We start from the raw sequence: 144179 nt of genomic DNA on the forward strand, positions 1-144179 counted from the left end.
TGACGAATCGTGGGTTTATGGTTATGACGTGGAAACCAAAGCTCAATAATCTCAATGGAAGCAACCGCACGAACCAAGACCTTTTTCGGCGCGCAAAGTTCGCTCGAATGTAAAAGTTTTGCTTACCCTTTTCTTCGACTGCAGGGGCGTTTTGCATCATGAGTTCTTGCCACAGGGTAAAACGGTCAATAAGGAATATTACATGCAAGTTATGCGCAATTTGTGCGAAGCAATCCGCCAGAAACGCCGCTGCTCACGCATCGTGGCTTGTGCACGACCGTATTCCCAAGATCTGACCTCCTGTGACTTTTTCTAGTTCCCGAAACTGAAGGGGTCCCTGAAAGGACGACACTACGCTACGATTGACAAGATAAAGACGGCATCGAAGGAGGAGCTGAACAAGATAAAAGAAATGATTTTTTGAAGTGCTTCGAAGATTGGAGAAAGCATTGGCACAAGTGCATAGTATCTCATGGGGATCACTTTGAAGGGGACAAAATAGATATAAATGAATAAATAAAAAGTTTTTGAAAAAACACAAAATTCGCAATACTTTTTGAACACACCTCGTATGCACCTTACAAATTCCTCGCCGCCATGTTTGAATAGCTCAGCCAGCAGTCCATCGGCTCCTGCGACTTTGTTGTTATTTAGCCGCGTTATCCCTATTCTCACTTCGTCATGATCGTGTAGCGGAACGCCGTGGTCTTAAAACCTTCTGTAAGCCGCCCAACTTTCTGGTAGAAATTTCGGACGTTGCTCCTGTTGGCCAGCATCTCCAGCTGGTTTTTTCTGATAATACGTTTCTCTTCCTTTTTCAACTCCGATTGTCTTTGTGCGGCAGCATCATATTCCTCGTCGTACCAACTGTTTTTTCGGGCTCGCCTAAGACCAATGTCATTATATTTAAAAGAAAAAAATATAATTCATGGGGTAAATTTATAATTTCGAGCTTAGTAATTTATGTTGGATCCTCCTTTGGTCATAATTTGTTGAAGTCGTTGAGGCATCGATTTGATTACATTTTTTATAAAATGTTGGTAAATTTTTTACCATTCGACTTTAATCGCAATTCTAAGGCTTTTAGCGCTATCATAATGTCTTTTATTTTCGAAACCTGATTGAGAAAGTATTGCCCATATATTTTCGATAGGGTTAAGGTCAAAGCTACAGGCAGGACCTTCTAAAATTGGTATTTTCTTCGATGCCAAAAACCCTTTCCTTGCTTTGGAAACATGAACAGCTGCGTTGTCATCCTTTCATCATCATCATTATCATCAAGGAAGGTATTAAATATTTCGTCTAGAAGTTCTATATATTTGACACTACTCATTTTTGTTGATATGAAATATAAAGGCGTTTTGTCTTTGACACCAATGGCTGCCTAAACTATGGCAGAACCCCTTCCGAAATTATGAGACGTTCTCTCCTCCTTTTTCTTTCATTTATCGTGCCAATAGATTTGGAAACCATCTATTCCATTCATCTTCCCAAAATTGATACTGTTCTGCAAATGTCAATCTGGCTTGTTTGTGTTGTGTGGTTAACTTAGGTTTGGGCACTCGTGTTTTAATATTCTAGATTAGAATCCGCTTGCAAAATTTGTTGCACACGACGGGTAGTAACTTCCAAATAGTGTGTTTAGTTTCAGCAGGGCTTTTTGATTTATTTATAGCTAGCGCTAAGTTTTTGTTTTCTAATACTTCTCTTGGTGCATCCGTACTTTTCTTTCAAATGAAAATAATGCAAAAAAAAGTTTAATTTTGAAGCACTATCTCCCATTGTAAAGCCTCACACTCTCCATGCCGAAATGTGTCACTGCTCAAATTCAGACAAAGCTTTTGCACGCTACATTATTTTTTCTTATTTCTTCAAGGGCGTTTGAGATCATTCTGAGAGTTTTTGACTGGAATCTTTGAAGTACAGCGCGCGCTCGATGACGTGAACGCTCTAAAGCGTGAACACCTCAAAACGTGAACAGACATTTTTGTGCATTGACTAGTCTACAACGTGAACAAACCCAAGAACAAGAACAATAAACGTTAAAATTATTCAAATGTAGTTTACATTGATCTCAAGTAATTCTGATATTGGGGAATCCCCTAATTATAATATAAAATTGGCATTTTATTCGTAATTGCATGTAAGGAGTGTTGCAAAGAGTGTTTCGTCTTATGTTTTCTGATGAGAATGAGTTCTAAAAAACCAGTGTGCTTGTCATTAAAACAAAGGCTAAAATTCTCGGCTTTTTAGAAAAGATGTGACGATTTTAGCAAAGAAATATAATGTTGCTGAATCAACAATTTGTAACATTAAAGCGAAAAAGCAAGTGATTTTATGGAAATAGAAAAACACTGCGTTCTTCAGGGTTGCCCAAAATGGAGAGAGCTCTTTATCGTTGGTTTATCCGAATGCGAGATAAAAACTGGTCAGTAAGTGCTCTAATGTTGAAAGGAAAGGCAAAAACACTGCATGTAAAATTTAAAGAAAATAAAGCAAACTTCTTCGCTAGTGATGGATGGCTCCAAGGATGGCTCCGTACCTCTTGGTTTTCGTCTTCTTAAAATATCAGGCGAAAAACTGCCTTCGCAACCTCAGCTAGTGGATCCGTTTAAAGAAAAACTTAAAGCTAAAATGGCCGAATTGGAGTTGTGCAATGATCAGTTATATAATGCTGATGAGTCGAAGTTATTCTGGAGACTTTTGCCAGAGAAAACGTACGCGTCAAGTTTGGAGAGGAGAGCCCCAGGGGTAAAGTCCGAGAAGCAGCGAATCACGTTTCTATGCTGTTCAAACGCCACTGGATCCCACAAGCTTAAGCTTTTGGTAATTGGAAAGGTGAAGAATCCACGCTGCTTTAAAAACTTTCAGTGTCCCACCGACTATAAGAGTTCGAAATCCGTCTGGATGACGTCGGCTATTTTCAAGCAATGGTTTTATAAGTCGTTTGTTCCACACGCGAATATTCCTTTTAAGTTTAGTCCGATTTTTAAGGTTAACTGGTTGTTTTTTAAGGTTACATCATTTTTAAAAGAGAAAGCCTTGCCAATTAATGCTCTCCTCCTAATCGACAACGCTCGTTCTCACCCAAATGAAGCTGAACTGACAACGGACGGAGAATGGGCAAATTTCGGCAATGTTTATGCCGCCAAACGTTACTCCCCTCATTCAACCGATGGATCGGAATGCAATACAAATCACTAAGTTGCATTACAGAAACATCCTTCTAGCTGCAATTGCGGCGACAAAGTCTGATTTGCTCGAGTCGTTGAAAAAAATTAACTTAAAAACAGCTATAAATCTTTTGGATGCGGCTTGGTTACGTGTTGGTGAAGCAACATTAGCTAAGTGCTGGAAGAGTATTTTAAATTTTGGGGTAAACAATGATGATCCCGAAGATAATGTTCTGTTGGCGGTTTTAAATGAAAAATAGGAAGCTGAACTTCGCACCTTGATGAGCAACTCTGTCGATCTCCTTAACCCTAGAACACACACCCGGGTACAAATGTATCCACTTCAACTTTGAAGTGTTGTAACTTTTGAACCGCTATACCTCTATACCGCTAACTTCGGATCTAGGAAGATTATTTAGTTTTGAGTTCAAATTCAAAATTTGAACCAGATCGGACCATTGGTTCAGGAGCTACAGCCTTCCAAACACATTATATACGTAAACACACACACGGGATACGTTTGTACCCCAATAGTAAAAATCCTCATAATAATCAAAAAAAAACATTTTTTATATTATTTTTTTATTTGAAAAATTAAAAATATTCATTTCACACATTATATTATTGACTTTTATTATAAAAATTATAAAAATGCATCTTATATCTAAGGAAAATCATGGCAAATAGAGCAATTTGTTGATGTGACCGAATGTTCAAGACACATTGGCTTCTTACATTTGGCGCACAGCTTTTTGGTTTTTCTACGGCGTTTTTCCTCTTGTGCGTAACATAAATAGCAAGATCCGGACACAAGTTTTGGCGTGCGCGCTGCGGCAGATGTTGATGCTGCTGTTGACACCATTGATTCCAGCGGTCGGTTGAAATATGCTTCAATAGCAACTTTAGTCGAAAAATTTCGCATCACTTGACGATTTATGGCTCTGGCTTCAATAATGGGCATACACAATGCTTCAGCCAAGCTGCGCAGGATCTGCTTACGCTTGTTGTTTGTTCTCCAAGGCAACATAGGGTTATTCAAATCGTAGACAATGTAGGCTGTAAGAGCTGTAATGTCCAACATGTTGAAGAACATCGCTAGTGGCCATCGTTTTGTTTGTCTTTGTGTTGGATATTCCGCAAACATTTGGTCCATTCGATCAACACCACCTTTGGTACGATTATAATATTCAATTATTTCAGGTTTCCCACTGTCAGCTATTTCAGCATCATTATGCATGGTCGAAAGCAAAATTACTGCTTTATTTTTTTTGGGAACATAAGAGCACATTGTCACATTATTTTTGAAGCCAAATGTCGTTGAACCAATTGTCCTGTTTTTGTTCTGCTTCATTTCTTGAGGAATATATGATTTGTTTTTGCGCAAAGTTCCAACGATCGTGAGTTTCCAGGTGAGAAGCAGTTCTGCAACTGGCAAGGTCGTAAAAAAATTGTCCATTGTAATGTTTCGGCCACTTCCTTGGTATTTGGCAGACAAATCCTTCACCACTCGTTCGCCTTGGTTCGTTTCCCTACCAGTTTCTGCTTGGCCAGTATATATTTGTCCATGCAGTGGATATGCATTTGAGGCATCGCAAATCCACCAAACCTTGACACCATATTTAGCAGGTTTTGACGGTATGTACTGCGTAAACCGTGTGCGTCCACGGTAAGGAAATAACACTAGTATACAAGGAAAAGTATCCGGAATAATTTAAACTAATATCTGCTTCTCTGTCCATGCAAAATTCGGATTGATAACTCAAATTAATTTATTAGTTTGAGTTTTCGAGATATCCTAACCTGAAAGTGCAAAAAACCCCATTTTTGCCCATATTTGAGGTTATGTAGCCTTGCAGATGTTTTCTTTCACCAAAATTAAAGGATGGCATCTTTAAATACAATCCTTCTTTTTTCAAATGGCGTTTTGTTTGCTCAAATATCATTTTTTTTCGCAGAGATATCGCATTTTGAAATTTTCATGTTTCGAAATTTTCCTACACCTGAAAATCGATTAAGATAACATAGACATGATATATTCGATTACTAATTTTCTTGAATTGAGTCTTATTTTTCTTAAAATTTTGTCTCACACCATAAGTGTGCTGACTCACCACATCCCTACACTATCTAACCTTTGGGTACCGAGTCACACACAGCCCTAACCCCTAGAAACCACCCCTATCATACCGCGAGCAGGCTAACCCACATAACCGCAAGCAGGCTTTCCCACAAACTCCAAATTTACATACTATTAATCCATATATTTCAGGCCCTCAAACCCAAGAAAATTAGTAAGCGACTATATCATGTCTATGTTATCTTAATCGATTTTCAGGTGTAGGAAAATTTTGAAACATGAAAATTTCAAAATGCGATATCTCTGCGAAAAAAAATGATATTTGAGCAAACAAAACGCCATTTGAAAAAAGAAGGATTGTATTTAAAGATGCCATCCTTTAATTTTGGTGAAAGAAAACATCTGCAAGGCTACATAACCTCAAATATGGGCAAAAATGGGGTTTTTTGCACTTTTAGGTTAGGATATCTCGAAAACTCAAACTAATAGAGCAATTCTGAGGCCAGATTTGGATTCAGCGCATCATAAACCTTCGGAAATATATAGTCTGGTTTCTGGGTCTGAATGTTGGTTAAATTTTGTCGGCCTGTGTAATTGTTCATCAATCGTCAAGCATGAGCTGGGCTTGTAATGTGCAGCAAGATTATTGTTCATCATCGTCCACAACTCACTGATCGGTGCTGCTTTATCAGTTAGTAAGCGTGTTGCACGAGTGTTTTTATCGTCAAATCTTAGGAACCGCAATATCGAACAGAAACGGTTGACTCCTATTGTGGCGCGATATAAAGGATAGTCTTTGACGCTCCATAAATCTCGAACATGTTCTCCATTGTTATGGTTCGCACCAGTCATAATAAGTATGCCAAAAAATGCACACAGCTCTGTTATTGACACAAGCGTCCATGACTTAGGAGTTGTGTTTGGATGCGCATTGTTGTAAGCATTATAAGTTTCTTTTGCTAACTTATTTGTGTGGCGCATAATTATATCAGCCATTTCAACGTTCATGAAACATTTGAATGTTTGCTCTATTGACAACATTTCAGTGCATCTAGCTGGTCCAGAACGTTCTCTTATAATATTTTGTCTGAGTACCTGACGACTTACATTTGGTTCTTTCATCCACTCAGTACCATCACGTGCAACAAATTTTTCGCCACTAGCAGGTAATTCATTATTTTCTTCTACTTCTTCTTCTTCATCGTCTTCTTCATCATCCTCATAGTCCGCATAATCAGGTAATACTTCTGCGGCACTTTGCGAAACTTCAGCATCGTCATCAGCAATTTCAATGTCATTGAATTGAATTTCTTCTTCATCTTCTGAGTCAAAGTCATAGGGAGCGTCATCGTCACAAATTTCATCAAATAAAGATTGTATATATGATTCTCGCTGTTCCTCAGTTAGCCTGCATAATAAAAAAAATAGTATATGTTTACATTGTTGCTTATATTACATTTTTTACCTTCTATATGCTGCACTTGATAAATATTCGTTTCTTCTTGAAGTCATTTCGTATCCAGTTATTTATAGTTTCAGTTATATTTATTTTCACTTCTTACACTTTTGAGCACCAAAACAATAATGAAAATATCAACAGGCAGCATTTATAACAACACCTCGTGTGAAAACAACCCTTGCAGCTGCATATAAAATACAAAAACCAGTTATACCAGTGTATTTGCTACCTACGTACCCATACCTTGCGCGACTTTTTTGCACATATTTTTTGAACCAGGTAGAATATTTCAATGAAATAAAAACCAAAATGTGTATTCGTTGTTACTCTACAATATATTATTATAAATTATATTATTTTGTTTTGCATTTATCAGGACAACAACAAAAACAAAAATCCACTGTTGCATGTCCTGACTTTATTTGCCCATACCGCTGGAACCAGTAGGAATATTCGAATGAAACAGAAGACCAAATACTTGTTATATATTAAAATATACATTTCAAAAAAAAAATCATAGAAATCGGTTGAATAAGTATTAAAAAAGCCGTAAAATAAGGTCCCGGGTACAAACGTATCCCGGGTGTGTGTTTACGTGGTATTTTCTGGGTGTGTGTTCTAGGGTTAATAGTTTAAATCCTGAGGGCCGTTCGTGTTCGCAGATATGCTCAAAGATATGTATGTGGGTTGGTTGGTTAGAGTGGTGATTCATCCAGAATCCAACTAACGCTTCCACACCATTTTGTTGCCACATCCTCGTTACCAAATTGTTTAACAGTTATTTACAGCAGGACTATATCCAGTCTGGGCGGTTTAGCAACCTTATTAGGTTGTTGACGTCTAAGCCAGACAGTTGCTCGAGACTCTCGAACAGCGGTTTGCTAAGGGTTAACATTCTGTCCTTCCATAGGGCAGGGCATTCACAGAGGAAATGGAAGATTGTTTCTTTTTTCTCCGGTTGTTTACAACTCTGACAGTATGTGTTGTGAGGGATGCCCATTTTGGCGGCTTGTTCTCCGATAGACCAGAAGCCAGTTATGACTGCCGTGAGTCTACAGGCGACCCGTTGTTTCATGTTTATCAATGTCGACGATTGCTTGAGGTTGTAGGTGAGCCATAACGTTCTGCTGATTTTGCATTTCGTCTGGTCTCTCCATCTACAATCTGCATGTATGTGGGTTATTGAAAAAACTTTTTTTCATTAAAAATTTCAGATTGAATTCACGTTACTAACCATTCATGAATGGAACGAAGATATCGAGGAGGGCAATGCAGATGACGATCATCAACAAGAGGACGAATCCGATGATGACAGCGTATCAGAGCAACTGGAGAAAATTAAGCCGACTGAAGCAGTTGAAATTTTCAACAAGGCGCTATATGGGCTGGTCATGAAGACGTCGATCAAAATGATATGAGTGTGCTAAGACGGTTAAGGGAGAAATCTGTGCTTCAAGTTTTAGAAAAACAGAAGATACAAAATAAGATGACTGATTTTTTTAAATAAACCATGGTATGACTTAATTTTCAATTAATATGTAACGAAAACAAGAATAAATTGTGAATTTAAATGTGTGTGACTTTTTGAGCATTCCAAAATGTGAACACTTTTGTTAACGTGAACTGCCTTGGTTTGAATTAGTTCACGTTATCGAGCGTGCGATATATTTCGATATTGTAGTTAGCTGCAGTGCCCCAAAATGAAAGTTTACTGTCGAGAGAAACATGAGAATTTCGATTTAGTAACCAATATAAGCTCGTGAAAATATGAGTTTTCCATGTAAGTTTACTATCAAGATGCATGCTGAGTTATTTTGTGGGATAATTGTATTATTGAGCTTAACGGGTGGGCAAGTATTTCGATTTAGTGTAAAAGTAACTTGAGAAAATTTTGTCTGGTTTGGCTTAATGCGCCACTCTTTTAACCAGTGAGTTATTTTATCAAGTCATTTCTGTAGTTTTTGGGAGGCCACATGGGGGTTGGAGTCAGTTGTGAGTACGGCAGTGTCATCCGTAAACGTTCCGACTATTGTTTCTTTAGAAGCTGGTAGATGGTATGTGTATAGCAAGTATAGGATGGGGCCCATAACACTGCCTTGGGGTACACCACCTGAACTTTCACATAGTTCAGACTGTTCCTCGCCTTGTTTGACAAAGAAATATCGATTTTCGATTAATAAATATGTATGATGATAATTTATTGGAGGAGTGTATTTTATTTTAGAGTAAGCCATCATGCCAAACGCGGTCAAAGGCTTGAATATATCGGAAAAATATGCTGGGTAATAGGGAATAGGATGATGGGCCGATATAATTCGACTTGTTCAGAGCTTCTTCCTGGTTTGAGGATCATTTTTAATTGAGGTACTTTGCATTGTGGGGGAACTAAACCGGATAATGTAATAGAATTATATATGTACGTTAGGAAAGTGAGTCTTTCTCCTGGGAATTGCTTCAGTACTTCTCCTGTTATGAGGTCATATCCAGGGGCCTTATTTTTTTAAGTTTCTTTATCACTTTTTTAACTTAATTTTTCGAGACTTTTTATGTGTCGAATTGTTGCTTGGTGGGTTCTTGCTGGTTGAAGGTTGAGTGGAGAAGTCCTGTTTTTTATAGAGCAGTTCCAGTTGTTGCTGTATCTGCTGAACCTGCTCCTGTATGCTTGGGTTTGTATTATTTTGAGCTGTTTAAGGCTTTGGCTGCTCCATGTGTTTGGGAGAGGTATTGGACTCACTTTTTGTTGCTTCTGTTCTGAAATTTGTTGTTGTTGTGCTGTTTGCTGTAGTATTTGTTTTAAATTGTGTAACATTCTTTCGCAAATGAGTGTCTTTTGTGGTGTTTGCTGTTTTTGTTGAAATCGTTGTTTTTTTTTAACCGCCCCCATTACGGGGGAGTGGCCAATTCCGGGTTTTTTAGTTTAAGTAAATTTTTTTGCTTTTTTTAAGCTGTAAAGTATCCTTTGGCAACCCTAACCAAATAATTTTGAGCATAAAGGTATGCAATATTTTTTTTAAATTTCTATACGTTCACCTATGAGTCCTCTTTTTATTTTAGTTTTTTTTGCTGCTTTATATGCAGCCAAGAGAAAGGTTAAAGCTTTTATTCACACTTTTTTGTTTATTTTTCCACACTATTTTAATGATAATTCGCGAAAACTTTAAGAATAGGATTTTCGTTGTGTTCACTTCACTAGAGTTGCCAAAAAGAATGGAGAATATGGATGAAGTAATAATTTCATGCTGCTGCATGGACTTACCTTGGATTTGGGAAAAAGTGTTCTTTCGTGGCAAAATATGGATAAACCTCTGAGCACCGGGTATGAGCCAAGTGTGCAGTCCAGAATGGTAACCCTAATGCTGCGAACACTCACCGACGTAGACGCACTCCCCTGTCAGCTGTTACGATCAAACTAATAAGAGCCCCATGTAAATGAAAAATTACTTCCCTTCCGTATCGAAGTATCGGAGATTTTATCGGAAGATTTTTGAAAATTCTAGTAGAACCGTGTCAGCTGATTGCTCTCTCAACACACAGTGTTGCCAAACAGTACATAATTATAGATAAATGAACTATTTGCATTTGGTGCTTTTTGGCTTTGGCTTATTATACAATGAAAAATTTTAACTGATAACGTAGATGTGTGTAAAAGTATGTAAGCAAAACTATCAATGGCAACAACGAAACACAAACACACACAAACCGATGTATTGTGTAAATATGTAACGAACGCAGTTGTTATCTACGAGATGAGTTTTGTTCAATTTTGTGCTCTCTATGGGCTGCGGTAAGGAAATACGATACGTCGGTCAGTGTACGCGCACGTAGTCCCCATTAACGGTCTTCTTAAAGTTATGAACCAGTCATATGGGCTAATGTGGAAGAAGGTTGTGGGACAGTCGAAGTGGGGGTCAACGAAGCTGCTGAAGAAACGGCGAACAGAAGAAGAAGAACACTAGTGAATGCAGGAAAAGACGCGAGGGTTCCGAAGAGTTCCAGGAAGCGGGAAGAAAAACCCCCTACTTTAAGGACATGTTTGCATGAAGTTAAAGGGCTTTAGAGGATGAAAGCTAAGAAACTGCTGAAAAAATACGTCTACATGTTCAATGGGGGTAGTGGAAAGTCTGGAAGAACTGCCATCATGAAACATCGAATAGATACAGTTTATGCAAAGCCAATCCGTCAAGTTCCACGTTGAGTTCTATTAGCAAAGCGCGAAAAAGCAAGCCAAATAAACCAAGACATGCAGGAAGGTGGAACAATTGAGCTATTCATAAGGCCGTGGAGCTCACTGGTTGTGCTGGTATAAAATAAAATCGGAAGCACCCGGTTTTGTGCTGATTATAGAAAGCTGAATGAACTCACGGATAAGGAGAGGTACCCTATACCGCCGATGGATGACACTCCGGACACTTTGTCCGGTGCGAAATTGTTTCCCTTACTCGATTTAAAAAGTGGTTACTGGCAGTTGTAAATTAAGGATCGAACGGGAGAAGACAGCCTTCACCATAGGAGATGGGTAAGGGAAGTTTTCTGTGATACCTTTCGGATTATGCAACTCGCCAGCAGCCTATAAGCGCCTGAAAGAGCATGTGTTGAGGGGAGTCCACTGAAAACCGTGTTTGGTCTATCTGGTTGCTCTGGTGTTTGGTCTATGGTTAAAAACTTGAGCATCCATCTGAAAAACTTAGAAGAAGTCCTTAAGCGCATTGTCTCCGCGGGACTATCATTAGATTCGAGGAAATGCGCCATGTTTAAAACAGAATTCACGTATCTTGAACGTACGATGGCAACCGGGGGCGTCGAGACAGACGAAGATAAAAAGAAGCCAGTAAAGGTGGCCGCCGTAGCCGAATGGGTTGTTGCGTGACTGTGATTCGAAATGCGTAGGCGTACGATTCCGTGAAGCATTAGGTTAGGTTAGTATGGTTGCCCAGGGAGTGAGCACACTTGGACGAAGAAGGATTCGCCCTTTGTGATACCATTGTCAAGGAAGTGAGGAGAGGGGAAGGACCGATGAGGTGCAGGGAGAGGGCGGGGAGAGGTGGTGATGGAAAGGTTAGGAGCGTGTGGATTATGAACGATGACTATGTTTGCGTCAACCGCTTTGTGCTGCTGATGAAACTCATCAGGTTTTTAATGTCAGCGCCAGCTATATCAGCAGACGTGGCAAAGAAGTAAGAGCCAAGATGCCTGAATCTTAGTCCCGCCAGAGCAGGGCAGCTAAGGAGAAGGTGCTGAGATGATTCCATCACATCCTCCATACACCCAGCACAAAAAGGACTCGAGGGGATTCCAAGTCTCCCAGCATGCATTCCTCGCGCATTGTGTCCTGTGAGAGAACCCACGTGTTTGGAGAGCTGATATTTTGTCAAATCCTTCTGGCCTTCGGTCCACACGTGGCCAGAAGGATTTCGCGACTTTGCACGTTTGTGTATTTGCCCAGCGCTCGCTGAGTTCCCTTGACGGGATGTGAGGGGAGAATGTTCCGGTTGGACTAAACGGGGGTCTGTTGACAGAGGGATGAACTCAAAGTTTCTAAGGATGCTTGAGTGCTCATAAGGGAGGTTGAGCTTATAGCTCCAGCCCCTCAGTCTGATTGCGGTACGTGTAGCGGCAATTCTGCCTGCGATATCTACGGGTACCACATTTAACATTGCGTTGAGCGCCAGAGTAGGAGTCGTTCGAAGCGCCCCACTGATTCTAATGAGTGCCGACCTTAGAACACTTTCCAGCTTCTTCACCAACTCGTCTTCTCTAGTGAGTTCCACCAGACTATGACTCCATATAACAAGATAGGCTTTACAATAGTATTATACAGCCAGAAAACAACTCGAGGCGAGAGGCCCCATCTTTTGCCAATTGCGCCCTTGCACCCATACAAGGCGATTGTTGCCTTCCTCACCCTTTCCTCAACATTGGGCTTCCATGTAAGCTTGCTGTCAAGGATAATACCTAGGTACTTCACCTTGTCAGAAAGCATCAGAGGAGCGCCCCCTAGTGAGGGAAGTTGAGCTCTGGGTATTTTATATTTCCTCGTAAATAGGACGAGCTCCGTCTTAAGAGGATTCACAGACAGGCCACAATCCGTTGCCCATCTAACAACTGCATTCAGATATCCCTGCATCAAGTTGTACAGAGTTTCCAAAAATTCCTCTAACAATTAGTGCCACGTCATCCGCGTAGGCAATTACCCTGCAGCCCCCCTTCACCAGCTCCTCCAACAGATCATTTAGAACAACAACCCAGAGGAATGGTGAGAGAACCCCACCTTGCGGAGTGCCTCTACTCACCTGCCGGTGGATGGAGATACCGACCCACTCTGCCGTGATAGTTCTGTCGCTAAGCATTATGTGGATAAATCTTATAAGGTCAGTTCCGACCCCTAGTTTACCTAGAGACCTGGTAATTGCCTCCGGGAGGACGTTGTTAAAAGCCCCCTCAATGTCGAGGAAGGCGCCTACCGCAAACTCCTTCTGAAGAAGAGACTCTTCTATTTCTTCCACGATTGTATGTAGGGCAGATTTCACCGATCTACCCTTGCAATAAGCATGTTGAGTATGCGACAGCCGACCCCGAGGAATTTCGCTTCTTATGTGCAGGTCAATCAGTCTCTCAAGGGTTTTCAGTAAGAAAGATGAGAAACTAATTGGTCAGAAGTCCTTAGGGGAGACGTGCGAGCTCTTGCCTGCCTTGGGTATAAAGACAACCCTCACGGCCCTCCATGATCTTGGTATATAGCCCCTGGCTACGCAGCTCGCATAGATGGGGCTCAACCAACGGCACGATACCTCCACAGATTTCAGCAGTTGGGAGTGCATGCCGTCAGGACCAGGAGACTTGAAGGGCCTAAAGGAGTCAATGGCCCAAGCCAGGCGACGCTTATCCAGCAACCAGCCTCGGTCCGGAATGCAAGTGGAAATGCTATCCAGGCCGGTGCTGCTAGGTGCTGGGCTCATCGGAAAATGGGCGTCGAGAAGTAACTTCAGTGACTCCTCGCCGCTCATCGCCCAACGCTCCGATTCGTCTCTTAGGTACCCCAAGAGAGCGGAACTCTTCGTGAGTACTCGTCTAAGCCTGGAGGACTCATGGCAGCCCTCTACGCTTTCGCAGAAGCTTCTCCAAGAGTCCTTCTTAGCCCTTCTAATTTCGGACTTGTATATTACTAGCCCTGCTTTATACAGTTCCCATCCCGAGGGAGACCTAATTCTTTTAGCCCTGTTCAAAAGGCGTCTGCATTGGCCCCTTAGCTCAGATAGCTCCGTTGTCCACCAGGGCGGTTTTTCCTTCCTGGGAAAAGCTGTTATTGGACAAGAGGTTTCCAAGGCCTTGTTGCAAGCTGAGGTGAAAGTTTCCACCAGTTCGTCGATCGCTTCTTCCGATAGATCTAGGTTTCCTCCCGGTGCTTTGGGGAGTAAGCTCAGCAAATTTCTATAATATGCACCCCAGTCCGTCCTCCTCAGGTTCCTGTAGGGGGATCTTATTGGACGAGTTTGAGTGAGAGAGAACGGAATATACCTATGGTCCGAGAAGGAATGAGTGTTTAGCACCCTCCAATCGGAGATTCAGTTTATCAGTGAGGAAGAAGCCAGAGTAAGGTCAAGCACCTCTTCTTTGGCTGCGGTAATAAAAGTGGAGTCCTTACCCCTGTTACATATAAACAAGTCCTCGTTTAAAATATAATCAAAAAGTGACTCACCTCGTGCATTGATGTTAGAACTTCCCCAGCAGGTGTGATGGGAGTTCGCGTCAGTGCCTATGATAACGCCGATTTTCCTGCGTTTTGCTTCAGCCAGGGTTTCCCTTAGCAGCGCCGGAGGTGGTTCCACCTCGTCATCATGTGCCATATGTACGGACATCAGCCATAGCTTTCCAGCCGGGCCCTCCAGGCTCACCGTCACAATGTCTTCATTGCTGAAATTAGGCAAAATAAATGCGTTAAGTTCCCTCTTGATAAGTATACAAGATCTTGGTTTACCTGTCCTGCTATACGCCACCAGTTTGTAGCTTTTCGTCCTGAGCCCAGAAATGCCGTTGCTGCTCAGCCACGGCTCCTGGATCAGGACTATATCATCTCCACCTTGCTCAAGGTGGATAAGTAAGTTGGCGGACGCCGCCTTAGAGTGCTGAAGATTTATCTGAAGAATATTCATCCTCCAGGATCCTCTCCATCACCTCAAGGACGGCGTCCTTGCTCTCCGAGGCCAGAAGCCTCTCCTCCTCCGCCCTGTCGAAGAACGACCCGATGCTTATGACGGACCCCGGTAAAGAGCTTGCGTCATCAGCATTGTCACCCTCCGACGTGACGGATTCTACTTCCATGTCCACAGGAGCTTCCTCTACTGTGGGCCTTGCTTCTCCCAGCACTTCCGGATGTGCGGGGGCATCTCCTCTGGCATCGGTTTGGTAGCCCTTAAGGACTACCTTCTCGAAGCCATAGTTTATGACCCCCTTTGCTTCAGCGAGAGGACTGAGAGACTCTGCATTCAGCAGAATCAGCGCTTGCCGGTAGGATCCCTCAGTCTTCTCCACCTTAACCACCCTCCAGTTGTGCGTGGGAAGTTTGGGGTTACAGTAGCGGAGGATTTCCTCCATCTCCTTCGAAGCAGAGGGTTCGGAGGGGACCCAGACACGTGCTCGCGGACGCACAGGTAGATCCCTTCTGTCCACTACCTTCAGCTTGGCTCCCTCCCATACCTCTCCCACCAAGGCTATTGCCGCCCTATACATAGAGGCTGACCGTTCGTCAGCGCAGACGATTCTCTTGTAGGAACCGTAGTGCCATCCGGCACTTTCACAGCTTGGAGGTGGTCCAGGGTTTTCCCTCACTACCTTCGTGAATACGGCAGAGATGGCGGACGCTACCCTCTTTCACACCTCCCTAGAGATAGCGCCGTCTTCTCTACCGCTGTCCATCATCCCGAGAATGATGGAGCCCGCATGCTTAGCGACTTCGCTAAACGATTTTGGTGGGCCACCACCAATCTTGGGTCTCTTCTCTTAGGAGACATCCTCCTCCTGGGAGCGTTGCCTTTTTACTCCCGAGCCCAGGGGTAGCGCACTCGCTTCCACTCCCTTTCCGCTGCCCTCCTCTGCTCCTCTGATCATCTTCCTGGCCCACTCGAGCGTCTGAGAATGCTTCTCAGGTAACTGAGGGTCATTCTGGCCACCGTAACGCTCCAGGATCCTGGTAGCCATACGAAGGTCAGAGAAGGACCGCTTACTCTGGCCTGGCTGCCGTTTAGGCTTAACGGAGGGTCCTCGAGGAGATACCCCCGAAGTCCCCGGAAAGCTAGGGGAAAGTCCTTTGCTGCTCTAGGAGTCGCAGACGGTTCCGTCTGTGATCCGCTACCTATCAAAGGTGGGTTCCTACCTTTAACCCCCGGATTTGTGGAGAAAGTCGGTTCCGACTTTCCCCCGGTGTCCCCTTTGGTCACTGCCCTACACGTCGATTCCGACGCCTTACCCCCACTAGAGACTACCCCCAGGGGCGTAGGTTTATTGGGAGATGAATTCACTCCTCCAGTCCTGAGAGAGGTGGTTTTGGGGTTCGGTTCCGAACTCAATATCGGATAATATCGTAAAAATTATGTCAAAGTTGAAAAAATAGAGAAAAAATAAAAAAAAATCCAAATACTTCCGCCTACAGTCTCGTCAGTTGTCATTTCAGAAAAATTGTCAACACACTGTCAAAAAGGTTTGTTTTTGTTCTTTCGAACTAAAAAAACAAATTCGAAATCGGATGGAAATTGGCGAAGTTAGGAGTGATTCTTCACATCAACCTACTGAAAAACGGTTTGGGGGTGTATTGGAAATGTCTCCTATATCTACCATTTTGCTTAGTTTTACTATACCTACAAGTTGCACTAGGTCTCCATAAAGGTATAAAATCACTGTCGCACAGTGTTATCTATATATTATACATATATAATGTATATAAAAGATTGGCCACAACCAAGAAATGTGCACGAATTGCGAAATGTCACAGAATTGTGTACGTATTACCATCGTTTTGTTTCAGGATTCGCAAATATTTCCGCAAATCGCACGATGGATCGAAATGTGCAAAATTATGACTTCGAGATAGCGCATCGAAAAGGGGAGGCACATGGAATTGCTGATGCATTATATCGGCAACCGTGTGCTGTGGAGTGTAGGTATTGTTCCAAAGGCGAGAGATCTGAAGGGATAGATGATATCAGATTAATGCAGTTGCAACCCGATGAAGAGTGGGAACTATGTGCGATAAGAAGTCAGTTGAATGAAGCTGACCTGAAAAAAATCATGGAAGCAAAGAAGCTGGAGTGAGACCATCCAAAACTGAAATGGTGAAGGAAAGCATATTAGGTACACTGGAATAATCTAAGAATAATTGATGGAGTTCTGCATCGCGTATGGGAAAGTGAAGATGGAAATCATCCCCGTAATCTGATTAAAGTTTCTAAATCTAGAACTGCATCCGTTTGAAAGGAGTTGCACAATGGGCCAAGTGGAGGTCATCTGGGTATAGCTAAAACGCTGGAGAAGATTAATCAGTAGTTTAAGTGGGCAAATTGAAGAGAACTGGTTGCCGTATGAATTCGAAATTGCGCGAAATGTAAGACAACGAAAGGCCCAAAAGAGAAAAGTCTGCAATGAACTCCCGCTCCTGCGATGAACAAAGGTAGTCACATGTATATAAGCAGAGGTACACCCGCAATAGGTATTCAGTCTTAAATTAAGTGCGTGGGTGCGTAAACGAATAGTAAAGCAATAAAGTGATTTACTAAGGCAAGCAAGATATTTTGCCATTAATTAGTGGCTTTTATTTACCAATCTAGGTATCAAACTCAGAGGAATTATTGTGAGACATTTTATTTTTAACGCCGACCATGGCAGTCCCCTCTCCCATGGTAAGGTCATTCTACCTCCTGAGGTGACCCAACATCAGGAGGGCACCGTTAGAATACAGCCGGATACCCCTGGCTGCAAACCGTCCATTGAACACGGTGACGCGTAACCCCTGGATTAGGTGGGGAAAAGGAAGGAAATGATAGGATACCAGGCTAAGGAGTAACAGTGGGATCGTCGGTACGGTAATCTCCGCATGGTGATTGAAGGGCCACCGCCACCGTTTAGCGGATGGGTGGCTAGCCAATACCCATAGGGAGCTTCCCTCTTAGTTCGTGGTGGGTTAACCTCCATGATATGGAAGTGAAACCAACACTTAAGCCTCATCCCCGCGGAAAGGAGACCAACATGATGAGGATATTGCAGTAGACCTCATACAATTTATGGTTGTGAAAAATTTCGTGATTTAGATGTTTCCGGAAAATCGTAAGTTTCAACTCTTTAAGTTCAGCTCACTATAGAGATCAATGCAATACAGCTTCCTCTTGAGCCTGCCGCGAGCGCCATACGAAGTATACATCACTAAAATTAGGTCAGCGCAAGGAGGACGAGCTACAGACGAGGTATCACTTTCCATTTCTTCTTTCTCTACAGATCAAGGCTTCACTATCACAGAACATAACGGACGGTTCGTTGTCGAGTTACTGCTGCAGCCTGATGTACGAGTACTTCTGGGAGAGTCACGAAACTTTGCCATCCAGACTTTGTTACGTCTTAAAGAAGATTCGTTGTTGACGGCGATCTACGCTTCATCGACATGATGCCATGTCAGAGACTATGAATCAATCATATGATATGCCTCATCATCCCATTTCACAGAAGAGTAGTATCACGACCAAATAGAGGGTTGTATTCAACTAATCCGCAATTTAGGCTTCCGGGAATTCGCTGAAACATTCATTGAAATTTCATCATGGAAAGACTTACGCCTCAACAACGTTTACAAATGGTACAATTGTAATACGAACATCGACGCTCTGTGAAAAGTTTTCATTGCGCGCTCAGGCCAACTTATGGTGTACAACGATCAGGCCCATTTTTGGCTAAATGGATACGTCAATAAGTGAAAATTGCCGTATTTGGCATGAAGAATAGCCATTACATTCATTGAAAACAACCGTTTGGTGGGCCTATGGGTTAGAGGAATCATCGGCCCATAGTTCTTCAAAGACGAAGCTGGCGCTAATGTAACAGTGAAGGGCGAACGCCATCGCTTCCTGATAAGCGAGTCTTTGGTGCTGAAAATTGAAGCCCGTGATCTAAACAACATTTGGTTCCAACAAGACAGCGCTACTTGCCATACAGCCTGTGAAACAATGAATTTACTGCGGCGTCGTTTCGGCGAGCAATTTGTCTCTCGTCTCGGACCAGTGAATTAGCTACCAAGATTGCGTGATTTCATAACTTTGGAATTTTATTAGTGAAAGTATGTAAAGTCTAAATGCTTTGTCGCTAAACAAGCTTCGATTAAGGCATTGGAAGCCAATATTACTAAAGTTATTTACGAGATACTGACCAAAGTCCTACAGCGAGTCACTCAAAACCGGTGTTCACGGATGGTAGGTAGTAGTAAGGTAGTCCCTGTTTAAAAAATAAATGTCATGAATGGTTCTACACAAAAATAGTAAGAATTGCCCTTTCAATTTGAATTTTTGTTGTTTTATTTCAATTTAAAATCCGATACCTCCAAATTGATCACCCTTTACTAACGTATCGTCGAAGGTAAGGTTGTTCACGCTTTAGGTCTTATCTGGAACACTGATGGAGCCGCCTCTTAATTTGATCAAGCGCATATTCCATTTGGACGTAAGTACGCTCTTCGGTAGTCTGCGGCTACTTACACCCGCAACCATGAACTCAAAGATGTGGTTTCATACGATGCACTAAGATAGCTTGGGATGGCATAATCACTGAGTTCATCGCCACGAACTGGTTGGAGCAACGCATCGAATCGCAGCATCTCATTTACAAACCTACACATGTTCACTGACGTGTCCGAGCTCCTTTTTGCCGCCATTCTGTACGCGCGTACAACACAAAACGACAGGAACATTACTGTGTCGCTAATGTCCTCGAAGGCCAAGGTGGCGCCGCTTAAGCCAATAATGTAGCCACGCCTTGAAATATGCACCGTATATCCTGCTGCTAAACTGGGGCGGAGCGTTCTACACTTCTTGCCTGATCTTTGCTACCCGCTTTTCGCTTGGACTGACTCTACGATAACATTGTCACGGTTTCAAGCTCACCTCAGCAGATGGATGACGTTTATTGCCAACGGCGTTGCTGACATTGAAAAAGTCCAGCCTTCTGAGTCTTGGAACCACGTCCGCTCTGAACAAAATCCTGCAGATTGCTCTTCAAGAGGTATAACCCCCTCCGAATTATTACGTCATAAACTGTGGTGGGCTGGTCCTATTTCCCTGAGGAGAGCTGAATAACTGTGAAGCAAAAGTCATTAAAAGAGCACACGACAGAGCTGGGCATTCGAAGTAGCATTCGTGCCCATGTGATCACTGGTCGGTGATGACGAAATTGTATTCCAAACTACACCGAGTCATCTCCTACGTTCTACGCTTATTGTCAAATGTTCGAGCTAACATGCGACTCAATGTTACAAAGCGTTTTGGCACTACGAGTTGCCACGAGTTATCTGAAGCTGAACTTCGCTTAATCAGGTATACGCAACGATTTTATTCTTCTAATGAAATTTCTCTTTGCAGTGCTAAAAGACTAATCGCAGTAGTCTTTTGCGTTTGCAGTCGTTTCTGGATGAGACCTGTGTTTAACGTGTTTGAGGAAGATTAAAAACGCTGAAGTCGCGTCTGATGTTAAACATCCTATTATTTTACCTAAGAGTCGTCCACTTGCAAAGCTAATAGTCGGTGAAATACACAAAATCGCCTAGCACGCTGGGCCCCACATTATTCAAACTCTCTTGTAACGTCGTTATTGGGTTGTCGGCGTCCGTACCTTGATTCCCGAAGTTTACCACAAGTGCGTGAAATGTACGTGTTTCAATCGCAAGTTTGCAATGCAATCGATGGGTGACCTTCCCGCGTCCCGAACAGCATACGTTCTCTGCTTTACACGAACTGCCGTCGACTTCGCTGGCCCGTACATGTATAAGTTCACGCATAGAAGGGGAGCGAAATCTATCTATATGCGAGTTCATTTATACATACAGTGTGCCACTTAAGCCACCGTACTCTTGTTATATTAGCACAAATAACACTGCAGCTAGGCCAAATTTTTGGTAAATGTAAAAATCTTTGATGTGAGCTAATGAAACAATATATTTTCTTGAAAGCTTTAAAAGAAAAACCATTAATTTTAATTTTAGTCTTATATTATTGCAACGAATGTAAACATACTCAAATATTTGCGTCAATAAAATCTACGTACTCTTAATTTCTTGCGCTGTCTGGCACCAGCGTTCTTCTTAGAAACAACGGGGATTTTTGAAAAATGTGTGCAGTAATGAGTAAATTCATTTCATAGTGGGCGTGTTTTGGTTGAGCTGGACAAAAGGGACGATTTTTATAGACAAAATGCCTCGAAAAGAGTTATCACTGGATGATCGTGGAAAGAACCTGCATCTCCACACAAAGGAGCAAAAATCTTATGCAAGATTATGAGGAGAAGCAAATCCACAATTCAGACTGTCGTTGGACGATTCAAATACGAAGGGCGCATTAAAAATAACAAAAGATTCGGCCGGCAACCCGCACTTTCCGATCGTGACAGGCGCACAATAAAGCATCTGGTGGGCAAGGATTCGTTTTGTAGCGCACTGCAGATTACGTCAGAGCTAGGACGCAACATTGGCAAGGAGGTGCACCCGGAAACAGTCCGTAGAGCGATAAAAACATATAACGTTAGGTCTGAAACTAGTAGCAAGAAGCCGCACGTAAATTTAATTAATAGGAGGAAGTGATTAGAGTTTGCAAAAGCGTATGTGGACAAACCAATTGACTTCTGGGGGAAGGTCATCTTCTCTGATGAGTCGAAGTACAATATTTTTGGCTCAGACGGGCGCCTCCGCGTATGGAGGAGACCAGGAGAAGTCCTAAATCCAAAAAAATACCATAAAAACTGTAAACCACGACGGCGGAGGTATTATGGTTTGGGCCTGCATGGCTGCAGTAGGAGTAAAATTTGGAATTTATCGACGGAGTGATATGATTGATATTTTGACAATAAAAATATGAAGAGCAGAGCCGAGAAATTGGGAATAGGTTCCGGTTTCTATTTTCAACAAGATAACGACCCTTAACACATAGCAATGAACACCGGGATATACCTCGCATGCAAGAGAACCCACCACAGAGCCCGGATATCAATCCGATTGAACACGTGCGAGAGGCATAGTACCAAGAGTGGTGCGCAATGGATCCCAATTACATTGAAAAACTGGCGATGTCAATGCCAAATCGCTTCAGAGAGATGATTAAGATGAAGTTAGGTACTAAGTTAAAAGTTGTAATGAAAATAATGTTCTTTATAGTTAATAAGTTTATATTAGTTTGTAAGAGTACGTAGACTTTTGTTGACGCAGATGTTGGAGTTCCTTTTGTTTTTAATTAATAATATTACATTAAGTTTGAAATCTTACTACATTTATTTCATTAATTAAAAGAAAATATATTGTTTTGTTAGCCTGCATCAAAGTTTTTTAAATTTAGCAAAAATTTGGCCAAGTTACGGGGTGATTTGTGCAAATATAACAAGAGTACGGTGACTTATATTAAGTGACACACTGGATGTGTACTAGAACTCGGTTTTCTGAATGCATTCAAAAGATTCATCAATAGTAGGGGCTATTGCAAGGTAAAGTTTTCGGATAATAGTACCAATTTTGTCGGTGCGAAGAAGCTTCGCAATAAATACGAACAGTGAATGTAAAATTGCAATTTTAATTTTTTGCTGATTCCGACATTGAGTGGCGTTTCAATCTGCCAGCCGCGCCTCACATGGGAGACTATTGGGAGACTGGTATCAAAAGTATAAAATACGACCTCAGACGAGTTATTGACGACAACATGCTGTCTCATGAAGAGTTCAGCACACTGTTACCTAAAGTAGAGACCTGCATAAATTCTCGTCCGTTATGTAATAACTCTGGCTATGCTTGTGATTTAGAGGACTTTACTCCTGGGCATTTTATTGTGGGCGAGCCTCTAAAGTCGCTCCCAGAGCCTCAAGGTCAAGGGTTCTGTGGTAGCTTGCATCAATGGTAGCAGCTAATTTCAGCAATAAGACAACACGTTTATCGCCGAGAAGAGTCTCTCGTCAGCTTGCAACGGCGTAGTAAATGGTTTCGAATCTCACGCAACTTCGAAGCTATTTTAAACGAGCCTACTCCACCGACAAATGCCACTCCGAAGCTGATGGTTTCTTTCGAGTGGTAGCATTAATAACATCTAATACAGACTTTTTGCGGCCAATAGCCAAGTTCTTTATTCTGCCTACTAAAGGAAATTTATTTTCGAAAGAAAGAAAAGTTAAAATAGTTTAAGATATCGATTCTTTGAAAAAGTATAATTAATTAATTTTCATTTCATTTCCAATGTTGCAAACTTTGTCTGAACATATCAAGATAGATCAAGGGCGCGTTCATTTAAGTATTCGATTAGAATGTGTGAAACTTACCTCTTATTAAAAATTGTTTTATATATAACCACTTGAAGATTTATCTACTCTTGTTATTTATAATAGTTTTCTGTAGTTTCTGTCGGTTTGAGGTGCTGTGGTTTCAGCTCCATATTGAGCTTCCGCCAAACCATGACTTTCCTGTTGCTACCGAATAAGTTGTTGCTCTCATCCAGGAAAATTACATCATTCCACCAGTTTTGTTATGTTTTATGTGTTCCTTAGCAAAATTCAAACACAGCTTTTTAGAGCGTTCGTTTATTGGTATATACTTGGTTTTTTCTAGCTACCCGAACATTTCTCGCAGTTAGTTTTAAGCTAATATTGCAAATTTAATCTTAAGATCATTGTTGAATTAAGCACAAGTTTCAAGCGCTGTCCTGTCATAAATGTCATGAATTGTTCTACACAAAAATAGTAAAGATTGTCCAATCAATTTGAAATTTCGTTGTTGTATTTCAATTTAAAACCTGATACTTCTAAATTCATCATCCTTTACAACCTAGCGGTTCTGCCAATTTTAACGCATTTAACGTTTTAATGTATGTATTGACATCACCAGAGCAAGCAAATGAAATTGCTTATGAGCTTGTGAACAAGAGGACTGAATTGGTCTCCCCTGACCGTTGTTAAAGAGGCACACACACACGGAAAAACTAGGCTTACAATTTAACGACCATTGCAGAACTTGCGGACCTTTCAGAGAAGAAGACTGTTAGGCATTTTTTCTGTAAATGTCCTTGGCAGCTAGACGATTAAGGTCACTGGGTGCTAATTTCTTCGACAGCCTCGGGCAGTGCGCCAGCCTATATCGCATCAATCTTCTCAATTACAGCTCTGGCTGGCTGTAGATGTTTTCGCGCACCATGTGATTTGCATCGGAGTAGCCGCAACGTTTTACTGACTTGCACATATCAAAATAGTTGAAATCAAACGCCTCACCTTCCAATCGTTTGCGCGAATTAAATTTAAATACCTCATATACCTCGTTTTCCTTGGGAGAGCAGTACTCACAAATCGCTTTCACAATTGTTTTACATTCTGTCAAAAAAATATCGGGAATTGTTCATTTAAAAAATGCACGTTACACATACATAGGTATGTCTAATTTTTTTCACTGGAATGTTGGTACAAATGTCCTCCATAGTGTCGCAGAGTTTGAGGGTGATCTGTCAATTAGGTTGTTTTTGGCATTACATTATACCATAAGTCAACCGCAAGTGTACTCTGCTTATGTGACTATGGATAAAAATATCGAACAAAGAAATTCTCTTAAATTTCGGGTTTAGATAATACTAAGAATTTAGTTCAACAATAGTACCATTTAGTACCATTTTGAAGTGGTTCGTTGTGGAAGAAAAATCCAGGCCAGTATGATTTGAAAACGAATAAAATTCCCCCAGAATTCTAGAAATTCCTAACCAGAAAAAGTCATGATTCCGTAAACTTCGCTGAGGAATATTGAAATTGATTTTCTCGAGTAGCAATAGGGAGTCAATGACCAGATTTATCAAATCGAAAAGGAAAAAATTAAAGGGAATAGTCCTTCTAATATCTAGTGATTTTAGATTGATGAGCAAGCACCGACTTTTATAGAGTGGAATTAGATCAGTGAAATTTAAAGAACACTAAGCATAACGCGCAAAAGCTTTCTGGACACGTTCAGGCCTACTAATATGACAAGCAAATAATAGTCTCCAAATAGAGACGTCGTATTCCATCGCATCTGCCTGAAGTAAACCAACAGGTGAAAGAACTCTTGACATTCCGCACACTGCAATTTCGGTTGAGGATGATCAACTTTTTGCCCACATACACACGTACATATATATCTTGTTTTTTATTTACAGTATTTGGAATTTACAATAGTTCAGACTATAACAAGTATAGCTTAAGGCCGGCGGGCCAATTAGATGTTCTAAATTCAGTAGTTTTCGCGAAGCGTTGTAGGATGAGAAAAAAAAACAATTAGCCAAATGAAGTTTTGGGGATAGTTTAATATATATTTGAACTAAAAAAAAAAAATTTGTACAATCTCCAACAATATATTGTAAGCCGAGTTATCAATAGATTCCCAGAGCGCCTGTATCCAACTTCTGTACAAGATACAACTTGCAATTTTCATCTGAAAACAAAAAAAAAAAAGATTATTAATTTTGATGTAATTGATCTTAAAAAAAACATCCAAAAACTTTTTTTAAGCGACTTTTTTACCCAGTTGAAGAGTTTTTTTTTTCCTTGAAAAACCACTTTTTTTTTCTACCTTCCCCAAAAATTCGAATTTTACGTGTTTCTCCCAATTTTCTTAGTTCACATCGAAGATAATTACATCAAAATTAATAATCTTTTTTTTTTTTTGTTTTCAGATGAAAATTGTAAGTTGTATCTTGTACAGAAGTTGGATACAGGCGCTCTGGGAATCTATTGATAACTCGGCTTACAATATATTGTTGGAGATTGTACAAATTTTTTTTTTTAGTTCAAATTTATATTAAACTATCCCCAAAACTTCATTTGGCTAATTGTTTTTTTTCTTATCCTACAACGCTTCGCGAAAACTACTGAATTTAGGACATCTAATTGGCTCGCCGGCCTTAAAGTCACTGTCTTATAATTTTTGATATTAACACTAGAATGTCATTTCATATAATATCAAAATAACTTGTGTATAGCAAAAATGTAGAGCGTAGCAAAACACGTCCCCTATGTATCTCAATAAAAACAAAAGAAAAATGAAAAATCGTCTGAAGAACCGTTGAAAATGTTTTAGAAAGCCTATGGCGAGTGTGCTTTCTCAAAAACACGGATTTACGAGTGATATAAGACTTTTGCAGAGCGCCGAGAAGTTTTGCCCCGATTTGGTCTATGGCAAAGTCAAGAAAATGGTGCTGGAAAACCATCATTTAAGTTTGAGGGAGGCAGCTCGTGACCTTAGCGTGTCTCACGAATCAATTCGCAACATTTTACACCATCAATTGGGAATGAGACGCGTGGCTGCTCGACTTGTTCCAAGAGAGTTGAATTTCTTTTTAGAAATTAATAGAAGGAAGGTGGCTGAAGACATGCTTGAGCAAGTGAATTCGGTCCAACGTTTACCCAGCGAATCATAAAAAATTATGAGACATGGATATATGAGTTCGACATGCTGAGAGGTTTGCAGGCGGCTGAATGATACAATTTTTGATAGAATTAATTATGAAATATTGATTAAAATGAATTTTAGAAAACTCTTCAGATGAAATAAAAAACGCAGCTGAAAAAAATTAAAATTTTTTATTCATTTTGTGAGCCTTACAAATATTTGAAAATGACTGCCACGATGCTTTGAATTTTGCTTTTCTTGCTTTAGCGGCAAAAGCTCTTATAATATCATCGATGTCGAGTTTCCTTGCTAACTCAGATTCCAAATACAAAGTTGCCAATCCTGTTACTCGACTCTGAGTTGAACAAAAACGATGGTGGATGGTGGAATCTAATAATCACTATAATTATTAATTTATATATGTATATAAAAATTCAGCCGTTTTTCGCGTTGTGATGAACTTTACGGAGAATGGCTCAACCGATTTTAACCAAACTTTGCCAAATTGAAGAGACACATGTGGAGAAGGTTTGTGTTTTAAAATTTTAAAAATCGGATACCAGGGTCTCGAGAAAAAGGGCCAAAACGTGGACCCGGGTAACCCTAGGATGACTTTGTACAATATGGGTAGCAAATGGAAGCTGTTGATGATTTCTATAGTATAGAGTATTTGTCATACCGTTCCGTGACTAGGGTCTCGAGATATAGGCCAAAACGTGGACCCGGGTAACCCTAGGATGTGTTTGTACAATATGGGTAGCAAATGGAAGCTGTTGATGATTTCTATAGTATAGAGTATTTTTCATACCGTTCCGTGGCTAGGGTCTCGAGATATATGCCAAAACGTGGACCCGGGTAACCCTAGGATGTGTTTGTACAATATGGATATCAAATGGAAGCTGTTGGTGAATGCTTTAGTACAGAGTATTTTTCATGCCGCTCCGTGACTGGGGTCTCGAGATATAGGTCAAAACGTAGACCCGGGTAACCTTTGGTTGTGCTTGTACAATATGGTTATCAAATGAAAGCTGTTGATAAGTGCTTTAATACGGGGTAATTTTCATACCTATTGATGACTAGGGTCTCGAAATATATGCCAAAACGTGGACCCGCCGTGTCTTTGCACCGAATTAAACCAAACTTACACACATTGTTAAGTAAGTATTGAAAATGGGTTTCGTAAAGTTTGGTTGTAATTCGGAACACCGGCAACGCGTACAGCGTTCTTTTGAACCAGCCATAATGTCGTTTACTTTTTTAACGCTTGGGGCGGAACTGAACTGTCAAATTGACAGTGTGAGTTACAATGTGTCAATATTTCTTTCTGATTTGGACGCCATAAGGAAAAGACGTAAGTGCAAAGTGTAAACATTTTTTGTGAATTTTTTTGGAGTGGATTTTGGAACAGTGAATAATTTTTTACGAAATTTGAGAATTTAATGTGAAATCCGAATGTTCAAATGAAATTATGTTTTGTGGATTTATTTTTTCGGTTCATATGCCATAAGCTACGATACACCATGAGTGAAAAAAATGGTAAAAAATAATGAAAAAACAAAAGAAATTGTTAAAGGATGCAAAAGAAGAGCACGAAAAATGCGTAACTTTGATGAAAAAATTAATAGTCTTATCATGCAAATTGTCAACAATTTTCAGAAGAAAAGAGATGATTTAAGAAAATCACAACAAAATAAAATAATCCTGACCATGTGGACTTGGGCTTTTAAACACATATGCATCGAAAATATAATCCACAAAATTGATAAAAAAACATGTTTTAAAATCTCAGAATACCATAATTACAATCATGTTTATTACAGTACAAATGCCAAGAGAATCACGTAATCATATTGGTCGTTCGACAAATAATAATAGGCGCATTAGAAATGCCCGGAATAACGCGACATCAGAAAAACGTCAAGAACAAAATGAAGTAGTCAAACGATTGATGAATAATGCTATCCAAGCAACTATTTTAATTGGCAAATTCAAGAATGAAGACGTTCTAATACCAAGAATTCCAATGATTCCACCTGAATTGCCATTTGAATTCAAGCGTTTCCAACTGCCCATTCGTTTAGCATTTGCAATAACTATCAATAAATCACAAGGGCAAACTTTAGAAATATGCGGGATGAATTTAGAAAAACCAGTATTCACCCATGGTCAACTATACGTTGGCTGTTCACGTGTTGGGAAGCCAACAACATTATATATTTACTCAAAAACAAATAGAAAAACAAAAAATATTGTTTATGCCAAAGCGCTTGAATAAAGAATAAAGAAATAAATAATATGAAAACCATATATTTTCTGTTCTAAACCATATCTATTCTATTGTAGTGTGCCCAGCGAAGCGGGCCGGGTTTGCTAGTTACCTTATAAATCAGTAGCATAAAATTATCCATTTTAATAAGAGCCCAATAATATACACTTTTGTATCACCATATTATATTTATTCTTCGTAATCGTGATCATAACATTCGATATGGTGACACCAAAAAAAGTCTGTGACGGAACTCTGCTAGAAGTATTATTTACTATATTTTTTCAAGCAGGAAATTTCTTGGAATTACCCTCGAGTCCGAGCCCCTCTGAACACTCCGGGCCCACTTTGTAATATTGCTGACCTCGTTTTTACATTTGTTTAATATTGCAGTCTGCGCCATGTATTATGTTGCCGTATCAGCTTTCAGTTTGAAATTGTTCTTTATTCCAGTTATTCTTAGATAGACAGGCGAGGTGCTATATTACTCAGATTGTTTGACTACTTAGTGATTTTGCGCACGGGTCGTATCGTCAGCAGCACTACATAATTTTTTAATGCAGCTACAATGACAATACGCTTGCTTGTCCGCACACGACGCAATTAGCTATCGTCAAAGTACGAGTTGTTAATATGTTTAGCGATGAAGAGGAATTTATGTTATTAACGACTTGTTGCGTAAACCACAAAATTAATCTACCTGTTCACATATGCATGGCAGATTACCTGCAAAATTAACAATCAGCTGTCAATATTGCTTTGAAAGGTTTGCTCCATGGAAATTTCTTTGGTGGAATATTTTGGAGCTTTTGGCTTGTTTTATTATTATTAACGATATGAAAAAAGGCAAGGAGAAGCAATAGCTAATTTAATTTCGCAAATGGCTACTAGTAATAAACAGTTGGAGGAAATCCGTAAACGACGTTTACTGAGGTTTCAAAAAATTATTTCAGCAATACGCGTTCGAAATTCGTAATTACACTTTATGATAAGTAATAATAGGCTAATGCGTTTATGTACACACGCTTTTTTCTGTAATATGAATAATAAAGTACGTTCACATACTTATGTATTAATTACCAATAAATCCACAAAATGTATCTAGCCGTTCACATATGGTAGATTACCTGCAAAATAGGCAATCAGCTTTCAATACTGTTGTGAAAGGTTTTTCTTCATAGAAATTTGTTTTTGGTTTATTTAATTATTACTAACGATATGAAGAAAACACAAGGAGAAGAAATAGCTAAGTTGGGGAACTCCGTAAACAACGTTTACTGAGGTTTTAAAATATTATGACAGCAATATGCATGCGAAATTCGATATTACATTTTATAATAAGTAATAAGAGGACACTTTTATGGGCACACGCTTTTTTCTGTTAATATATATGAATGCATAGTTAATAAAACCTAACATACATTTTATAAATAAAACTTTTTCTTCGCCTTAATTGGCACGGTAACCACCAACGCGATTTTGGTCAATGGTTCCATTTGTAGAAGTCCACGCAAGTGGGGAAAGTCACTGATCGCTATTCACTTGGGAGTGTCCAGGACGATCCTTCTACATATGGTCCAAGCAGCACACAATTTCCGGGATTAGCCCATGTATCCTCGCCATGTTATGCTATTAATCAGACCAACGTTAGCACTTGTTAGGTAAAGCGAGCTACTGCAGTTACCCACTATCATGATGGGTGGGACATTACCGCTTACCGGGATGAATGTCGAGCCGTCTATCTTTTCCGCTACAAGTTTGGTAGGCTTGAATGCCAAAGCTCACCAAGTACTTATTGTTTTCACCTTTGATTAGCACACAGATATAAGGATGATATCTTGCCGGGCAGCATATTTCAACCTCGACATTGCCTGACCGGACAGCTTATATACATACATATGATTCGACATTCTAATATGTCGTCACTAAGGTCGAAGTCTTTATCGATAAGACGATATTGCACGATATTATGAACTAATAACGCTGAAATTTCTGAGGGTTAGTTTAGCAAGAATATAAAACTTCCTGCAATTTTGATGAACTTTGATGAACAAATGGTAACTTTGTTTGTTCTTACACAAGCCCTCCTCGCTTCGGATTGGACATGAACGTGAAGAGGGCCTTGTCGTCAGTTTGTTCTATTAAGCGGCTAGTTAATCTCGCATCTACGTTATGATTGTGGCATATTACTAAATGTCGATGCTCTGAATGAATTTGAATAACCCCCCAATAATCGAACCGTTCCCATTTGGATCACTGGAATGACAGCCTTTTAGTGAAATATATGAAGACCGCTGATGGCTATACCAGTCTGCGAATGCAAAATGTTGTATCTAATTCTGCTACTTTCACTGAATAAATAATTTTTTATTCGTATTTTTTGTCTTTTCCTATACACGAGATATTAATTCCTCTTCTTCTTCTTCTTAATTGACTGAGTTTAACAAAGTGCACAATTCGTTTCTTTCTCGTTCGAACCGGTGCCAGTTTGACACACCAAGTGAAGCCAAATCCTTCTCCACCTGATCTTACGAACGCAGAGGAGGTACCGAACGGGTGTTCGGAAGCTACCCAGAGGATACTTGGACTAATCCCGGAAGATATGAGCTACTCGAACCATATATAGAAGAATCGTGCTGGCTACTCCCAAGTGAATGGCGATCAATAACTTTCCTTACTTGCGTGGACTTCTACTTATTTAACCATCCTCCACTAGCGCTTACATCTCACATTTTTTAAAAGTTTACATATGTACATATGTACAGGGTGAACGATATGAAGTGTTACCAACTTCACACTGCTTGCATCTGTAAAAATGATCATGACATCAACGTCAAAATTTTTCGAATGACAGTTCAATAAATATATTGTTTATAAGCCATCAACAGCATTTGCGTCTCAGTTTTGCTGATTTTTTTTTCTGTGGGGGAATTCAAACGTAATAGTGTGATTGCGTTATATTTGGCTGGAAAATCACAACCAGCCATTGTTCGTGAGCTCTGTCACCTCAAAGTGAATAAAATGTTTGTGTATCGCACTATAAAACATTACAATGATACTGGTGGCATGGCAAACCGCTATGGAGGTGGACCAAAAAAAACCACAACAACGCCAGAAATGGGTCGGAAAGTGAAGGCTCGACTTGAATGAAATCCACGTCGAAGTGAAAGAAAAATGGCCAAAGAACTGAAAATATCGCAAGACAGCATTCGACGCATATTGAAAAATGAGCTCAAAGTCCAGGCTTACAAGTGCCAAAAAGCACACCATCTTTCACCTCAGCAAAAAAAGTTCGGTGCGAAAGAACAAAGGAGTTGTTGCGCTTGCACGAACGTGGCGAATTTCCTAACATTGTGTTTTCTGATGAAAAAAATTTCCCAATTGACCAGTCCATAAACACTCAAAACGATCGTGTTTACTTGACCGAACGCTCATTCGAGAATTTGAGCCTACGTATGGCCACTCGAAGCAATTTCCCATCGCAAGTAATGGTTTGGGCCGCAGTGACCGCTGATGGATTCTCTCCAATCGTTTTTATCGAGCCTGGGAAAATGATTTAGAAGCTGCTTTAGAGCCGTGGACACGCAAACATTTCGGTCGTAGACCATGGACGTTCCAACAGGACTCGCCACCGTCTCATAAAGTCGTGTGAACCAAGAATGGTTAAAAAATCATGTTCCACACTTCATTTCGTCCACGCAATGGCTTTCGAATTCCCCAGACGCAAATCCGATGGACTATTCCATCTGCTCCATTTTGGAGAGCAAGGTGAGGACTAAAAAATATGCTAGTATGGATGCGCTGAAAAAAGCGATTATACGAGAACGGGCCGAAATACCTCAAGATCACATTCGTGCAGCATGCAACTTAGTTTTTGACCGTTTGAAGGCTATAGTCAAGGCAAAAGGTGGTCATATCGAGCTAAAGTGAATATATGTTAAAATCGTAATCTTTTTGAACAATTTTGTCTTTGAAATCAATAAAAACTAATTTCACCCAAAAAAAGTTAAGGTGTTTTGAATAGGTAACACTTCATATCACCCTTTATAGATAGCTCATGCATGTGTGAAGCTTGTCTATCCGACCACCTACACATAAAATTTACCTGGACTTAGGGAAAGAAGTTTTCAATCCGAAAAGGACAAATTGGAAACTATATAAAGAAATACTTATAGCTAGAACGAATTCGTTATGTTATAATTTATTAGTTCTGTAAGCGAACTTGAAAAGGCAGCGTTCCAACTTAATAATATATTTATTTCTGTATACCATGAAAGCAACGTGGTCAAAATACATTTGTCAACCGTAAGGTTCCATGTTGAAATAAGAAGCTGGCTAGTATATGTAAGAAATTAAATTCATTATTCAATTGTTGCAAGCACATACAGGTGTGAGAAGACTTTTACCAATTACAATAAAAAATTAGAAAATCCAAGCATTAATCTTGAAGGAAACATTGCGAAAGAGTTGTCGAAGTACCGGAGGGTGCTAGACTTCACAAAGTCGTGTGCAAGGAACACACAAGTGCTGTTACTACTTTAAGAAAACCAGACGGTTCATACACAAAAAGCCGAAAAAGTACTCTAGAGTACTTGCTTCAGGTACTCTTTCCGGGTTCATTAGAAGAATGCATTCCATTAGTATGGCGTAAAGTCAACGCGGTATTTATTTCAAAAATGGGCAAAAGGTACAAGGAACTTCCCAAATCGTACAGACCAACTAGCCTAACATCCTTTCTCCGGAAAACTATGGAAAGATTAATGGAAATGGGTCTTCATATTAGGGAGAAGTTGGGAACAACAAGACCACTGCGTCAATCTCAGTTTGCTTATAATAGAGGAAAATCTACGAAAGGAGCACTTCACTATGTTGTAACAACGGTAGTACAAGTTTTATACTCTAGGAAAATTGCTTTATATGCTTTCTTAGATATTTAAGGCGCCTTTCATAACACAGATTATCGTTATACAGGAAGAGTCCTTCTTAATAAGAAAATCGATACACCGACTACAGTCAAAGAAGATGTTTTATCACCACATCTATGGAGCTTAGTCATTGATGATCTCCTAATAAAACTACAGGATATAGGCTTTGACACCATTGGATATGCTATCTTACGGCCATTGTGTCAGTCAAATTTGGAAGTACAATTTCCACCATCATGAACCAAGACTTATCAGACTAGTGCCGTGCTGAAGGATTATCAATTAATCTTATCATCACAATCATTGTTTCTTTAACAAACAAATTGAAGTTGGATATTGGTACAATAATTCTAAAAGGAGCTACTATTCCAACGAAGTAAAATATCTAAATATTATCTTAGATAAACGTCTAAATTGGAACTCTCACCTCGGGGCGGTGATATAAAAAGCAACTAAAGCCATGTAAGCCTGTCGAAGTCGTTATGACAGAACATGGGGTCTATATTCTAAAACGATTCACTGGATGTATACTATGATGATTAGTCCTATCATCACCTGGTGGTGGCCGAAAGCCACTAAAAAACTACTAGGTAATTTCGAAAGGTAAGCCTCTTTGAAAATTACTTGTGCCATGAACAGCTGTCCCACGGTTTCTGTAGAGGCAATAGTAGGACGATTCCTATTGCATATTTTATTTAAAAAAGAATGCAAATCATAATTGGAAATTCACAACAGAAGATACCGCACCAGCATATAATCTGTCCATTACCGTAGGTTTGAAATCATAAGCTCAGAAGCTGATGTAATACAATTAAGTTCTATTACCTGTCAATAGAACTAGTATTATCTACTTCTAAAACATGGACACCAAAGACCTTTTGGGTCGAAATGTTGGCCACTCTACATGTACAAAAATATTATTATTATTATGACTAAAAGTTTGCCAAATTTCACTGTTGGTATAAAAATAAATAAATAATTGGCGCGTACACTTCTGTTAGGTGTTTGGCCGAGCCCCTCCTCCTATTTGTGTTGTGCGTCTTGATGTTGTTCCACAAATGGAGGGACCTACAGTTTCAAGCCGACTCCGAACGGCAGATATTTTTATGAGGAGCATTTTCATGGCAGAAATACAATCGGAGGTTTGCCATTGCCTGCCGAGGGGCGACCGCTATTAGAAAAATGTTTTTATTAATTTTGCTTTCACCGAGATTCGAACCAACGGCTACGGCGGCCGATATAATGTTCTGAATTTAGAGTACATTTAATTTCTGCCTCCATATCCTCTGTTGTGTTACTCGTTGTAATACAGTATGATTTCAGTCTCATCACAGAATATAACATCATCCCACTAGCTATCTGGTTGATCTAAATACTTACTAGCAAAAGTTAACCGCTTTTCATTATGCAGCGCAGATAGAAACGGCTTCTTACGAGCATCTCGTAAAACATAAATGTGCTTTATACTTCGACCCCGTAATCATCTCTAAACTCACTAGCTAGATTTCTTATCGAAATCGGTGGGTTTGAGGCTACTTTTCTATTAAAATACGTTCGGTGTGGTCAGATATTTTCCTTAGTTTTCCACTTGTAGATTTTGGGTCCATGCACATGCTGATTTGAGGGCATGCACCTGGAATGTCCGGTCCCTTAATGGGGAGGGTGCCTCTGCCCGGCTGGTTGATGTCCTCGTGAGAGTAAAGGCTGACATCACTGCCATCCAAGAGATGCGATGGACGGGGCAAGGAAAGAAAACCATAGGACCTTGCGACGTCTACTACAGCTGCCATGTAAAGGAGCGCAAATTCGGTGTCGGATTTGTTGTGGGAGAGAGACTTCGTCGCCAAGTACTGTCGTTCACTCCGGTGGACGAGCGTCTCGCAACAATCCGCATCAAAGCCCGTTTTTTTAACATATCGCTAATTTGTGCCCACGCCCCGACGGAAGAGAAGGACGATGCGACCAAAGATTCTTTCTATGAGCGCCTGGAACGTTCCTATGAGCGCTGCCCCCACCACGACATAAAAATCGTGCTTGGCGACTTCAACGCCAGGGTGGGCAAGGAGGGAATTTTTGGTCCCACAGTCGGAAAATTCAGCCTACACAACGAAACATCCGGTAACGGACAGAGGCTGATCGACTTCGCCGGGGCCCGAAACATGGCAGTCTGCAGCACCAGATTCCAGCATAAAAAGATACACCAAGCTACCTGGCTGTCCCCTGATCGAAAAACGCGAAACCAGATCGATCATGTTGTGATAGATGGAAGACACGCTTCTAGTGTATTAGATGTACGTACGATCCGAGGACCCAACATTGACTCGGATCACTACCTTGTTGCAGCCAAACTGCGCACGCGCCTCTGTGCAGCAAAAAACGTGCATCTACCTACGCAAAGAATGTTCGACCTCGAAAAGCTGCAATCACAACAGACAGCCAGAAGATTCGCCACTCGACTCTCACTCCTGCTCTCAGAGAGTACTGCCCAACAAACCGGCATCCACGAACAATGGAGCAACATTTCTCGTTCTCTACGTACCGCCGCCGAAGAAGAAATCGGATTCCGGCGAGCCCGAAAAAACAATTGGTACGACGAGGAATGTCATGCTGCCGCAGAAAGAAAGGATGCCGCCTATAGAGCCACGCTGCGATCGGGCGCAACGCGAGCCATGTGGGATCGCTACAGAGAGCTGAAAAAGGAAGAGAGACGTATTATCCGAAAGAAGAAACGAGAGGCCGAAATACGTGAGTGCGAAGAGCTTGAGATGCTGGCCAACAGGAACAACGCCCGAAAATTCTACCAGAAAGTTCGGCGGCTTACAGAAGGTTTTAAGACCGGGGCGTTTTCCTGTAAGAACAAAGACGGCGAACTGGTGACCGACGTACAGAGCAATCTTAAATTATGGAGGGAACACTTCTCGAACCTATTAAACAGTGACAGCTGCGCATGTCACCGAGAAAGTGAAGATCCCGATACCCCAATCGTTGACGACGGAATTGTCGTTCCGCTACCCGATCATGACGAGGTGAGAATAGCGATAACGCGGCTGAAGAACAACAAAGCCGGGGGCGCCGACGGACTGCCGGCTGAGCTATTCAAACATGGCGGCGAGGAGCTGGTAAGGTGCATGCATCAGCTCCTATGCAAAATATGGTCGGATGAAAGCATGCCTGCCGATTGGAATTTAAGTGTGCTCTGCCCAATCCATAAGAAGGGCGATCCTGCAATTTGTGCCAATTACCGCGGGATTAGTCTTCTAAATATCGCCTATAAGGTTCTAGCGAGCGTATTGTGTGAAAGGCTGAAGCCCACCGTCAACCAACTGATTGGACCTTATCAGTGTGGCTTCAGACCTGGAAAGTCTACCATCGACCAAATATTCTCAATACGCCAAATCTTGGAAAAGACCCATGAAAGGAGAATCGACACACACCATCTTTTCGTCGACTTCAAAGCTGCATTCGACAGTACGGAAAAGAGTTACCTGTATGCCGCGATGTCTGAATTTGGTATCCCCGCAAAACTAATACGGCTATGTAAGATGACGTTGCTCAACACCAACAGCGCCGTCAGAATTGGAAAGGACCTCTCCGAGCCGTTTGATACCAAACGAGGTTTCAGACAGGGTGACTCCCTGTCGTGTGACTTCTTTAACCTGATGTTGGAGAGCATCGTGCGAGCCGCAGAACTTAATCGCTCAGGCACAATTTTTTATAAGAGCGTACAATTGCTGGCGTATGCCGATGATATTGACATCATTGGCCTTAACAACCGCGCTGTTAGTTCTGCCTTCTCCAAACTGGATAAAGAGGCAAAGCGAATGGGTCTGGTGGTGAACGAGGACAAAACGAAGTACCTCCTGTCTTCAAACAAACAGTCGGCGCACTCGCGTATCGGCACCCACGTCACTGTTGACAGTTATAATTTTGAGGTTGTAAAAGACTTCGTCTATTTAGGAACCAGCATTAACACCGATAACAATGTCAGCCTTGAAATCCAACGTAGAATCTCTCTTGCCAACAAGTGCTACTTTGGACTAAGTAGGCAATTGAGTAGTAAAGTCCTCTCTCGACGAACAAAACTAACACTCTACAAGACTCTCATCATGCCCGTCCTAACGTATGGCGCAGAAGCTTGGACGATGACAACATCCGATGAAGCGACGCTTGGAGTGTTCGAGAGAAAGATTCTGCGTAAGATTTTTGGACCTTTGCACGTTGGCAACAGCGAATATCGCAGACGATGGAACGATGAGCTGTATGAGCTTTACGACGACATAGACATAGCGCAGCGAATAAAGATCCAGCGGCTACGTTGGCTGGGTCATGTCGTCCGAATGGATACAAACGCTCCGGCTTTGAAAGTATTCGATGCGGTACCAGCTGGTGGTAGCAGAGGAAGAGGGCGGCCTCCTCTGCGTTGGAAAGATCAGGTGGAGAAGGACTTGGCTTCACTTGGTGTGTCCAACTGGCGCCGGTTAGCACGAGAAAGAAACGACTGGCGCGCTTTGTTAAACTCGGCCAAAATCGCGTAAGCGGTTATAGCGCCAATTAAGAAGAAGAAGAAGAAGATTTTGGGTCCAGCCTATTTTCATCTTTTTCACTATGTATTTATTTATAATGTTATAAATAGTTTTTTGGGTTAAGTAAAACATTTCTGACAACTGTTACACACTTTTTTCTATTGTAGAATTATAATAGACCAACTTAACTTTTTAAGGCATTTTTCGTTCTTTTTATTTCTTGACAGCTGAGAGAAACATTTGTTTCGTTTTTGCTTATTTTGGTGTATTCAAAAACTCATCATTACGAAATACTGGTAACTATGTCAGTTAATAAAATAATATTGAATGGTTCTCCTAATTCAAAAAGAAGCAATGGTTTTGGTTAAAGAAATGCGAATAAGTGGAATATTTTATTATCGATAAACATATAATGGAATCTATCTAATTACTTTACCCTTCATCTAGCTTCTCTATGATGGTGTATTGTAAAGCTGGATTCCTAACGATTCCCACAAATTTTGTATTATTTTTCTAAGCATCCCAATAGTGAAATAGTGCAGAAGTTATATAGCGCCAAAGGTGACTTGTGGACAAATTTAGATCTCTTTCACATGACCGTGAAGATACGGGTGTCGCTTGCAGTTCTGACGTCTTGTGCCCATCATATTTACTAGGCTGGCATGTTTCAAACTCCAAGACCTATTTGCTAATTGAAGCTACCGGATTTATGTAATATGTAATCCAAATAAACCTTCGATTCACATTAAAATTGTTCATCACAAATTGTTGTTTTGTTTTTGTTTGCGTGATAATTTACTTGATCATTTCTTGCTTAAATGCCCATTTCTTTGCATTGAAATAATTTTTTAAAAACGTTTAAAACCATTGATTTCTACACTACAATTAAAAAAAAAAACTTAAATAAATTTTATTTCCTTTGATTGCATTGATTTATTTCAATTAATTTTCAACATTCGCCAACGTCGAGTTCAAACGACTTCGCGTTGTGCGTTAATAGATTTCGACTAATGGGCTAATCGTATGATATTGCAAGGCTTCTGAACTGTCTCTAGTCTCTACGCATTGTAAACATGCATAACAAATTGTTAACTGTTGAGAAACTGCATTCATCTCCGTTAAAGACTTTTTTAGGCAGCATAAGCTTTTTAGATTTAATATTTTTTTGTTTTGTATCTGCTGCTCTTATGACTTTCTACATTTTTTTACACTATATTAAATCTCATGCAGTAATCAACTCCTTTGCAAGTCTTGTGCAAAGCATCATCATATCAATTGTATTATACAAAAACCAAAGAAAATTCTTCGAAAAAAAACTTTAGTGAATTTATGTATTTTTAAGAAATGAAAAGCAAACTGACCAGAAGTTGGTTCAAAAACTTCGCACTTATTTTATGAGAATAGCTATACAAATGTTGGGTGTCATTCGTTTTTATTGGGTACACACATTTTATACCACTTAACATATGCATGTTCATTTATTCTTAGACAATTCTTAAAATGTAGTGGGGGAATTCTGAATCATATGGTGTCCATTTAGTTTGTTTCATTAAGTATTCTAGTAGAGCTTCCACTGCATAACATATATATTTATTTATTTACTTATTCATCTAAGATATGTAAGACTTTTAGTCCCTTATAATACATATGCCGAATGAAAGTTACACAAATTTAAAAACTTGTATTTATTTATATATTTCTTCAGTATATGAAAAAAATTTCTTACCGAACAATTAACAAAGGGAAAACTTAAATTACGTAATTAATATAAGTAAAGGTTAAAAATAAGTGAGTTAATAAGAGGATAAGAATTCGGCACTAAATTAAACTTACTTAAAGCACAAGCAATAAGAGCATTTCGTACATAATCAGTCTTACAAATTCCCATAAAGAATGGGGAAAATAAACGTAGATTTGTTTGCGGGGTATATAAAATTAATTAATTAATTTTTCTTTTTAAACTGCACAAAATTTTATTTCAAAACTTTATTTTAAACTTTATTCGAAAAACGGAAATTTTATATGTTTATGCACGTACTATGTTGTTGTAACTTGATTCGATCGAACGCTAATTTTTGCGATGCATTCAATGCACTACCAACCATAAGTCGTCACAAATAATAATTCTAATTTCACTTTTTATTAACACAAAAAATAAATAAATGAAATGGGTGAAATTACTTTTAAATGTGGGTAAATATTGTTGCAATCCATTTCATATTCAATCAATTCATCAAATAAAAAAAACATAACAAAATCTAACGCTAACGTAAAAATCTCTGAAATTTATTAACTGAGTTTTAATAATGGAGAGTATATCAGAATTCCTTTAGGAGAACGATAACGCCAAATAAGCAAACTCGTTTCCATCCACGACTCATCCATAACTGTCATATAAGTAGCAATAACAGTTATGTCCGGTTGCAAGAAACTCATCCTTCTCATCCAGAACACAATAGTCAATCACACCAAAAGCATTTGTATCCGTCTGCTAATCAACAGTATCGTATACATAATGAAGTAATTAAAAGTTGTCTGTATCCTGCCACAGCTGATGTTGCTAGTGATGCTGGTGGTGCAATGAATTGCATTTCTGGTGTTAGTTACATTGCTTGCAATTTGGCTATGACAAGTGCACATATTCGTAAAATCACTACTACAAATACTAAAAGTAATATTAATCAATTTTCAAATCGAACTTTGGCACCAAATTCCAGTGGTATATCACAAGAGACGCTCAACCAAAGCGTTGGCTCATCACGGGCGAATTCTCTACCTCGACCAATATCGCCGTCACCGTCCGTTGTGAGCGATAAAAATGATGGAGATGTACATGTAAGTTAAAAACACTATAAATACTCTTTTCGCGCATATGTATTGAATAGGGTACCCCATTAGGACCCCCTGTTTTGAAGTATAGAAAAATAAAACAATGTTTATCGGAAAACTTCTAATAATTGAAAAGAAGATGTCACGGGTAATCATAAAACACTTTAAAGATAAATAACCGTCACGTGACGTCGATCCTTAAGATGCTTACACTCATCAACGTATCGTAGTCCCATTCCGCTGCTCGTAGGATACACAAAATTCAGCAAAATTTATCCCGTAAAAAACAACTCCGTTCTTTTAGTTACATACTTACACAATACATCGATTTGTGCGTATTTGTGCTTGGTTGTATCGACGCAATGTTGCCATTGACATTTTTGCATACACACTTTTTAACATCCGCGATATCAGTTAAATTTTTAATTGTATAATAAATCAAATTCAATTAGTTCATTTATCTACAATTAACAGTATCCAACAATGTTTTTAAGTTAATTTAATAAAAATTATTATTTTTCTAAGTTTATTTTGTAAATGATTTCGAAATGTACTGTTTGGCAACTCTGTGTGGTGAGAGATTGCTCTCTGACACGATTTTACGGAAATTATCCAAAATCCTACGATAAAATCTACGGTACTACGGAACGGAAGAGTGGTGAGAATTCATTTACATGGGGCTCTCATTAATTTCATCGTATCAGCTGAAAAGGGCCTGCGTTTACGTTGGTGACTGTGAGCACCATTACAACCCATACATTAATGCTATAATGCTGGTTCAATTCCATCAATGTATTGTCACATGTCTTCTGGGGATATTAGCGTAACTCTTGCCTTTAACAAAAAAAATAAAGCCGTCGTCAAATTGCTTGGCCTTGGTGGTCAATTGATATTGCCGGCACCAGATAACGAAACTTTCATAAGCTCTCCACAAAACTAAATTCTCACCATGTTAAATAGTCACCACAAAGTATTTCTCTCCGTTGCACGCCCATGAAATAAGCGTTAACGCTAGCTTTAACACACAAAAATGGCGGTAATGGAGACTCGTAATATATTATTGCTACTTTTAGTTATAAAGGTTAGGTATAGTTTTTAGTTATAAAAGATTCAGAAAAATGTTGTGGAATAGTAAGCTTAACCACTAGACCCTGATTGCGATGGCGAGTAATGAGTATTTGTATACAAGAAGACTGTTTAGCGGCCAACATATCCTTAGACTTGAGGGGTCGCAAATAGATAGGTATGTAAATGTATAATCAAATAGTTTGACTCATTGGCTACGGTACTGTGTTTCAGATCGCTCACAGCACACCAACGTACCAACCAATCTATATTAGGAGTACAATTATTACAACGACAATATATATCAAGGAAAAGTCGATATATTCCGAAAACCCTATTTGTTGACAGGGGTTTCTCAAAATAAGAAATGAAGTTAGAGTGGTAAAAAAATTAAACCTGACTTTGACAATCGAAATTTTCCACTTTTTTTGACACTTTTTGACTCTTTTGGTCAGTAACTTTACTACTTGTTAATTCCATATACTAGATACATATCTCGGATGATGCACCCTCCGCAGTAACATTTCCTGTGTATAAGTGGCTCCCCCTATATCATGCAGACGGCAGGTCTATCCCAAATATGGAAAAGGAAGTGCTTAAATTTATGAATAGCCCATTAATAGCCTATAAAAACCTGTATTTCCTCCTTAGGTCCTTTAGATAAGTGTTGTATGACCACTTAGAAATCCAACTATTCGATTTCTTTATTCATAAATTAATTTTAATAATAATTTAAATCTGCTTTGAATTTAAGGAGAAGCATGAACGTGAGGAAGAAGATCGAAAACGGCGTATACAATTGTACGTTTTCGTTTCACGTTGCATATCGTATCCTTTCAATGCTAAACAACCGACGGATATGACCAAACGGCAGCCGAAAATTGCCAAGCAACAACTGGAGACGATTGTTCTGCGATTCCAAGTAACTATTTTACTTATTTTTAATTCATAGAAACAATTTGACAGTTTTTTTTATCATAGGCTTTCTTGAAAGGTGAGACGCAAATAATGGCTGATGAAGCATTCCACAATGCTGTACAAAGCTATCACGATGTTTTCCTGAAATCGGACCGTGTACAAAAAATGGTGCAGTCTGGAGCCTGCTCGCAGCATGATTTCCGAGAGGTTTTTCGTAACAACATTGAGAAACGTGTAAGGTAAATGAAAATCCCAAATTTAATTACTTGTGTTTCTTCACACATTTCCACAGCCAGTGAAAATCATTTTTTACGTTCTTAGTATGAAGTCACTCTCAGTCTTCTGCTTGGTTTTTTATTGGAAAAATACACCTTTTTCCTCATCAAACTTCTGTTGGTCATGTTGGGCGGAAAAAAATAAGGTTCTCGGCAAAGCCAATAAAGTGGGAATAAAATAATTACAGACTGCAAACTAAGCAGAAATATGAAAACTTCGCAAAGCGGATCCTGTGGGAATGAATTTAATATAGCATAGAATAATATTTAGGTTAATAATGGTGAAGAGTGAAGACACATGTACAATACTAGAAGATTGTGTTTCCACGAATAAAATGGCACTAAAATATTTTTTTCCGTGGCCGGCTATTTTTTATTTACCAGAAATATACGCAATTGGTCAAATTAAACAGCAGTTGAGTAAAACTCTTTTGTAATTACGAAAAAAGCATGTTAAGGCTGTAGCCTATCTAAGGCACTTTATCATAAAAAATAAGTATCCTACATTCAATACTGACTTAAAAAAGCAAATCATCCAAAGTTATATATGCACTAGCGGACCCTATGCCTGCTTCGCTAGGCATATCAAAATTAGAAATGAATAATGAACACTCGATTTAAATTCACTCTATGTGTATTTATTCTATTTTTACAATATAAAATTAATGTTAATTTTAAACTAAAACTAACGCAAAGCCTTTTCGTAAACTACATTTTTTGTTTTGCCCTGAGTTGTGGTATAAATAAACAGAACTGATGGCTTTCCTACACGTGAACATGATACATATAATTGTCCGTGGGAGAAGCATGGATATTCTAAGTCAATTCCGCATAATTCTAGCGATTGTCCTTGTACTTTGTTTATTGTCATTGCAAATGCAAGACGAATTGGAAATTGCTATCTTTTGAATTCAAAAGTCAATACGTCTTCACCTTTGAATTTTCCTTTTAAAATTGTTGCTTCAATAAGATTATTCATGACCTTTTTGACTGCTAATCTTGTTCCGTTACCCAATCGTGGCTGATTTAAATTTCTAAGTAACATAATTGGTGCACCAACTTTCAATTGTAAGCGATGAGCCGGCAGTCCAGGTAAATCCAAGGAATTTAAAAATTCTGTTGGATAATTTACAGCGTCATCTTGATTTATAACTGTATCAATTGATTTAACTGTTACAATCTCACCGGGCACATCATTTAAAATATTCGCATTCAATTGACCAACATCCTTATTTTTCGCTGCCAGTATTGCTCTTTCAGCAGATTTTGATAATTTTGCGTAATATTTGGAAAAACACTTGAAACTAATTCTTGTTTTGTGTGTGCGAAATTACAAAAATTATCTGGCAAAGTGATTAAGCCAGTAGCAGCATCAATAGGAATTTGTCCATTTCCAATCTTCAGAAGTTGTCTTGAAAATTCGTCAGCCGATGCATAGTTTTGCAAATAAACTCGCAGATTTGTTTTCAAAGTCAAAGTTTTTACGTGCCTCCATAATGGGTGAATTCACGTTTTTCAGAAAGTTGGCAACAGAAGAAAATTGAAGAAAGTACATATTTTGCTCATATTTGCTATCTTAGTTGTTAAATGAAAATGTGTTTCAGGTACTTTTTAATGTTGCAACTACTCTTTGGCTTTGAAACTGCTTACACTCACAAAATAATCCAACTCTTTTAAACACACATACAAATATAATTATTTATTTTGGTTTTTCCACTCGTCAAAGCAGCACATAAGGTTGCATATTTTAATTATTACCTAATACAAACTTGTTCTCTTTTAAAAATGATAATATTACTATGTGAAATCAAGTAAATATGCATTTTTGTATTATATTCTGAGCATTTGTCTTCAGCGCTATACCAATGTTCGAACACTTGGAGCATGAAATTTACAGAAGTATTATAACAGAAATCCCTGAGAGCGCTATTTTAGTTATACCTGCTTTTAGGCATTTATCTCGTAAACGTACGTTTGCCCATATAAAATTGTCTACCTAAATGCATGAAAAAAGTGTTAGCATAACTTTTTCGAGTATATATACATACAGGAGGATTTATTTTTTACATTTTGCTCGTTGGCTTTCGCGTTTTCTTTTCTTGGTTTTAGACTTTCACCACAAAAAAATTACGCAAACCCATGAACAAAGTTATACTAATAGAAACCTGATCTTAATACTCGAGTTACCATCAAATTAACACATTTTATTTTTTAAAAGAACATTTATGGCGACTGTCGATCCATAGTGATGGATTTCAAAAAATGTATGGATTCGACTGGTGAATAATTTCGTACATTTTAAATCCATCTAAACTTTTACATTTGCGCATTTATATATACCTATGTATTTAACATTTAATTTAAGTAAACGTTTCAATATTTGTCCAAAAACTTTGAACTTCGAAAAATACAGGCTTATGGTTATTAATGGAATCAAATATATTTAACGAATTTTTATTTTATCTAAATCATAAAACGTTCAAATGAAGCTCAAAATATTTTTCCAGTTTAAAAAAAAGCAATGTGTTTTGATGCCGTGTCACGCATGCATAAAAAGGAAAGAAAAGAGAGGACAACTATTGCGTTACGAATAATACAGTCGCATACGTCACTCAACATCGAAACAATGTTATTCATGTCTGTGTATATTCTATTCATTTGCGTGTATTCTCATTCCATATACGTAATGTCCGTATAAGAGAAACACGCAAATATTGTATTTTTCACACTTACACAACGCACGCGTACTTTTACCGATTTCTTTAAAACTTCACATAAACCATCTATGGACCAATACCAATGATCTGTGAAAGTTTGATTGAAATCGGTGAATGCGTTTAGGCGTGAATCGGCGACTAACGAACACAAAAAAACGTCTCCATTTTTATATATGTACAAGAATACGGTTTTTATACATCGTGGGACACCTTCATAAATAATTACGCCTTTTTAAGATACAATATATTATAACATGTGTTGGAGCCAACTTGCAATTCAACCATGTATAGTTTAAGTACGAAAAAAATATCAACCCTGTTTGTAACTTCTTTACTTCTTCTTCTTGTATTAATGCTTACTGTGACTCAATTCACTCCAATAAAGTTCTTCAAACGAAACGGTCGTGTTTATATATAATACGTACCCTCGCCCGCTTCGCTAGACGATAAATTCAATGATTTGCTGAAAGAGAATAAAATTAATACGAAACAAAGCAAATTCTTTGATACAATTTCATTCGAACTTTATTGTAACACTTTTTGGTAGACAACGTTTTTGGTTTTTTCATCTTTCGCGTGAATAATGACGATGGTTTGCCAACTCGTAAGCAAGCTACATACAATTGTCCATGAGAAAAAATTGGGTATTCTAAATTAATACCGCACATTTGTAGAGACTGTCCTTGCGCCTTATTAATTCTCATAGCGAAGGCAAGGCGAATAGGGAACTGCAAACGTTTGAAATCGAATGGTAAATCCGCCGGAATCAGTGGAATTCAGGGTATCAAAATGTCTTCTCCTTTGTACTTCCCTTTCAAAATTGTTGCTTCGATAACGTTACCCATTAGCTTCTTCACAGTGAGTCTGGTACCGTTGCAAAGTTGGGGCACATTACTATTGCACAGCATAATAATCGGTGCTCCAATTTTTAATCGTAAATTATGAGGTGGTAAGCCTGGCAAATCGAGTGAGTTTAAGAATTCAGTTGGATAATTTACGACCTCATTTTGATCAGTAATAGTGTCCATTGACTTATACGCAACTATGTCACCAGGTATTTGATCTAAAATAGCTGAATTTATATCATTGACGTCCTTATTTTTCCCAGCTAAAATTGCTCTTTCGCTGAGTCAATCATGGTTTTTGTAATGTTGAACTATGTTTGGAAATACACTCTGTATCAATGCCTCTTTAGACTGTGCAAAAGTGCAGAAATTGTTAGGCAATGTTATCATTCCTGTTGTTTTTGAAAAAAGGTTTATTTTTTTTGGTTAAAAAGTGTTTTTTGAAGTTTTGAAAAACACTTCGCTCTAACAAATTTCTTCTCAGTTAATTTCTGAAAATTAAATATTTTGAAAAAACTAATTATTTTTTTTTAATTTAACGTTTTTGAGAAAATTTTGTTCTTGAAAAAATTTCATACTTTTGTAAAAGTTTAAATTGATTTGTTAAAAAAGATTTTTTTCCGCTTTGAAAAACACCCCCTCGAAAAAATGTATTCTCTATTAATAGTGGAATATGAAATGCTTTGAAAACACCATTTTTTTTTTTAATTTTGTTTGGTTTTCAGAAAATTTTGTTTTGAAAAAATTTCATACCCTTGAAAAAGTTTTATTTTATTTTATTTGTTTAAAATTTTTGAAATTTTTTTTTTGTAATTTTAGAAAAACACCTCTTCGAAGAAATTTCTTTTATCTTTTTGAGGAAAATTTGGTTTTGAAAAAATTTCATGCTTTCGAAATTTTTTTATTTTACTTTATTTCTTCAAAATTTTTGAAAACAATTTTGTTTATAATTTTCGAAAAACACCCCTTTGAAAAAATGTTTTCTATGTGTCATAATGGTATTCCATTAACTTTTAGGATTATAGTCAAATACTTACAAATATCTACGCTTTCACAAATAGCAACAATAAACAAATTTCCTCAAAACCAAAAAATTTACTTTTTTTCTAAAAAAATTCTAAACAAACAACGTAATAAATTTAGAATTTTGTGTTCACGAAAAAACAGTATTGTTTTTATTGTATTAACTGAAAACCAAAATGTTGCAAAAAATCAAAACAAAACTAAATTATTTTTTTGTGTTCATTTGGTCCATATGTTCCATAAAAAGTTGGTATGGTAAATAATATGCAGGGTCTGATACCCGCAAATTTCCATTGACCATTATAGTGACAAAATTATCGATCACCAATTCCAACAGAATTTCAAAATCAGAGTTGGAATGAGTTGTTGTGTGGTGTACTTCTGAAAAAATGAGAAATAAACAAAATAAATCTAAAAATTCGAATTCTAACTTTATCTTGTGTATGTTCTTATTACCTTTGAATTTTTCCAATGAAGCACCATTCATTTTAAATTTTCCAAGAATTTTTTTTATCATTTCGCGTTTCTTTCCTTTTTCATTCGATTCCAACATTTGTTCATAGCCGAAAACATCGTTTGCAAACGCATTCATTTCCATATAGAATTGGTCAAAGAAAGCATTGCTCAATTGAATTGAAACATTATTTTCATAAATACTTAGGACCTTAACTAATGCACCTTGGTACATACCTAACGCAGATATTCATCGCGACCTTGACATCGATACTATTGATGAAACAATACAAAGCGCTAGCAGAAGACACATAAATAGACTATTAACGCATACAAATCCTATGATGACTACCAAATAAAGAAAAATCTACCCAAAGTCGGCTTAACCGTCAAACACCAACAGATCTTGCAAAATCCTTGTAATCAATTGTCAACTAATCGTATATGTCATTGTTTGTTAACCACTTGTTTTTAAATAATATGTATATATTATATTTCTTCTAAATGAGCTTGGGGGCATTGGCCCTTCAATATCACTCTCATTCCATCTTTTTGTAAATCAAATTACTTATTGTCTAACGACAGGTGTAATATTTTATGGAAGAAATAAAAAAATAAAAAAAATTTCATTCGAATCATTTGAAATTTCTGTATACAATAACGAAAAATTCAAAAAAAGTTGTACACATAAAATGAATGTCGATTCGAAACTTACTTTAATCTAAGAATCAAGCAAGTTTTGTTTTGTACAATATTTTGATTTTTTCTTTTTTTTATATGAAGAAAATATTTAAAAGAAATTTTTTTTCGCTAAAAACCTTCCCCTAGTGGATCCCTATAATATGAAAAAGAACGAATAAAATTGGCCTCGTATCGGCCCAAAAAAATGCGTACAAACGAACATCATTTCATTTTTATATATATAGATATAAGATAAGATATACTGGTGAATCGTGAAGCCTTTTTCACGATTTTAAATATCAAAAAAAAAAACAAGCGCTTAAAAATTTCACGACGTTTATTTATTGAGCTCTGACAATAGAATGCTTCTTATTACTAAATTAAATATATACATAAGCCAAGACGCTTATGGTATATTGGAACAATATGAAGGTCACATATCATATGATTTTCTGAAATAGCAGGAAAAAATACAATGAGCGAAAATAGTTCGACAAACTTATGCTAATGCTGTTGGTTATTGGGCAAAAACAATGCAGGTGCGTAGATAGTGGAAGTAAGAAAACGGGAGCTCCAGCGAAGACAATAGCAACGTTAGCGACGACAACAACAACTGTAGTGATGAGAGAGTGTGAATGCAAATTTGATAGCTGTAACCAAGAATGATATAAACAAGATTGCGCCCATCAGAGCGTACGTGACGTCACGTTTGCTGAGTTGTGCAGTATTTCCAACCATTTGCTCTTCGCAATAAATTTAGTGCTTTTTTATACCGAAAATGCGAAAATTTTGAAGTTTCGTGTTTGTTTCTTTTTGCGTTTAATTTAAAGCTACCGAAACTGTAAGTTAAAAAAAACTAATATATTATTAAAGAAAGAATGTTATAAAAGGTCACTCTGAGAAGGTTTTAGTGCTAATGAAAATTAGTTGATTCTTATAAAATTTAGTATTTTGAAAAAATGGTGGGGAAAATCTTAAATATTTTGCAAATCATATTAAATTGTTCAACCAAATCGTGGATCTGCACATTTTATAGTGTCTAATATTGTTGCACAGCCGCTGATAAGATTGAACAATGTGTGAATGTGGATTTTAATAGTGCTGATGGAGTTGCGTCAGGAGAAGTGCCTTGAACGGATGGTGCCACTGGATGGATGGCGGAGGCAGTGTACTCAGTCCGTGGATCGGTGCTCAGTTACTATTCCTATAGATATTTTAAAACATTTAACTTTAATTTAATGAAATATTATAAACATATGTATGTATGCTTTATTGAGGTTCTTACTAGCACAATTTTTCACTGCACATTTCATGTTTTCTTATTTTTCACTTATACGAGTACACTTTCACGAATTATCTTATTTTTGCGTAAATATTCACTAAAACGTTTATTAACGTTTCTTCTTATTAACGCACATTTCAAAGAAGAAACGAATATTCATAAACATCAACAATAACCGCAATCATGGGCAATGTGACCAGATCTCTGAGAAGACTTTAGTGCTAATGAAAATTTTTTTACTCTTATAAAATTTGATAATTTGAAAGTGCAAATTTAATTTTTGGCTCCATTTAAGGTTATGCAAAAATATTAAATGCCCCTCTCTCAACTCTTCTTAAGATTGAAAGCCTTTTTACACATTTTAAAAAGCCTTTGAAGATTTATTGAATGCGAATTAAAACCATAGAGGTGTAATCGTTTCTTCCGGTCATCAATCCTTAGTGAGACATAGGGCATTAAGAGTTATATTCATTGTAAAAATAAACAACAAAATACCAGAAAATACTAAAGAAACCATACTGACATTTTTACAAAGAGAGTACCTTATCTAGTTACATAACTTCAAATATAGCAAAAAAGTCGTTCCCTTAACAAAAGAGTCTCGCTTAAAAAAAACCTCATAAATTAAATTGTACATAAGCTTGACACATTTATTTAAAAAAACGCACATTTTAAAGACAATTTGTCTCGCATACAAAGTTCTTTAAGTGATTCAATAAAAATTTGTTGGTTTATTTTCTTTGAATAGGCATTTTAATGCGTTTTTATATCCAAAGCTAGGCAACACTGCAGTAGCGAGAGAGAGATTTGACTGCCGAAAGCAGAAGAACACCAACAACACCTGCACTCGCGGGCAATGCCACCAGATGTAAAAAAAAAGTAAAGCTAAATAAAACTGTGTGAATTGTTTAAATAATTATTAAAAAATGTATATTTTACAAAATTATAAACATGACATTTTAATTAGAGCAACTAGAAAAATGTCATGAAGAAAGAACTAAAACTCCGAGACACAAAATAATAAAAATAACAAAAAAAAATGATAAATCGAGTTACGAAAATGGTAATCTGGCCATACTGGAGCTAAAATCACGTAACTAGTTGTCAAATTCGCTGAGCGCAAAGTAACGGGACCACGATGGGCGCCATCTCATTATTCTTTGCATCATGAGCTGTAACGACAAATGGAAGTACAGGGGCGGCGACGATGAATTATAAAGAGGGGCGCGAACATACCCCCCCTTGAAAGCATGGCTTTCAATGTTACTCAAGTGGAGTTGTATTTTCAATTTGTAGTTTGCATACCTTTGCGATGGCCCGTCTGTAAACGCCATTGACTGTTTTCACTTCGACTACTCTAACCTTACCATCAGTACCTGGTAGCTGTAATGCGACCCATGACCCATTTAAGTGGTGGTAAAACCTCGTCCTTTAGTAGCACTAAGTCATTCACCTTAAAATCTGGAAGGCGGCATTCCACTTTCAACGTTTTTGCAGCTTCTTTAAATAATCTTCCTGCCAACGATGCCAGAACTGCTGCTGAATGTATTGGATGATTTGATAGCGGCCTAACATAGTTGAACTGGCTATTGTTGGTTCAGGAACGGTCATTACTGTCTCTAGAGATTGGCGTTAGTGACCGACTATTTACTATGGCCTCAGCTTGGCAAACGATGGTGTGAAGTTCGCTGTGTGATAGCACGTTGCAGCTGATAGCGCGGCGCAAATGATATTTAGCAAGTTTCACAGCGCTCTCCTACAAACCTCCAAAGTGCGGTGACCTTGGATAAATAAATTTCCATTCGATCCCCTCGTTTCTGCAAAATTCTTCAACGCGTTGTATATGTGCTTGTGTTACAAATGACTGAAGAAGTTTTCGTAACTCCTGGTTAGCTCCAATGAAGTTTGTTGCGTTGTTTGAGACAATAACGTCTGGCTATGAAGCGCTTGAGTGTCGCGATGAATGCAACGGTCGACAGGTCAGGAGCAATCTCTAAGTGCACAGCCTTTGTTGTAAAGCAGACGAAAACTGAATTGTAAACCTCTAACTTTTTGAGTTACTAGTAAAGGACCACAGTAGTCAACACCTGTAGTTTCAAACGGATGCGATGTTGTAACACGGCTTGTTGGCAAAGCTCCCATGATTTGCTCAGCAACAACTGGGCGAAAACGGTGGCAGAGGATACAGTTGTGAATAACTTTCCTCCTCTGTGCGGAAGCTTTCCAGAACTTGTCGCGAGGGATGTTCGTTGAGTCGGTCCAGCAGTGAATATTATTCAAGTTCGGGGAAAATATTGCAACAACGGTTTGTAGAAGCTCGGCCAATAACACAACTCAAGCCGCGGTAAGCTAATTTGCTTTGTTGGAGCTACACGAGATTTTTCGAAAGCAATGCGGCATCTGCAAAGGCGTGGATTTCAGTTGTGCTACCCATGAGAACATACCTTGGTATTTAATGTTGTTAATAGCGCTCAGATGCTCCTGATATGCGCGCCACTGTGTGTAAATGTCTTGAGGTGCGCTTTCGTCCCAATCTAACTTCAGTTTCCAGAGTTGTTGCATCAGGATTTTGCCGGCGACGATGAGGGTCAAACAAGGCGGCTATTTGTGATAATATAGAACACTTGGTTGGTTTACGCGATACTGCTGGTTCATGGTAGCTGAAGGAAAAGGCATCTTTGGAAGGCGACCATCTCAGACCTAGAGCTTTAACGTAATCTGAGTCGCCTAGTGTAATTATTTCTTCTCTGTCATCTAAAGGCATGTCGTCGATGATTTCCATGTTGCTTGCAACAAACTTGCGTAGAGGAAGCGAGGCCGTGACTTGCCGCTTGATCTCAATGACCGTGCTCACAGTAGAGGCACCCGTCATCAAAATATCAACGTAAAAGTCCTTGAGTGTAATGGCTGAGCCAATCAAAAACTCTTCAGACTCCATTTTAGCTGCTTCCAAGAGGCATTTTGTTGCAAGGTAGGGGCCCAGCTTGTCTCATATGTAACGGTCTGCATCTGGTACATTTTTACTGGAACTTGTAATAAATTGCGCCATAAAATACATTGCCATGGAGCATCAGCGTCGTTAACGAGCACCTGTCTGTACATCTTTGCGATATCGGCTATCAAGACGTATCGGTGACTTCAGAATCGAGTGAGAATCGTGAAAATGTCCTCTTGAAGTGCAGGGCCTACTCGAAACCCGTCATTCAGGGATTCTCCATGTGAAGTTTGGCATGACGCATCAAAAACAACTCGTAGTTTTGTGGTGCTGCTGTCAGTCTTCATAGCGCAGTGGTGTGGAATGAAATTTCTGCCCTGTTTGACGTTTTTGATAACCTTCATGCGCTGCATCTGCTCATACTCGTGTATGAACTCACGATAACTCTTTACGACAGAAGGATTCTTTGAGAATTTATATTCAAGTGCTGCTAACCTTCGAAACGCCATATCGCATGACTGGGCTAATGCAACTGACTTTTCCTTGAATGGTAGGCGGACGATGAACCTTCCGCTTGTCGGACACCTTGCCGTAGTGTGCTCGAAGAACTGCTCACAGGCCAATTTATTATCTGAAAGCAGCTTGTGTGGATTGTTGTAGTCTTCAATTGTCCAAAACTTTTCCACCAAATTGTCTGAAGTTATTGGGTTCTCCACAGCTATAAATGTTTTATATGTGGGCAACGATGTAAGCGATGTTGATGAATTTGTAGTACGCGATGAGTCCGATGGAGCTGTGCCGGAAACGATCCACCCTAGTTTGGTCTTTTGAAGGATGGGATATCTGATGCCATTTTTAATCTGGCCCACAAGCAGTAGATCGAAAAATATTCCTGCACCAATCAGGCAGTCGATGCCACCTGGTTCGCGAAGTCTTTCGTCAGCAAGCTTGATGTTGTTTGGAATTTGAAACCCCTTCGAGATGATGCGGCTGTTTGGTTGATTTTATGTATTTTTATTTATACTACCACAGCGTCCAGGCTTGAAGTATATTCGGTGTGAATTGACTTCATAGATACATAACGAAGTTGATGTGTTCTTGTCATGGTGGCACCTATGCCTGTAACTTCAATGCTTCGTTTGATCCGTGGAAGACGAAGATGTTGTGCGATATGTTCTGTTATGAAATTGAGCTGTGATCCTGAATCCTATAGTGCACGAACAATAAGTGATCCCAATGAATTGCACAAGTGAATACGGGCCGTAGCAAGGATGACATCGCCGTGGATCTGCTCTGCTTTCATGGTGACTTGGTTGCCTTGTCGCTTTTCGGACTTGCGTTGGTGCTGCTGTTGCGAATATTCGGTATAGCATCGCTTTCATTATTTCTGTGTAGTAGTGTATGATGACTACTGTTAAATTGCTGACACCTAAGGTTGGACGGGCAGTTGCTTGAAGTATGGTTCTTACCCAGGCAATTCAAACACAGGCTAAAGCGCTTCGCAAGAAAATATCTATGGAATGGGTCCATATTCATGAACCTTTCACAACTGAAGGGGCTATGGTGAGGGCTTGAATGACATAGCTAGCAGGCACCTGTTGTGTGAATTCGCAACTGCTAACGCGTATTTGTTGTTGGTTTTAGGCGTAGGTTTTTTCATCGGGGTTGACAATTAGTTGGCTGCCTTGTTGGTTTCAAGCATGTTGAATGTCTGGCAACGACGCTCAAGGAATGCCGCAAGGTCTGCCCAAGTTGGTATTTTTAAAGGTGATGAGCTTCTGTAGTTGATGGCCACTTCTTCTTCCCATTTTGTTCGAGTTGCTGAATCTAACTTACCTATAATAAAATTGCTTCCCCGATTTGCTCCGAAGTTGCTAGTGACTGAACTGCCCGAAGATTTACGCTGATTGTGTCGATGCAGTTGCGAAGCGAATATGTATTCGATGATGACAAATTCGTGAGGTCACAAATTTGCTGCATGTGTGGTACTGATAAAGAGATTGTCACGCTGATGAATTTTTACTCGAATGCTGCGCTGTATCATCTATGCTTCCCGTTTTGGTTCACTCACATTGGCTGGTGCTGCGTATGCTCACTTGATGCCCTAGCCTATTTGTATTCTAAAATCCCAGCAAAACTAAGATTATTAGTATACACTTATGCATGTACAATACATATAACCGCACACACAGGGCCAAAGCTAAAATTCATTTAGTCATTGATAAGTTCGAGCTCATATTTCCAGGAGCAAAGTGGATTCATTCATTTAACACATTTAAGTTTCATTGATATTGTAAAATTTTATAACATAGAAATAAATTCATTAAAATGCCTAGCAAAATGCCGTCTGCCATTCGTCAATTTGATTTCCAACAGAAGTCAAAAACTATGCAGAGCCAATATACTAAAGAGAGAAATCACTGTAATAAGCTCTGTTAAAAGTTTCACCATATCACGGCGATGGTTAGACTTTATTTTTGACAATTCACGCTATTCGGAGCTTGTGAGACTTTTCTATACATTAACCTTCCCTGACGTTCTGTCGCGCATTTAGAAGACATATTTACAAAAAATATATATGTAGCGTTTTTCAATAGGTGCACTTCAACTTTTTTCCGATAGGGAGGGCGAACGACGCAATATTTTTTATTTTCCGCTTGTCATTTGTAAATTATACATTTCATCATGGAACGCTACACACTTGAGCAACGATTGCAAATCGTGCAAATTTTATATGAAAATAATCGTTCTGTTGCGGCTACTTTAAGAGCATTACGGCCATTTTACGGTCTTCAGTGATGAAGCTCACTTTTGGCTCAATGGCTTTGTCAACAAGCAAAATATGCGTTACTGGGCAGAAAGCAATCCACACGTGATTCATGAGGCACCGTTGCATCCCGAAAAAATCACTGTTTGGTGCGGTTTACATGTCGGCGGCGTAATTGGCCCATATTTTTTCGTTGACGAGAACGATCGCCACGTTACTATGAATGGAAATCGATACCGCGACATGATAAACGATTATTTTTGGCTGCAATTGAATGGTATGGACTTAGACGACATGTGGTTTCAACAGGACGGGGCCACAATCCACACAGCACACGCTACAATTAATTTGTTGAAGAGTAAGTTCGATGAGCGCATTATTTCCAGAAATGGACCGGTCGAATGGCCGCCGCGCTTGTGTGATTTGACGCCTCTAGACTATTTTCTTTGGGGTTATGTGAAGTCATTGGTCTACAGTAACAAGCTGGCGACGATTTGTGAGCTCAGAGCCAATATTGAACGCGAAATTGCTGGAATTTCGACCGATTTGTGCAAAAGAGTGGTCGAAAATTGGGTTCAACGGTCTGCCTGCTTTCCTTGGAACCCTTTTGTGTGAGTTGAAATAACGGGAGTTTTGTTTGCAGCAGCTCATTAGGAATGTAACATTCTTACAGTTACCAAAAAGAAGTATATTGCCACAGCAAACATTTTGCGCAAAGCTTAAGTTTTTTTGCGTACAATGCAGGGTGTACGAATAAATTGTGTGACTACTGTACCTACAGTCTCGGAATTGGAGGAAAAGATAGCCTTGGGTGGTTTTGGAAATACTAAAGCTCTAGGACTAGAAAGAATCCCTAACGGAGCTCTTACACTTGCACTGAAAGAAGACGCAAACCCTTCACGGAGACGTATCTAAAGTGTTTTCGAGTAGGTGTTTTCCCAAAAATTTGGAGACAGCAACGACTTGTTCTTTGTCGAAACCTAATAAGGAGTCCGGTCGAAAAATCTCATATCGACCATGTTGCTTGATTGATACGATGAGCAAAATTTTGGAACGGTTAATTGCTGATCGCCTGGAGCAGCATTTTAATGAAAAAGCAGAAGGTTTGTCGACAACCAATATGGTTTCCGCAGGGGATGTTCCACTGTTGATGTAATTATCCCTACTATTAAGCTTACATTAATAACGGAAAATGGCATTAAAGGAACAAGATTAATGCATGGTACCAAGGAGTATTGCGCCGTTATAACATTTGACGTTAAAAATGCATTTAACTCTGCATGCTGGTCCCACATAATGCAACCGTTAGGGAACCTGGAAGCACAGTCATACCTTCTGCGTATAATAAAAAGCTACCTATTTGATAGAATACTACTCTATGACACAGACGAAGGAGTTAAGCGATATACAGTAACTAAAAGAATACCATAAGACTCAGTTCTGGGTCCTCTATTGTGGAAGGCCCTCTAAGACGGAATCCTCCGCAATATGGAAATCAGCGCGATTAATCGGTTACGCGGATGATATAGCGTTGACAATAGTGACAAAAGAGCTTCACCAAATTGATACCATAGGTAGTACAATAGTTCACAAACTAAATTGAATTTCGAAAACTCTGTTTCGCCTGAGCGCTATTAGAGTCGCAAGTGCGTTTCGCTGTGTATCCCATGAAGCTATCGGAGCCATTACTGGCATAATTCCCCAAGATGTACTGGTGCTGGAAAGTAAGAGAATCTATGAGAACAGCCGTAGCCTTGGCAGGTCGTTAACATCGGAGAAGCGCAAAGAAGAGCGGTGCGAGAGTCTACCTACAAGTAAATGGCAAAGACGTTTGGACTTAACAACGAAAGGGAGATGGACCCATTAGAAATGTACAGACAAGGGTCGGTAGAAAACATGGCAATGTTGACTTTTATATAGCGCAGGGCCTGGCTCCTGTCAGAAGAGCTCCTGGCTTAGAGAATATATCCACAAGTATGGCCATGATGATGAAATAATATGTTCTCTTTGTGCCAAGGTAACAGAAAATGTAGTTCTTATTTTCTTTTACTGTTCAAGATTTATTATATCTATAGAGCTAAATATTTTAGAAAACAAAATAGCATAATGAATAACACCAGACAGTGTTGCTACACACATTCTACAAACCACAGAAGTATGAAATTGTATTAAAGAATTATCAAGTTTCGTACTCAATGATTTAAGATATATGGAGAGAAGGCGAAAAAGCGAAAGTATAGCACAAAATCGCTGAAGTTCTGCAGTCAATAGTCTAAGTTCTTCGTGCGATGTAGTAATTAACGGTTCCGATTTATTTATGATAGAAGGTTCAGTTCGGGTTGGCGTCCTACCCTGACCGTAAGAAAAACGAAGAAGCGGGCACTTGCCACAACAAAAATTGACTGTTTACCAAATATTTTTGTCTGGTTCAAGAAAGATAGGCTTATGGACAGCTCAGGCGCGTGAAGGCAGATATGGTGGGATTGTTTTATGAATGATCGAGCCTTGCTTTGAGAAATATACGCTGGCATCTTGCATCAAATAGTTTTAGTTGTATCAAAGAACATTTTATAAAATTTAGCTGCATAACGGTCATCGCGCTTCGCATGTTGCTGGTTCTGTTTTGGAAGTATAATATTTAGAATATCGACTGGGCGACATCAAAGTTCTTTGAACAAATAATAAATAAATAAATACAAATATGTGTATAAGTTAACACATCCGGTCAGACAAAGTCAACGACTGCAGTTCTGCACGATCAGCAAAGCTGCAACAATGTTTAATGCCAATTATGCCAAACTCCACAATACGTTGCCGTCAACATTCCATGCGCCGTCGCGACGTTGAAACATAATCCATTCAGCATAATCGCTGACACAGCGATTATAGGTCAGGGCTAGCTTATGTTAAGAATATTTTGTCATTTATATTGCAGTACGGATTTGACCAATAAAGGAACAAGTAATAATTCTATTTCGCTGATTTAACTTCGTGCTAGAGATCACAAGTGAACAGTCCGAGTATATTAATTATTAACTGGCGCCCAACTGGCAGAACCTGCTCATCAAAGAAATCTCAAGCAAGGAGGCAACATCGTTGGATCGACATCGTTGGACTTGCAGACGGGATAAACAGACGAAAAAGGAGAGCTACAATAACATATAAAAACCATAGTTTTAAAGAAATGTGAGTAGAGTGCTTATTTAAAGTAAATAAATACAAAAATTTAAACAAAAAGTGTTTGTAAAGTGTCTTTGCGACGGAAAATTTTTGAATTAAATTGAAAATCTTATGAGTAAAGAAGAGGTATATGACCTAGAACTAGAGGAACTAATAAAAGATTTAAAAAACAAACTAGTGCCGGAACAAACAAAAAATAAAATGGCAGTGAGTGAAGAAAATCTGAAAGCGCTGCTCGAGTATGCAGTAAACAGTGCATTAGAAAATCAAGCGCAATTATTTGAAAGAAAAATGGAGGAAATGAGAAACGAGTTTAGAAACGCAACAGTGTCCGTACCCGAGGTTGAAGTGTTTAAAGATGCAGAAATTATTGTAGGTATTAAATGTGACGAAACACTGGACATAATAAAATCAGTACCAGACTTTGAGGGAAAAATCGAGACTTATGTTTCGTGGCGGAAAGCCGCACACACTGCATATAAAATCTTTGAAAATTACGTAGGAAGCTCAAAGCATTATCAGGCGCTGGGTATAATTAGGAATAAAATCAAAGGCCCTGCTGATATGGTATTGTCGTCATACGACACTCCACTAAATTTTAAAGCAATTATCAATAGACTTGACTTTACATACGCCGATAAACGCCCCATCTATATAATCGAGCAAGAGTTGTCCGTTCTACGTCAGGGAACCCTGACAATAACCCAATATTATGAGGAAATTGAAAAGAAATTAACATTACTCATAAACAAAACAATTATGACTTACGATTCTACTTTGGCTGCTTCTCTAAACGAAAAATACAGAGCAGATGCATTGAGAGTCTTCATTTCAGGCACAAAGAAATCTCTCAGTGACATTCTATTTTCAGCAAGGCCAAAAGATTTGCCATCAGCACTGGCACTTGCACAGGAAGTTGAATCTAATCATGAACGCTTCCAATTCGCTAGTAGTTTTGCTAGGAATAATGAAGAAAGAGCTCAGCGTCAGGAACAGAGACAGCAAAGGCAGCCCACTGTAGAAAGTACCCCAAACCAAGTAAAAACTCCATTTTACAAACAAAAAACCCAAAACAATAGCCCGAATATAAAACAAGAACCACCACAACCTATGGACGTTGACACTTCATCTCGGTTTAGGCAAACAACTCAATACCCAAACCAAGGTGGTTCCTACCAAAATCAGGTGCCAAAAAGAGCAAGTAGTGGAACAGCTAGAACTACCGGTCCCAAACAACAGAGAATTAATCATCTCTCACAAGATGAAAATTCTGAAGGTCAATCGGAACAAGAGTACCAAGCAGTAGCGGAGGCTGAGGTATCAGATTTGGAAGATGAGGATCAGATTCAAGAGGTCAATTTTTTAGAAATTGCTCCCTGTTACCGTTTGTAGAGCGAACGATAACAGGTAGACAGATTAAATTACTTATAGACACAGGCGCTTCAAAAAACTATATAAAACCAATCCCGGAACTTAAAAATGTAACTAAAGTTAAAGAAAAATTTTTAGTTAAGTCACTTCATGGCTTTAACGCCGTTCAAGAGAAATGTCTTATGCACCTTTTTAATACAACAACCACATTTTTTTTACTTCCCAGCTTATCAAGCTTTGATGGAATAATAGGACTTGATTTTTAAAAAAAAATTAACGCAAATCTAGATTTGAAAAATAACGTCTTAAAAACAATAAATGGATCTGAAATAGAAATTGAAAAAGAATTTAAGAAAATGTTACAAGAAAAAATAAATGTTTTCGCTGACCCTAACGAATCTCTTCCTTACAACACAAATATTATCGCTACAATTCGAACAGAAGACGAAAAAGCAGTGTTCTCTAGACTTTACCCATACCCATTAGGAGTATCAGAGTTTGTCAATAACGAAACTAATGACATGCTGAGAAACAATATTATCAGACCATCTAATTCACCGTATAATAATCCGGTGTGGGTAGTAGATAAAAAGGGTCTAGACGAACAAGGAAATAGGAAAAAACGCCTTGTAATTGACTTTAGGAAACTTAATTCAAAAACTGTTGATGACAAATACCCTATACCGAACATTGTAGCTATTCTCTCAAACCTTGGTAAAGCCAAATATTTCACGACACTCGATCTGAAATCAGGATTTCATCAAATACTTCTTGCAGAAAAAGATAGAGAAAAAACTGCATTTTCTGTAGGAAATGGGAAGTATGAATTTTGCAGACTTCCCTTTGGTTTGAAGAATGCCCCCGGAATTTTCCAACGAGCAATTGACGACGTACTTAGAGAACAGATTGGGAAGTCATGCTACGTCTACGTGGATGACGTGATCATATTCTCTGAAAATATGCAAAATCATGTTCACCACATCGCCTGGGTACTAGATAAATTGTATAACGCTAACATGAGGGTATCACGGGAAAAATCTCACTTTTTTAAAGAAAAGGTCGAGTATCTTGGATTTGTGGTCTCCCGTGGCGGTATAACAACTAATCCCAGCAAAGTTTAAGCACTTAGCAAATTTCAACAGCCTACCAACCTGTTCCAAGTTAGATCATTCCTTGGTCTAGCGAGCTATTACAGATGCTTTATAAAAAATTTTGCATCTATAGCCAAACCATTGACAGACATGCTAAAGGGTGATAATAGTAAAACAAGTGCAGGACAATCGAAAAAAATTCCTGTTAACCTTGATGAAAAGCAGATAGCCACCTTCGAGAAATTAAAGAATATCTTAAGCTCCGAAGATGTAATGCTCCTATACCCTGATTACCAGAAGCCATTCGATTTGACGACAGATGCTTCGTCCTCTGGCCTAGGCGCCGTTTTGTCACAAAACAAGAAGCCGATAACCATGATTTCCAGGACTTTAAGAGACAACGAATTAAATTTCGCCACAAATGAACGTGAGCTACTTGCAATAGTGTGGGCCCTAAAATCCCTAAGAAACTATTTGTACGGTGTAAAAAATTTAAGTATTTATACCGATCATCAGCCACTAACATTTGCAGTCTCAGACAAAAACACTAATGCAAAAATTAAGAGATGGAAATCCTTTATCGGTGAGCACAACGCTCAAATTTTCTACAAGCCCGGTAAAGAAAATTTTGTCGCCGATGCTCTATCAAGACAAAACCTTTACGCTCTCGAAGAAGATGCTCCATCAGACTTAGCCACTATGCATAGTGAGTTGTCATTGACATACACTATCGAGTCTACTGAAAAACCGATTAATTGTTTCAGGAACCAAATAATTATTGAAGAAAGCACTATAGCTTCTGAAAAAATTATTATTATGCTCGGACAAAAAACAAGACATATCATACACTTTTCGAATAGAGAAAACTTAATAGAAAAAGTGTGTGATGCGGTTAAAAAAGAAGTAGTGAATGCAAAAAAATGCGACCTGCCGATACTAGCATTTATACAAAACAAACTAGTTGAGACTTTCCCTTCAACCAAATTTTGTCACTCAAATAAATTGGTCATCGATGTTCATGATAGGAATGAGCAAAAAGAAATCATAGTCGCAGAACATGGCAGAGCACATAGAGCAGCGCAAGAGAATATAAAACAAATTCTCCAAGACTATTTTTTCCCAAAAATGACCCGTCTAGCAAACGAAGTAGTTGCAAATTGTAAGACTTGCAGCAAAGGAAAATATGACCGACACCCACAAAAACAGTACATTGGCGAAACGCCAGTCCCTAATCAAGTAGGAGAAATTCTCCATATTGACATTTTTTCTACAGATAAAAAGTATTTTCTAACCTGTATTGATAAATTTTCTAAATTTGCCATTGTTCAGCCCATAGCTTCCAGAACGATAATAGATATTGAGTCCCCCATCTTACAGCTCATGAATTTCTACCCTAATACTAAAATTATCTACTGCGATAACGAACCATCACTGAATTCAGGAACAATAAGGTCTCTTTTAAAAAACCGGTTTAATGTTGATATTGTAAATTCGCCACCACTACATAGTACTTCAAATGGACAGGTAGAAAGATTTCACAGTACTCTTGCAGAAATTGCCAGATGCTTGAAATTAGAAAAACAATTAAATGACACTACTGATATTATACTTCAGGCAACAATAGAATACAATAAATCAATTCACTCAGTCGTTAATAAAAAACCAATCGACATAATTCATGCATCCCCACCAGAATTCGAAGCAGAAATAAGAGAAAAAATATCTAAAGCGCAAGATCTGCTACTGAAAAGACAAAACGCGGACAGAAGAAATAGAACTTTTCAAATAGGCGACAAGGTACTTATGAAATTAAATAAAAGACTTGGTAACAAGCTAACTCCTTTGTTTGAGGAAGTCATTGTGGAAGCCGATTTGGGGTCAACGGTTCTTATAAAGGGGAGGGAGGTACACAAGGATAACATAAGATAAAAAAAAATAATTATCCTTCCAGTACTTATTCTGCTCTGTATCCTATCTTTACTAGGGTTTGGATTCTTCGCCTTCTAATATACTTCTAGTAGCAGCAGCAGCTGGAAAGATTATCAATTACTCGAACTCGGACTATATTCCCATCATGGACGGAAACGTAGTTATTTGGGAAAATTTTAAAATTTTAAGACATTCTTCTAATCTCACAATGTACTCGGAAATTGCCGAGGAAACTAATTCACTTATGAAACATTTCCCACAGTCTCATATGAGGTCATATTAGGACACTGCTAGAAACGGTTAATATTCACCATAGGCAAGCTAGGAGTATAAATATTTTAGGAACAGCTTTAAAGATAGTAGCGGGAACTCCTGACTTTGATGACTTCGAAAATCTGAAATTTCACCAGCAAAAACTAACTGACTCAATTGAACAACAGGCAGTTATAAATACAAAAGTACAAGAAAAAATTAATAACTTAACAGAATCCGTAAATAAAATAATTAGATTTGCAAAAGAGAAACAGATCGATACAGGAATCCTCTATCAAGCATTACTCACAAGAAATAGAATTATAATCTCTGAACTCGAAACATTAATGTTGTCTATTACACTCGCAAAGATTCAAATTATAAACCCAACAATTCTTGACTCTAATGACCTAAGTCAAATTTTAAATGAGCACTCTACAAATTTAACTATAACAGATTTAATTGAAATAGCTTATGTATAAGTCTTTTTAGATCATAATTTTGTACACTTTCTTATCAAGTACCCAAATCCTAGCGTAATATGTAAGAAAATAACCATATTCCCCGTTCAACATAATGGAACGATACTTGACCTCGAAGAAAATAACAACGTCGCAGATTGTAGTAACAATATCTTAGCAATTGGAAACTGCACCGCTACTCTCACCTCTACATTCTGCAAACAGCTGAAATCAACAACTTGTGCGCAGCAACTACATTTTGGAGGTATAGCACACTGTAAGACTCGTCCCAGCCACCTGCAGCCGCTGATGGTAATTGACGATGGTATCATCGTTATCAACGAAGCTACAGCTACAATACAGATGAATAACAACACGGATAGAGTCATCCACGGCACACACTTGCTGACGTTTGATGAGGAAATCTACGTGAATGGGTCTCTCTTTGAAAATACCAAAAACATACTCAGGCGTCATCCAGGCCCAGCAATATCGGCAACCCTAAACATAACTGGCCACCGAGAGATTTTAAGCATGCCCTATCTTCAGAGGCTGAACTTTGAGAATCTTCAATATATTGGAAACATCGAAAAAAAACTGTCAATATGGCCTATGATGTTTGCAGCATCTCTTGTCACTCTGATCATCGGTCTCGTCGTCTTCAAGGTTCATCAAAAATGCAAAGAGAATAAACAACAAATCTCGATACGAGCTGTCATCGACACTTTGAGGAAAACCGAGGACGGCCTTCAAACTAGTGAGGGAGGAGTTAACACATCCGGTCAGACAAAGTCAACGACTGCAGTTCTGCACGATCAGCAAAGCTGCAACAATGTTTAATGCCAATTATGCCAAACTCCACAATACGTTGCCGTCAACATTCCATGCGCCGTCGCGACGTTGAAACATAATCCATTCAGCATAATCGCTGACACAGCGATTATAGGTCAGGGCTAGCTTATGTTAAGAATATTTTGTCATTTATATTGCAGTACGGATTTGACCAATAAAGGAACAAGTAATAATTCTATTTCGCTGATTTAACTTCGTGCTAGAGATCACAAGTGAACAGCCCGAGTATATTAATTATTAACTTATATATAAGATCCTTTAACTCCTAGTCGGAGCATAGGGCATCTAATGGTAATGCATGGTAGGTATAAAATTATCTACTTTTACACGCCATAAGTATTTAAATAAAACAACTATAAATTATTTTATGCAAAACTCCTACAAAAATTATATATAAGCAAATAAAATTTTGGCTAAGCCTTTGCGCGTACATATTATACATTCATACATGTAGTATGTAATTATACATCTGTACGTACGTTTACCGAAAGAATGATAGAGAAGATTGGCGCGTACACTCTTTTTGGGCGTTTGGCCGAGCTCTTCCTCCTATTTGAGGCGTTCGTCTTGATGTTGTTCCACAAATGAAAGTACCAAAAGGAAGGGAAATTACTTGTTTGTGAAGAAGAAGAGCAGGCGAAAGCAAACAGCCAAACACAAGAAATTATCCGCACACACACATACTTTCTAGCCACGGCGTATACCGCATAGAAAGGCAAAAATTTGCATTTGGAGGCTTTATATTCATTTGTGCTTTAATAATTTAACTCGCGACACTTCTTTGCATTAGTTACTTAGTTTTAATCTGACAAATCGCAATATTACCAAGCCATTTACTGAATTTCCACAAACATGCAATTTCTCCTACTTTTGTTTGTTTTGTATTGTGAAGGGAGCTGACGTCAGACTTGTCAAAATCGCGAAAAATAAAGTAACTGTTTATTAATGGCGCTACGTCAATTACTCAATTCGCCTTGCGTCTACCGTACGATTGCTCAGTGCTTAGGCAAGGACAAATCGACACGGCTATTGCATCGTGTCGCATTCTTTTTGTGTATATGAGCAAATATATCGTTGTTCGTCGCGATGCCCTCCTTCTTCTTTTCACCTAACTCACCGCATCATTATACCCGTTCGCCAAAAATTGAGTGATTTGGGTTCTATCTTATTATTTATGCAGGCAACAAATGGAAAACAAATCGAAACAATCGGTGCAAACTCATTTTGCCACGTGTGAATTTGTTCACGATTTTAGCTAAACGCTGTTTGTTGCTGAGTGAACATCGAACGCGGAAAAAAATGATTGTTATGTGCTTGAAAAGAAGAGGGGGAGAGGAAGATTTTTTCATACTTTCTATTCTAGCGTTTTTGTTTACTTCAAATTTTTCTAATAATCACGATTTTATTTTAAGTTTCTCTCTTTATATTAATCGCTCTTTTTCGCTTTTGAAGAAATCTTTGAGTTCCTCAATAAATTATTTATTTATTTATTTATTAGAAATATATGTGTATATGATTAATTACATTTACATAATTATTATATATTGTATTTCCTAAAATTTTCGAAATCTTTTTGCAGCTTTAAAGACAGACAGACTGTCAGGTAATATCACGGTTGTTTTTTTCTTGTTGATGCCTTAAATCGCAGTCAAAGCAGTTCTGCGTAAAACATGGTTGCATAGTTCGGGAGGAGTCCGCAGGCTACAGTGTCGCTATTACTATTTGTTACAGCAAATGGGACGAGGTGTGTTCAAAAAGTATCGCGAATCTTGTGTTTTTTCAAAAATTATTTATTTATTCATTAATATCTATTTTGTCCCCTTCAAAGTAATCCCCATGAGATATTATGCACTTGTGCCAACGTTTTTTCCAATCCTCGAAGCACTTCAAAAAATCATTTTTTTTTTATCTTGTTCAGCTCCTCCTTCGATGCCATGTTTATCTCGTCAATTGTTCATGGGCCTCTTCAGTTTCGGGAACAAGAAAAAGCACAGGGGGCCAGATCTGGGGAATACGGTGGCTGTGGCATAATTAGTGTGTGCTTTTTGGCCAAAGAGTCGCGCACAAGCAACGATGTGTGAGCAGGGGCGTTATCGTGATGCAAGAGCCAATTTTTGTTCTTCCACAAATCCGGATGTTTCTGGCGGATTTCTTCTCGCAAATTACGCATAACTATGGTAGTTTTTAGATTTATTTCAACTGCCACTACTGACAAATTCGAGTTAATGGATTTGAATTTATGCGGAAAGCATCCCATATGGGCTAGTAGTCCACAATCTTGCTTAGCATGATTAAAGTGGGACAAGTTGTGAAAATAAGTTTAGTATTGTTTGGGAGGGTATGGTGTATAGTTAAATATATTTCAAGTGTGTTTGTTGGGTGCAAATTAAGTGGGATCTCCGAGCTTTGATCAAAGTTCCTAATTATATGTAGTTGTTAAAATATTCCTTTACATTCCATTTAGAATCATTACCGTTGTTTATAATGGTTATTTCAGTGGAAAATAACCTATAGTATGGGTTCTTCATGGGTGCTGCTGAAGATGCCTGTGTAAGTTTCTGTACTGCTTAGATTTGAATGCACACACTCCAAGTGTTCATAAGAGATGGTTGTAAGAGATTGTTTCTCTGTTGGATGAAAGAGATGTGGCGTTTTTCGAAGAGCATGTTTTAGTTTTTTTTATGTTTTTTTTTGGCGGTGAGGTTGGGTTAAAAATGCCTTTGCACCATATAGTAACCGTCGCTACTACGTGAGTGGGGATTCCACAAAAAATATCCCTCCTCTTCTTTGGATTCTCTTGGATTTTTCCCTTCACCCCAGGACTGCTTCCGCATTGCTTCGAGGTAGAGGGCCAAGACGGCGTTCTAAGAAGGACACTTACTTACTCATCCTGCGTTCAGGATCGCCTGTTTCAAGAAACCTTTGCTCAATGCTCTTTAGCAGAACTTTCCATTTCGCGCTTCTTTTTTCGGATAATATCTTCCACGAAATTTGCGACGGCAGTACATTTTTCTTCGTCAATCATAATTTTCTCGATTATTTCTTCAGGTGCAAATACACCAACAGCTTGTTGCAGAGCTGTTCTCTCTATGATCCACCTCTCGCATTTCACCTTTCTGCGTAATCATACTCAGTATCTCCATACATGCAGTTTGGTATGCTCAATTTTCCATGTCCGGACAAAACAAGGTGTGAAGTAATAGTTAACCTCACCGTGATTTGTTTCTACCCATTTTTTTAGATCGGATATTAGTCTCGCTGTCCATCTACCGTTCAAAGTTCCATCTTGCCTGCCAAAATATGAGCGTTTGAACTCTTATATCGGAGAAGCGTGGTACTGGGATTCCTAAGATTTTAGCCTCCCATCTCCGTCTGCTCTCTTGTGCAAGAATATCTATAGGGATGCTTCAGCTGATAACTTACACCGCTGCTTCAGATGCGCAGGTGCGTTGCACAGATTGCAGAATTTTCCGCCGGCATTGCACCCTTCACGAATCTGCCCATATTTCGCATCCGTATAAGAGAATCGAGTTCGTCGTGTTCATTAAAAGTTTTCGCTTGTTCTGCGTTGGACCTCCAAGGTTTGACACGAGCTTACTTAACATGTCGCTTACTTTGGCAGCTCTTATGGCAGCATGATTTATGTGCGCCCAGTAAGTTAGCCTTGTATCTAATTGCACTTCAAGGAATTTTACCACTCGTTTTGTCGAAAAAGTGGCATCGAGTACTTGTGATACGTCTGTTGGTTAGAAGGATTAGCTCTGTTTTCTTTGTGCCCAGCTTTAAAGCATAGTCTTCTAGCGTATCCCACTAAATGCACATCTTCAGGCATCTCTATTCGAGGGATTTCATCGTAGCTTATATTCAAAGTTCAGGTCCGAGTATTAATCCTTGGATCGCACCTGCTGTTATTTATGTAGTCTTGCATCCTTTTCGCGTTTCGTATAAGAGAACGCGATTGCTTAGATAGCTATGAACAATTTTGATTAGATTATTCGGGATCTTGAATTTTACCTTTAAGGCTTCAATTACGTCGTCCAAACTTAAACTGTTGAAAGCACTTCTAATATCCAGTGTGACTAGTAGTATGATACTAACCGTTTGGAGTATCGATTACCTGCCTGAGCATGTTCTACGCTAGCTATTAGCAGTAGTAACATGTATATAGTAGCAATGTTGTATTCGTCATTGAGTGGAGGGAAGTTGGGTATTGAATTGGTGAAGTTGCGTATCGAAAGAGATTGGGGAGTTACCGGTTGTGAAGAAGCCCAATATAGGCTTCTACTTCTGCTAATCTATATTCGGTAAAAAATGAGGACTCAGGCCACAGTTCGTGCTGTGGATGTACAACACAGTGGTTTTGTCAATTTTTAGGTTTGGTGGTTTGGTGGGAAGCTCCTCAGAAAGGCTACAATATCACTAAACTGGGGAGGGTACAAAGGACTGCATGCATTGGCGTCACCGGAGCATGTGAAACTTGCCCCATTGCTGCCCTGAATGTCGTTCTGCACTTACTTTTCATCGACTTTTACTCTATTTCCATCCCTGCTCTAAGTGCAATCAGGTTAAAGGAGGTTGGACTCTGGAGGCAATCTCTCAAGGACATGGTAGCATTTTCGGGCAGTTAGAACCGTATATCTCCGAACTTCGAACAGATCTCTCTATGCGCAAACTACATAGAGTTTGAGGGTCGTGCTAGGGCAACTTTTCAAAATAGGCAGGATTAGATCGGGGGGAAAATCTGCACCGAAGCTTGCACCTTTGTCTTCACTGACGGTTCCAAGGTGGAATCGAGAGTCGGAGTAGGGGTTTTCTCTAAATCAGCCAATTTATCTATTTCCTTTAAACTACCGAATGCTAGTGTTTTTCAAGCAGAATTCTTCGTGAACCTACAGGCATGCTTAGGGAACGCGGGAGCGAGGGAGATATTAACATTTTCTCCGATAGTCAAGCAGCGATCAAGGCTCTGACGACGCCATGGTGCAGAACGAAATTATTAAACTCCTTTAAGGAGGAGATCAGATCTCTTGGGATAAAGTCCCTGCTACAGACAAAGATAGTCGAAACCGCAACAGTGAGCAGTACTATCCAATTACAAACAAGTAAGGGGTGTCCACAGGGGGGAGTGTTATCACCCTCCTGTGGAGCCTAGTAGTAGACGACCTGCTTCACTTGCTGACAAACAACGGAATGCACTGTCAGGGATACGCGGATGACGTTGTAATTATAGTGAGATGCAGGTTCGAGAAAATTCTTTGCGATATACTGCAATGAGCTTTAAAACTGACAAAAAGATGGTGTGCTGGGTTTTGTCCCGGCAATTGGCGACCCGCAATTGATACAATAATCAAGTCTGCTTATCGATTAGCTAAAATATTTATTCCATTCAATTGTTACAAGTTTTTAAAAATCCAAAGATACGAAGATTGTAAAATATCTTACATTTTTGTTTTATTTGCGGCGCCTGTGCGCTCTTGAACAACCGAAAAATAAATGCAATAGAATAACGTTAGCTTTACACTTGTAATTGCGATTGTGGGAATGAGAAAATAGAAGAACGCGATGGGTTTGCCTTTGGAACTTTTCGACACATACCCCCTCTCTTAAATTCTCTACGAATTCTAGTACGAAATTCACTAATTCAATTGTGACTAGTAACATCGAGCTTTGCTAATTTAATTACGGGTCGGGTGCACAAACCGTTTGCTAGTTTCCCCACAGCGCTACGAGCCTCTCCGTCCTTTCCACGGTGGAGATCTATAACTATTCCTTTCGGCCATGAGTCCCTTTTCGCATTGTTGTCAACGATGACCACGACGTCGTTTATTTTGAAAGGTTGATTCGGCGGGTGGAACCACTTAGAGCATCTGTTAAGATACGGAAATATTCTTCCAGAACTGGTTAGCTATCTGGTTTGAAATTTGAAAATTTTTGCCGTTGTCTGACACAATGCGCACAAACTGTTTCAACATTAGCAGGAATGTCTCCTTCGACAACGACGCCGCGATCGCAATATGAACGGCACGACTCATCAGGCACGTTAATAGCACACCCCAACGCTTTTCACGCCGCCGCCCAACAGCTACGTCGATGGGGCCAAAATAGTTCACTCTTGTAAACGTGATTAGCCTTGTAAATGGTGACAGCCGTTCTACAGGCAGACTTCCCATTTGCGGTGGTTGCGGCTTAGCTCTACGATTGCGACACATTTGGCATCTTTTGAGGCACTCTTTTACCATCGTCCGCAAAGCCCCGACGCAATATCGCTGGCGCATCTCATTTACAATAATCTCGTTAGGATGGTGGTGAAATTTTCTATGAAAAAAATCAATTATCAAACGCGTTACCACATGATTTTTCGGGAGTATTACAGATCGCTTCACATTGACCGCTACTCCTTCTAAGAAGTTGATTCGACTTTTCACGCGAAGAATACCAATCTCGTCCATATGCGGCGACCATTTATAGGTAGCAGACTGCCGTTGAAGATTTTGACCGTGTTGTAGGCTCTTGACTTCTTCGCTAAACGCATTTTCTTGGCTTACGGCTATAAAAATTTGCTCTGCTGCTTCAATATCGTGCAATTTGAAGAGTTTCAGCAGCGAACGTGGCGTATCCTTCAAGATCCGGCGCAGGAAACGCAAAACAATTCGTTTTGTGGAACGCAGTCTCTCCCATGTGCTGACCTTTGTACGTCTGGAGAAGTTACTCACATGGTAGGGGACAATGGTGTATCTGTGCATATGTGATGCAACTCTGATGTATTGCCTACTAGCTCGCCTACAGGACAACTAGATTCGGACTGGACTAAGAACTTTGGCCCTCGAGACCAGCGTGCATTGTCGTCAAAATTGCGAACGTCGGACCGTTTTGTGCCCTCATCAGCGATATTTTCAGAAGATGGTCACCACCTCCACTCTTCAGCGCAGGAACCCTCAAGAACTTCGCCAACACGTAACGCTACGAATTGGTGGAATTTTCTAGCATCTGAGCGCACCCAGCATATGACGTTTTTCGAATTTGTCAAAAAACTCTATGGTTTACCTGAACAGAAAGTTGCTTGACTATAAAAATTGCCAACCGCAGACCCAGAACTGCTGTCCTTAACTCCAACCTCGGTATTGAAACGGGCTTCAATGGCGTGACCCTTGTCTTCAAAGCCAGCAATTACAGCGTTACCAACTTCAGCACGCAAATTTTCTTGGAATTGGATTCCCATTTTCGCATCTCAAAACCTCCTTCGTTATGGATCCAGCGAACAACAGTGGCCAAACGCGATTACTCCTCCTCATTGTCTGCACTCTGAAGCCAATCCTTGACAAAAGAGTTATTACAGCTTGTACAGCTTCGGGATAATTTTCGGAAAAACGTGGAGCATTTCGGTTGTTTACGTAGTTCGCTAGCGAAGGAGAACACGAAGCACCGAAAGTCATTACACACATGGTGTAGGCATCTGGCTGATTAGACTCACCGTCACGCCATAAAAACTCTTGCGCTACTTGGTCCTCTTTGGCTACCTTAATTTGGTGAAACATCTCACGTAAATATCCGCATATTGCAAAAGGCTTTTCGCGGAAGCGAAGAAGAATGCCCATCATCGAGTTTAGCTTATCAGGTTCTTTTAACAGCATGTTGTTAAGCACAGTATCTCCAGCTTTGGCTGCAGCGTCCCATACCAATCTAGTTTTGTTCTTGTTGACGTTGAGCACCGTGAATATGGGAAGGTACCACGATCTGCCGCCTATCGATACTTCGCGTGACTCCAATTTATGTATGTAACCTTTTTTCTTGGAGTCGTGAGTTTTGTCGACGATTAAGCGGTGGAGTTGAGGATCCCGCTTCATCTTGACCTCCAGACACATTAGTCGGCGCTCCGGCATAGGAACTGAATCGGGTAAATCGACGACGTCTTGTTTCCATAGCAACCTTATTTCCCATCTCTTCTCTGTTGGCAGAAACTTGGTGAATTTTTCCATCAAATGTAAAGCACGTTCATCATCCTTTGAGCAGAGCGGTTTAGTTGGCCCTAGATACCGATAACGTCGATAGCAAAATACGCCTTCATATGTTCGGCCATTCGGCCAAATGGGTGTTCAGATGTGTCTCGACCATAAACGGTCCATCCCAGTCGGCATTTAGCAGCAATCAAGTTGGAGGTGCTACTCTTCTTAACTTTATTTGGCACACAGACTTTCGCCACTTTCGGAATGATCGAATCGCCATTCTGAGTGACAGTCTCGCAGCACTCACATCCCTATCGTACTGTGAGATTAAATCTCCCCTGGTACTTGAGTGCATCGAGGATCTTAATATACTAGGGATGCTTAATTGCATCCGGCTAATTTTTGTCCCAAAACATAGGGGTATAACTGGTTCGAAGTAGCGGGCGCATTGGCGAGAGAGGCTGCGGCCCATAATTAAAAGAAAGAAAATGGTGTAAAATTAACTTCCACCTTTACATACATATACGTTAAAAAATTTCACCTCAAGATTAATCAAGTCCTAGATCATGTTTTATATTGTTGTCACGAATTGTGGCATAGGTACATTCTTTGATTCCATTCTACTATTGGAAGTCATACTGAAGTTAGCATTTTCAATACCAATTGTGCTTGTATTTGTACATTGGTTAATACCTATTCGTGCCTGAGCTTACATTAAGAGTGTTGATTATGCTAATCCAAGCATTTAAAGTATTCGCCTCTACAACGCTTACGAATGACATTGCGTTTGTGGTTTTATTGGGAATGCTCGGTGCTTGCTGTAATTTGATTATTTACTATTTGAGAAATAATAGCAACTTGGTTGCGTTTTACATGAATGTCTTGAGAAAGTATTGTTTTTTTCTATCCCGGTCATCCTCAATAGCTTGTGATATGGTTATGATCGCAGTTACTGAATTTTCTTGAGCATACATCTTTTATTTTCTTGTTACATACGGAAGGGGTCAAATATTTAATTTTCTAATATAAATAGGATGATTTTCTTTGTTTTTAGTTTGACATAATTTCAACCTTTAACATACGTACATAAGTTGTGATAGTTCATGATTTTAAATTATATTTTTATTTAATTTTGCATCAAATCCTTGTTGCAAAATTAGTGCTTATTTAATTTCGTTGCAATTAACTGGGTCTTCAATTCCTTTAATTGCTATTATTAGCCCCTTAGAGCTATTCAATTGGTATGGGTAATACTTTTTATTGTGAGCAGATAGAAAATTTATTACCGGGTATATTTTGATCTTAGTTTCATCAATATTGACTGATAGAGCTTTTCAGTTTTTTCAAAGGTAAGTGGTTCTAGAAGCCGGTCTTTGACTTTTTGGAGTATTAGCAGAAAACTGCAATTAACACCAGGTGATTTAAGCGGCTCGAAGCAGTTTATCACCCACTTCAATTTTGTTGTCGTATACGAGTATATTTCATTGGCAATAATCCATTCATTCCTCTTCTCAGATTTTAAGTATGTGCTGTTTCTGACTCTACGTTTGTAGAGGAGCCTCTAACATGTGTCTCATGGAACAGTCCAACTTTCTCCTTTTCTCTTTCGGTGAAGGTGGAGGTGCCGTATACTTTTTTCAGGTTGGTCGAGGATATACTCTTAACTAACAATTTATGTAGTCTGGAAACATCCCTGGTGTGCTCACTGTTTTCGCCAAAACTTCTGAAACTGCTACATTTCGCTTTCCCAATTTCCTCGTTGTAAAGAGTTAGACAACATTTATATTCGGACCTGTCTCCGATTCTTTTTGATCTATTTTGAAGCCTGACAATGGTGGTTCTTAGCTGTTAGGTCATTATTCTACCAAGGAATCTTTAGTAGAGCTTAATATATTTATTGGAAAATTGTTGCCATATGCGTTCATAATATATTTATTAACACTTTCCACATGGGCTTCCAACTAATATTCTCATCTAAACTTAGCTGGCTTAGATTCCTGTCAAATCTTGTAATCATATGATACTATTCAATTTCTTACTAATTCCTGGCTCCGAGTAATTCCTTCACGTGCGCTAGTTACAAATATTGGTATATTATCCACTTTAAAAATTTCTAATTTATTACTAAGGATAAAGGTTCTCACTCCGTATCCAAGTATTAAACACCGCCTCCTCTTCTCGCAGTGGTCTGTCTGTTTGCGGATGAAATAAGGTGGTGCATGAGTTTCATCCCCTGGTAAAAACCATCAAAACATTTCGTTGTCATCCTGTGATGCTAATCGGTATTAGAACCGGTACTGGTCTATAAATAAAACTCTGAAATATATAGGAAATTTATACTACTAATTAATATCATGTAAACTCCGGGTTATTGAGGACCCATTTTTTGCGATTACCACTTTGCCATGGTGAAGATTTATTTACACGGTATTAGTGGTTATTGTTTATACTATTTCTTCACCACTTTACTTTTATCTAGTGTCATGACTTCATCGACATATGTCTGACAGTGATACTTCGTCTGAGTCGATTTCAGCCACTCTTTCAGCTAACTTTGCCTAGTGCTGATGTCGGGTTTATACTCGTAGTTGCCTGCTTCTTTAGTTGAGCCTGCCACAACTTCTGCGGGTGTTTCTGCATCTGTTGTCCCTTCAGCCACAGCTTCTTTATTACTTCTTCCTTTGTGAAAGAAACACACCTTACGAAGAATTGTATATGTATTTCCATAGTCTCGTACAGTCCGTGTCAGAAAAAAGGAACTGCGATTATTCATGAAGTATAAAAGATATATATTAAAAATTGTTTTTACATGAAAGTATGTACAAAACTACGAGTGGTAATTACTCAATATGCCGTGTACTCTTCATCGTTGTCGAGTATAGCCTGGCCTCTTCTTCATACTTTGAGCCAGCTTTTCTGTGTAGCTCGTCGAGATTTTGCGAACTTGACGCACGAGTTGCTTTAAATCATGGACTGGCCTTCCGGCAAGATGCGTTTTTATAGTTGGCGTCTGTGGACTGGGACGGCCAGTGCAATACTGTGACGCCACTTTCGAATGCGTGCATAAAAATACTGCCTCAAAACGCTTCGCGTACTGCTCACTAATTTTTGTTTGGTTGCGTTTACGGGAAAGTTTCGAACGACACTAACCTGAGTTAGCACTGGCGTCGTAACCCTTGAGTGGGACTATTATGCAGTAAAAGGCAGAACGAAATATATCATGAAATTACAAGAAAAGAAAGGTTCTTTCCTTCTGACACCAACTGTACTTCCCTCCTTACTTTTCTTTTACAGATAACAACATTTTTTAATGCATTGGGATATCACTTCTTTAACAGGTTGTATTGTTAATGCAACTTACATAACATGCCATTATCGACAGGCAAATTGATGCCAGTACTGAAAATAAGCAAACCTTTGTTTACTTGTTATATATTATTATATTACATCATATATATTATTACATTATTTTATAATATTGAATTCAATATAGTTTTAAATAATAACTTTAGCATTTACCAAACAGAGTATTCGCGGAGTTCAAGGCGCACTGGCGGCATCATCGGTCCTAAATTTCAAGCTTCGAAGAAAGTTTAAAATCTAATCCAAACGCGTTTTGGAATTTCGTAAATTCGAATAAATCTGTTTTCAAAGCTGCTAATACTCTTGTTGATGAAAAAGTTACCTTCGATATACAACCATCTATTGATTTTGGTAAGCTAGTATTGTCCACTGAAGATGTATTCAGAGGCATTACTCTACTGAGACCCTCCTCACACACTTGTGTTGGTGGTTTCTCTGCGGTTTTGTCCAAGCAGTGTTTTTCTTCAACAGTAGTATACCCTATTTTGTTACTCTTTAACAAATGACTAACTTCAGGACCTTTTATTGATACCTGGAAATTCACTAATTTTCAGGATGATCGTACCTACTTTCCGCCACGGCAAAGCTTTTTGACTACATTTATTATACGTGTATGTTCTATACGAGGTGTGTTCAAAAAATATGGAGAATTTTCAAATTTCGCGGGCTACGTACATTCAACATTCGATTATTACCGTTTTACCAACTCGTTAAACAGTTATTTACAGCAAGATTATATCCAGTCTATGCGGTTTAAGAACCTTATTAGGTTGTTGACGTCTAAGCCAGACAGTTGCTCGAGACTCTCGAACAGCGGTTTGCCCAGGGTTAACATTCTGTCCTTCCATAGGACAGGGCATTCACTGAGCAAACGGAAGATTATTTCCATTTCCTTCTGTTGTTTACAACTGTGGCAGTATGTATTGTGAGGGATGCCCATTTTGGCTGCTTGTTCTCCGATAGACCAAAAGCCAGTAGTGACTGCCGCTAGTCTACAGGCATCCCGTTGTTTCATGTTCATCAATGTCGATTGCTTGAAGTTGTAGGTGAGCCATAACGCTCTGCTAATTTTGCATTTCGTCTGGTTTTTCCAACTACAATCTACGATTGGAAAGGAATTTAGGGAAATTATACGTTTGACTGCTCCTAACGGTGTGAATACCGATTCTGCAAGAGCGTTATTCATAGCAGATCCCCCTCTTGCTAGTTCATCTGCTTTTTCATTACCTTCAATGTTACGATGTCCCGACTATAAATTTTCAACTACTTTTTTGCTATTGTTTGTACATGAAATCGTTCGTGCAAGTAATGACGATCATTTTGAACCCAGAATCATTAAAATCGGTTCATTTTTGACTAAGTTATGAGCAATTAAAAAAACACAATTTCTTTTATAATTAAAAAAATCGATTTTGAGCCGAAAAACAAAATTGCCGATAAATCTTGAAAAAAAAATTTTTTTTTAATTATAAAAGAAATTGTGTCATTATTTTGACCAGAGGGCAACATATATGGTTATTCAATTTCATCATGGAACGCTACACACTTGAGCAACGATTGGAAATCGTGCAAATTTTTTATGAAAATAATCGTTCTGTTGCTGCTACTTTAAGAGCATTACGGCCATTTTACGGTCCATTTAACAAGCGGTCCCGTTTAGGGGGTTATGTAAAGTCATTGGTCTACAGTAACAAGCCGGCGACGATTTGTGAGTGGGGTTCAACGATTGGACTTCGTAAAACGTGCACGCGGTGGTCATGCAAAAGAAATCGAATTTCATACTTAAATGTATATGTTCAAACTCGATAATAAAAAAAAAATTAGTTAAAAAAGTCAAACCGTTTGTGTTTTATTCAAAAAAGTTCAAAAGTTGAAGCGCTCTTACTGAAAACCCCTTTATTTAAGTTACATCGAAATCGAAAAACATGTCCTGAATAGCCGATTGAATTGAAATGGAAAGCATCAATACTTATTGTAGTTATTTTACTTCTATACGATGAATATGAATGAAATTTAACAGTTGTCTTTGCCATATTTTTGTTTGCGTTTCTTTCTATTTTAGGTTTTTTTACTAAACCAAATGTAATGGCGATTAATATATACTATATAATTTTATCCTTGAATTGCCAAGTATGCCAATTTGCGAAATTGCAGACAAGTCACTGTTTAGTTTAAAACAATTATATCCATAGTAATATTTAAGCTTTGTGCAAAGAGGAAAGTCACCTGCAAATCAAGAGGTAAAGAAAAGTTAAGTAACCTTTGTCAAACTGTATTCTTATTTTGTCGAGTATTTAATTAATTTAATAAAGCCGTAGAGCAGCTATGGCTACGTCGAAAATTTGACTGTAGCGGGGATAAAATGTTATAGCTTTGAACAAATGATGAAACTTGCGCTGTCATCAAGGACTCACACGCTTTTGAAAGCGAGCCGCCCATATGCCAAGTTTTCTCAACGATGACGAAAATTTGCTTCTAAGATTGAAGAAATCACATAAAAATAGTCAATACTGGAATATTTCCTACAGAAATATTTGCCTATATTTGGTGAAACTTAAATTTTTGTCAAGTCGAGTGGCCGGAGCTCCGAACATATGTATGTAAATATGCCTTCTAAATGCTCGAGAACCGCAGCTGTTTGTTCGTCAAGTGCCAGCATGAGCGTACAGTAAAATGCAGAAGACGGTAACAAGCAGTTTATAAAAAAGTTCCCTCCCGTTGAAACAATTATTTTATGTTCCCTGATGGTAGGTAAATAGTTAATTGGTGTATTACTTTACGTATAGTTCTCTAATTGATAAAAAGTGCACAAAAACATATGTATTATATATATGTGCAAGGTTAGAAACTTACTCTGAAATTAGAGAGCGACTTATTTGGAGGTTACTGTACATATGTATATTCAGCTTTTGGATGAAGCCCAAAGTGCCAAATATATTGAATACTGAAGCATCTGTGAGTGTGCAGGCCCTATGAATGTGCGCTGGATTTCTTGAGAAGTTTTATTGCAATATTTTTTGCTGTGGCAAGTGTGTTTACATACACACAGCATATGTATATATATACGCATATGTACCTATATAAATTTACATATTTAAATTTGCAAATGCCATCTCCCTGTATGCCTGGTAATGAAGCGTTTTCTATAGAGGATGTTGATCTGGTTGAGGGGAATTCAACAACCGAGCTCTCTAGACAGACATAGTATATGTATATAATTTTGGATGATTTGCAAAAATTGCGAAATTGCAGACAAGTCACTGTTTAGTTTAAAACAATTATATCCATAGTAATATTTAAGCTTTGTGCAAAGAGGGAAGTCAACTGCAAATAAGTAAATTAAGTAACCTTTGTCAAACTGTATTCTTATTTCGTCAAGTATTTAATTAATTTAATAAAATCGTAGAGCAGCTATGGTCGAAAATTTAACTGTAGCGGGGATAAAATGGTTTAGCTTTGAACAAATGATGAAACTTGCGTTGTCATCAAGGACTCACACGCTTTTGAAAATGCGGCCTAATGCTAATTGCTAATAAGCCCCTTTTTCGGCAGTATATGTTTCACAAACTTGTACAAAGATATCCCATCCTTATCAACAGCATTAGAGTTGACGCTCATAACGGATTTCAAAACATCTCTTTCCCTTACCCAATCAAATTGAAAATTTTCTTTCAATGTAAATTGGCTAATGATAAACAAATAAAGTTTGACTAGTAGTAATGATAGTTTTTTCAATTGTTATGTATCGGTGCCTGCCAAGACTACTAATGACATCCAACTGTCAAAATATTCAGTAAGGTTTGCTATTACACCATGCATCGTTTCGAGCTTGCCAAACCGATTAAAATTATTAAAAAGTATTATCGAAAACGTTAGGGAAATACATTTTTTTTTTCGGAATTACCTTGCAAAAATACCTTAAACTCAGTGGTGTACCGTGAACTATTACGATCTAATGAGTATATAAAATTACATATGTGAAAAGGAAAATAGTTCTATTATTTAGATACAAAACGATTGTTTTATAAACAATATAAAACCCTAGTCAATTCAAAACGTTCAAAAAAATTTTAAGAAAATATTTAAATGCCAAAAAAGGTCCCAGGATGTACCATTACATCAAAAAAATTAAACTCCTAACGGTAAGTTAAATAGTTCGCTTCTGAAGAGGAAGTATACGGAGGGGTGGGTAGAAAATCGGCTTTTAATTCCGAAGTGGTGTTAACGTTGGTTGTGAATTTAGGATCAGTAAGGACTAAATGTTCAAATCGAGTTTTCATTTCATCATTTAAGTCCCACTCAGACGGTCGTTTAGGTAAATTTTACGTGATTAAATGGATTTCATCATTCATTAGTGAGCTGAGTTGGACATTACGAATGTGGTGAGGAATGAGGTATGTGCAGAGACCCATACTGCAGAAATCTGCAGAATCTTTCGAAAAAACGTAAATCTTTCGGAGAAATCGATGGACGAATTGGTGGAGACATTCACCGCTCTTGTTCAGTAAGACCGCCCCCTAAAGGGGAAAACCCATTTTGTTGGACTACTGAACTCTCTGAAATTAGGGTTTCTCCCTCTGGATGGGTACCGTACAAAGTAGTTCTGAGTTTGGTGTGATCGTATGCCTTATAACTACTTGTCATGACTTTTCATGTTCATGTATATTACCTTGCGCAGGTCGTCTAACTATAGCCCATTTGCATAAACCCTATGCTACATGACGATGTCGATCGAATTTTTAAGTACATTTGGATACCACTTTCCGTTTCTTCACATATAAAAGAAGGGTTGCGCGACATGCCAACCTAGTGAGAGTTCCTTCGTCAGATGTCGGTGAAATGCTGCGGGTAACGTTTAGAGAGCGAATGATAGACATTTGTCTACTTCGTCGAATTCGGCTTTATAAAGAAAATATGCTTATATTATTTTAATACTCCAAATTAGATGTTGTTAAAAAAAAAACATGTAAAAAATTAGATTCATTCAGGTTTTACTATTTTTATTCAAACTACGACTGTTAAAATTTATACACATAGCCTATAAAGACTACGCACACCTTACAAATACTTTTAAATTTATTAAAAACACAATATACCTTTATAATTGAAAACATATTTTATTTATTTACTCTTCCATTACATTCTTAAGTTACAACAGCAAAAGAAAATAACAAGATTCTTCACTTAATTTTTTACATAACGGTAAGTAATTTCAGCAACCAAAAAGTCTAAGTTTAGTTGTAAAACATACGGAAAAGCCTTTATAAAACCCTGATTGCAAATAATAATGTAATCTTTGCCCATCGTATAACACTTCGCAAAGCCACTTTATTTGTTACTACATACTGTCGAATTCATTTTACTTTCTTTGACGACCAGACCAGGACTAAGATTATACTTATAAAATCCCGGTTTTCCTAAAATCGTTTACTACCCGTTGAACAGAGGAATGCATCCTCCAATTAGCTTTGCAAACATTTCGAACGCTTTTTTCATCTTTCCACAATTTATAATTATATTTCTTTCCAATTCACTAATCTCTTTATCTTTGATTTTCATGTTTTCAAGTTATTACTACTTTTAAATAAAATGTGAAACTGAGTTTGGTAAGCGATCAGTTCTAATAACAAAGAATGAAAAGAGTGCAAAAACAAAAAAAAAATCCTGATAAAATAACAGGATAACTAAAAGAACCAAAGTGAAGGCATACTTTCGGGTTCCTATATTTTCATGTTGTTACAATTACTTACAGTTATGTAAAAAATCTAATAGGACTTGTTACGTACTTCTGCTTATGTAACTTAAGAATGTTATGAAAGAATACCTATATACTTTTCAAAAAAGTAGTCTAGTGGAGATTAATTTGCTTGATCTACGTAGGTAGCCAATTTTTGTACAAATACGTGACATAAATCGCAATGTTGGAGATGAAGAGCAGCTGCAGATAACGGGGAATCATTAACTTTCAAAGGCACAATGGGAAACTCGGTCATTGTTTTATATACTGTATGGTTAGAAAGCTTGAGCTACATTAAAACTACAATCAAGTTGAAAACAAAGTGTGGTCCGATCACATGCCAATTAAGTTATCTCTAAGCGTAGGTACGACATCTAATATCAAACTAAGCAGCCACGGTTAGTTTATTGGTCTTGAAAAACGTCTCTTCTTAATTGGCGCGATAACCGCTTACGCGATTTTGGCCGAGTTTAACAAAGCGCGCAAGTCGTTTCTTTCTCGTGCAAACCGGCGCCAATTGGACACACCAACTGAAGCCAAATCCTTCTCCACCTGACCTTTCCAACGCAGACGAGGCCTTCCTCTTCCTCTGCTACCCCCGCATCGAATACTTTCACAGCCGGAGCGTTTGTATCTATTCAGACGACATGCCCCAGCCAACGTAGCCGCTGGATCTTTATTCGCTGCGCTATGTCTATGTCGTCGTAAAGCTCATTGAGCTCATCGTTCCATCGTCTGCGACATTCGCCGTTGCCAACGTGCAAAGGTCCAAAAATCTTCCGCAGAATCTTTCTCTCGAACACTCCAAGCGTCGCTTCATCGGATGTTGTCATCGTCCACGCTTCTGCGCCATACGTTAGGACGGGCATGATGAGAGCCTTTTAGAGTGTTAGTTTTGTTCGTCGAGAAAGGACTTTACTGCTCAGTTGCCTACTTAGTCCAAAGTAGCACTTGTTGGCAAGAGAGATTCCACGTTGGATTTCAAGGCTGACATTTTTATCGGTGTTAATGCTGGTTCCTAAATAAACGAAGTCTTTTACAATCTCGAAATTATAACTGTCAATAGTGATCGGATCATACGTACATCTAATACACTAGAAGCGTGTCTTCCATCTATCACAACATGCCCCATCTGGTTTCGCGTTTTTCGATCAGGAGACAGCCAGGTAGCTTGATGGATCTTTTTATGCTGGAACCTGGTGCTCCAGACTACCATGTTTCGGGCGAAGTCGATCAGCCTCTGTCCGTTACCGGATGTTTCGTTGTGCAGGCAGAATTTTCCGATTGTGGGACCAACCAAAAATTCCCTTCTTGCCCACCCTGGCGTTGAAGTCGCCAAGCACGATTTTTATGTAGTGCGGGGGCAGCGCTCATAGGAACATTCCAATCACTCATAGAAAGAATCTTTGGTCGCATCGTCCTTGTCTTCCGTCGGGGCGTGGACGCAATTCAGCGAGATGTTAAAAAATCGCGCTTTGATGCCGATTAGTGCGAGACGCTCGTCCACCGGAGTGAACGACCGTACCTGGCGACGAAGTCTCTCTCCCACAACAAATCCGACACCGAATTTGCGCTCCTTTACATGGCAGCTGTAGTAGACGTGGCAAGGTCCTATGGTTTTCTTGTTTCGCCCCGTCCATCGCATCTCTTGGATGGCAGTGATGTCAGCCTTTACTCTCACGAGGACATCAACCAGCCGGGCAGAGGCACCTTCCTTATTAAGGGACCGGACATTCCAGATGCATGCCCTCAAATCGTATTCCTTATTTCGTTTGCAGGGGTAGTCATCAGTGAAGGTAGTTCTCATCCGAGGCTTTGTAATTCTTTTCAAACCCAGTGCACAATCAGCTTTCCTGGAATGCTTCGCCTTCTCACGTTAGCTCACTCCCAAACGGGTGTTCGGAAGGTACCCAGAGGATACGTGGGCTAGTCCCGGACGTTCTGAGCTGCTTGAACCATATGCAGAAGAATCGTCCTGGCCACTCCCAAGTGAATGGCGGTTAGTAACTTTCCCCACTTGCGTGGACTTCTACACACGGAACCATCCTCCGTTTTGAAAAGCTAGTAGCGGCAATAAAGCAGGCAATACTACAAAAGAACGAAAACACAAATAACTCAAATTGTAAAAGAGTGTGGTATAACTACAAATACAAGGAGAGAGTACAACGAAAATTTATTTACCAAAATTGACAGAACATCAAGCTAGAACGAAGCTTAGAAGGAGTGGGAACAAAAATTTCAGCAGCAGAGTTTAAAATATATTTCCAGGCAATGTTAAGTCAACCGTAATTAACGAAAGACATTCAATACGCAGCTGCCAAAATGTTTATCTCGAAAAGGATATAGCCATTATGGAAGTTGAAGAAATTGTTTGTTTCATTTTTTTTTTGTGATGGGCGAGGAGGGTTTAAAATGCCTTCACACTGTTTTTTTTTTCTTTTGTTTTGTCGGGGCAACTGGCAAGTGCAGCTCTCAGACATTAATTAAGTCCATTGTACTACACTTGGATTCCCTTTTAATTTTCTTTAAATCTACCCGATCCCCAAAGAAATCTGAGTAGATCTTGTGGTGCCAAGGAGCCAAGATGGTCGCTTCTTAACACATCAGTGCCAAAGACATCAAACCTTATTCGAGCGAGGGCGGAGCGGACACACAGGAAGTGGTCCGCCGTCTCATCCTCCTCTTCACAAGCTGGGCAGAGTACACTGTCTGAGATGCCCAACATTTCCATGTGCTTTGCCCACAGAAAGTGGCCCGTCATCAGTCAAACCAGCCGTCTGTACTCCCCTCTGATTAATGACAGAAGGGTTTGCAACAGTCGATCGGACATGATAGGTAACATCAATTTAGTCCATCTGCAGCCTCTCTCAGCCTGCCAAGCTCGCTTATGGGTGGTAGTTACCCATTTTCTAACCGTGGCTGTGATGGCCGCAAAAGGGAGTGGCAAAAGGAGTCAGAGGTCTAATTGCCTGCGATACCCACGTGTCCCGGGACCCAAGTTAGCATCAGGCTATTATGTCTACCGACATAGTTCAGCCTGGATTTACAAGACTTGACTACCCCAGATGTGGTTGGAGGGCTGTCTAAGGCCATAAGCGCAGCTTGGCTGGCGCTGCAGACACATATAGATCTGCCTCTCTATCGTTTTTCCACAACAAAGTTCATCGCTTCTTGAACTGCATACACCTCCGCTTGAAACACAGATGCATGCATTCCAAGAGCAAAGTGCAGTTTTGTCCCGCTGGATTTCACGTAGACCCCAGAGCCGGAGCCATGCTCGGTCCTGGAGCCATCCGTAAAAATGCGAAAACAGTGTTTTCCGAGCTCATTTTCTGAGCTGTCGCTGCAGACACATATAGGTCTGCCTCTCTATCGTTTTTCCACAACAAAGTTCATCACTTCTTGAACTGCATACACCTTCGCTTGAAACACAGATGCATACATTCCCAGAGCAAAGTGCAGTTTTGTCCCGCTGGATTCCACGTAGATCCCAGAGCCGGAGCCATGCTCGGTCCTGGAGCCATCCGTAAAAATGCGAAAACATTGTTTGTCGGGCCCATTTTCTGAATCTTCCCACAACTGAGCCTCTGGTAGCACTACATTGTATCTCTTTTCAAGTACGACTCTTGATGGCATGGAGTCAAGGGGCATGGAGAGAATCGTTGGATCGACATCCATGCCTTTTCTGTGTTCCAATGCCGGATAGGGACCGTACCAGTTCCCATTGTGTTTCTGTCTGCAGATGGCCTTCAAGGCCTCTCCTTGGATGAAATCATCAAGTGGTGGTAAACCATTCAGAGCTTCTAATGCCGGGCCTGAAGTAGTCGGAAAATCTCCGGTGCAACAGATGGCCACAGTGCGTTGTAGTCTCGATAAGGTCCTCCTGACTCCCACCATAGAGTGTCTACTCATCCAGACCACTGATGCATATGTGATAATGGATCTTATCATAGCCGTGTAGATCCATAGGACCTTGCTAGGAGAGAGACCCCACGATTTCCCAAAGACACATTTGCACTGCCAGAAAGCTGTCAATGCTTTGGATGTCTTTGTTTCAACGTGTGCTTTCCATAGGAGCTTACTATAGAGGATTACTCCAAGATATTTAATTTCCTTGGATAGCTGGATTGTGACTCCTTTAAGCTTTGGCAGAACGAGTCCATCAAGCTTCCTTCTTCTTGTAAAGAGGACAATACCAGTCTTGGCGGGATTTGCCGATAGCCCGTTCGCACAGCACCAAGTGTCAATCCGATCCAGAGTTTTCTGCACTTTCTTGCAGATGTTCATAGGCGAAGCAAACAAGCAACATCGTCCGCATATGCTTGTGCGTAGACTCCCGAATCGTTTAAGGTGGTGAGTAGGACGATCGATTACCATGAACCAGAGCAATGGAGATAGCACACCGCCTTGGGGGCAGCCTCTATTAGCCCCAGATGACACCATCAGATCTTCCTCTGCTCGCACCGAAACGATTCTTTGGGCCAGCATTGAACGAATCCAATTTACTAGCACCCGGTCTACGCCATGCCTACTAGCAGAGTTACACATACTGTCAAAAGTGGCATTATCAAACGCCCCCTCTATGTCTAAAAAGATACCCATAGCGTAGTCCCTCCTGTCGATAGCCAGCTCTACCCTGGGAACAAGGTTTTGCAGTGCCGACTCGCAGGATTTTCCACTCTGATAGGCATGCTGAAATGGAGACAGAGGGTGAACCTTCAGCGACTTCTGACGTATGCGCAATTCCACCAGTCGTTCGAGACTTTTCAGCATGAAAGAGGTCATGGTGGGTCTAAAGCTTTTGGGGCTGGTGTAGTCGTCTTTTCCAACCTTTGGGATGGAAGCGACCCTCACCATCCTCCAAGAACGTGGTATGTAAGCCAGTGCCAGGCATGCCGAGAAAATTTTCTTCTGGTCCGGGCGACTTGTAGCCGCCAAAAGATTTGATGGCAAATCGAATGGCGGCCTCATTCACTACAGATCTGGCAACGAACCAGTCATGCGGCGAAGGTGTAGCAGCTCTGACAACTGCCCCTATCAATAAGGGCTTTTGCCGGCTGACGCTTATCTGATTTCCAGGAAAGTGAGATTCCATCAGCGAGCTGAATGTCTTACTTTTCCGCTCCGTGAAGAAGCCATCAGATTTCCTAAGTGACTCCAGCTTGCAGTTGCGTCCCTTTTTAGGATCCTAACCAATTTCGCCGTGTCACTCAGAGATTCAATACCGCTGCAGAATTCCCGAATAAGCCTCTTGTAGTTCTTCTGAATATCACGGTATCGTTCCCAGTCCTCTGTACGGTTAGTCTTGAGGGCCCGGTTTAGAAGTTTTCTCGACTCGCGCCTCAACATCTGGAGCTCCCGATTCCACCAAGGACCGGGAGTCCGGTTAAGGAAAGGTCGCATTGGACAGGCTGACTCAAAGCATTCGGTTAGGGCAGCGTTGAGTTTCTCAACAGCCGCCTCAATGGCCTGTTCTTTTCGAAGTCTTGGTGGCGTAACGTCAAGGTCCCTCAACGCCTCCCTAAACTTCTGCCAGTCTGTTTTTCTGGGGTTTCTAGGGGGCAATGGGATTTGTGCCTCCTCGCCACACTGAAACTAAATGCACCTGTGGTCGGAGCACGAATCTTCGGCAAGGACTCTCCAGTTCTTGATTGACCACCCAAGTTTTGAGTTTGATAGGGTAAGATCAATTACCTCCTGCCTTCTAGCTGTTACAAACGTTGGCTGTGAACCCTTGTTATGTATGTCTAGGCAAGAGGACACGATAAATTCGAATAGTCGAGAGCCCCGTCCATTGCACTTGCTGCTGCCCCAGATTGTATGCTGGGTATTAGCATCGCAACATAGGATGAGGCCCAGATTACGCCGCTCACAGAACCTCACGAGACTAGTGGCCTTCCCGGGTGGTGGCCCTTCCAGAGCATCGTAAAGAAAATAAGCAGATGCAATCACAAACTTCGACCATCCGCGTCTACCTCTGTAACACACCTCAGCCGCTACCAGGTCTTGGCAACAGAATTGCTCAAGACCCGCCACAGTGAGATGGGATGATACTATAAGACCGGTCCTAGGTCTACTCGAACTCCTTTCATATAATAACGTAGCCCCTTTCAGCGCACTTAAGCCACAGAGACGGCCCCTAAAGACCCAGGGCTCTTGCACTGCTGTTATGTGGGGTAATGTGTGCAGCTGGGTAAGCCTTCTACTTAGTAGTGCAGTAGCGGCTTTCGAATGCTGCAAGTTAATCTGCGTTACCGTCAAGGAACGGTAGCTACAGGAACCGTCCGAGCCAATCATTTGGAAAAGACATGGAAGCTGACCGTCCCAAAGAAGAGACTCAGACAGTTCCCGTACCGTGAGCCCACGACATCAACACTGGCCTCATCCACTCGCACCAGAAGGACTCGCCAAAGCCTCGAGTTGATGTCCGGATTTTGAGCACGTAGACAGGATAGGATATCCGCCGTAGACAGGTCTGGATCCGGAATCCAGCAGATGGCCTTCCTGAGGGGTACACTCTCCTCGCTGTAGACTGCGAAGCGAGTGGTCCCCATGGGGGGCACGTTATTGATCACGGTCCTGATCCACTCGAATTTTGCCAGAGACGCGCATGTCACCTTTATGGTGCCGTCCTTTGTCGCATATCCCTTCGCGTTGGCTTCAGGGCCGGAGGCAATAACCTGACGCATCAGTCTTTTTTTGCAGTATTTGATATCTGCATCCGTAAGCTGATGGTCAAGCGCCAGTTTTCCAATCACAGCCACAGGTCGTGGACCAGCAGCCTTCTCGCTATAAGATGGCTTGGCCGCACCCGTGGATGTGCTTCGGCGAAAGTCCAGCTCTCGATCCTCCACTGACGAAAATTTCGCCGGGCAGACAGCTGTGCTGGACTTTTTGTCTAGGCGCCGATAGGGACGGGGCTCAGCAGAACCTTTTCCCGCCACATTGAATGGCGCCAAGACCGCGGTCGTACCTTGGGGGGTCGTGGCTCGGCCATTGGCGTCAACCGCAGGGCAGGGAGGTGTGCTGCTTTCAGCCACCGTCCTTCTCCGCTTACCTCGAGAGCGAGACATCTTGGGAGCGCCCGTGCCCACCGAGGATTCGGTAGCTTCCGTGGGTGTCACTTCCGCTGACCGAGGTCTTTTGGAAGACACAGGCGCAGAAGGGCCGGCAGAGCCGCATGAGCCTTGCCCGCCGCTTTCTTCTCTCCCTCCTTGCCAGGCTCTTCGATTTCCCGGCTTCTTTGGGATGTCGTACAGCCGCCGAAGAGACCTCACTACTCAGGCTCTCCGAAACAGGGAAACGTTTCTCAGACTCTGAAGGAGAGGAGATTGCGATAGCAACCTCCGTCTCGTCCAGGATGTGCTCTCGCTCGTAGGGCTGAGAGACTTGGGTAATGGTTGGGGCCTCCAGAATCCATGCCCCTGCCGCCGAAGCGGGTGGATTGCCACTTGTGTGGATTCCACCTGGAGTAATATCCTCTGTATTTTACATTACCAGTGATGGTTTTTGTTCGGGACTTCTCCCTAGCCAATTTGGTTCGCGGATGGCACCCTGATTCTATGCCAACTTTGAGTCATCACACGAGTGTTGAACCCACCCCATCAGGGAAGACCACTCGTGTGATGCCAGGGCTTCCCTATCCACCACCTGGGACGCGCCCGATGGGAGATCAGGCAACTCAGGGGTGTAGCCACTAAAAAAATTCCTCCTCCTCTACTGGGGAGACTCTCTTCCCGAAACTACCTTTCATTACTTCGGGAAGGCCCAGAACGGTGTGCATTAAATGGACCAATACTGTTCACCCACGTCTGGGTCCCCCATATTTGTAGCCAGCTTCATGCTATAAGCTCGTCTTCTAATGTGTCAGAGCCGTCATAGCAGTGGTATGTGAGGCATGCTCTCAGGTTCCTCTCACATGGGCGTTTGGATGTTATACGCTATCGAAGTTTCTTTGGCATCTGCAGCAAAGAAGATGTTCTGGTAATATTATACCATCTTATGCCGTCGTGAGCACGTGACTCGACCGTCTGTTATTTGTCGTCAGTCAACCTCCTATCGAGGGCTGATTTGTTTGTCCCCGTGTTTTGCGCTGCCACTCCGCGCGTTGCAGGTGCAGCATTATCCTCTTTGCAAAACTTTTAACTGCGTTCCAACAGTCATAAGATGCACACATGTTATTGATTAAGCTATCTGGGCTCAGCAGTTCGCTCAAGACTAACTCATCGTCTGACGTTCTTCGTTGAAACGGTCGCAGTAGAAAAACACGTGCTCTGCGCTTTTTATTGCATTGTTGAAGCTTGAACAGAACGAAGTGTCCTCCATGTGAAAATGATGGAGGTACTCAAAGAAATAGCCGTGACCGCTCAATATTTGGGTTAAATAGTAGGCCGCGTCACCGTGCCTTCTGGTCACCCATTGGCTAATTTTTGGGATAAGTCTATAGGTCCAACGTCCGTTTACAGACGAGTCTGCTTTTCCATTTTTCTAACGAATGTAGACGTTCTGCAGCTTTCGCTTCAGTGGTCGGCTTTACTCCTTGTCTATCATAAAGTTGTCCCATTTCCTGCACAAGTACATCTATTTGGATTGATACGATCCTGTATGCGCACGTCACTCTTAGTGCATTCCGCCGGTGCACTTTAACTACTGGTCTAACATTTGATGGCTTAGCTCCTGCCCATATAGGAGCAGCATATAAGATGACTGCATTCACCACGCTTGCCAGGAGGTGCCTTCTGGGCCCTGCGGTCCCCCTATGTTTGGAAGAATTCTTGTAAGAGCGCCGTTGACTGCCGCAGCTTTGGAACCCACAGTTGCTAAATGTTGCTTAAAACAGAGCCGTGCATCAATCATTACGCCTAAATACCTTATTGCCTCTTGCGACAGTATTTCATGGCCGCCTATTCACCATTTCATGCACTCTTTTTTTCTACGCGCAGTTACGAGGACCGCTTCAGCCCCGCTGCAGAAAGCCATAGTTGGACCCCAGCTGCTGCATCATTACACTTCTCCTGCAGGTGGTCTAGCTTCTTGTCCGTGAGCAAGAGAGCGAGGTCATCGACATAGCATACCAGTGTTGCTTTATCCGGCAATTTTAACCTTAATACTTCGTCGTACATGGCATTCCACAGTGAGGGTCCAAAAACTGATCCCTGAGGGATCAATTGCACAGAACTTCATCCGTGTGTGTCCTCCGATAATGACGCCGCGCGCTATATTTGTCACAGTTTCAATAGCGTCCACTGTCGATCTAGCCCGTTTGAAGCCACATTGTTTATCAGATAGGCCGGCTGGGCACTCCAGATAGCAATGTAACCGGTTACAAATGATGCGCTCAAGCACCTTATTCACGGTGTCGAGCATACAAACGGGTCGGTATGCCGAGGACTGATTTGGTTGCTTGTCTGCTTTGAGTAAATGCACTAGTCGTTGCAATTTCCATCTGCGCGGGAAGGTCCCTTCATTAAGGCATGCTTCATACATAGTCGCAAAGGCTTCTGGCGTCGCCTGCACTGCTTAAGTGCAATGTTAGGAACGCCGTCTGGGTTTGGTACCTTGTTGTCTTTTATACGCCTTAACGTGCTTAAGACGTCTTTTGTTGTAACTGGCGGAATGTAGTCGATGTCAATCACCATTTGGTGATGGTTACTAATTTCCTCCTGTTGGGGAAAGAGCTCCATTACCACTTGGCTGAGCAGGATGTGGCAAGTAGGTTGCGGTGTTTTCACTTTCTGCATAACCGTTCTGTAGGGAAGGCCCCAGGGATCATTGTCAGCGCTGTTTCGCATTTCCTCCAAGCATCGGGTTTTGCTCTGTTTAATAGCTGTTTTCAACTCAAATTTGAGTTCACGGTATTTGGCGTGCAGCACTGCCCATGTTGGACGATGTCTTGCTCTTAGCGCTTTTCTTTGAGCTTTATTACAGGCTTTGCGCATACTGGCTATCTCCATTGTCCACCAATAGACGGGTTTTCTTTTGTTGTTGAATCTGCATCTTGACATGACTGCATCACACGCTTCTTTCATATTTTCGGAAATCTGTTCCGCCATATCTTCCGCCGCAGTGCGGAAGACAGTGACATTTCTCCAACTGAATTGGAAGCTCTCAGCGTTGAAGGCAAGTTTTTTCCATTTTTGTCGCGTCCTTCGTTATTCTGGCAGTTGTATAGCGTTGTGTATCTCAATTACTATAGCCATATGATCGCTGTGAGTTAACAAATTTTCGCGGTGGAATCTGTAAAAGCGAGGTCGATTATTACTGGCGCAGTGTTTTCACTCCTGGGGTGTTGAGCAGAACAAGGTCTATTGCTGCCATAGTTTTTTCTATTAATCGCCATCACGGAGTTGTGTACCGACTACCTCATGTCCTCGACCATGCATTGAAGTCTCCTGCGATGAGAATCGGCAACTTTTCTCTTAGCTAAAATTCCAGTGCTGTCATCATGTGATCAAAACCTTCTAAGTATAAACTATCTAGCTTCGCCCATGTGAATCCGGCATTTGCAACAGATATCCTATTCTGGGGTGTTTTACTGCCCACCACCCAGATTGCTGCTAGCTTGTCAGAATCGGTCATCCAATTGTGCGAGTTGATGTCTACGAAAATTTCCAAGAGGAGATCCACATCCACTTTGTTTTCTACAAGCGTTTGCCTTAGCAGGTCATGTGCTGCCTCACAGTGTTTAATGTTTAGCTGCAAAATCTTCATGTTCTTATTTTGCGTACTGCTTCTTGATAGCGAGGGCATCTAGCGCCGCATGTGATCCCTCGCATAGAACGCATTTTTCAGCGTTTCTGCAAGTTGCTGCTTGGTGCCCATCTTTACCGCATCGCCTGCAAAGCTTTGTGCGATCTGGTCCGTTGCATTTTGTCGCAACATGGTCAGACTCCCAACATTTAAAACACCTTTTTGGTGGTATAACCTCGGTTACCCCTGACCGTACCCAGCGCACCTTGAGAGATCCAAGCGCTAGTACCTTCTTAGCATCTTCAGCCTGAAGTGCAATGTAGACAGACTGAGGGCCTCCAAATGAAGTGTGGACACTTTTGACGGCTTTCATACTTGCGCCTGCTCTGTGATTGCTTCGAGTAGCTCCTCAGTTGTGTTTAAGGCGGATATGAGACCTTTGCATTGTAATGTTACAGTGTGGGTTTTCAGTTTAACCGTTGCAATGCTTTCCACCGCTTTTTCAAAGGCTTTCTGGTAATGAGTAGAGTCACCTTCTTCCCTTTTTCTAACTCTATTAGGAGCCCACCTTTTTGTGTTGTCCGCATTGTTTTGACCCTCTCACTGAGATTTTTAAATTTTACGCTGGATTTCACTGCGCGTACCATGTCCGCGTAAGTTGTGCCTTCCATCTTTTTGTGGAGTATAATCGCGTCAGATCTAGGTCGGAGCGACCAGTGGGGTTTTTTTAGCCTTTGTTGGCTTGTTTCTCCTCTGAACCATCAGCCATTTTTCTGTGGTCGCAGAGGATTTCGGTTTCTGCGGCGGTTTTAACCTTATTTTCTTGGGGTCAGGTGATGTTGCTCCTTCGTGTGCTATCGATTCTGGACTGGTTTTAGCCTTTTCTCTGACGAAATAATTCCTTTTTCAGCCCCTCTTGCTGTTTTGCGCATCTGCAAAGGGCTGCGAATCATTTTAGGCATCTTTTCCTCTTTCAACTGCATGGTCACCTCCGTGTGTGGAAATTTTATTTTGCTAACCATTTTCCTTATGTCATTGTGGACATTGCGGTGGGTGTCAGAATATTCCATAAGTCCGTCGATTTCCTTTCCAAGGCGCGCAATCAAATCATCTAAAGAACAAGCTTTTGGCTCCGATGGCGATGTCAGGTTTTTTTGGTGGCTGTCCATCACCCGCGAGGAGTTCAGCTGCCGCTGTTGCTTGTCTTCGTTGTGGCGTCTTGGGGTACCTGAGATGCACTCGTGGATGGAGATTGTGTGCGCTGCTACTCTGTTGGTTCGTCGTTGGCTGCTAAGGAAGCTGAATTACTTTCAACTGCTTTGTTTGTCGCCGGTGTGTTAGTTGTAGCGGCTGCTGGTTGCGGTGGGGTTCTACTGATAACAGAACTCCTCCTAAAGACTGCAGCTCCTTCATAAACCGCATTGTTGTTGTTTTCTTCATTGCGGTTTGTTTTTTATTTTCAACTTTGTCCATGATTTATGGACTCAGACTCACAGCCGCTATATCTGCACGAGTATGTAGTTTCCGTAAGTCCTATGGTTATCTATGGAACAGGGGGGCTATACTGGGGTTGACACTGGTCCTTATGGGTACCAGGGTTCAGAGCCAGACTTCAAGCCGGAACTAGTGGGGAGTAATCTCAACCCAACCTTCATGGTGGCTTAAGACTACGCGCTTTGTGAGACCTGCCAGGTTTTAATAGGGCGGAGAAACAATAAACTCTTCTGTAAGTCATTTCAGTTAGATTTCACTCCGCCTACTCAGGTTACAGATGTTTACTGCTCCAGCCCGATCACAATCTGCTTCCGATCCAGTATGTCATAATCAGGAAGTGTCTGATTATTTTGAGACTAGCACAGTCTTGGGTTGGAAACATTAATCGAAAGCTACTGCTGTACGCGGACATTATGATGTTAGCAGATAATCCAAGAATCATGCTTGCTAGGATACGTAGACTAGAGAAGTACTGCACCGAATGGAATATGGAAGCGAATCCAAGTAAATTGGAAATTGTGATTTTTAGAAAAGGCGGCCGGAAATCGCAGTTAGAAAAGTTTGGTACAATGGCAAAGATTTAAGCGTTGTGCGGAATATCGCCAAACCAAAAATTACGTTCGGAAAACATTTGGATATTTGTCCAAAAACTTTGAACTTCGAAAAATACAGGCTTATGGTTATTAATGGAATCAAATATTGGGAGGTTGAATTAGTTTTAAAGGTGACACACAGATGGCGCTATTTATCACTTTATCGCGTTGGCAATACTGAATATATATTCATGATAAAGCCTCATCCCTAGGCTTTGTTTATCAGTATCTGTCATTTCGCTGAAGTATAAACAACGCAGTGTTTTCGTGCTCCGAGTATGTCAACTTTCGTGCCGTCGAAACGCAATTTGCGGGAAGCTTTGCTTTTCTGCTTCAATTTGAAAAAAAATACAGCCCAAGCCCGTGAATTGCTGCAGGAGGCCTACCCAGACTATACTCCGTCGATTTCAACATGTGAGTACTGGTTTCGACGATTCAAAAGTGGTGATTTTCACACCGAAGACAAGGAGCGTCTTGGCCAGCCCAAAAAGTTCGAGGACGCGGAATTGGGGGAATTGGTAAACGAGGACTCGTGCCAAACCCAAGAAGAGCTTGCTGAATCATTGGACGTTGATAAATCAACCGTTTGCAAGCGTCTAAAAGCGATGGGAATGATCCAAAAGCAAGGACTTTGGGTCCCGTACGAGTTGAAGCTGCGCGACGTCGAACGGCGACTTTTTACGTGCGAATTGCTGATCGAGCGACAAAATCGGAAGGGTTTTTTGCATCGGGTGGTGATTGGCGACGAAAAATGGATCCACTACGATAACCCAAAACGCAAAAAATCATGGGGTTTGCCCGGCCACGCACCAACGTCGACGGCCAAGCAGAATATTCACGGCAAGAAAATCATGCTCTGCATTTGGTGGGATCAGGTCGGCGTCGTATATTTTGTGCTGCTCCAACCGGGCGAAACAATCACGGGGGATCGTTACCGACTGCAATTGATGCGTTTAAGCCGGGCATTGAAAGAAAAACGGCCGGAAACGGTAAAAAGGCACGACAAGGTTATTTTGCAACATGACAACGCTCGGCCGCATGTTGCTCAACCTGTCAAAAAATACCTTGGAACGCTTGGCTGGGAAGTGTTACCCCACCCGCCGTATAGTCCAGACATAGCTCCCTCCGATTATCATTTGTTCCGGCATATGAGTCTCGATTTGGCGGACCAGCGGTTCTCCTCGTACGAGGCTACCAAAATATGGGTTGAGTCATGGATAGCCAAGCAGCGGCCAGAATTTTGGAGAAACGGCATCCGGAAATTGCCCGAAAGATGGACGAAAGTTGTAGCTAGCGATGGCCAATACTTCGAATAAAATATTTTGTACCGTTTTTTCACAATAAAGCCCCAAATCTTCGAAAAAAACCTTTAAAACTAATTCAACCTCCAATATATTTAACGAATTTTTATTTTATCTAAATCATAAAACGTTCAAATGAAGCTCAAAATATTTTTCCAGCTTAAAAAAAAACAATGTGTTTTGATGCCGTGTCACGCATGCATAAAAAGGAAAGAAAAGAGAGGACAACTATTGCGTTACGAATAATACAGTCGCATACGTCACTCAACATCGAAACAATGTTATTCATGTCTGTGTATATTCTATTCCTTTGCGTGTATTCTCATTCCGTATACGTAATGTCCGTATAAGGGAAACACGCAAATATTGTATTTTTCACACTAACACAACGCACGCGTACTTTTACCGATTTCTTTAAAACTTCACATAAACCATCTATGGACCAATACCAATGATCTGAGAAAGTTTGATTGAAATCGGTGAATGCGTTTAGGCGTGAATCGGCGACTAACGAACACAAAAAAACGTCTCCATTTTTATATATAAGATAGAAAGCAGACTCTCGCATAAATTGTCGTAGTACGTGATATGAAAAACCATTTTCTGGTATAAACATCTTAATGAAATAGGCTCAGAATTCTGGTTAACTTTTGACGAAAGTATCTGAATAATTTTCAAAGAACGATTTGGTATGCTTGTATTAGATGCCAAGAAAAAAATGAGAAAGTGTCATTTTATTGGAAGGTGTTCTATACTCGCTGAGTTTAAAAATATTTAAAAAAAAAAAAATCAAAAGTAACAGAAAAAGTTATAAGCCATTAAATGGAGAAAACTTTCAAAATGTAAGAGGAATTTTAGGTTTTTGGTTTTCAACTTTACGCTATAGAATTTATTTGATTGCTTATTTTATTTATAATTATATAAGGAAAATGACAATCGACAAATTGTTATATATTATTTTAAGAACATATGTATGTAACAATGTTTATTGAAGGTATTTAACAATGTTTATTGAATTATAATGTTTATTGAAGGTATTTAACAATGTTTATTGAATTATAATGTAGACCACGCCACTTCGCGACTTTTCTCTACTTCGGCGACTTAACGACTTCTCTCTACTTCGGCGACTTAACGACTGCTCTCTACTTCGGCGACTTAACGACTGCTGATGCCAACGACGAACAATGATGCCACCTCCTTACACTCGGTCATCCTGATCATCATCTGACCCGGATGATAAAACTTGTGCGTCTTCTATGTATTTCCACAGCTTCATGTTGTCTGCACTTGTAGATGTTTGTCCTGGTCCCTCGAAATCTGCTGCCTTTTCAACCTTGTATCTGCCATTCTGTTTAACTTCTACAATTTTATACGGACCTATAAATTTGCTGCTCAACTTCTTGCCCGCCACAAATTGTGTCTGTCTAATCGCTACCAAATCAAACTTTTGGTACCCAGTATGAGGTTTGCGTCTTTTGTCAAAGTTCTTCTTATATACTGCTTGTGCCTTCTGAATAGCTTCTTTCGCTTCCATCCCAACCTTCTGCCGCTCATCTGCAAATACAGTTAAAATTTCTTCTTCAATCGCTCTTACCACGTCCGGCCGTGTCTCGCTTCGAATTTTTACTCCAAAGAGTACTTCGAACGGTGTGTACTTAGTTGCCGAATGAACGTGTGAGTTAATTGCTCTCTGCACCTGTCCTATGTACTTGTACCACTTGCTTGGTTCCGTTGCTGACAGCTTTGATAAAACTGAGAGGATAACTCGATTTACTCTTTCGATTTGTCCATTGCCTCTTGGAACGCCAGTGGTTGTCTCAACATGCTCAACATTACGTCCAGCGCAAAATTCTTTAAATAATTTTGAAGTGAATGCTGGGCCCTTATTGCTTATAATCCTTTGTGGGCTGCCAAAAATATCCACCCACGTGGTCAAATGTTTCACTGCGTCTTCGGCGTCTGTCGACTTTGTTGCAAATAACCAATTGAATTTGTTAAAACCATCAATCAAGGCAAAAATATATTTGTAACATTTCGCTGTTGTATCTAATGGGCCTAGATGATCAATATGAATTGTACACAATGGTGTATCGCCTTTATTTATGATATGAAAAAAATCATATTGCTTCCCCATTTTACGATTATGTAATATACACTCGATACAATTAGCAATATGTTGTCTGACCTTATGTTCTAAATGTGGGATAAAGTAGTCTTGTTCAATTCCGTGCATAGTTTTCTGCACACCCATATGCCCGACACCATGCGCTTTATCAATAATTTCTTTCTCCATTCTTTTTGGCACCGCTAAAACGTCACGCCCACTTAATTGTTTGTAGATCAATTCATCTTTAATAACAAAATTTCTATACGCTTTCTCTTTTAGAATTTCTGCTACAGCTTTCAAATGTTCATCGCTTTGTTGGGCTTTTACTATTCGTGCTCGAATTTCAGATGTAACAACAAAAACTGGATAGCGACTTAGCGTGTCCACGTGTTTCATCCTGTTCCCAGTTCGGTGTTCGGTTTTAAAATTGAAATCTTGCAAATACATTAACCATTGAGCAACTTCGCGTGGAACGTCTTTTTTCGTTGTCGTCTGCTTGAACGCTAAGCAATCCGTGACTAAAACGAACTCAATACCTAGTAAGTAATGTCGCAGTCTTTTTGTTGCCAAATAAGCAGCTTTTACTTCTAAAACATAGCTATGCAACTTTTATTCGTGTGGCGTAGTCTTTCTGCTCCAATAATACACTGGATGCCACTTACCGTCCTGTAGCTGTAAGAGTACACCGCCAAAACCATATTTAGAAGCATCAACGTGAAGCTGAGTCTTTGCCGTTTGCTTAAAAATCTTTAGGACCGGCTCTTCTACCAATATTGCTTTCAACATAGCTACTGCTGCCAGTTCTTCGTGTGCAATCTTGAATTCTGTATCTTTTTTAAGAAGCTGAGTCAACAGCTTCGCTATCAACGCATAATCTTGGACGAACTTCCTAAAATAACCTGTCAAACCAAGAAAAGCTTGTACACTTCTTAAGTTGTTTGGTGTAGGAAAATTTTTTACTGCCTTCAATTTTTCATGGCCAGGCCAGACTTTGCCATCCTGTATGGTATGACCAAGAAAATTTATGCGATTTTGTAAAAATTGGCACTTCGACCGCTTGATTTCTAAACCGTACAATTGTGCACGCTGCAAAACCCTTTGCATATTTGCTAGACACGCTTTTGCTGTTTGCCCAAACACAACTATATCGTCTACATACAACTCCATTATACCCTCGTTGCGCAGGCCCTGAAAGATTATGTTCAGAAAGCGCACAACAGCTGGCGAATTGCAAAATCCAAAAGGTGCTTTATTAAACTCAAATACGCCCTGCTTTGTTATGAACGCTGTGTATTTTTTGCTATTTTCTTCTACCGGCACGTGAAAAAAGCCATTCTTGAGGTCCATAACCGTGAAGAATTTGGCACTTTGCATTTTTTCTAAAACATCTTCTACAATTGGTACTGGAAAGCGATCTTTTAAAACGAGACAATTCAATTTTCGGTAATCAATGCACATTCTGAACGTGCCATCTTTTTTTTCGCCAATACTTTGCTTACTACATCGGAAACAGACTCCCGAATAACACCCTCTTGTAAACAATCTTCAATTTGCTGCTTTACCACCGCGTTTTCCATTGCCGACAATCGACTGGGGTTTTCTTTAAAACATATTTTGTCATTACTGGGAATAATTTTCAAATGTACAGGGCATTTTTCAGTTGCATTGTTTGGCGAATAGTTCATTACCATTTGATTTACTATATTCTTGTATTTATGCGGCACATCAATTTCGTCCACGCCTTGAACATTAAAAACTGTTGCTATACTGGTGTCTACGCCTTTCTCTGTAAATGTATACCCGGTCGCATTCACCGTCAACGTGAATTTTTCTATTAGGTCGAATCCAATTGTGCATCGAACATTATATTATTGTCGTCTACCACTAGGATTGTATGCTCGGTTTTCAAGCCATCTACTTCAATAGTACTAGAAAACATGCCTAGAACGTCGGTATTTTTGTTACCTAAACCATATAACTTTATGCTGTTTGCTTTTAGAGGGTATTGCTGAAATAATCTTTTGTAAGTGCTATACCGCATGAGCGTGACATCTGCACCAGTATCCACAAGACAATTCACACTGTTCCCACCTATTCTCATTTGCTTAAACCTCTTTGAAACTAAGTTGACGTTTTGTTTTGCGCAGTTTTTCGCAATGTGACCATTTCCATTGCATTTGAAACATTTCGTTTCCTCTCTACACTCTGATCTCACATGTCTAGTCGATCCACAGTTATAGCCAGAGAACGTAAATTCATAGAGAAGGCTCAGGAACGAATGGGCAGGTTAAATGTCAAAACACATCAAAACGAGGGTAGGAAGTTAACAGTAGAGAGTTAACATAGCGGAGCGTAGTCAACATAGCGGAACGTAGTCAACAGAAATAAATATAGCGTTTGCATTGAAATGTAAAATGCCATGATTTGATGTTAGGGAAAAGAAAATAACAGCAGACTTGTACATTTTTCTTTCATGCTTATTTGCCGTCGGCATTTTGCATGCGCAAATGGATTATTTCTTGTGAGATGAATAAATTAATTCTAAGTAACGCAATAGCACCGTAGGCCTAAGTAGCTAGAGTGCTCTATCAGTTAGTGTTATATTTCATATTTCTCTAATAAATAATAATAATAATAATTCTAAGTATATGCATGCACGAATATGAAATTTTAAGTATCTCATTGACTAAATTGTATTGAATTTAGGTCTATTATCAAAATTATTCAAATATCATAACACAAAAAATAACTTTGTAAACCATTCATTTACATCAAGGTTTATTATTCAGCAAAGTGTTGAATTAATATAACATCTACCATCCATATTCATGTGGGCAGAAAAAAACATGACTTGCCTCAAAACCCAGCTCATACACCTCTCATACAGATCTACATATGTATAAAGAATTCAAAGCAAATAGACAAACGTATGCAAACATATTTCTAATATACATATGTATGTATGTATGTATGCAAAAATCACATTTCTTTTTCATGCTTATTTCCAGTAGGCATTTTGCATGCGCAAATGCATTATTTCTTGTGAGATGAAAAAATTAATTCTAAGTATATGCATGCATGAATGTGAAATTTTAAGTATCTAATTAACTTAATTGTATTGATATTAAGTGCATTATCAAAATAATTTCAAAATATCCACATAAAAAATTGGCTTTGTAAACCATTCATTTGCATCAAAGGTTATTATTCAACAATATGTGTCCTTTTTAAATTTTTATATCCATATATATGTATATTCATATACTAAATAGATATAACATCTACCATCCATATTCATGTGGGCAGAAAAAAATCTTGACCTGCCTCAAAACATAGCTCATATGTATCTACATATAAAAATTTAAAAGCAAATAGACAAACGTATGCAAACATATTCCTAACATATGCAAAAAAACTCATCTAAACGGTATTCGCGTACATATACATATGTATGTATGTATGCATATACATATGAATACATATGTTGGGACAACGTACATATGTACGTAAAGGTTTCTATTCTAAGCAAAACAATGAATATTCGTATATACCTACATATAACCGCACATACTTACTTTATGCCTCTACATGTGTATGCTTCCAAAACTAAAATTCTAAGCCTAGCGACTACAAGAACAAAATGCATTCCTAGGAGTAGCTGCTGCGGCCATGATTATTTAGCCGCGACGGCGCTGAACAGTTTCAAATATTAAAAAGCACAACAAAAACAAATTCATTGATAAGTTCGAGCTCATATTTCTACGAGCAAAGTACTTTCATTCATAAAACGAGCCGTCCATATGCCAATTTTCACGACCATTCGAAAATAGTCAATATTGGAATATTTCGCGTTGAATTATTTGCCAATATTTGGTAAATCTTGAATTTTTGTCAAGTCGAGTGGCCGCGGCTCCGTATATATGTATGCATCAATATATGTATGTAAATATGTGTATATGTACAATGCTGTGCCAATGAATGTGCGCTGCGCCTATGAATGCGCGCTGGATTTCTTGATTTCTGCCGCAAGTGCTCGCAACCTCATATGTATGTATGTCTATGGAAGTTTGTAGGCATGTATTTATGTGTATGCGTGTTTGCTTTTGCACGTCCATATGAACGATTTTTCATATGCAGATGTTCATTTGATTTAGCTGAACGAATATATTGATTTTGTAAGGAAATCCTGTCGAATTAAATTATTGGTATATGGTCATTTAAGTTCTTCTTACCAAATAAATATTATTATCCTTAAGAAAATGAAATACTAGTTTTTTTAATTTTAATTTTTTATTTTTATTCACAAGTAATTTAAGTACTCTTATATGTATATGTATGTATATATATTACAATACTATAAATAATAGGTATTTACATTTCCTGAAATGAAAAAAAAATATATAAAATTGTGAAAGCACGAATTACGAAATTGTTCTCATACTATAACAATTTCTCACACGACTTCGATATTGACATCGATTAAGTCAATGCGATTTACCTGATTTTTAAAACACTACTCTCAATCCATCGTGATTAAGTGAAAATTGTAGTGGTTTAAAAATCTAGGCTCAGGTGCTACCTGAAAAAGAAGATAAAAGGAAAACCTGAAAGATAGAGAAAAATCTGAAAGATGCAGAAAACCCTGAAATAAAAAAATCTGGAAAATAGGAAAAATAAATATAAATGAATACATATAAGAATAAACAACAAATAAACGCTGGTTTTACTTACCCTAAGGACCTGCGCAACTCACCTTGTTGGACCCTGACCTACAACGTACGACAACTTTTTTAGTTTATCGTTGCGCTTCTGACACCTGACTTGGGTATTTTCTTGCCGTAAAAGCCATTTCGCATTTTTGAATAGAAGTACATATATCAAAAAATCGAGTAGCTTGATGCGATGATCCTGACATTCGCCAGATATTGCGAACCAATGGGGAAATACTTCTTCGGTTTTTTGTTTTATAACCGGCAACATTAGATTGCGAATATTACCTACGTGAGCATATTTTGCAAAAAGCTGACGGTACCACATCATCTGAAGGCGACACACTTCGAATACCCTGTCTTCAGGATTCACCAGTCTCAAATCGGTGTCATCCGTGAAATTTTTAGACCTTATCAGGGCTTCGGAATGCAATTTTAATTCTCCTTGTGTTTTCATCATAATGTGGGCGCATTTGTCGCATTTTAGCTTACACAGTAATTTTTGGTAAATACCATAGCCAGTGTAATAACGCTGCACCTGTACCTCAGCTATATTTTGTTCTTCGGCAAAATTCTCGTCTGCTACCTCTATATTTTCTAAAACGAGTTGCTCATTTAGCGGTTCTCCTACTTCTTCCTCCAGATGATGATCCTCAGTCCCTAAATTCCAGTCTAAATTAATATCATCGTCATCTTCGCAATTATTGCCTTTGTTTTCGAACCGCTGTCGTAAAATTTTCATAGATATCAATCGCGCTACTATGTACTGTACTTCGTGTGCTGTGGGATGAGTATTAATACCCTGACTAGCTCGGACCCGATAAAAGAAATTTTCTAGACAATCTTGGTTTAACTTTCCAAGGAAAATAAATTTTAAATTTTGATGCTGTTGAAAAAGTTCCTCGCACAATTCCAGCATCGATTTTATGGTAGTACGAAAGCCTTGGATACATTTAATAGTGGAATATGCACGCATTGTAGACATCGGACTAAAGAACTCGAAGTAACTTAATAGTCTTTCAACTTTGCCCCTATCATCCCGCTTCAGGGGAGACCTTAATGGATTTGTTGACTGGAAATGCTTTGCATCGAGTTCATCAAAAAGATCGTTCATTTCTTTAACAAATATCTGCGTGGGCTTGGCAAAATTTATCAAGTTTTCGTCATTACCAAATAAATTTTGACTACACATCATGTCAATACCTGACGCTACCGAATTGCTCAATACTTGTGTAGCGCGTGAAACGCACATTTTTTCGAAAATGCTTGGATAAATATGAGCCTCCGTCAATTTTGGGCAAATTTTAAAATTTGAATTCTTTTGATCAATATCAAATAACTTCCTAATGACCTTAAAGCTTGCAGTGCCATGGGCGGTTTCCAAATCATATTTCATAAATACATTACGGATGGACTTTATGAGATGGCAATAGTCAAACATACAAAAAATTTTATTGTTTTCGTGCATGAAAAAAGTGTTGATTTCTGAAATCTTCAATTGATTAAATAAAGTTATATTCGCGGGCCCTTGATCGCAAATCATAACTTTTATATTGAGTCCAACTTTCGTAATTGCAGAAATGTTACTCATCACAATTTGATGTAACTCTGTACCATTAAAACCATTTTTGGAAATATAGTAGGAAAATACATACTTCCACTTAGAGCACAACCCTTTAACCATAAAAAAACAACATCTGTTCCCTATTCTGCTTTGACGTTGGCCTTCCCCATGGTCCACAAACCCATCAATTATATCCCTACTTTTATTATAAGTAAGATCCGGCTTGATGCTAATTTCATCAAATAATAAAATGCATATGCGTTCTGTGCCGGACATTTTGCTAGCAATTTTGCTTAAATTGTTAACGACATTGGCATCGAAACCTGGAACAACATACCTGATGGGGCGCCAACGCAAAAGAGATGATTTGTGTGGTAAACAAAAACCTAGATCGTCACGCATAAAAGAATATGCTTTAGTGGACATATAGTTCAAATTTTGTGCCAATGCCTTTTCGTCCTCATTATACCAACCTTTTTTGGTACTGACGATCATTTTTGCAAAAGTTAAAGCATCGCTGCTACAACTTTCTTCCGCAATTATTGCACGTTTCAACAACTCAGAATATTTATTTTTTAGGTCATTATTTTCTTTTTCAAGCTACTCAATACGTTTATTTAATTTGACCGCGTTGCTCTGATAATAGCGAGCAGACTGAGCAAACCGTTCGCGAGTGGTTGTGGTTTCTAAGTCCACGCAGATCTGATTACTATAACTAGCCTGCCTGTTTTCCTCTAATATCGAATATTTCTCAAACTCTTCCAGAGTTAAATCTTCTTCTACTTGCTTAACTAAGGAAAAGCCCCTTTCAAGAGTTTATATTTTGTAACCAATGTGGGTTCAAAATGGCGTTGGCAAAGAAAAACCCTGTCAGTGCTTGACACTTGCACGTTGCAAGCCAAGGCCCAATTCTTACGTGTCTCTTCGTCCCTAGGAAACGCAAAAAGTATAACTTTATCCTTAGGCACGCAGCTCTCGATACAGCAGCTCCTTTTTTTCTTTTTTTCGGTCCACTTGTTCGGTGGAACATCATCATAGCCTAATTAAAATTTTTATTTTAATTTTTACAAAATTTAAATTGAGGTATATTCAGTATAATCATATACATATATAAAACTAGAACCCGCACCCTCCGGGGATTTATAGTTTTCATCTAACATCTCAACCAAGTTTCATTAAATAAATCATTATACTTGGCCTAAAATTGCCCATACGGCATTATCCTAAGCCCGATCTTTTAAATTCAAAAGTTTTTTATAAATATGTAAATAAAATAATGAGAAAGTGCGCATTCTAAATAAATAAATCCCTTCTCTGCTTTCTATTTCTTGCATGCATGCATGGATGTGTATATTAAGCTTTTCAATAGGCACGAAGTATTGAAAACGACATCCAGGCATACGATTATCAGTTTATGTATGTACAGTGAACCAAAAAGAAACTGAGACACTAATATTTAAAAAAATATTCACAGATTTATAAGAAATAATAATATTGACGTTTATTTTTTTCACTGTACATACATATATGGAGACATAATAATAAATTAATTTACTTACCCAAGTTTAAAGTTGGAACCGCTCCATTCTTGAGATATTTTGGTCCCACGGCATCCTCCTCAAAATGCTTAATGCATACAAATGAATTGTGCATTGGCATTTGCATTGAGGGTGAGATCCTCAAATTCTCCTTCCACAATTTTAATAACTCCCGATTTTTGGGAAATGCAAACGATCGAACATTTTGTTCACTACAACACTCGCGAACACGACATTTCGAAGCTTTAGGCATATTTTTCTTTTATTAATTACTTATTAACAATTTAAAAATGTTTGCTTCACCGCGCACGTGCACTTCCAATTGACTTTATTTTCGAATTAAAATTCAAACCAAAGTTCAATTGGTTACAAGCAATCACAAGAGCTTTCCAATATTTGGCGCAGTTTTCATATATGTACATATATACATTTATCCAATCAAAATCAAATCTAATGCAATCATACATTTTTTCCGATATTTGGCGCAATTTTCATATATGTAAAGCTAATATACATATGTCCTTTGCTAATATACGTATATAAACATGCATACATAATATTTCGCGCAATTTTCATAACTTAATTACATACATAGGTATGTCCTATGCTAATATAAGTATATAAACATGCATACATACAATTTCGCGCAATTTTCATAACCTAATACATATGCTATGCTAATATATAATATGTATATAAACATGCATGCATACATGCATTTCTTTTCGAATTACATTGAAACCAAAGTTCAATTGGTTACAAGCAATCATAAGAGCTTTTCATTAATTTGGCGCAATTTTCATATATGTACATATATACATTTATCCAATCAAAATCAAATCTAATGCAATCATACATTTTTTCCAATATTTGGCGCAATTTTCATATATGTAAAGCTAATATACATATGCCCTTTGCTAATATATGTATATAAACAATCATACATACAATTACGCGCAATTTTCATAAAAAAACCATAAAGAACAAATCTGTAAACATGCATACAAATCATATGGGCATATCAAATGAACAAATCTGTTCTGTACGCAAGCAAATGTAAGCTAATGTAAACTACATTTTTTCACACTTGCGTATCACTCTCTCCCTCTCATTTCTCTCCGGCAGCCATATTAATTAATTTCCTACTGTTAACGTGTGCTGATTTCATTTTCCTACCCGTATTTTGTTAGGAGGAACGGGCCGGGACTGCGCCTTCTCTATGAATTTACGTTCTCTGCTTACGGTGCGTTCTTTGCTGCTGTTCATCGTTTCGATAATTTCATATTGTTCCAGTAACTCTTTGTACGTTTTTGAATTTAACAGAAGAATTTTCAACTCGTTCCGCATTTTTAACCCTTCGATGATGTACCGGATAACTGACGCTTCTTCTACGCTTCCCATTGCTGCTGCTTTTCGCATGTTTAGAATATACTCATGAATGTTCTCCGAATCTTTTATTCTTCTATCCCTAACTTGTTGGTGGACTTCAGCACTACTAAGCTGTTTGTCAAATTCAGATATAAGCGCTTCGCGTAAATCATTATAATTTGATACTGTAACCGTCTCTAGGAATAGTTTTGCTGTATCTTTCATTTTGTTTCTTGCGTTTACATATTTCTGTTTTTCGTTTAGCTCGTATGCTGCTGCATTGTCCTCGAAATTCTTTAACTACAACTTTACAGGTATACTTACTCCATCGTAATCGGGGACAATTTTTGCGAAGCTCTCAATTGAAACTGAACTTCTTGAATCTCTGCAAAGCTTTTCTGTCAACATACGTAAAAGTTCAACATTTAAGCCTTCTCCTTCTATACCGCCTGAGTTTTGGTTATTTAATGCCATTTCGATATTAATGTGTTCACTCTTAGCTTGAGTTATTTCTTCGTTTTCAATTCCCGTTGATTTTTCTGGTTCAATTTCTACTGCATTTACTTCTTTTCCAGATCTTAGAAACATAGTTCACTATAACACATTATAGCATCTTTTTTAGAGTGTTCAAAGGTTGAGCCCCCATGTAACAATGTTTATTGAAGGTATTTAACAATGTTTATTGAATTATAATGTTTATTGAAGGTATTTAACAATGTTTATTGAACTATAATGTTTATTGAAGGTATTTAACAATGTTTATTGAATTATAATGTAGACCACGCCACTTCGCGACTTTTCTCTACTTCGGCGACTTAACGACTTCTCTCTACTTCGGCGACTTAACGACTGCTCTCTACTTCGGCGACTTAACGACTGCTGATGCCAACGACGAACAATGATGCCACCTCCTTACATGTATATATTTGTATTATAATCAAAATGAATTGTAAATGTGTTTTGAATTTATCAAAAATAAATATATATTACTACTACTATTGTATATAAAGCAATTTTTTCCCTTGTCGTGTAACTTGTAGCTCCATCCTGTTGAAAGTAAAATTCGTCTAAGTCTATTTTTCAAGCTCAGGTCGGGTTGTGGGAAAAACGGGTTATTTCACAATCCTTAATACCACACCAACCATACATTTTAGTGGTTTTACCCTAGTTTTACCCTCGAGTTATTTTAGAAAAATCATAATTCTAAAATAACTCGAGGGTTTTCCATTCCCGGCAATTTTGTTTGTGGACAAATCCATCCAGTGGGAATTGAGCTTCTACACTAAAGATGATTTTGCATTCTTCACTAAAGATGATCAGCATCACATTTGAAGAACCGAAATTTCTGCGTTGATAATGATTTGTTGGCTTCAATTGCACAGCTGTTTACTTGACAAATGCCAAAGATGACATAAGAAGTCCCATCCAAAAAATATTCACCTCTGACATCTAGGCGTCTCTTTTGAAAGACCCTTTACAATTTTTACTACGGTGGATCATTGACTTCATTAAGGTAATAAAATCTTATGCCACTTGTTATATGATAAGGCCGCTGATTGCTTAATCGGCCGTCAACTCGAAGCACTCTTGATGGGTTGAAATAAATCGCTTCATTCATGCCATTTTAAGGGGACAGATACCTTTAAACGGCCATAAAATGAAGAAGTCAATATATTTTTTTTCAAAATTGGTATACAGTTTATTTATACATTAAAATAATATAAATTTTTTTTATTTTAATCATTTAAAATGGCGAATGTCCACTCAATTCTTCCAGGAAGGCCGCAGCGGGGCTTCTCAAACGGCGGGCATTGTAACATCGGCATCAGTAACCTGAATACAAAACACCAAATTCTTCTCGTTTATTAATGTCATAATTTCTATATGAATTAAACAAAAATGGATTAAAAATCGCGGAATAAAATGCTTCAAAAAAAAAAAAAAAATGAATTTTGGGGCGAATTTTCCTGCTATTTTTGCTTCGAAAAATTTTAGAAAACTTGTATTTACATAGAAAGTAATATCATAAAGAAGATGTGTGCAAAATTTCAGGGGGATCGGTCAATAACTTTTCGAGTTATCGTGTACGCTAATTCGAAAAATATATTGTAGTTTTGAGAAAAACGCGTCTAAAGTTTGAATAAACCGTAACTATACCTCTCCCAGCGCTCGAACTTAAAGAATAAATTTACGTTCTAAAATTTTTTTGATATATTCTTAAAGGACTATATTAACATTTTTCTGTCCCCTTAAATACGTTTTTTGAGTTTAACACATGATCTCACACCAAAGCAGCAACAAGTCAGAGTTGGGAGAGCGAAGGAGTTGCTTCCCTTGGCCGAAAGCGGTCAATTTCCGAACATTGTGTTTTATGTAAAGAAAATTTTTCAAATTGAGTAATTCGTAATCTCCCGAAACGATAGGGTTATTTGACCACTATGAGACACCATCAAGCTTATAACTGATTGTGGTACCACATGAGGCATTTGCCCTGATCTCCCTAAAACCAATATGAAATTTTCCAAAAATGTTAGACTTCCATAGTGCAGCAATCCTTCAACTAATTAAAAAGTTGCCTACCTAAAGTAGTGAGCTTTCTTCTGGATATAGCAAGACAGTGACACAGGAGGTGTGAGATCGTATCTTCCTCCTTTTCGTTTATACAGCTTCTACAGAAGTCATGCGTCTGCCCGCCCAGCCTCTGAGCGTGTCGTTTTTATTCGTCTTTCTTAAAAATTTCTCGAAAATAAGTAGCTTACATGTTTGTAGGGGTATACCAATATAATTGTTAATGTTCTTTACAATGGCCTGGAAACCATTGTATGGTATATTTATTATTCAACAAATCTCGAAATTACTCAACAATCTCGTAAGAATATACATGTATGTGGCATTTGTGGGTACCTTAGAGGTTGTCGACTACTTTATGAATAATTTTATCGTCACCTGACTATGTGTTAATAGTCGGGTAGATGAAAACTAAAGGAGATACCCATAGGATCAACACGTACTGCTGAGAAAAATATGTACAATAAATATGTATGCCAATATGTATGCCCTTGCGAATTTCTAAGTATCAGATTAAAAACAATTACTATGTTATTCTAGGCAATAAACTAGAAGAGTGTAATGAAGTGATAGAAAAATCTGAGCAGTACTGGCATACCAACAATCTAAGCAAATAAAAACCCGTGATACAACAAATAATGGCCCTTATTATGAGCAACATTCGATCTTCGACTGTAGTCGAAAGTGCTGATCGAACGGATTTTCATTTGGTATTATGGTGCTCATTCGTTGAAAAATAGGACTATTGTGAATTTCGATCGCTCGACGCATTTACAATAGATAATTTTTTCTCAGCTGATACAGCAAATCAAAATAAAAGAACAACCGATTGTGTTGAAATTCTTTGCTAACAACATTTTTAAAAGTTAAGAAAAGTATTTTTTGTGAAAATGAGTACAAAGGAGTTGTGGTTCGACGATTCATCGGACGATGAAAGATTAGTGGAACTAGCTAGATGTAGAAAATAGCTGAGGGGCGCATCCAACCCCCTAGAAATGGCTTCCACTGAGTAAGTTTAGTATTTTCAAAATTTGTTGACGTTCTTAATATTACAGAAATTTCCTTACAGTTTTTTAAAGAACTTAAGATTATCTAAAGAGGTGTTTATGAACCTACTGTCCAGTACAGGAAACCAGTTGCAGCAGTGCACCCGAGCCAAGAGCTCTTCACTATTCTCCAAAAAAAGCAACACAAATTATTTATGTGTGTGCAGCTTTGAACATTTGCTTGTTTTATAATGTTCAACTTCCGGATGAAGAGTTATCCGATGAGACCCTCAACGATGATGCTGAAGATATTGAAGTGGAGCCAAATAACGGAGAATCAGAAAACATAAGAAATGAAATTCTTAGAATATTATAGAAAAATCTGAAAAGTATTAAATAGAAACCTTTACGCCAAAGTTTCTGTTATATTTTTGTTATAAATTTTCTTTATTCAATTATTCGTCATTCGAAAAAAAGTGTATTTCAGTTCCTCTACGTATTTCTGCCAAGTGAAAATAAAAATGTATTTCTATAAACATCACAAAAAAAACCATTATTAACCTTAATCCATTTTGCTGCCGTTCTAACTGGTGGTCCCAAGCAATTCAGCTCCGTTGTAAATTCCTCCCATTTTTTTGCTGCTTGTACTTTGGTGGAAATCCCTTTTGCGAATTGTGGATTCTCTTCCATTAATGCAACTAGCCTTTCTAATTGCTGTTTGGTACTCACGACTTTCGACCTGCATAATATTAACAAAATTAGTATATATTTATTATTTGGTTACTATAAAACAATAAATAATCGCAAACAACTTACATTTTAACAAGTTTTCCCACAATATGCTACACAATCGAAAGCAAAATTGCATTCGACTCTAAATTCGGTATACAACGAAAATTTCGACAGCGTTGCACCGCTCATAATACCAAATTGACATTCGATTTTCGATCTTCGACAACCAACGAATATCGAAGATCGAATGCAACTCATAATAGGGGCCAATATCACTGATACACTAACAAGCGCATAGTCAATTACAAATCCCGTTGCCTCTACTAATGTAAACAATAGCAGTGAAACAAAAACAAACACAAATCTCAAACAAAAAATAAAAATAATAAAAGATGGTTTAATGGTAACACAATTCACAATAAATGATAAAAACTAACAATTTACCTAAGAAACATCGAACATTCAAAAAACTGAAAGTTTATTTACTTCTACTCAACACAACAAAATAGAACTACCAATTTTATGGTTGAAATAAGTGCCGAAAGCAATGTTAATAAATTGAAATAAATTGAATTATATTACTGCATCAAATGAGAACACGTACGTAGACCTGAGGTGACTCAATGCGGGAATTGCGTAGCTAATTATAACCTACCACTAAGGTATGTTAAATGTAGCGGAACACATAAAATAGAAGACTGCTCCTCGTCAGGGGGAATCTCGACGGAGAAAGAAAATGTGTACTCTGTGTCTGTGTCTTATGCAAGAAGTTTGGATACCCAGCATCTTACAAAGGCTGCGAACAAATACAAAGAACTACAGCAGAAAATTAGATTAAGAAACCAGAACCTAATTGGTGCTAAGACGGGCACCACTGCAAAATTTTTTAACCTTAATTTTAACTATGCCGATGTAACTAAACATAAAATTGGGGCAATTAGTCCTTTTGTTTGTGTTTTTTTTTTTTTTGGTGGTGAGGTTGGGTTAAAAATGCCTTCGCACCATATAGTAACCGTCGCTATTACGTGTGTGCTGATTCCACTAAAACTATCCCTCCTCTTCTCTTGGATTTTTCCCTCCACCCCGGGACTGCTTCCGCATTGCTTCGAGTTAGAGGGCCACGACGGCGTCCTAAGAAGGGCACTTACGTACTCAATGCTCATTGCCCTTCAACATAAGTTTCCATTTCACACTTCTTTTTTCGGATAATATCCTCCACAAAATTTGCGACGGATTCCCATTTTTCTCCGCTTATCATCATTTTCTCGATCACTTCTTCAGGTGTAAATACACCAATAGCTCGTTGCAGAGCTGTTCTCTCTATGTTCCACCTCTCACATTTAAAGAAGGTGTGCTCCGCATCAGCATACTCAGTATCGCAATATACGAGTATGCAGTTTGGTAGGCTCACTTTTCCCATTCGCCACAAGTACTTGCGAAAGGACCCATGTCCGGACAAAAACTGTGTGAGGTAATAGTTAACCTCACCGTGATTTCTTTCTACCCACTTATTTTGCCTGTCAAAGTGTGAGCGTTTGGATTCTAATATCGGAGAAGCGAGGTACTGGGATTCCTGTGATTTTTGCCTCCCATCTCCGTTTGCGCTCTTGTGCTTGAATATTTATAGGAATGGTTCCGCTGATAACTTACACCGCTGCTTCAGATACTGTTCTGTATGAAGAAGCCACTCTGAGAGCCCAGGTGCGTTGCACAAATTGCAGAGTTTTCCGCCGACATTGCACCCTTAGCGAATCTGCCCATATTTCGCATTCGTATAAGAGAATAGAGTTCGTCGTGTCCATTAAAAGTTTTCGCTTGTTCTGCGTTGGACCTCTAAGGTTTGCCATGAGCTTACTTAACATGCCGCTTACTTGGGCAGCTCTTGGGGCAGCATGATTTATGTGCGCCCAGTAAGTTAGCCTTGTATCTAATTGCACTCCTAGGTATTTGACCACTCTTTTTGTCGATAAACTGGCATCGAGTACTTGAATATCTACTTCTAATGGGATACGTCTGTTGGTTAGAAGGATTAGCTCTGATTTCTCTGTGGTCAGCTTTAATCCATGGTCCTCTAGCCATGTCTGAGCTTCATCAGTGTTTCGAGCCATTGTTATAGCTGCGATATCGTCTGCGTATCCCACTAAGTGCACATCCTCAGGCATCTCAATTCGAAGGACTTCATCGTAGCTTATATTCCAAAGTTCAGGTCCGAATATTGATTCGCACCTGCTGTTATTTGTTTAGTCTTACATCCTTCTCGCGTTTCGTATAAGAGCACGCGATTGCTTAGATAGCTACAAATAATCTTCAGTAGATTATTCGGGATCTTGAATTTTACCTTCCAGAGTGGCTAGTAATACTAAGCGTTTGGAGTATCGATTACCTGCCTGGGTATGTTCTACGCTAGCTATTATGGCCCCTAAGGTAAATCTACCACTTCTAAAACTATGCTGCCTGTCAGACAGGCCGCCACTGTTCTCTACGGCTTCGCTAAACCAACGCTTTATCAATTTCTCAAATAGTTTTCCTGCGCTATCCAGCATACATAACAGTCTATAAGCGGACGCTAATGACGCAGTGTGTTGGGAAGAGTGTGTAAGCTATTTACCTTACCACTTCGGTTTCCATATCAGAAGCAGGGGACTTGACTCCTAGCTTTTTTATGTTTTGGCATGCTTTTTTGACATCGAACAATTGCCCGAGCCTGGCATATGCTTTGTCTCGCTGCGATTGGCATCAGTGCATAGGCAGCACTTGGGCAATTAGGCCTACTATCAATCAAAACGTACTACTATCAGAATTAAAAAATACAATTATATCTGTAAGCAGGCAACACACAAATAGAATTAAGTAAGTTTTTAACAAATATCAATCCAGACTTAGACAGATAACTAACCAAACTAAACACAAAGCGCAAGCTGAAGTTTATTGGGTATAATTTCATAAGGAGGGATAGATCTAAAAGAACGACAGGTGTAGGAATTGCGATTTCAGTTAAAAAACAAACATGAAACTTGCTAAGGATTTTAATTATGGAGTCGAGAAAGAGGAAGGCTTCCTCTGCGTTGGAAATATCAGGTGGAGAAGGACTTGGTTTCACTTGGTGTGTCCAACTAGCGCCGGTTAGTACGAGAAAGAAACGACTGGCGAGCTTTGTTAAACTCGGCCAAAATCGCGTAAGCGGTTATCGCGCCAATTAAGAAGAATATCAACATAAATATAAACAGGGTCCCTAAACCAACAACTTAGTGAATCATGAATAATTCGGTTTTAAATATAGGCATTCAACTACACATGTAATTAATTGCTGGAATAAAAAACAGGAGGTTGCTTCTCGGACATTGAAAAGGCTTTCAACCAATTGTGGATCTAAGGGCTGATATCTAAGCTTATTGGCTGTGAATTCCCAGTTCATCTTACCATGCTCTAACATGATATAAAAGAAAATTGTCAGTTCATATAAAGAATAAAAAAAGTAGTTGCGAATTTAATGTAACGAATGGTTTGTAACAAGGGACAGTTAATTCCCCAATTCTCCTCAATCTCTTTATACCTGACTTATATATATATATAATTGGCGCGTACACCCTTTTTGGGTGTTTGACCGAGCTCCTCCTCCTATTTGTTGTGTGCGTATTGATGTTGTTCCACAAATGGACGGACCTACAGTTTCATGCCGACTCCGAACGGCAGATATTTTTATGAGGAGCTTTTTCATGGCAGAAATACACTCCCAGGTTTGCCATTGCCTGCCGAGGGGCGACCGCTATTAGAAAAATGTTTTTACTTAATTTTGGTGTTTCACCGAGATTTGAACCTACGTTCTCTCTGTGAATTCCGAATGGTAATCGCGCACGGCGGCCATTATCATTATAGTCATTGCAAAAAACATTCGTAAAGTTTCGATGAGTGTGATGCTATTTATGTCTTCTAGAAAAAGTGCTTCTGCGAATTTTGAAAATTTATCAATGTCCTTCGGTGTTTCCGTCAAGTGAAATTCAGATTTTCATCATATTTAGCTTGGCAACATGCCATATGTTGGTACACTCGACTCGAAGATACATATGTACACGGTTTTAGCAATATAACATGTTTAGTTTGTTTGTGAGAAACATAAATAAGACAAGTGTTTTGTCTGTTCGGCGATTTTCTGCTATCGAAAAAAATTGATTAAAAAATTTGAGCACTGAAATGTTGACGGTGTCATACGGTGAGTTTAAATTTTTATAGTGTACGAGTTTTTTTCAATGTGTGGTAGTTTTCATAGATGCCTGAGTGACCACTTTCAGTAAGGTGATAATTTTTTATATATCTGAAGCATTCATCGTCGTCTGGAAATCTTTAGCACGGTACGATAACTTAAGAAATTTTATTAGTTTTTGATTTGAGAAATCTTCGGAAGATGTAGGACATAAACCCGCTGTTTATATCATCTAAACCAATAAATATCTTTCTTTTGTTACCGGAGATTTCTATTTCTCTACTCTTGTATTCCGTTAAAATTATTTGGGTATGGATACAGGTTACTAATGTATTTAAAATTGGAAAATGATCATTTAGATCTCATACACAAGTACCCATGTTGTCCAAGTTATATTCGTTTTCTTTCACATCAGCGTCGAGTAAATATCGCCTGTTTCACTATTTATTCTGCTAAGAAAATCAACTAGGGTATTTTCTTCATCTTTAATATATCCAATGTTAATGTCATATTGCCCTAATTTCAAAATCTATTGTATTAATAGTGGATTAATATCTTTTCCTCTATATTTCGTTTGAAGCCACTTCAATGGTTGGTGGTCGGTTAATAAATTGAATTTTCTACCATATACATAGGGTCTGAGGCAATTGACTGTCTGTACGATCAAGGCAAGAAATTCCTTTTCTCTGGTTGAACACTTCTTCTTGTTATCATTTAAAGTCCTACTTGCATAACATATCGGATGACCTGCTTACATTAGTGCAGCTCCTATGGCATAAGCGCGAGCATCTATCACGATTTCGAATTTCTTTTTAAAATCCGGATACTTCAGTATCGGCAGGGATTTTTTAATTTATACAAATGGCCCATGTACTGTGTATCGTGAACATTGATCTTGTGTCCTTTTTTAAATATTTTGTCATATCTTGCGCAATTTTAGCGTAATTTCTTATGAACTTACGGTAGTTCCCAGCTACTCCTAGGAATGATTTTATTTGATAGCGGTAGCTTAAGTTTTTGAATGAACTCTACTTTAGTGGGTTTCGGCTTGACTCTTCCTGTAGTCAAAATGTGTCTTAAGTATTCTGTGTTTGAGGCAAGGAAGTTACATTTATCAAGTTATATTCGTAGGGTGTCCTGTCTTAACCTCTCGAATATTTTCCCAGTATTCTCTACATGTTTTTGTGCTATTAATGTAATATCTAAAGACTGAGTTCATTAGCCTTTGGAAGGTAGCTAGGGTGTTTTTCAACTTGAAAGGCATACGAAAGAATACGTAATGTCCTAGTAGCGTAAAATATGCGGATTTTGTCCTGTCTTCCCCTTTCATGAGAATCCAGTGCCGTGAAATATTAGGCTCTTCCCAATTTTTCCAACACATTCTCTTAGTTGGGTATTAGCAATTAGTCACTGATGGTGATGTCGTTAAAGCTCTGTAGTCTTTAACAATACGTCATCTTTTTCCAGATTTGTCCACTATCTTGGGCACAAGCCACGGTGGTGAATTATAAGGGGAACAAATAGCTCTAATAATTCCATGTTTTCATTTGCTAATTTATCCCTCCCTCTTGAATTTGTGAATAGCAGTATATTGAAGGCCTATCAGTTGTTGTAATTATTTCGCTTTTTACTGTGTGTTGTCGTTTACTATTGTTTGTGGTAACCCTTTAACTTTGTCGATCATGTCTTCACGCAATAACTTTTGTACATATAATTGTGCTATCGATTTATGTAGTTTCGAGTGTGTCTGGCCTCGTAATTGTGTGGGCATGCATCGATGAATCTCGTCCTTACATTATGGACTGCGTCCATTGATTTCAATATATTTTGTCCAAGTATTCCGTCAAATTTTTTTATTTTCAGGATTAGTCGACTTCCAACTAATGTAATTTCTTTTCTTGGATTCCTGTGGTAAGGGTGTAATGATTTGCATATTCACCCTTATATTTCCGTCTAATGTCCTAAAGTCTATGGGGTTTTTAAGCTTTAATCGGTTGTATTTTACTAGTTTGTCTTTCCCCAAGGGGGATGTGTTCGAACTGGTGTCTCTTGGGCATATTATTTGGTCAAAATTTAATCTACGTAACGCTCAGTTATGGAGTTTTTGTGTTAATCTGTCTCTTCTAGCAAGTACGGTAATAAAGGTTATTTTTTAAGAGCTATAGGAAAGTTTTTCAAAAAAACACACGTAAAATTCAGAAAAATGCATGCATATTTCATTTAAATCGAGTAAATCGAAATTTAGTATAGTCCATATAATTTAATGTTTAAAGATTATTTCATGCAATACAAAGTCCAATTTTGGCATACTCTTCCCAATGTTTCGGCCGGTATCTCACATATAAATGCTTTAGTGTTGTCTTCCAATGCGTTAATTGAAGCAAGCTTGTGTGAATAGACATGAGCTTTAACGTAGCCCCACAAAAAATAATCTAAAGGCGTTATATCGCACGATCTGGGTGGCCAATTGACAGGTCCCAAACGTGAAATAAAATGTTCACCGAACTCGCCTCTCAACGAGTCCATTGTTACGCGAGCTGTGTGGTATGTGGCACCGTCTTGTTGAATCCATATGTCATGCAAGTCAAGCTTTTGTATTTTGGGCAAAAAAAAGTTGGACATCATTTCACGGTAGCGCTCACCATTCACAGTTACGTTACGATTCGCAGCATCTTTGAAGAAGTCCAATGATACCTCCTGCCCATAAACTGCACGAAACTGTGACCTTTTTATTTACGTACCCATTGATCCAAAAATGAGCCTCGTCGCTGAACACAATTTTTCGATAAAAAAGTGGATCTTCGGCCAACTTTCCAAGAGCCCATTCACCAAAAACTCTGCGTGGCGGTAGGTCGTTCGGCTTCAATTCTTGCACCAGTTGTATTTCCACGTTGTTGAGTAAACGAGGCCCAATTGCTGCGAACGGCGACGAATCGAATCACAATTAACACTGGCCGATACAGCTGCGATATTTTCTTCAGTTCGCACTCTACATAAGCGTGTTCGTGGTTTGATGCCCAGTAATGTAAATTTGCTTCTAAATTTAGTCACAATAGCTCGAAGAGCCGCTTCAGTGGGTTGATTAAACTGACCATAAAATGGAAGAAGCGCGCGATAAACTTTCTTAACAGAACGCGCATTTTTATAATAAAAATCATCGATTTGCAAGCGTTGTTCGTTTGTAAGACGATTCATGGTTAAATTATACACCAAACTGAAGATGTTTGACAGTGAAACAAAACACGAAACGTCAGCTGTTTGAACCAATATGTTTAACAGCTAAAAAATCACCCGTTAGTATGCATCTCTAAGGGATCTTTTCTTCCTACTGTACTAGCTAAATTCGGGTCTTTGTCGTTTAAAAATGATTTTAAAAGTAAAGATTCTTTAATATTTGGGGGTGAATTCTGTTGGTTTATTATTGTCCTGCTCATATGTAGTGTTCAGCTTGTCTAAGATATCTTTAAGATTACAAAAATATTCACTTACATTAGAGTTCCTTGTGTTGTGTTCATTTATGTCCTCACAACCATTTCTGAAACGTGTAAACCACTCATAAACTCTGGCACGAAATAGACAATCATCGCCATGAACTTTTTTCATCAAATCAAACTTTATACTATCTAGAAAATTAAAACATACTTAAATTCGTTACCAAAGAAACAAATAAATGCACATTCAAATCTTTTTCTTAATTTGCACGATAACCGCTTACGCGATTTTGGCCAAGTTTAACAAAGCGCGCAAGTCGTTTCTTTCTCGTGCTAACCGGCGCCAGTTGGACACACCAAGAGAAGTAAAGTCCTTCTCCACCTGATATTTTCAACGCAAAGGAGGCCTTCGTCTTCCTCAGCTACCACCAGCTGGTATCGCATCGAATACTTTCAGAGCCGGAGCGTTTATATCTATTCGGACGACATGACCCAGCCAACGTAGCTGCTGGATCTTCATTCGCTGCGCTATACAGCTCGTCGTTCCATCGTCTGCGATATTTGACGTTGCCAACGTGTAAAGGTCCACACATCTTCCGCAGAATTTTTCTCTCAAACGCACCAAGCGTCGCTTAATCGGATGTTGTCATCGTCCACGCTTTTGCGCCATACGTTAGGACGGGCATGATGAGAGTCTTGTAGAGTGTTGGTTTTGTTCGTCGAGAGAGGACTTTACTACTCAATTGCCTACCTAGTCGAAAGTAGCACTTGTTGGCAAGAGAGATTCTACGTTATATTTCAAGGCTGACATTGTTATCGGTGTTGATGGTGGTTCCTAAGTATACCAAGTCCTTTACAACCTCAAAATTATAACTGTCAACATCAGGTTAAAGAAGTCACACGACAGCGAGTCACCCTGTCTGAAACCTCGTTTAGTATCAAACAGCTCGGAGATGTCCTTCCCAATTCTGACGGCGCTGCTGGTGTTGAGCAACGTCATCTAGACTTCGTGGCATACAGGAAATTCCTTTTCGTACTGTCGAATGCAGCTTTGAAGTCGACGAAAAGATGGTGTGTGTCGATTCTCCTTCCATGGGTCTTTTCCAAGATTTGGCGTATTGTTAATATTTAGTCGATGGTAGACTTTCCAGGTCTAAAGCCACACTGATAAGGTCCAATCAGTTGGTTGACTGTGGGCTACAGCCTTTCACACAATACGCTCGCTAGAACCTTATAGGTGATATTTAGAAGACTAATCCCGCGGTAATTGTCACAGATTGCAGGATCGCCCTTCTTATGGATTGGGCAGAGCACACTTAAATTCCAATCGGCAGGCATGCTTTCATCCGACCATATTTTGCCTAGAAGTTGATGCATGCACTTTACCAGCTCCTCACCGCCATGTTTGAATAGCTCAGCCGGCAGTCCGTCGGCGCCCGCGGCTTTGTTGTTCTTTAGACGCGTTATCGCTATTCTCACCTCGTCATGATCGGGTAGCGGAACGACAATTCTGTCGTCAACGATTGGGGTATCGGGATCTTCACATTCTCTGTGACATGCGCAGCTGTCACTATTTAATAGGTTCGAGAAGTGTTCCCTCCACAATTTAAGAATGCTCTGGATGTTAGTCACCAGATCGCCGTCTTTGTTCTTAAAGGAAAACGCCCCGGTCTTAAAACCTTCTGTAAGCCGCCGAACTTTCTGGTAGAATTTTCGGGCGTTGTTCCTATTGGCCAGCATCTCAAGCTCCTCGCACTCACGTATTTCGGCCTCTCGTTTTTTATGTTGGATAATACGTCTCTCTTCCTTTCTTAGCTCTCTGTAGTGATCCCAGATGGCTCGCGTTGCGCCCGATCGCAGCGAGGCTCTATAGGCTACATCTTTTCTTTCGGCAGCAGCATTACATTCCTCGTCGTACCAACTGTTTTTTCGGGCTCGCCGGAATCCGATTTCTTCTTCGGCGGCGGAACGTAGAGAACGAGAAATTTATTTATTTATTTATTTATTGTCTTTGAATGGATACATTCTTACAGACTATATTAAGCTAATGTACAATAGTTTAGTAGTATACTAAGAAAAGAACGATTTAAGATGATTGACTAAGATGCCATACGGCCATGTAAAATCAGCACCAGAAGAATTGAAAAACATATTTAAATCTGCACATGCCCTAGGAATCGGAGCATTCACCCCATAGTTGGTTCTCGAGAAGCCAATTTTAAAGGTTTCATACTGTCGGAGCCTCATATTGGGTATATTAAATTGAATTTTACTTAAAAGGGAAGGACAATCAATAGATCCAGAAATGATACGAATAATAAATGAGCACGATAGAATAGATCGTCTGCTATCAAGTGGTTTTAAGTCAATTAATAAACATCGAGAGCGGTACGATGGTACAGGTTCAGAAAAGTTTAAGGATCGGAGCGCAAAACGAAGAAAGACTTTCTGAACTCTCTCAATCCGATTAGACAGACCTATTTGGTACGGTCTCCAAATAATAGCGGCATACTCTAATCTTGATCTAACAAAAGCACAATTCAATGTTTTGAGAGTGTGTGGGTTGGTAAATGCAGAACAATTTCGGCGAACGAATGCTAGCATCGCATATGATAGTCTTATGACGTGGTTAACATGGCTGGTGAAACTCAGCTTAGAGTCGAAAATAACGCCTAAGTCTTTAATTTCCTCAACGGATTGCAAAGGTAAGCCAGCAATATTATACGAAGTATGCAAAGTATTGTTTGATTTAGCATATTTTACGTGAAAGCATTTGGTAATATTTAGTGACAAATGGTTTAAATAGCACCAGTTCCGGGCATTGTGCAAGTCGGTTTGCAACTTTTCAGAGTCCCTAACACTGTTAATCACCGCAAATATTTTAAGATCATCAGCATACAACAAGTGGTCTGCAAACGAAAAGCAAGAACCAATATCGTTAATAAAAAGTATAAAGTGGAGGGGTCCTAGAATACTTCCCTGTGGGACACCAGAGGATGCAATAAATGCACGGGATGTCGTATTATCAACGGCTACAACGCAGTGCCTGTTGGACAAATATGATTTGATCCACGACAAAAACGTGGAGTGTATACCCAATGATGCAAGCTTCGACAAGAGTATTCGGTGCGATACTTTGTCAAACGCTTTAGAGAAGTCTGTATAAATTGCATCAACTTGTGATCTGTTCTGGAAGGCTGAAATGCAGTAATCATTGAAAATAGACAAGTTAGTGACAGTGGAGCGATTTGCAACGAAACCATGCTGGTTGGTAGATATTAGGCCTTTGACAGCAAAATATAACTTTTCATTCACTGTTATCTCAAAAAGTTTTGAGACAGACGAAAGCTTCGAAATCGGTCTGTAGTTGCTAACATCGTTTTATTTCCACTCTTAAATATAGGCGTAACGGAAGTAAATTTCCAGTCGTCAACAAAGATACCAGAGGACAACTATTTATTGAATATAATTGTAAGAGGCTCAGCGAAACACAAGCAATTCTTCAGCAAAATGTCCGAAAGGCCATCCCAGTCAGTTTTCGTTGTATACTTAAGCTTCATAATACCCTTGACGACATCAGTAACAGATGGGCACAAAGTCCCAAAATTGAGAGGTGAAAAACTATTAGAGGGTAAACTAGATTCGGAGTCTAAGTCGGGTTCAAAATTAGAGCAGAAAAAGTCAGCAAATAAATTGGCAGATTCTATGGCAGAATTTGCATATTTACCATTATAAAAAGCATTGTTTGGCACCATTGAGCAATACTTTTTTGATTTGATGAATTGCCAAAAGGCCTTCGAATCCGAAATAATAGTGTTTTCGAAATTCAAGATGTAATTTCTATATAAGAACTTGTTCAAACAGTTAAACTCTTTTAAATGGCATTGAAATTTTGAGAAGTGCATTGGGTCTCCGGACCTTTTATACAGTTTAGAAAATTTGTTTTTTAGATTCTTTAGATGCCTAAGCCGTTTGGTATGCCAAGGTGACTTATATACGGCTCCATTGCTCGTGCATGCCGGTTTCTTGGGCAGTACTCTCTGAGAGCAGGAGTGAGAGTCGAGTGGCGAATCTTCTGCCTGTCTGTTGTGATTGCAGCTTTTCGATGTCGAACATTCTTTGCGTAGTTAGATGGACGCTTTTCGCTGCACAGAGGCAACAAGGTAATGATCCGAGTCGATGTAGGGTCCTCGGATCGTACGTACATCTAATACACTAGAAGCGTGGTAGACACGCACAATCACAACATGATCGATTTGGTTTCGCGTTTTTCGATCAGGAGACAGCCAGGTAGCTTGGTGTATATTTTTATGCTGGAATCTGGTGCTGCAGACTACCATGTTTCGGGCCCCGGCGAAGTCGATCAGCCTCTGTCCGTTACCGGATGTTTCGTTGTGCAGGCTGAATTTTCCGGCTGTAGGACCAAAAATTCCCTCCTTGCCCACCCTGGCGTTGAAGTCGCCAAGCACGATTTTTATGTCGTGGTGGGGGCAGCGCTCATAGGAACGTTCCAGGCGCTCATAGAAGGAATCTTTGATCGCATCGTCCTTCTCTTCCGTCGGGGCGTGGGCGCAAATCAGCGATATGTTAAAGAAACGGGCTTTGATGCGGATTGTTGCGAGACGCTCGTCCACCGGAGTGAACAACAGTACTTGGCGACGAAGTCTCTCTCCCACAACAAATCCGACACCGAATTTGCGCTCCTTTACATGGCAGCTGTAGTAGACGTCGCAAGGTCCTGTGGTTTTCTTTCCTTGCCCCGTCCATCGCATCTCTTGGATGGCAGTGATGTCAGCCTTTACTCTCACGAGGACATCAACCAGCTGGGCAGAGGCACCTTCCCCATTAAGGGACCGGACATTCCAGGTGCATGCCCTCAAATCGAAGTCCTTAGTTCGTTTGCAGGGGTCGTCATTAGTGTTGGAAGTTCTCATCCGAGGCTTTGTATATGCTTTCATTGGGGAGGTTTTTAAGTGGCGGGTCCCAAACCCAGCGCACAACCAGCTATCCTGGAATGTTTCGCCTTCTCACCATACCTCACTCCCGAACGGGTGTTCGGAAGCTACCCAGAGGATACTTGGGCTAATCCCGGGAGTTGTGAGCTGCTTGAACCATATGCAGAAGAATTGTCCTGGCCACTCCCAAGTGAATGGCGATCAGTAACTTTCCCACTTGCGTGTACTTCTACATATGGAACCATCCTCCTCGCTAGCTTCCGGTTCCACAACTATACCTATTTACCGCAATGTCGTCTGTTACGTGATTCTGCGTATCAGATTAGAAATTTCTTATTGAACATGAAAATACGAGCAATATAAATTGTGTCAATCTTGTAAATAGTCAAGGCCTTTAGAATTTTAAACCAACTTTTGCCAACTTATGAGATTAGATTTCCAAGAAGATCAAACTACATCATGGTTCATAATACTACGTATTGTTTTCATAATATTTTTTTATTAATTTTCATTGTATATCAGAAATAACGGAACTACATGAAGTAATTTGAACGTACGTACGAGTATTTGATAATTGAATAACAATAACTATGATAGTTCGAATTACTACTTACAAAAGTTTAGCTTAAAATTAACAATAACAGAAAACAAATATACTAGAGGAAGGCAAAGAGGAAGGGGAGGGGGTGGAGGGAGGTTACTATTTAACGAGATTTTCAACTGCGGTTTTGAAGCATCTAGTCGATTTCATCCATTTAATTCACACTGGTAAAGAATTCCACAGTCTCACAGCGCTAACAAACAGCAATCTACTTATATACATATGTATATATTGAGGCTGGTAATATATATCGTCCCCTTAGTATTAAAATAGCCTATAAATTTTTTGATGTTTTGAGAAAATGAATTTCAAACTTTTTGTCGAAAGTAGCTCTCACTCAAATCTCGTTATGTCTGTAAATATTTTTTATTTTTTGACTGACGTTTTGACCCACTTTGTGGAACTAGAATTTGACAAAATTTTGACCACATATAAAATCGACGATGGAGAATCCAAAAATTCAAAAAAAAAATAATAGCCTATGAGCACATAGGCTATTGTTATACTAAGGGGACGATATATATATTATACTAGCGGCCCGGTACGTGCTTCGCTACGTATAAAGTGAAATATTAAATCAAACTCATTTATAAAAAAATATATATATTTAATTATTTGCTAGCTATTTTAAAACTTAATCCAAAACATTTGGATAAAAAATATTTTTTGTTTTACCATTTTGAGCATGAATAAACAAACGGCTGGGGGTACCGACTCTGGAACAGGCAACATAAAGTTGGCCATGTGAAAAACGTGATTCCTCCAAATTCACACCACAAACGTTAAGTGTTTGCCCTTGAGCTTTGTTGATGGGCATCGCAAATGATAAACGCACAGGTTATTGTCATCGTTTGAATTCAAATGACATATCAGTTGGAATCATAGGGATACGCGGTATTAAACAAACTTCTCCTTTTGATTTACCAGTTAAGATCGTAGCTTCAATCAAATTTGACAATACATTTTTCACTGCCATTCTGCCATCTGGTGCCATTATATAGTTTTGGTGGATTAATATTTCGCAATAATATAATCAAAGAACCCACTTTCAGATTCAAGCAATGCGGTGGCATACCAGCCGGTTCTAATGAATTAAAAAATTCAGTTGGATAATTCATTGCCTCATCTTGATTCATAGCACTGTCAATTGATTTATATGTCGTGACTACACCTGGTAGTTTTGCTTGAATTTGAAAATTAATGGCATTGATATGAATGTTCTTCGGTGCTAAAATGGCGCGTTCTCTCAACCAATCATGATTTCTGTAATTCTGAAGAATATTTGGAAAACACATTCAATCAATTCATCTATCGATTTCGTAATTGTACAAAAATTGTTCGGTACAGTAATCAATCCGTTGGTTCTGTCGATTTGTATTTTGCCATCACCAATTTGTAACAATTGTTTTGAAAACTCATGGGCAGCTGGATCATTTTGTAGGTGAATACACATATTAATGTTCAGTGTCAATTTTTGTACATATCTCCAAAGAACTGATGACTTCAAACAGGCATTTATTTCATCAGCAGGAGTTGACCGAGGAATGACAGGCAATGTTTGTCGAAAATCCCCTGACAGTAATATCAAAGCACCACCAAAAAGCTGTTGGTTACCACTTAAATCTTGCATTGTTCGATTAAATGCTTCTAGTAATTTTTTATTCGCCATTGTACGCTCATCCCATAAAATAATTGACGTTAATCGCAGAACTTTTGTCATAGCAGAATTTCTTGAAATATTGCAAGTTGGAGTTTCAATCACCTGTACATTCAATGGCAATTTTAATGCAGAGTGCGCTGTCCGACCACCTTCTAATAATGTAGCAGCAATTCCCGAAGATGCAAGTGCCAATGCAACTTTCTGTTCCGATCGAATAGTGGCTAAAATCAGTGATATAACGAACGTTTTGCCTGTACCACCAGGTGCATCCAAGAAATATAACCCACCTGCATTATTGGAAATAGCTTGCATGATTGTGTCATATACATGTTTTTGCTGAATATTCATTTTGGTTATATTCGATTGTACAAATAAACGCAAATCATTAGAATTGAATTCCTGCTCACGTTGCAATTCACGATCAAACAGATTATGCATGTCACGATTTGGTGCGGTCATACCCAATTGTACTAATGTTTTATTTGCAATCCGTATACACATATCTTCAATTATTATCAAAGCTTCGTTGTACATTTCCAAAGTTATCAACAAATCAGGATTTCTTGCATGATGACGCATACGAATTAAAATATCTTCTGCAATATTATGTTTATATTTGTTCCATAATTCAAGCGGATTTGATGGCAAACATGTTGATAATATAACGGCAAACAGCATTCGTATTTGTTGAGGATGAGCCGAAATAGATGCATCATGAAGTGTTGAATCCCAATGTGCATCATCCTCCAACAAATGCAAAAGTTGGCATGCTTCACGGTATGTTTCACACAAATGACCGTTGACTGTTCTCAATTCTTGAAATGATTTTGGGCCATTCACGTTAACTAATAACAATCTGAAATAAAAACACTCAACATTGTTTGGATGTACAGGATGCCCATGAACTGCTGTTCCTTGTTTACGTCTTTGAAATTTTTTCGAAGACACAGTCCATGTGTAATACTGAGGCACTTCAGAATATAACAAAGTTATCGCAAATGTATCAGTTTCGCTAATTTGAAAAAAGCTGTTAACATAGTTGCTGGTGGTTGCGCTGCTCTTTCCAATAAATTTGCTACATTAAAATAAACACGTTGGCCATTGTCAAGATGTACAGCCAAGTGAACAACCGCAGGATGTCTTTCGTGCACTGGAAACGACATAATCCTCCAGACAGCTTCATTGCTACTAATATAGCGACCCATTTGATACTGAGTAATTTCATCATTTCTATTATCACCAGCAACATCGAAAATAGCCATATCGCTCCCTTTATTTACATACTTGCAAATATATTTGAGCCCTTGATTTTGAAAGTCGACTAAGTCAAAATTTTTAAAAATCGAGTTTATCAGCTACTTGTTATCTAATCCTAATGAACTAACATAATCTGAAGAGATTAGCAGTATGCCATGGAAATTAACTCGTAAAATTGAGTGTATTTTTTGGTTGTTAAACAAAATACGGAAACTGTTCATTTTGATAGTCGACTAAGTCAGTTCTTTGAGAAATTTTGGAAAATAAATAATAATTTTGTAATGCCTTCAGATAACGATTCAGGTATGATCAAGTAATCATTTAAATGTAAAAACGTACTATTTATAGTTAATTGTAGACATTGTACTGCGAAGAAGTTTAAGTAATGCTCCCAAGAAATGGAAACGAATAAGAGCAGTATCGTCTTCAGATGAATCAACTGATACTGTGAAAGTGAATTCGGAACCCCTACAAATGGAAGAAATCAACATGAAATCAAGAAAGAGGAGCCGAAATCAACTTAATTATGCACAAAATATAAGAAAAATGAAGAAAAATAGTGGAGAGGAATATGAAACAAAAAAGTCTAAGCTTGTGAGTGGTAAACTTTTCGAACATAAAGATTGCCGTTGTTCCAAACAATGTATAAATGCAATTGGATATGAAGATAGGAAAGCAAATTTTGATTTTTTTTGGAAATTAGCAAGTTTTGAAAAACAGAATTTGTTTCTGCACGGTTTGGTTCGAAAACTATCAATAAAGCAAAGACGACCCAGAAATGAAGAAGGATATATGAGAAAATGTAGTTATAAGTATCATATAAATTTACGGAATTCAGAAGTTTCCATTTGTAGAACTTTTTTTTTGGATACTTTTAAAATATCTTACGGAAGATTAAACGGTGCCTTAAATGCCAAATCACCTGGAATGGATTTACGTGGCAAAATGCTTGGTTCATCTAGAAAAACAGATGAAGATAAAATTAAAGTGGTACGAGAACATATTCTGATTTTTCCAGCATGTGAGAGCCATTACACGAGATCACATCACACTTCAGGTCGAAAGTATTTAAGTGCTGACTTAGATATCCGAAAAATGTGTGAGCTGTATGTGAAAAAATTTGATGAAAATAATATATCACGTGTGAAGGAGTGGACTTACAGGAAAATTTTCAATACGGAGTTCAACTTAAATTTTCACACTCCTCGTAATACACTAAAACTAAAAATAGATGCATCCAGTAACGAAGACGAGAAGTTGCATCTTATGGAAATTCGTGATTCACATCTTATCAGTGCCGAACAGGCCAGAAAAAGTTTAACAGATGACATACAAAAAGCAAAAGATAACCCGATTGAATATTACGGTTTAACATTTGATCTACAGAAAGCACTTGCGTATCCAAAACTTTCTGTTACGGTAGCTTATTATAAGCGCAACATGTATGTATACAATTTGGGGTTTCATAATTTCCACAATGAAAATGCTAAAATGTATGTATGAGATGAAACAATCGCTTCAAGAGGATCACAGGAAGTTGCGTCCTGCATCTTAAAGCACATTCAGGACATTACCACTCAAAAGCACGTCATAGCTTACAAAAATGCCTGCACAGGACAAAATCGTAACATCAATATAGCTTTAGTTTGGTTAAAAATTGTACAGTCATCTGATAACAATGTTGAAACTGTTGATCATAAATTTATGGTATCCGGCCATTCTTTTTTGCCAAATGATCGCGATTTTGGTATGATAGAAACTAAAACTAAAAAATCGAATTATTTATACATACCTCAGCATTATTATAATTTAATAGAAGTATGTAAAAAAAACCCGTTTTTGGTGGTACAAATGGCTCAGAAAAATTTCATTTCGACAAAACAACTAAAAGATTCAACGAATAATAGAAAGAAAAACACCAATGGAGAAGCTGTGTCTTGTACACAACTATTAGACCAATAACAAAAGAAAAACATAAAGATATGATGGATTTACTACCCTATATCCCACCAATTTTTCACAAACACTTTACTTCCCTAAATATGTATTAACAAATGAGTTTGAATAAAATGTTAATTACTAATAAAAATGTTTCCTTGGAAAAAGTCATTTATAAAGTCATTCTGTTAATTTTGAAAGTCGACTAAGTCATTTGCAACCTTTCAAACGCACATATCCAGTTAAAAATGGTTATAAATTTCACAACCACAATAAATTCTTGTTTGTTGGCACTACTTTACTGTCGAAAAATCATTTTCCATAGTGCAAAAATATTTTTTAATCCTTTAAAACGCAAAACTCTAATTATCTCGAAACAAGGAAGATATGACTTAGTCGACTTTCAAAATCAAGGGCTCATTTAATGGATTTGACAGAACTACAATATTCCACATTTAAATGAGCGTTGAATATTTTCGATAATAATGGACAATACGGAACCACCCAATGATTATCAACTTCAACTTCCTGGTTATGCATTCTAATGGTTGCCGTTTTGCCATTATCATTAGGTGATCTACGTCGATACAACGGATATCCGTCATTGCCCGTTATTGTGTCTGAAGTAAATTGCCTTGGGTATCGTTTGGAACACTTTTCATCAATCATACATGGTGAATTCACATTTAGTTCACCGCACGGTCCATGTATCATGTTTTTAACGACAACTTGAAATAACTCAGGATCAGCAGTGTGATTAGGAATTTCAGCTGATATAAGGTTATCGATTTGATCCGGAGTTATTTTATGTACCAGCCAAATTAGTATATGTGTGTGCGGCAATCCCCTTTTCTGCCATTCGATGGAGTACATATGGCAACGCACCTCCCCAAATACTTATAATTTCACAATTACATCCATAAGTGCTTTCCATTTTTCCCGAAAATCACGCGCAGTAATGTCATGACGATCGGTTGTCGACTGTCCTGCAAATAAATTGTTTTTGATGTCATCCCACTGCGGATTACATGTAAATGTAATGAAAAGATCCGGTCGACCGTATTTTCGTACATAACACATTGCGTCTTGTGCATATTCGTTCATATTCCGTGGGCTACCAATATACGAAGATGGCAATATAGTTAAACGTCCGATGTCATTAATATTAGCATCATTCGCTATCGCATCTTGCAAATGAATATATTGTTCAAATCTTAATTTTGCTTGGTTAAAACGAATAAAATTAAGACGTTCTACGTTTCTATTTTGGCATACATATCAACGATGTACTGATGATATAGTTTACGACATCTCAAGATATAATTTTGTTCTTGTGGACGAACCATCAATCGATAAGAATAAAAATGCATGGCACTAACTTTTTTCTGTACATGTAGACCTGAAAATAAGTGGAAAATGTGACTTAAGAAATTTCTACAAATGATGAAATGTAAACACACTGAAAATATTATTTACCTGTTCGTAGATCAATCATTGGTATTTTGATATGGTAGCCATCGTCACCTTTCCAATGCAATATTGGGTATTGTAATGCGTCGTAACTACGATGAAGTTCCGAAACACTTTGCAATTGCTCATTTCTACGATGAAGTATAATATCACGCGATTGAAACTGATCACCACGAATTACAATTGCAACCTCATCAATTGTCGGTGCATTGAATCGCCTTTCTTGCTCTCCAAAAGGTGTTCTATCAGCCCTTATTACGATTTAGTGATTATCAGATGGCATACGATCGAGAGCAATTTTGAACAATTGAACTAATGCGATATGCTGCAACAACAGATCTATTTCGTGCATTATCGCCTATATCGTGTGATCGCCTTTGTAATGCCGTAGCATTTACATGACGCGTTCGTCGACCTATATTTCCTCGTGTGGGTCGTGGCATTTTTCTTTCAATTAAAAAAGAATAAATTAAATTAAAAAAAAGCCTACATTAACAGTGGTACACCATATGTTTTTTCAAATAAGGAAACACATGCATTCGTGTAATTCACTTCAACATTTCAAAACTTACCGTTGTTTGCTCGGAAATTCGCTTTGCGCTATATTTCTTCGTTTCACAAATTCACACAAACTTCAATAATTATTAAAAAAAAAACACTATTATATAACTAATAATTTTGCACCGCGGTAATTTCGGACACTACTGAACGTATGGGGCCAAAGAAAACGGTCCAGCGATGTTTACACTCCAATGTCATATATTCTCTTAATTTGAATTTTCTTAATGCTAAGAGTCAAAGCTCTATATACCTATCTATACAAAATATTCATGTATTTCTCTATGCAAAATAAATGCACCGTAATATAGTTCGATGTCTTTTCAAAGCCTACTTTGTTTGTCGATCTGCCTGCTACATACATACCTACATGTTGATATAAATATAATGCAAGTAAGTTTGTAGGTGGGAATAATAAGTATGCTAGTTAAGAGGAAAGTTCATAAATTTTGAGAGCGAAAGAGCGTAGCTAAGTAGGTAACAAATTGTTTAGTAAATGATTAAACTATTATTGATGTATGTATGTTAATATGAAAACGTATAATCCGCTGGCTAAGTGGGATGAATCTGACCGAACAAATGGGTTTTTGGTGTGTTTACGAGTTAAATAAAACTTGTTAGGTACGAGTTAAATAAAAAAAAATATGTAACATATGTGTGGTGAAATTTTTGAAACGTTTACAATGAAGGAAATAAGTAATGAGGTTTGTTTTGATTTGTTTTTAACATGCTGATTAACATTTTTGTCTACGTGCACATATCTCTTCACACAAAATGTAAGCACGAACAAAATGTGCCATTCTCAAATAAAAATACTTTGTGCTTATTCTTACATCGAAATGAGTGTAAGTAGAAAGGTAAGTACAATAAAAAAGTTGTTTGATACATTCCAACGGCCGATTCTCTGTTTCTGATTTTGCAATTGGGAACTCGCCTTCAGGTAAAAAGAATATATTGTTAAGTGATTGAATATACCATTTTAACTGGTTGTAGTACATAAGAATGCAATCTCTTAACCTAAAGGTGAGTTCCCAAATTGGTCTATATCTGGAGTCCTTAGTTACCCAGCGAAAAGTCCTCTTTTCATTAGCATTTATCAACAACTTACAATGGATACTCATGTGGTTCAAACACATCCTAGGGTTATCCAGGTCCGCGTTTTGGTCTATATCTCGAGACCCTAGTTACGGAGGGACATTAAAAATACTCTATACTATAGCAATCATCAACAGTTCTCATTTGCTACCCATATTGTACGAACACATCCTTAAGTTATCGGGGTCCACATTTTGGTCGATATCTCGAGACCCTAGTCACGGAGCGGCATCAAAAATACTCTATACTATAGAATCATCAGCAGCTTCTATTTGCTACCCATATTTTACAAACACATCCTAGGTTTACCCGGGTCCCCGTTTTGGATTATATCTCGAAACCTTAATCACGGAACGGTATGAAAAATACTCTATACTATAGAAATCATCAACAGCTTCCATTTGCTACCCATATTGTACAAACACATCCTAGGGTTACCCGGGTTCACGTTTTGGCCTATTTCTCGAGACCCTGATATCCGATTCTTAAAATTTCAAAACACAAACCATCTACTGAATAGTCCAAACAAAGCCTAAAAATTTGGTTTGGATAGGTGAGCCCGTTCTTGAGTTATAAAGTCTCAACGAAAAATGGCATTCATTTTTATATATATAGATAGATATAGTATTATTTTAAAACATGGCGCTTATTCTGAGTAAACTACAATATGTACAGATATGAAATATATTACACTGTGCGACAGTGAAATTATACTTTTATGGAGACCTAGTTCAACTTGTAGGTATAGTAAAACTAAGAGAAATGGTATAGGAGAAATTTCCAATACACCCCCAAAATCTCATTTTATGGCCATAAAACCGTTTTTCAGTAGGTTGATGTGAAGAATAACTTCTAACTTCACCAATTTCCATCCGATTTCAAATTTGTTTTTTTTGTTCGAAAGAACAAAAACAAGCCCTTTGGACAGTGTGTTGACAATTTTTCTGAAATGACAACTGACGAGACTGTAGACGGAAGTATTTGGAATTTTTTTATTTTTTCTCTATTTTTTCGACTTTGACATAATTTTTACGATATTATCCGATACTGAGGATTTTTTTAGTACACTACTGTTATAGTAAATTTAATTTTGCGTCGAATGAGCTATATTTGACTGTAATTGAATTAAAATTAATAGAGTTGTGTAAGTTTTAAGATTTAATTTTTTTTTTTTTACTAATTTGGTATGTAGGTGTAACTTACGCTAAATGGGAATAAGGACGTGTTTTGATGCGTTATTATAGATACGTAATATTTATTGGAGTGTTTATGTATACATAAGAGTACACTGTACTGCATACAACAGAACTGGTTAGAACTTACGAAAATATCTGACATATTATAGCACATTTTTTTTTCAATAGAAATATGAAAAAGCTCACACTGTACATTGATTAACAAAAGAAGTTTGTTATTATAATTTAACCTTATTAAAACGTCAAAGTTTTATTGTTTGTATCATTAAAATTCAAGAGATGTAAATCAAAACGTTGCCAGAAAAGTCGAATTTCTCAATATTCTCCGATGATGTGGCATCATCAGCCTTATCATAAACCAGATGATTGTTATTTTTGTAAAACGGACGTTAACGGTCATCAATATAAAACTCATAAAGTATGCTGATGTTGCAACTGTTAAGAACCCGGTAGTCTTGGACGATATGATTGACTCAACTGCAGGTCATGAACTGAAGGAAGTTCAACTCGTTGCTGATGATGATCAAACTGATAACAATAAACCTGATGATGAAGAGTACTTTCTGTCTGGTTCTAAGTCTTCAGACCGACACATTGTATCAAATTCAGATTTCCAGGATCTTTCTCGTGATTTACTTCTATCGGGAAGACAATCTGAAACGCTCGCTTCTCGATTTAAACAATGGAATTTAGTTGATGACGACTTAAGATGAATGATGATGATCGAATTTCTTACAGAGAAGTATTCAAAACTGATGAAGAGAATGACAAGTGTACCGTACCATACTAAACTCCAAAGGGCCGTTTCCAATGCATTTTTAAGTTTGGAACCAGTTCCGTTGTCTACTGCACCGTACCGCACCGTACCGCACCGTACCATACCGTACAGTGCTGCCCTGCACAATACTCCAATAAATATTATGTTTTTATAATGACACTTGTTATCATTTTCATGCTTCGAAACGCATACCAAATCTCGTAGTAAAAAAAAAGAAAAAAATCTTAAAACCCACACAACTCTATTAATTTTAATTCAATTACAGTCAAATATAGCTCATTCGACGCAAAATTAAATTTACTATAACAGTAGTGTACTAAAAAAAATCCTCAATATCGGATAATATCGTAAAAATTATGTCAAAGTTGAAAAAATAGAGAAAAAATAAAAAAATTCCAAATACTTCCGCCTACAGTCTCGTCAGTTGTCATTTCAGAAAAATTGTCAACACACTGTCAAAAAGGCTTGTTTTTGTTCTTTCGAACAAAAAAACAAATTTGAAATCGGATGGAAATTGGCGAAGTTAGGAGTGATTCTTCACATCAACCTACTGAAAAACGGTTTTATGGCCATAAAATGAGATTTTGGGGGTGTATTGGAAATTTCTCCTATACCATTGTTTTTAGTTTTTCTATACCCACAAGTTGTGCTAGGTCTCCATAAAAGTATATTTAATTTTTTTTTTTTTTTGTCACTCAGTGTTATATATCAAAAGAAAGGGTTTGATGAGCATATTTCCGGAAAATTATAAAAATTAAAATTGGTTAATTTGTTCATGAAATATTCGCGTGTAAAGTTATCAAAATTTTCATATTGATAACCGCGATGTCTATGCAAAGCGGGATGACACACAAATATACGCATATATATGAGTACGTTTGCTTTGTTTAGCTCTCTTTCTAATGAGCACAGCATTGTATGGGCAATGAACTCTTTAATTTGTTTTTGGCCAAATCATGCACTTTGCTTCATTATCTTCTTCTATCTTCTATAGTATTATTTAAAAACATGGCGCTTATTCTGACTAAACTACAATATGTACAGATATGAAATATATGTATTCAAAAGAAAATATTTGACGAGTATGTTTGAAATAATCATAAAAATTAATTTGGTTCATTAATTAATGAGATATTCGTATGTAAAGTTATTAACATTTTCATATTGATCACAGCATGTCAATGCAAAGAGTAAAATTAATTTTGTGAGCGGGACTACGACACATACAAGTGCACTTATAAATGTACATTTGGATTCTCAATAATTGTTTTGTTTTGTTCTCTTTACTAATAAATATGTATTCATGAACATAGTCCCAACAGGTGCTGCGAATTTTTTTCAAAATTTTGTTGTGATGGCAATAATTGGTATGAATTGACAATTGACTTCAAATTTGTCAATTCACTTAAAACATCGGTAACAGTGCAAATTAGAAAGAGTTTTGGACAGACGCGAAATAGAATTTATTTTAAGAAAAAAGTACATCCATATTTAATTTTAAAATATGCCTAGAGGACGACCAAGAAGAGTTCGTAGAAGAGTTCCTACTTTAAGTGGAGGAATAGAGCAGGTAAGTAAGTGATAAATGTTTGAAACGTCACGTATTGGATATGATTGGTAGAAGCATCCAGTTTGGTTTTCGTTCATATATGGGACAATTGAACTAGAATATATAAACGTATTTATGCAAAACTTTTTTGCAAAACTCAAAATTTACTTTCCGTGGGAAAAAAGCCCACCCGATTTTCGGGGGTTACATACTAGTGTTTATTATTTTGAAGCAATGATATTATGCGTGCTAGATGACTGTACAAAGTTCAGTTATTTAAAAAGATAGTCATGTTGGCGGTTTATTTTCAATAAAAACAAAATATTGGGAGTATTAAAATATATATAAATATATAAAATAGATGACATTAAAATAAAATAAATGTTGTTGAAATAAAAAAAGCCAAGTAAACAAACTTTTTTAAAACTCTTTAATAGACATTTATATACATATTCAAATAGTTATCTTTTTCTCCAAATGAAACGTTTGTCTACATATAATTCCTCTGAGTTCGATCACTGGATTGCTAAATAAAAGTCACAAACTATTGTAATACTTACACAGCTTGCTAGCTTTATTTAATTTCAATCACTTAACTTTACGCTTACATGTTCACACGCTCAACTGAAGACTGATTGGTTTGAGCATATACCAGAGAACTCGTGAAAGTTTACTAAGAACCCTATAGTGTCTAGAAAAAAATACTACCTCGATTTATAAACGATAACCCGTACCGACTTGCGATTTAATTTTGGCCAAACAAGTAGCATGAGCACTGCGCCGTGACTTGTAACTACATATTTACGAGTACATATTCTACTTGTTATTTCAAACGTGATTTTTGAGATTATTAGTGCTCCATTATTAAGTATGTCAACATGTCGGTGGAACTATGTAGTGAAAAACAAAATATTTTCTTTACCGGATTGCTTGGCTATCAAATTAATGGTGTAAAATCACCATCTTATCGACAAGTTCTCTCAGCTCTATTTTACAATATTCGTCAGGTTAAACTGACTGTTAGTGAAAGTGCAAATCTTGAAATTAACGATATATTGGGAAAAAGCAAGAATTCCAAAGAAGGCATTTCCTAACTACGTAAAGATACTTATTGATTTATATAACGTTTTGAGAGAGTTGCAAACAAATTTTAAGAAAACTCAGCTTACGTTCAAGAGCGGTGAGAAAAATTTCAAGCTCGTCTTGATAAATTGTCTGATATTGCACATGCTGATGCTTATGAGAGAATGAAAAAAGAGGAGAACACAGTACTTTTAATGAAATGGAAAGAACCAGGTCGCCCAGGATGCTTAGGTGGTGTAGACAAAAAATTGGCGGTAAAAGATGATCGAAAAGGAGAAGAGAATTACTGGCTGTTGCGTCTACTCCCACCATAAATAACTTAGAAAGTGTCGAAGATTCAAACGAAGAACAGATCTTGACTTCTGAACTAAACTTGCCGGACGTTCCCTGTCATTTGCAAAGTTAAAAAAGGGGTATAAAGAATCTCATAACACCTTAACTAGTTGCAGCTTTAGATTGAGGCCAGTTAAGCATCAGAGACTCCGTTTACATTCTTAATGCGATGGTAGAAGCGCTTGGTCTGAGTAGCGATGATTTCCCTATTAACAAATCCTCGATTCAGCGAACTCGTACTGACACGAAAAAAACAAGCTCAGAAGCAATAAAATCTGACTTCCAAAACAATGTACTCGAAGTAGTCATAGTGAATTGGGATGGAACACTATTATCCGGTTTGGCGAAAGAGAACATCTTCTTGCAGTGCCAAGACTAAAGAGTTCTTCTAGAAAACATAAAGGCCGTTTCAATCATTCCTTAACCTTCACGATAAAATAAAAGTAATATACTGCGACACAACAGTTTTTTCCCGACCAAGGGCAGCCGCTCCAGTAAACTAGCCCTGTCTAGTGAACAGTTTATCATCCCACCCCTTACGTAACAGGAGCAACTCTCAGCAATCTTGCTCCAAATACTTCTCCTCAGGGCTGATATTTAATCCAACCTGGGACAGAGGTATTCTATCGCAGCGTATGCCATAAACGGCTCTACCCGAACTCCACCTCGGTTAGGTGCAATAAGTGCTACAGGTGGAGCCACCTTAAGACCTGTTCAGGCCTTAAGTCACATAGGGAGTGGTCCACAGGGCATGTCAGTAGGCATCTGATACCTCAATCTTTGACAGTTTGCTCTCCTTCTCTGCACACGCAACCGCAACTGCCACTAAAGTCCAAAATCGCTACAAGGTCCTCAATTCGCTTGCCGGCCGCACTTGGGGCAAAGTCAAAGAATTGGTGCTATCGACATTGAAGGCGATTAGCCGGCCGGTTCTAAATTATGCTGCGCCTGTCTGGTTGCCTGGAACCAGTGAAACGCAGTGGATAAAGCTCCAAACATGCCAAAACACTGCTCTTCGGACAACGACACGGGTTGCCTCCTGATGTTCCCAATACAACACCTTCATGACGAGGTCCATATGATACCTGTGAAGGAGCTTAACAAAGTGCTCAGCAAGCAGTTCCTGTTAGGGTGCTACCGTAGGTTTCACCCTTGCAGACATCTGCTTGAGCCAGAGCCTTCTCCAAGGCACGTCAGCAGACATCTACTGGACCAGACAGTGTTTAGACAGACTTTCCTCGGGAGACTGTTACCACCTTCGAAAGCTCCTGATCACCGAATGCCGTAATCGGAGTCCAACCACCACCTACAGCAGACCACCTCCGTGCGACCCACGTAACACTGGCACAATTACGTTCTGGATACTGTAGCAGGTTAAACTCCTACTTATCCAGAATCTACCTTGATATACCAGACATATGTCTGGCATGTGAAGGCACTCCGCACGCCACTAACCACCTTTTCACATGCTCTTTTAAACCTACTCATCTAACACCCCTCTCCCTCTGGACCCAACCTGTCGAAACAGCATGCCTCCTGGGCCTACCTGTCTTTAAAACCAACATCAAGCAGATTACTACTAAATATTCCGACGTTGAAAAAGTTCGAGGAAAATTGGAAAAACATGGACTCTAGTAATACTGAACCATCTCTTAATTTCATAAAAAACGTGTCGCCGAGGCAGACATTCAAGCTCTGTTAATATTTTATAAGGCAGAATCAGACAAAATTTTCTACCGGAATGGGTCGAACTGTGCTTAACATTTTTGGGAGGAGACAGAGAGGAAACATGAAAACTGAGACCCCCGGAGCTATGCATCAGACACGCTGGATGGCGAGTGCGATTTATTCTTTAAACATGTGTTTTCTTCAGTCACAATGCAGAATCACTGCGAGGGACAAAAAAGCTCTACATGACGGGTTCTTATTTGTCGTGATGTTTTATGTTAAGGCTTGGCTCGAATGCACAGTGGCGACTACAGCATCTAATTTAGATTTGCGCTTCTTGAAGATGTTAAAGGAGTACGAAAAAGTTGACGCAATAATTTCTAAAGCTTCTATAAGCGAGTTTAGTCACCACTTATGTGAAGAGACAGTCATTCTATCAATGTTTGATGATGAAGTTGATAACCAAACTAAAGAGACAATGATTGCCAACAGGGATAAAACCTCAGATTTTAGCAAACGCTATGGTTCGAAGAACTGACTCAAAAGTTGTTTGGTAAGTTAAATTGACTTTTTGTAATATTTAATCTTTTGTTGTTGTTGTCTTTTTTTGTTTATGTTAGTTAACTTATTTTTTCTTTACTTTTCAGACAAAACACGGGATGATTTCTATCAAGACTGCAGATCCACGACAGATTTCTAAAGGATAATAATGCCGCTTCTCTGGAACCTAAAAGAAAAATAATTCATTGGAGAGTTGTGAATGATACTGGAGAGCTGTTAAATTAAGGACAGGATTTTAACGGACTTATCACGCTGAAGAAGAACACAAACAGTTTTGCTGTACTGTGTCGCGGATCATAGAAAATTTTACGGGACTGTAAAACATTACTCTAAAAAGAAGTTACCCTCTCTGATTGTGATTACTTTTTGTTATCAAATAAATATTTTCGTTCATTTCATTTAACTTTTCCTTTTATTCACTTAATTTATTGCATTTATAGTGATTTTATAGCAGACCGAAATATCAGGATAAAACACGATTTTTACTAAACGCTCCATCAGCACTGGTTACAATTATGTTAGAAATATGAAATTCTGTATTTGAACATTTTATAGAATCAGCAAAAAATGTAGGGGGTATGCATATGGAAATTAGAAAAAAAAGAGGTTTTCTGTAAAGTCGGTTTACTGCCGATAGTTTAACGTGGCAACGTCATACGAAAATATTGATGAATGGTTGCATTTTTCAAAAGAAAATTTTTATTTTATTTGTTTGATAGATATTTTGTATGTATATAGAGAAGGAGGTAAATGGAATCGCAATGGAATTGATCAAGTTACATTTACACCAACTTGAAAAATTACGAAACATTTATCAAATTCATGAAAGATATGTTCAATTTCGATTGTGCATCAGACGATAATAAGACAACAACACTAAGAGGCACCATCATTGATTTGACTTTTTCAAGACACATTACACTCGAACCCCTCCCTTTCATTTCCTACTTTTCCTATCATCGTCCTATTCTCAACAGAGAAATGGTTCATTACCATGCACACACGAAGAAGGCATATGCAAATACAAATATGTGAACTTATATACATATGCGCATTTACATACATATATATTCTCACTCAAGTAGGAGAGAGCCAGGTGTCGAACGTTGCCGAACGCGGGGGCCGATTGTGCCTCTTTGTCGTTCGTTCCGCGCTCTCACTTGCAGTTCAAGCAAGGTACATATGTTTGCGAACAGAATAGATTCGTGCATTTGATATGTCCATATGATTTGTATGCATCTTTACATATAGATTAGTTCTTTTTGTTTGAAAATTGCACCAAAGTAAATGTATGTATGCATGTTTATATACATATATTAGGATACAACATTAGATATGTTATGATAAGGTATGTGGTAAATATTACCATATATTTTTCCTTCACATCTATATATACAAAAATTCAGCCGTTTTTCGCGTTGTGATGAGCTTTACGGAGAATGGCTCAACCGATTTTAACCAAACTTTGCCACATTGAAGAGACACATGTGGAGAAGGTTTGTAACTATGTTTGGTTAAAATCTCCTTTACTTCGTCAACACACAGTATGCACGAGGCAGCGTTCTTTTTACGCGTGTGGTTGTTATTGTAAACGGTTGCATGGAGCGTACATTTTACTCACATATGTACAAGTTAATGCAGCAGTATTTATGCCTAAATTTTCATTCCATTACATACATTTCAATGCAATGCAAACATGCATACATATACATATATTCATACAGCAGTGGCTGCACGCCTGCATTCGCATAGAATAGAAACATACAAATTAGCAAGCACAGCTGTAGCTGACCGCCTGCAATAATTAATCGTAACCAGGCCCGACGAGAGGGGGGGGATCGGGTACTTTTTCCCCCGGGCCCGGAATTTTCAGAGGGGCCCGGACTCGAGGGTAATTCCAAGAAATTTCCTGCTTGAAAAAATATAGTAAATAATACTTCTACCAGAGTTCCGTCACAGACTTTTTTTGGTGTCACCATATCGAATGTTATGATCACGATTACGAAGAATAAATATAATATGGTATGCACCTGTCTCCTGATGTGCAAAATGAATTTATAAGGCTCTGTGCCTTATGTTATCGATGTTATTTTAAAAGAAAGAAAAGAGGCCAAGTATTATACTACCTTAGTTGATGCGACACCTGATTCGAGTCACGTAGAGCAAACAACTTTCATTTTACGATATTTGAGACTGCAACCTGATGAAAAAAGCTATCAGATAGAAGAACTATTTTTGGTTTTTGCTGATTGTCATGGTAAAACTGGTGAAGTGATAGCTGATTTGATATGTGAAACTTTGAAACTGGATCAATGCGGTGGACAAGGTTATGACAATGGGCGAAACATGATCGGTGAGTACAAAGGAGCCCAAGGTCGCATTTTGCAAAAAAATTCATATGCACTTTACGTACCATGCGGAGCTCATACTCTCAATTTAGCAGGAGTCGATGCCGCTGAATGCTGCCCTAACGCAATTACTTTTTTTGGAGTCGTTCAAAAATGGCTCAACATATTCAGTAGTAGTACGATACGATGGGATATTTTGAAAGAATGTGTACCAACTTCACTTCACCGCTTATCGGATTCAAGATGGTCTGCTCGAATTGATGCTGTCAAAGCGTTTGCCCAAAATCTACCTGGACTGAGGAAAGCTCTTACAAAAGTGCCAGGACTTAATCTCACCGTAGAAACGAAACGCGATGTCGATGGAATTATTAAGTACATAAGTAAATTTGAATGTGTCTTAATGTCTTCCATATGGTTCAAGATTCTCACAGCAATAAACTACGTCACTTTGATTTTACAAAGAAAAGAAGCAACGATTGACGTGGAGGTAAAGAATCTTGAATGCCTAGTAGCAGATCTTCAATTATTACGCAGCCAATGAGAATCGATTTTAAAAGAATGTCAAACTGTTGCAAAAGGTTTGCCAAACACTTCGGCAACATTGCCAGCAAGCCGAAAGAAGAAACGTAATGATGAAGAACCTGAGAATTCAGCGGAAAATATGACCGCCGAAGAAATTGATTTCAAGAGGAACACATTTCTCGTCATCATGGACTCAGTTATCACTGGTATTGAAAATCGGTTTACTGCAATTAAAAACATAAACAACATTTTCTCATTCCTGTGGCTATTTCCTAAAATTGAAAAAGCAGAACTTCAGACAGCAGCTCTTAATTTTGCTAAAAAATACCCTTCTGATGTGTCGGAAGAAATCTCAATTGAGATGTGTCACTTGAAGAGTGTGTACAAGGCGAATTTGACTGGAAATTCGACATGTTGTACGCCTCCGTTCGACTTGTTGAATGCCATCACAGCTAAAAACTTGGATACTCTGTTCCCGAACATCTGCATTGCTTTGCGAACATTCTGCACCCTGCCAGTATCGGTTGCCGGCGCCGAAAGATCGCTCAGCGCTTTATCAAGGATCAAAGACTACTATCGTTCTTGTTCAACTCAGAGTCGAGTAACAGGATTGGCAATTTTGTATTTGGAATCTGAGTTAGCAAGGAAACTCGACTTCGATGATATTCTAAGAGCTTTTGCCTCAGCTAAAGCAAGAAAAGCAAAATTCTAAGCATCTTGGCAGTCATTTTCAAATATTTGTAAGGCTCACAAAATGAATAAAAAATTTTAACTTTTTTCAGCTGTGTTTTTTATTTCAGATCTGCTGAAGAGTTTTCTAAAATTCATTTTAATCAATATTTCATAATTAATTCTATCAAAAATTTTATCAATGAGTTTTTCAATGTTTAAATGTTATATCACTATAACATAATACGCATTTTGATAAATAAAAAAAATTTGAAGGGGCCCGCATCTCAAGTTTCCCCCGGGGCCCGAATACTCTCTCCACGGCCCTGATCGTAACACAATGCTGCCGTGACTAACTTAACACTTTGCTTAAATACTTCTTCTTTACACCCACACTTCGGGATAACCGAAGCAAAACCATTAGCTCAACGAACCTGAACAGGTCGTCGCTAAAAAAGTACTTAAGCAAGGCCGTTTTCTTAGAAGATTACCAAAGGTTATCAGTAATAGTGCATAGTGAAAGTAAGTGTTAAAACTAACAAGAAAGTGTTTTATTTGGTAAAGTGTTCAAGTGAAGCAGCTTCCAGGCATCAACCAAAGAGATAAAAAAAGTGCGTCAGAAATATTTAAGAGAAGAGATTGTT

At 38.8% G+C, this 144179-nt stretch overlaps 1 protein-coding gene across 1 annotated transcript; it reads left to right on the forward strand.

Moving 5' to 3' along the window:
• Nucleotides 1–40413: 40413 nt before the first annotated feature.
• On the forward strand, nt 40414–101174 carry LOC128869277 (calcium-dependent secretion activator-like). The gene is made up of 4 exons (XM_054111814.1): nt 40414–40876; nt 42690–42857; nt 42917–43092; nt 97155–101174. The coding sequence occupies exons 1-4, from the start codon at nt 40622–40624 to the stop codon at nt 97276–97278; spliced, it is 723 nt and encodes a 240-aa protein (XP_053967789.1). The 5' UTR covers nt 40414–40621; the 3' UTR covers nt 97279–101174.
• Nucleotides 101175–144179: the final 43005 nt, after the last annotated feature.

This window comes from Anastrepha ludens, chromosome X (genome assembly GCF_028408465.1).
Source record: "Anastrepha ludens isolate Willacy chromosome X, idAnaLude1.1, whole genome shotgun sequence".
NCBI lineage: Eukaryota > Metazoa > Arthropoda > Insecta > Diptera > Tephritidae > Anastrepha > Anastrepha ludens.

Coding starts and splice junctions, on each gene's coding strand:
- LOC128869277 (XM_054111814.1), top strand. CDS start 40,622: ATGAATTGCATTTCTGGTGTTAGTTACATTGCTTGCAATTTGGCTATG. Junction 40,877..42,689: donor AAAATGATGGAGATGTACAT/GTAAGTTAAAAA, acceptor TTTGAATTTAAG/GAGAAGCATGAACGTGAGGA. Junction 42,858..42,916: donor CGATTGTTCTGCGATTCCAA/GTAACTATTTTA, acceptor TTTTTATCATAG/GCTTTCTTGAAAGGTGAGAC.